We start from the raw sequence: 144179 nt of genomic DNA on the forward strand, positions 1-144179 counted from the left end.
CACACACAATAAAGTTCTTCCTCATATTCAAGTGGAACTTACTGTGTTCCAGTTTCTGCTCCTTGCCTCTTGTCCTATTGCTTAGCACCACCAAGAAGAGCCTGGTTCGTCCTCCTGGCACCCTGGAAATTTTCAAGAACTTTCTGGACACAAGCCTGTGCCGTGTGCTCTCAGATGACTCTGCTTGAACAGGGAGGTTGGACCAGATGACCTACTGTAGTCCCTCACAATGGGACCTATTCTGTGATTCTCTGATAGGAAACAGCACAGATTTTGAGGGTGTCCATGTTAGGCCACAGAAGCACAATAGAGTTTATGTCCCAGAGCATGATGAGAGCAAAAAGAGGGACACAGTGCTGGAGAAGCTACAGTGGCAGAGTCCAAAAGTGTTGAGAAACCTGAGGGCAGCAGGCTGATGAATGGACTGAGGAGGCAAGAGACTTTACAACAATTTGTGTTCAGAGTGGTTGGAGGCAAAGAGACATTTCTTACCATGTCTTACCTCTAGGATGAAGTTGAAAAAGCTTTCACTCATAGAAAGGGCAGAAGCCTCTAATACCAGATGACTTACAAGGCTTTCATTATGCACCTGAAACTACGTCTTTGAACTAACCTAAGTTATGCAAGACAAAGTGAGTTACAAGAAAAGACTCTGTATCCACTGTTTAGTCAGAGTTGTAATCTGCCCATTAAATCATATTCTCATTATTTTTTTAATGCCTATCCTGTAAGTCTGAAGACCACAATGACAAATTTTGTACACTTATTTTATGTCATGGGAGATCAAAGTTAAGATTTAAATGAACTTATAATGCCTCTATTCAGTATTTTCTTCTAGAGAACACAGTGTCAAATAAGTTATCGATGACGTGACATGAATAATACAATGCAAGAAACAAGCTCATGAATGGTCCTTAATTCATTTTTATACATTCAGGCAGATGCAAAACAGATTGTGTCTGTGTTAAAAATAAGAAAAAAAACCCTATAGTTTTTGGAGTCATCATTAATGAATAATTCATGTCTTAAAGAAAACTGAATAGCAAAATTTAATTTGAAATAGATTCTTTACAAGAGAGGCAGGTATTTTATTGTGATATGTCTTCTGTTGCAAGAAACAACTTTTTCATTTACAAGCATGCTTGCTATCACTCCATGTTGAATAGCACTTAGAAGAGTGATGAAACTTCACCAGCTTTATCAGTGGATAAACTCTGAATTTGTTAGTGCAGTGGAAAAGGCGGGCTAGAAACTCTTGCTACAAATTTAAAGTTTCAAATTTGTACCATTCCTGAACTTACTACTAATTACTACTTACTACTAGGACTAGCTTTTGAGTATATATATTTATGAGATGTATGCATTATTTTAAAGCCTCTAGAATATATTTTGGTGACGGAAATTGCATGAAGAATAGAAAAAAAATTTGAAAAAAAAATGCTTACAAATAACTTGCTTAGGTCCTTTTCCACCTGAGAAAATTTACAAAACTGACTATTTTATGTTCAGCAAAATTTTTCTTTAAAAAAAGTAAGAATTAACCATTTGATTTGATGCAATTTTGTAGCAATTTTGCAATTATTATTAGCATGATTGAATATCCATTTTGCGAACCAAAGTCCCAGTAGTAAATGACAGAAATAATTAAAACTGATAGCGTCATCTTGTCATATAATGGAAATAAGTCTTATCATTCAGACTAATGAGTGTGGTGAATATATTCAGTCCCACATGGCCTGTGAAACTGGCACAACTGTACATGAAGGGGGAGTTAACAGTACAAACAAATGTACCCACGCTGTCAGTATAGCTGATACAGAATTAGCATCAGTGGCAGAACTAACAGAGAAGGAAAGGCAAAGACTTTGGGAATAAACCAAGAAAACCCATGTAACATTTTCCTCTCTCCTTGAGCTGTATTTTTCGGCATTAGGAGCCATTTCCAGCAATGTAGGTTTAAGATGGAGCACTGAATCAGCAGCAAGAGAACTTTTCTTCTCCCATCTACTGCATTCTTTCCCATATGCAAGGGAAATAATTAAGGAATAATTTCAGTAGCTTTCACAATTTAATTGCTCTAGCTTGAAATAAGATAAATAGATCGTGTTAGTGAAAAGATATATAAATAAGAAACCTAGACTGTCTCATTTGAAATGAAATTCATTTTAGAATGGAAAAAATATAAACTTTGTATATGAGGAGGAAGTATTCTTGGGTCTGCCTATGTTACATTATACGTTTCTTATTTTGGGGGAATCCAGTAGGTAAAGTAAGTTTCATCTTAGGAACTTATTTTTATTCAGAATTGGCTTTACATTTTTGAGGCATATATTTACAGATGAATGCAATGTCTCATTAGTCAGCATACTAAAACCAGGAAGGTCAAAGAGCAGATATTGAACAAAATTACTATCTGCAAAAATGGATGGAAGTCATGTCAAAAATCAGAATATCACCTGAGGAAACACTCAGAAAGTGTCCTATTATAGGGCTTCACTAAATTAAACCGATACGAAGCTCAAAACTTGTCTGACTTTAGTTCCCACTCACACTGTTAGATCATTATTATTCCTCACATATTTCTGGGAAAGGATGAAAGTCATGTGCTGATATTTTTTTCTTAAGTGCTCTTCTTCATAACAGAGCAATTCTGACACCATTAACTTCTTCCTATGTTGTTATCATCCCTCTTGCCTTTCCAGCATGTGCATCTGCAGAAGAAAAATATAATTTTTTGGCTTAAACTCTTAAACTGTTGAGGAAAACTATATCAGTGTTCATCATTTAGAGCTTTCTTTGACTTTTTATGCACTATGAACAATAATAATTTGACAAATATTGCAACAAAATTGTGTAGCAGCAAATGATATGACTTAGTGGCAGGTCTAAGCTGATTCTTGGTGGGATTTATCAAACATCTGAATGAAGTCACTCTAAACATTGTGAATACTCTCATCCCTTTAAATCTTTCCAGAAACAAAATCTAAAATACAAAGAAATACCAGGAGAACAGTGAACTACAACAAAAGAACATTTCCTTCCCCATAATTGGTAGATCTTTCATATAGTTGTCTCATAGTGTACAATAAGGAACATTACCAGTGTCAATAGGCAGCGTTCAAACAAATCCTTCTGTGTTATCTAAGTGATGCCAAATTAAAAGCAAATACAGCAGTGGCATTAACCATTGATACAACATTATTATATAGAGGAAATATGACTGTCCAATTGAAAACCACATATATATTGAAGCAGGACAAGATGGTATCAGGAAACACAGGACACGCTAGAAATCAAGTACAGGTAGACACTCGAGATTGCCAGATATATATAAAAGCAAAAGGAGAAAGAGGTTTTTATATATAGCTTATAGTAGGGTGGGGCTCTAATTCTCTGATTGATAAATTTCTGGTTTCCATTGAGAAATATTTAACAGAAATGTTACTTGAGTTGTGAATACCATAGAGTTACACATAGAGAAATGCTGAGTAACTCCCATCCAGAGAAGGGATTTGAAAAAGAAATCATACATACTTTCATAAAAACTTGTCTTTTCCATGATTAAGGATAAAATTCTAAGACAAAAAGACCTCAAAAGAGGGCAATGTAATGGCCCTCTTTAAAAAATTAACAAACACAACTTTTTTAATGTGTTTTCAAGCTAATTTCAGAATTATTCATGAAGAAAATTTTGTCAGTATTTATCTCAATAATTACCACCTGGAGTATAAACTGTAATCAAGTACAAATGTACTCTTAAATCCTTTAATTAAACTAAAAAAGAAAAATCTTGGTATCCTTCTCTGGCACATTCTAAACAGAGTCAAATGTTGAAATTGTTGTTAAACAGGAGTGTTCTCTGTCCAGCCATGTTGTCATATTCCAACATACAGCCTTGCCTCTGACTGTCATTGGCAAATATTAAAGCCTGTCAAGTCCAAACACCTTCTACTCCGTGACCAATGATGCCTACAAAGCCCAAAGCCTATTGAACAGTTTCATAGCTGTCATTCCATTTTCAAGGAAGAGGTTGTTAATAAGGTATGCATGCAGGTAGCTAATCCTGACCTATGGCTCCACCAACAAGATAAATACATGAGAAAAGTCAGAGTGCTACAGATAACAAAAGGAGAGTAATGAATGTACTTGTATATATCCTGAACAATGGTATCACTAACAAGACAGAGATATAAAAACAGGACATGGTCAGTGAACAAAAGTGAACAATAACTAATATTTTTTTTCATCTAAGATAGCTAATATTTTTTTTCATCTAAGATAGCTGAACTAGGTTTAGATGATCTTTCTTCACAGGATCTCTTTTTACTATAACAGCAGCTGAGACACTGTGGCTACACCTGCATTAGCAAACCATGCTGAACAGAAAGAATGAACCTGCAGACCTGGAAAACTGGTGCCGAGGACCTGATGCTCACACTATATACAGTAGTTTTTCATTTGTATCACTTCTAAGCTAGTCCCATAAAGCGAACATATTTGCATCTGGAGTATCTCTAGGTGAGTCCCTGGAATTTTCATTTTTGGCTTCCAGATCTTGGAACACAGAGCTGTATCATACCCTGGGTTCAACTCACTTCTCTTGAAATAAGCAATATGACACCCCCCCAGATTTTTTGGAGGACTACCTGGCCTCCAGCTGCCATTGCAAAACATCCCAGGCTTCCTGTATTATCTGTGTGTCCTTCGTCAGAACTCATGAGGTTCTTTCATGTACCCTCAGGTGTCTCACAATGATACTGAAAACTTTCATAGGAATAATTGAATAAAGACATGGGACTCTGTAAGCAGAATGGGGAAATAAGGTGGAGAACAATTGAGCCTAGCTCACTCCTTTAACAATTTGTTGCTTTCTAATATTTTATTGCCCTGGATGTATAGCAGTGAATTATTCCTCTAGGGCAGTTCTACCTCTGACTACAATAATCCACAATTTTTACTAGCTGTGAAGAAAAAACTACATAGACTCCTGAGAAAATACTGTGAAGTGATTCAGAAAATGGAAGCGTTTATTGAGAAATTTTAAAAAGTTAAAGTCTCCATACTCTAAGCGTAGTCTATTTTCCTATTTGGAGGTACATATTCAGATATTAATGAAGGTCTGGCAAAAGCTTTAGCATATGCCTGAATGACAGGGAAAAACTACATATTTCATTACTGGGAAATCTAAGCCTAAATGCAAAACTGCCCCTCCCCTCCTTCACCCTCAAAAAGCTGCCTACATATTTAATAATATGGCCATCATGAATTCAGTACTAAACACATCCCAGCAAATATATATTTAAATTAGTTAATTTTTTGTTTAATTATTACACAGATACAGTTTTCAATTTAATATATTGATGAATATAAACAGCATTAAAAAAATTAGAACCAGTTTTTCATAGTCAAGAATGGAATGCATATTGTATCTAAGGAGTCACGAACCAATTAAACAAAGAAAGAAGAAAACAAATAAGGATCCCATGTAACAAAGGACAGAAATAAAATCTCAATCAGGATAAAATAATGAGCAGAATCACAATTTACTTATGCTCATCTCTACCAAGTAAAAGAAAGTTGCCTACTGAGAATATAAATAAGACAAATCAAATACCTCAGGATGTAGCTGCAGAAATTTTATTCTTATCAGATAATGAACTTGGGTTTTGTGATGAAAATGCTAATGAATTCATTTGTAATGTAGATAGAAAAAACAAAGATAAAGCTACTCTGTTGGAAAGAGGGATCCCGTTCTTTGTTAATCAGAAATTAAAGTGACAGAAAAAAATATAAGGAAAAGTCAGATACATCAGATACCTGACAATAACAGAAATCTACAACTTTGAAAACAAATGTTGATAATATCAATACTGATATGCTAAGAGACAAATATAAGGAGTTAACTATTCGAACTTAAACTTAGTTCTCCAACTTAAAAGTAAAGGAATGCATTTAGAATACGATCCTGAAAAATTTTGCAAGAGTAACTTTCTGCACAAGTACATATTCGACCTCCTGTGTTTTTTTTGTACAAGACAATTTACGTAACTACTGCTTCTGTCCAAAATCTCTCCTTGTTTCTCTGAAACCTATCATGGATTACTAGTCATCAGATAAAACTCAGTCAGACTAAAAAGTAGATCTTAGCCTTGTGTTATGAAACCCTCAGCTGCCTTCTGTATCACTGCTGACAGCATCATCAGATCTACAATCAGAGTCATATTTGACCGATTTTCTAACTTGTCACATTGATTCTCTCCCCATTTAATACATCTAAGATACAGCCTTTTCTAACTGTCTATATAATTATAAATGTTTTAAAGCTCATATCATTTTACTTTTCACTGTAGCAGCATCTTCCATTATGGTCCACATAAGCTGTTGTCATTTTGACAGCTATTCAGAATACTGCAATATAATAATTTTTATAGGTCAAAATAACATTATTTCTCCTGTGGCTGTCTTTCTAATGAGTGGTCTTCTCCATCACATAAACAACTTTGTTGGGCTAGCCTTGTCTAAGGGTCAAAATGTCACCAACTGCTCTTTTACTCACCCTTCTCAACAGGACAGGGGAAGAAAATGTGATGAGAAAGCTGTTGGCTGAGATAAAGACAGATCACTTTCCTGTTGCCTTCATGGGTGAAAAATACTCATCTTGGGGGAAATTAATTAATTAATTAATTAATTGCAAATTAAAATAGATTTAGATGGTAAGGATGGTAAGGAACAGAGACAAACTTTAAAACAATACATTTCCCCATCCCTCCTTACCCTTTACTCTTTCACTCCCAATTCCTCTACATTCCTCCTCCTCCTGTGCAGCACAAAGGGAATGAGGAATGGGGGGGGTTATGGTAGACCATAACAATTCCTCTCCTTCTCATGCTTTTCCTCTGCTGCAGCATGTGACCTTCCCACGGGCTGCAATCCTTCAAGATGCACCTGATCCAGCATTGGCTCTCCCCACAGGCTGCAGGGAAAACTCTTTTCCAGCACCTGTGTGTACAGTGGTTTATGACCTTCCTTAAATATGTTTTTGCAGATGTGCCACTGAGTTGGCTGACGGGCTCAGCCCATGTGACCTGTTGGGAGTCTGTTCATGGACACTTTTGTCCGGCACAGGGCAGCCCACGACTTCTCCTCACAGGCCAACCCTTCCTCACTCCCACTATCAACACCTTCAGACCTTCAGCCAGTGCAAATGTATCACTTCCCCTTCAAAAACCTTCTCAGCCTATTCTCTGCCCACTTGGGCTCTTTCACTCAGGGATAGAAGTTTAATTCTCAGTAACATTTTGTTCATATAATGAACTTCCATTTCTAACTGGGTAAATTTTTCATGCATTTTTAGCCTCTTTTGGATAGATAACTTAGGAGAGACCATAGGGTTTTTTAGCTGTAAAATGGCAGCTGCCTGAGATCAAGGAATAGTATTGCTCTCAGTGTAGGACAGTCCTACAGTGTAGGACAAAAAAGTAATCAAAATATATAAAATTTAGGATAACAACAGCAAAAAAAAAAGCATAAAAAGTCTTGTATCTAGTGCACTGGGATGTAAAAAAATAGTTAAATATATTTTGTTTATCTTTAATATATTCAGTTATATTAACAAATTATACATGTCCTGTTAAACGACAATTAACTGTTCAACCTATGAAAAAAGTTGTAAGAAAATACAGCTGTGCCAACTCACTTGATATTATTTGTAACAAAACCCTTAATATATAATCTTTATTCTTGATATTGGTAGGAGCCTAAATTGTTCTATTTTGTCACAGTAATGTTGCTTAGTATTTTTTGAAGGAACATATTTAGTAATTTCTTTTTTATGGGCAATTTTTTTAGTTTATTGTATTCACAGTCTTTAAAGTCAACTAAGATAAAATGAGTGTCTTCAAAAGTGCTCATTAAGCAAGGACAAGGAATTATTCCTGGTCTAGATCATGAGTGTACTCAGCAAAAAGCACTGTTGTGTAACAACCCAAGGGAAGGGAAAGGGAAAGAGAAAGCAGGGAAAACTCTCCAGGTCACTGGCCAACAAAATAACTGATGCAGATTGCCCCAGCTCATCCTCATCTGTGCATACTCTCCATTGCAGAAGCTGTTCCTCTGATAATTTTTTACACCATAACAGTATGGTTTCATCAGGACTGTTTCATTACAGTGATAGTGCTTATGAGGCTGTAGTTTTATCAGGCACAGATGTTGAACACATCGATTGGCTGTTTAGCTTTCTGCATGTGCATTATCAGCAAATGTTTATTAGCTACCTATAACACTATTTTCTACTGGCATTATCTATCAAGTTTTAGGTGTTTCGTAGCAAAAGATTATCAACCAAAAACTACGAAGCAAGGGCTGGAAAGGGAAAATTCACATTTCAGTGGCAATCACTTCCTAAACACCCCAGCTTTGCAGATGAGATAATATTTCCTGAATTCTCCAGTGTGAGGTTGTGAGGATAGGTGCACTTTGGAATAAAAAAGTAAAAGGTCCTGCCACAGCAGTCTTGAGTTGTGTATGTGTCAGCTTGCATATAAAATAGAAGGCAGAGTGTAGCGTTACAATTGAAAGAAAGTAGACTTAAAAATGTGACCTTTATATAGGCCAAAATGCTGTGTAACATCAAGAATGGTGTGTGCTGGGTACAAAAGTCCCCCTCACTTTCCCTCAAAGCCCACTGCTCTAGTCCTACACATAACAAGACAGAGTCCAGCAGCCAATCCTTTCATCAGATCCCAGAAAAGGGATCTCAAATACTTTTGCAACAAACCACAACCCACAGTCATAGCTTTCCCTGGAGCTAAATCACTTACTCAAATGTGCCAGTTCATTTGCAGCACAAACAGATAACTTCAAATGTCTCATGGATTAATTTACAGATACAGAAGACAAACGGGCTGCGTGTTGCTGGTTGTCTAGACAGGAATTAATTTTCTTCCTTATAGTATTGCTGATGACTTCCTTGATACACCTCTGAATGGGATTCTTTAGGTACATAATTGTTAGGCATAAAAATTCATTCAAGTAAGCACATATCTAAAGTAATTTAGCTCAGAATTAACCCTAGAATTAATATAGCCCTGAAATGAATGTAACCCTAGTATGAATGTATTTGATAACTTTTGTTGTTCCTGAATATGGTTATTATGCAGACAGTGGGAATTTTCACAGAATCACAGGATATGTTGAGTTGGAAGGGACCCGCAAGGATCACCGAGTTCAACCCTTAGCCCCACACAGGACCACCCCCAAGAGTCACACGATGTGCTTGAGGGCATCATCCAAATGCTTCTTGAACTCTGTCAGGCTTGGTGCTGTGACCACTTCCCTGGGGATCCTGTTCCAATGCCCAACCACCCTCTGAAGGAAGAACCTTTTTCTAATATCCAACCCAAACCTCCCCTGACACAACTTTATGCCATTTCCTTGCTTTCTGTCACTGGTCATCACAGAGAAGAGATCCGTGCCTGCCCCTCCTCTTCCTCTCACGAGGAATTGTAACTGCAGTGAGGTCCCCCTTCAGTTTCCTCTTCTCCAGGCTGAACAGACCAAGTGCCCTCAGCTGCTCCTCATATGGCTTCCCCCACGGCCTTTCTCTCCATTACCTTGAAGATTTGATGATTAGTTATTATTATTCCAAAGGCATTTTTTATGTTGCTTCTCTGCTTAGGCACAATTACAGGAATTTTGACCTAGTGCTTCGGAAATATTTGTGTCAGCTGAATTCAGTTCCAATTATTTTCAGAAACTACGCATAGAAGTGGTAGCTAAGGGTAAAGTTCATATTCATGAAAATCTCTGATATGTCCTCATGAAGGAATTCTTGAGTATTGAGTACCCACAATTGAGGGTAATTGAGTACCCACAGTTTTACCAATCATTTTTCTTATATTCTTGGTAAATTTAAAACAGCATTTTAAGTTCACAATCATATGCTTCCTTTTTTAAAAAGAAATATAAAAAAAATTGTTCTTTTTCACCTGTTCACAAATGCTTCTTCAGGCCTTTGAATGTAGTGGCAGATACTTTATTTAAGGAGGATATTTATAGTTATGCAGTCACTTTAAGGAGTGAATAATTATGCATAAAGGGCTTAATTCAAGACAAAGTCTATCATCCTCAAAATAAGTCTGTATTTGCCAAAGTGAAATAAATTGAGTGTTCTTGAGTTATTAATCTCAATATAGTCTGGTCTGTTTAGAGTAGCCACAATGCATCCTGATACCTCAACTGGTGATCTATTCCTATGCTTTACTCTCTTATACAGGATTTTATTTTTTTTGTGTGTGTTATTTATTTAGCTGTTTGTATTCTATATGGCTGAGTCCCTCTCATTTGTTCCTAGTGCATACTGGGAGTGCTGGTGTGTCTTTTGCAGGTACCTAGGGGAAACTGTGAAAAGTCCTGGAGAGATGATCTACATTTAAATAGACACATAGCAAAAAGAGAACTTCCAGAGAAGTTTTTAGAAATCTCAAAGTTGCTGTGATAAACAGTGGATAGTAAGGCACTAAAACACAAGTCAGAAACCAAAATGCCTTTGTAGGTTTTGTTGTTAAAAGCTGATAGATTATATTATTTTTAGTTCTTTCTTATAAACACCACAAAAAAGACAAGAATTTCTGAAGTTGATGAGACTAAAATGAAGTGAAATAACTGAGTTTTACTGTAAATTAATTTTACAATAAAAGATTTTGTTCATATTAGATACTGCTTTACCTAATAATATTTCATCTTACATAATACTAATAAAATTTTAAAAACAATAATATATAGTCTTAAGATGTAATAAGTAGGTATAAAGTAACCTAATAATAATGTAATATAATCTTTACATTTTTATAAGTATGTATAAGGCTTCCATAAATCTAGGTCTGCACCTGCTTTAGGTTTTTCTTTTGATTGCTTATAAATGTGAAATAAAACAAAATAATCAAAAGAATTATGTGATTCTCTGCAGTTCAACAAAGGGGAGTCCACATGATGGGGAACCTTGTCCCCTACTTTCAGTGCAGCAGGGGCTACTTCATGCATTCATGCCTTATTTTCTTACCACTGCAATGAAATCTGCTGCCTTGTAAAGGTCATCCCTACTACTGGCAGAGACAAAACCTGAGAAGAACTGGATACAATTATATAAGTTCTGACTACAGCTGGCAAAGGCACATCAGCTGTGGGGGCAGCTGCTTTCAGCACAAGGACAGAGTTCCTATACTGTTTCTCCCATGAGAGCTGAAAAAAAATATAAAATTATTTAGCTAGAGGAGTGACAGGCTGAAATAAACAATTTTAAACATAATGATGATTATGCATCAAGTGAGCCAGACAGTGTGCTTTGATATCACAACTGTATTCATGCTTTTGACAGAGGAAGACAACAGTTCAGGTCATCTCCTATAAGAATGCCATGCCTTATGTATCCACCCCTTCCTTCTTTGCAGTGACATGCTACTGGAACTTGTTCCTTCCTTAGCACAGCCTGGCCTATGATCAGCAAACCGTGGTAATACACATGTTCATGGGTTGGTACTGATTGAGACTAATTAATGGTTCTTCTTACATAGATGTCTGGAATTATAACAAAAGGCTCAAAACCTACAATTAACAGTAGCAAGTAACCTATAATTTTTTCCAACTGCTCTACTAATTCTGATTATTATCCACCGCACATTTAATTTCTTGCCATATTCTTTGACCTCTTCACAGCAGAGATGAAAATTTTATTGTTGAGGTAAGAGAAATGTGTGGTTTCTTTAGCACTGGGGACATACCACATTAACTTCTCACAGTCAGTTTGTGGGTACTGCCCCACCAAGACATAGGCTATTAATCATACTTCTTCACCAATTGTGTTGCACAAAATGTGTTTAAATTTAGTGGCCCTAATATTCATAGCTGTCAAATGAAAAATGTATTTTAATCTCAAAGCTAGGACTGCAGAATTCAGCTTAAGACTGGTGTATAACTCCACTTTCAATGTCTATATGAACCATTCTGAAAAAAATTAGTAAGCAGAAGATTTTTTATGTTTCATTTGCTGCAATTATTGTCTCTGTGGACAGCATCCTGCTTTTTCCTGCAAGCATACACAGGGATAAAATCTCCTAAAATTTGAACTAGAGATCTCTAAGTTAAATCTGAACCATGACTGGCTTTGGAAGCTTGGGACTGGCAACCAGACTGGTGTACTGGATTCCCTGTCTCATTTCAGGACCGCTTTCTGGTGTTTGAACTCCTGAGACAATTTAAATAGCTTTTTTAAAGCAAAAGACTCCTCTGCTAGATTCCTTAAATATTGCTGTAACAATAACAATAATAGAAGGATGATAAGGGGGAGGAAGCTGAGAGCTGCTGAAGGGAAGGAGCAGAAGTGTTATTTCCATAGCTGACACTTTAAATATGACAGTGCTAATGCACAATATTTCTTGACAAAAAAGTATCACTGAAGGCATTAAAGAAGGCATTTAACGCATAAGTGTGAGGAGCAGTGCTAGAAGGTTCAGCAGATCTTTGCCAATCACTCTGTGAACTATTAGGACTTTATGCTGCCCTTTTTCTGGAATAATGTCCAAGCAATGAGGGAAGTTCTTTCTCACCCCTAACCACCCCCTTCAGTGCATGTGGTAAGACAAGTCAGGATTCTCCTGTTAATATTTGAAATCTGCAAAATATTCAGAGGACATTGAAAAAATAAACTTACATCTAGTTAAAACAGAAGTAAAAGGGATCAAAGGACCCTTTCAATTTTATGTAGTCAGATAATCTGCATGTCACTCTTCAAAATGTATTACACAAAAAAAATAGAAGGTTACACTAGTTCTTCTCACCTGTGAAGGGAGATGAAACAATACATGACAGCGACATTTGTCCACTAAAGCCCATTCAGTCTTTTAAAATCTTTTCAATAAGGATCAGGGAGTAAGAATTCCTTCCTGTCAATCACAAAATAAAAGTATCCTGTTGCACTGTACCAGAAAGTGCTCCCAGGAGGTTAACTCTAGAGCTCAAAGAAGATACTCAAAGTGTCATCTGAAGACTACATCCTTATACATCTCAAAATTCTGTCTGTGGTCCTGAGCTTGCCAGAAATCCATAGAAACACATATATAAACTAAATTATAACAGCATAGTACTTTAGTCCTTAGGTAAAGTCTGTAGTCTGCATCACTAAGTATTGATCCAGGGAATTATCTCATATTTTAGACACACAACACAATGGGTCCCAGAGCAAAGATCCTCAGACTCTTCTAGTGAAAGAGAAATCGCTTAGATCCAACTGCTGTATTCCTTCCTAACCCAAGGAGCAATGTTGACGAATGAAACCCCTTGCTTGGTATGGTAGTTCGGAGTGTGTCCCCTGGGAGTCTCTTCTTCACCTCCCTGTGTGACTTTGAGCCACTCAGCTTGACCTCAGGATGAGCTGGAATCCTGAGCCACAATATAACCCACGCCCTTGGTATGCAGGTTAAATCGTGTACCATATGCAGAATCATTGATGCAGCTCTCAAGAGTGTACTGTGATTTGTCCACAGATTGCCACAAACGTAGGCACTCAGGAGCCAGTAGATTATTTCAGGCTGCCCATATGCATGAAGGAAGTTATCGACAATATGTTACTCAGGCATTACAGACAGGAGACCTTCGTCTTTATATAGTAATGAAATATGAATCATTCTGATTCAGAAATATGGAATCAGAGTCATTCGCCCAAGAAAAATGTCTTTGAATACTTGTGAAAACAGCCATTATAATTAGAACTTTAAAAATTGCAGGTGTAATTTTTTTTAATAAAGATGAATATTTCCTTATCCAAATGATTAACTGCCTATACATGTCCTAAATTAAGCACACAAACACTGTTATATCAGCCATATGGTACCTCTTCACACATAATCCTTCCTATCTCTGAGACAACTTTGTGTACATTTCTTTGGAAGCCCAATAAGAATTCAGTTTTTTCCAGTTTATGTAGGAAGAACAACTAAAACTAGAGTTCATTGATGTTAAATGCATCCTTTATGTTAATTGCAGACAATTTTGAATCTGCTGACATGCCTGTCTTTCCTAGTGATTCTTAAATAAGACATGTTCTCCAGCGTGCCACATGAACGCACAGAATAGATCCATTGATGTCAACGGAGATGTACTGAAAGGTGTATGAACAAATGGATTTGTGATACAGGCATAATACAGGCAGTTCTGTCTAAAACAACCTAATTTTGAAAAAGAAAGCAAAAACACTTGTGTGAATTACTCAGATTATTCCTTCTCATATACATCTTCTACTCCGTTTCAAATTCTTCACAGTCTTCTGTCACTAACTCAAACACTTGTACATGTCATGAAGATTGTCAGCCTTCTGTCAATATTTGCCAGTTTAAAGATAATCTATCTTTGCTTTGTATTTTGTCTCTTCCTTGGTTTTATGGCTGTAGTTTTCTTCTCCATTTCCTAAATTTGTTTAATAAACTCACTGGAGGTATTGATAGGACTTTGTGAATGTTCAAGTAAATTATATTAGCTAATTTCTGATGGTTGTTTTTTACACAGTCATAGTATTTTAACACATTTGACAAGATTTTGCTTAGAAAAAATGTATTTTATATTATCGTTTCAAATTTTCCATTGCTAATGTAAGGTCTGTAAGTTATAGCAACTCCAAAATGACCTTTTTGTAAGTATATATGCCACTCCCAGCTGTTTTTTCAGTATGTATTTTAGCTAGATTGTTTTTCTGTTCTTTGTTAAAATTCATGAATCCTGAGAATTCTTTCCTTTTTCTGCATTTGAATTCATTTCACTTAAGAAACCACTCAGGATTGGAGTTTGAAGTGCCAGTTATTGCACTACATTTCATCTCACATAAATACCTTCCTCCATATACATACAGATCCTGCCAAACTTGCATAAAACCTAAATATTTCAATCCATATCTTAGGACACAAGGGCAATTTAGATATAAAAGGTAAATTCAGTCTGTGAAACACAATACTCTCTCCACTGTATCACCACCTCCAGAAATCAGCTTTCCATTTTCTTGCTGATCCAGAAGATATTTAGACTTTCTATGCAAAGTGAAACAACTTCGACAGGACACTGGAGTCTGGCTGGAGCTGGAGGATTTGGGTGGCCTTTAACTCCTCAGCCAGGACACGGATCTGGTGCTGGCAAATGCTCTGGTGACAAATGGGCCAGTAAGGGTCTGAGTACCAGTAGGCTGAGTACTGGTTAGGCTTTCAGGGAAGATGGTCCAAGCAACTATGGGAGGGGCAGGTGAGGGTGTAGATCCTGATAGGAACAGGGCATAGCACATAGTGCACTATCAGGAATGAGACAGATGTTTCTTGGGTCCTGTTAAGCATGAAGGAATTTTATTGGTGAAAATTGTGACACACATAAGATTTTTGGTCATCTGCAATGTTAGATGGTACCTAAAAAAAGGGAGTTGAATACAATTTTAAGAGACATAAACTTAAATAGGAAACAAGTGGCTTTTAACTTTTTAAAATACAAATGGGAATGTGGCCTCAAATCTCTCTTCTGGTACACAATAGATCAGTAAAACTCTCATATTTCCAACTTCTGACACTCTTAAAGGATTTCTTGGGTGTTTCACCTGGCCTAATTTCAATCTTACATTTTACTTGACTTTGTGGAAGTGGTAATTTTTGATACCATTGTCCTTTAAAAGTTTACACATTTCTGGGAAAATTATTATAAATTATAACTAAAGTTATAAAAAACATGAGTGTAATATAAAAAATTTGAAATGAATACACATAAATTATATTCATGTTTTAAGGAGGTTGGAAGCCAGACTATACCATTTCAAAAGGTGTTATATGTTATGGAAATTTTTAAAACTAACCTATTGTACTTAGCAATACTGTGAATGAATATAATGAACTCTATGATATGCTGTGAAAGATATTTGTATGTTCTTGGATAAAGTCGGATATTCAGTAATATACTACTAACAGTTAACAGTCACTGGTGATAGTACGGTGGATTTACAAAATCTGAGGAGCGAAGATGAGATATCACTAAAGTAGGCTGTAATTTATACACTACATAAAATCATTAAACAAAGCAGAAATAAGCTTGACAAGATGGAGAAAGTAATCTGTTTTCTTTGGGAGTTCCAGAACTTTATTCATTTCTTGGTAACAAGCATGTGCACTAGAAAAATAATAGAATACTTTCTATTTCGAATTGTCTTCAAACACTATCAATCACTTGGTCTTTCAGAGAAAAGACAGTAAAGTAGAGAAGACAAAATGTTTTCTTCTACTGTCAGACTTTACCTTGAATCACAAGCATACACTGCAGAATCTGACATCTTGTCCACAGTATTAGTGTTCTAGCCCATCACAATGTGTATATATGTAGATTATACATGCATGAATTCTAGAGGCAACTTAACTTGCAATTCAAAAGCATTAACTTCAAATCTGTTAAATAACTGCCTAGCATTTTAAAGAAGTCTGAATAAACTGAGTAGGCTAGAGAAGTCATTTTGAATAAATTATTTTGAATAATTTATCTCTATGGTTTGTCAGTAGCTAAACATTAAGAAAGTTTTAAGACCTGCACCATAGTCTATATATCCTGTGAGTAGAGTGTAATTCCTGTAATATAACATGGTACTAACTTGAAGCAACCCCTGTAAGCAATACTATGATAATGATTTTTTATAATAATTTTATTATACATTACTAAAAGGACAAAAATTATTAATTCTGCAACTGACCAAAATTAGAAAACTGATAGATATGATCATTGCTATTAAATGACTTTACAACTTGAAACCTGGGTTTTGCCAACAGAACATATTGGAGACAAAATATGTTGTAACTGATAACAAAAGAATATAGAATAGATACTATGCTATAAGAAGCAACAAGAATTATTAGCTGAACTCAGGCTAGCACTGTAATAGTGAAATCAAACATTAGCTTTAGCCATGGGTAGAATACATAATGTGTAAGTGGAACTATGATATCTCCATGTCTTGCATTGATAAACAGAACCAAGGCTACCAAAACACTTCACAACCATGTTTATTGGCCATAATTCATTAAACATTATTTTATAAAAGTTATGCAATATCGATTAAAGTATTTGAAAGCATTCTACTGCAGTAAAATTCTCTAAAATTTGTCTCTTTATCAAAGATTATTTAATTATGCAAAATATGTAGTATTTTCATCAACAAATTAACTTATATATTAATTTAAAGGAAAATATAAAAATTTTATCATTGAGGAACTGGAAGAATAAACTAGAAAATTTCAAGAAAAATTTATTTCTTTTAGCAAAAATTATATTTAACCATTTCACCTCTGAGACTGAAAATTCTTTGCAAAGTTTAAAACAATTTTTTTCCTCCTTAAAATGACTCATATTATAAAAAACTAGTTAAAATATAAAACCATCAAGAGTATTATCACTAGGAGATTATCTTCATTGTCACAGTGATAGCTCTTGGACTACCTATGGGTAGCCATGTTGTCATCATCTATGGTCATTTCTTTCAGTTTTCTGTGAATATTGCTAAAGAATGCATAGAACTGAGGCTCAACAAAATTCTGTAATGACAATTACATTGTTTTTTCAGGCAATCCGAGCTTATCTTCCAATTCCTTGCTTAAAAAAATTCCTTGCAAAAATAAATGTACTCAAGAAATGCATATCATCATGAAAAACTTATCTTCAACGCCTCTGGAGATTTAGACACTTTCCTATGTTTCTAATGAACATGCTTCTGTTCTATCCTTCTATCACAAACACCAAATCTCTGTCTTTCAGAAAATTTCTAAGCTGAACTTGTCTTAAATTAGGTTGGAAACACAAATGTAGAAACAATCTTCTCACTACGATTACCTGCCTTAACAAATTTTAAATGCTTGATCCAAGAAGCACACTGACATGAACATTAAAAGTTTTTCCCAGACTTTCCACAGTCTACTCTGTGCATTTCTGCATCAAGGGATGACAGTCCTAAACTACTATAAGAATCCTTTAGAATCAAGCAGTTTAGCAATCTGCAGGCTCACGGAGTGCATGTGTTTGTTACACATCTTCAGAAATATACAAATTCTTGTAAGAATTCAGTGCCCTATTCAGGCCTCAGGTTCTAGGTATGTTCTCATAGAGAACATATTTTAGCAATTTATAATTGTATTTATGTGTCCTAGAAACAGAAGCAAATTAGGCAGGCAAATGAGTACCCTAGAATTATATATTTTATGTCTACATTATCAAATAGTGGAGAATACCAGTGGCAGATTTGTAGGGTAAAACAACTGATGACCTGCTCTGTTTCCTCTACAGTCCTTTGAAAACTTGTACTTCATATGACTTCTTCTTTGATATGATTGACTGAGGTCACTTTAGTTGTTGGAACAACTATTTAGGTTTCATTCTACACTAGATGAATCGAGTTTGGGTGCTCTGATACTGATCGGTGATATGAAAAAATTACAATAAATGTAATGGATCAAAGTTGAGGATTTTTTGAAAGTGCATTCCTTTTCCACATCGACATGTCGATGTAGAAGTAATCATAGATTCACATTGGTATAAATAGACATATTTTCACTTCTTCAAACACTGGACAATGAACTTGTTTGCTAAAACGTACATAAATATGACAAAAGAGATCAAAGCAATACTTCAGACGGTTAAGAAAAAAATTATAGACTGCATTTTGAAAGAAATACATCTTCAAGGAGATGTTTACATGCTCTAGTTTTTTTCCACAAAAGCAGATGGAGTTTCAAAAGATAAATTTTTTCTTGAGCTAACGCAAGATATATACATACCTGTTGTTAGCTGAAAGTGGGAGGGAATTGCTTTAGCATTACTCTGCAAATAAGTGATCAGCTAAAAGGATTTTTTTAAGTGTAGGCATAAAAATTAGTCCTTAATAGTCAGTTGTACATGAGAGAAGTGAATGCAAATAGATAGGATAGGATGTTTTCAATCAGAAACATTATGTAAAAACAGGAAGACATGCAAGACAAAGATTTTTTAGCAAATCCTTCTGAAACAATCCAGCCACAATATTATGCTAGTCACTGAAAAAAACAAACAAGTAAAACCCACCAAACACTAGAGGAAAACTACTTGAGTTAGAAAAGACTCTTGTTACCCATGAGACCAAACAAGAGTCTGAAGTTTTCATCTCTGACCCCAAAACACTGTATACAGAGTTTTTAGTGGATCCTCAGCCTCACCTGTTTCACTCAGTCCATTCATTCCTTTTGGTCTATACTGCATCCTAATGCAGATACAACTTTTCTCTTCCTTCCCTCTTCCCCTTCCTTCTGAAATAAAAAAAAATAAAAATAAAAATAAAAATATAATAAAAAAAACAAACAAACAAAAAAAAAAAAAAAAAAAAAAAAAAAAAAAAAAAAAAAACAGGAAAAGAATCTGTCTGAAAAAGAGGTTTCTCCCTGTGGAGGTAACAGCAGCTTTGAGGAAGATAGATATGTATTCAAGTTTGTTTATTTAAGATGCATTTCCTTAGAAAACAATTTTAATTGATTTATTTTAAAGAGCCTGACTGGACAGTGGCAGTTTTATCTTCCTCACCAACTTTAGCAAAGCTTTGTTGTGCAGTGGATGTGTGTTGTGTTACTCTGCAGCTCTTCCTCCATGGGGTGGGTAGAACGAGAGCTGCTGCATTGGTCCTTGTCAGACTTTTCAAAACCTTCCTACTCCTCCTGCTTCTCCCAGTAATTTTGTTCAGGAGCTGGAAATATCTCAGTTCTCAACATAATTGTTGACACACAGATAAAAAGAGAAATCACTCAAACAGAAGAATATAAGCGATACTAAATGTCTCAGAAAGCATGTGGTATCTGACAAAGTCAGTGTGGAATTACTACACTTACCAAAAACACACAGGAGACTGAGGAGTTTTCTGCCTAGTTCAACATAGAGATTGTTGTTTGCATGTTTGGGCAGTTTTGCTCTGTGGTTGTACGTATAAATTTGCCTAGGAAAGAGATTTCTGTATTGTTTTATTTAGCCTGATTGCTACAAGTCATGATAACCTTAAATATCTTGCCATACTCTCTCGCTTGACTGAGCACAAATCACACTTGTACAAATTTATGGAGTGGAACTTGATTTAACTTCTCTGTGTTCATTAGGTTTGAATAATATGAGGATATTTTATGCCCTGCAAATATACAGAGGTAACTTTCATATTAAAGTGTGCCATTTAATCTTTAGATAAATCACATGAAGATAAACTCTACTGTTTTGAGGAAAAGCAACCACCTCTCCAACTTCGCAATAAAATGTAAAATTTGAGGACAAGACTTATTTTCATATGTGTGAACTTCACTGTAATTTTGAATCTTTATTGGAACAAACACATACACCTGAATTTCTTCTGTGGAGACTCTCCCCAGATCTCACTTCTCTCTGCCCTGTTACCATGACCTCTTGCATTCTCCTCCACCTTCTCCACAGAACTTAGGGTCCATTTATACTACAACTTTCAAGATATACCTACCTGCATCTGCGCTACTACTTCATACACTCATTGTATTTAGGACTATTAATGGTGAACAAAAAAAAGACATCATAATACCATGTCTCTTCACACATAATAAAATAACTTTTTATAATTATTAGTACTATATGTCTGTTGACCAGATTTTTTAATTCAAGATAAAATTCACATCAGAAACTGTTCTGTGTTCAGCAAAATGCAGCCTAGTGAGTCTCTAGCCTGTCTGTGTAACTTAGTGCACTTTAATAAACATTTCTCTGCACAGAAACAAATTCAGTTTGGATTGTCCAAGCAGTAGTGGGTGCAATAAAATACATTTACAAGGCAGAATTGTTATTTAAACTATGCATCTGTGATTCAGTGTGTGTTTAGTAAATCATTTCAGTAAAGAGGTGTTATCTTTGGATGGCACTCTAGAGTTCTGTTGCACTGAACATCACATAATAACAATATGCATACTATTCTTTTTCCTTTTTCCCCTACTCTACAACAAATGTTATTCTTCAGCTCACTGTCATCTGCCTCCAGTCCTTGAAAAAATCTGTAGCTTCACACAAGTAAAAAAATGAAAGGTGGGTGAAGTTGGACACATGATTTTACATTGCTATCTCTTTTAAAAAAAATTTCATTAATAAATCAAGACTGGATTATCAAGGTATTATTATGTCATTTTTTGTTATGCTTTGTTTTTGTCATGCATTTCAGAGGAATAATTCCTCGTAAACAAACAAGTGATATTTTCTCGAATGCTATTATTTCCCTTTTCTTCACTAAGCTCATTAAAAAGAGAAGTAGGCCTGTAGAAGTATCTGAAAAGATGCCTTGATGCCCTCATTCAGCAGGTCAGTGCAACAACTTTAAAAGAAATCTTGTTATGTAGCTGCTGTAGTTACAAGACTTTGAGTGGAGATGTTTTTGAAGTTTAGATATTTTAAAAAGAAAGAAAATCATATTCAAGGCTTCCCAAAATGTTGAAGTGTTTCTATGACTTTGCAATGGACTTTGCAAATCCTAAGAAATTAACCTTAAAATAGTCTTTTGCTATTACCCGTAATACTCAATATTTTTTATATATCTACTAAAGATCATTTTGGTTTGAGGTCCAACTCATATAGTGTCTATGTTTGTTTTTATTAAATTTATAATACTATCTCAGAATGGCAATGCACTGCTACATATGTACTTCAAATAAAACGCTTCAAAGAAAAACTTAATCTATTTCTTACCACTGACAAAAATGGAAATCCATCTAGCTGGCTCCAATATAAAATGACTACATTCAGTCAGATGAATAATATTTCAGCTGTTCAGACATGGACTTTTGATGTCACATGGCATGTGTTGTAGGTCAGGATCCTGGGATCTGACACACCAGCTTCTGCTGCCTGACAACCCTCTTTACAAAAAATAGTAGCTGGTATGGATTCACCTTACTCAAACAGAGAAAATAAAAGCATGTAGTAAATCCATGTGTATATTATTAATCTTTTGCAAGTACATGATAAATGCTGTCATGTCATAAAAAAAAAGGAACACATCTATCATCTTTAGCTGTTGGTTCTTCAAATAACTGCTGTTAGCAGACTGCTACTGACTTCAGAGGCTGATGATTATGCAGCAAATCTCAGCTGAGGGAAGGAGGGTAGTTGAGGTGTGAGCAATTAGTAAATGTTTTCACAGTCACCAAAGAGGGTGAGAGAAGTTTCTGAAGTTTATACTGCATTATATTACGTTACATTGATGTTTAAATGAGTGCTACCAGTGTTGTTCTTCCAGTGTTATTGTAATTTTTTTTCTGGGGGTGTTTTTGAGGGTTTTTTTTAGCAGCCAGTAAAATGTTAACTCTGATTGCCTTTTGGCAAAGTCACAGGTAGATGCGATAAAAGCTGCTTTTCAGCTCTCTGCTAACATTTGATAAATAAGTTAAACCAAACATAAATAACTTAAAACAAGCATAGGCAATTCCTGATCTGAAAGGTTATCATAGAATTCAAAATTTGAGAAATGCCAAAGCATAGATTCAGGATGTTGCCAAATAGATTCTTTTTACACAGACAGGATTTAAACACTGGATTTGACAGTGTTCAAAAAACTGGACATAGCACGTTGTAAACATAAGATTATACCAAACAAGTGCTTCAGCTCTTCTCACTTGAGCATCCCTTGACTGGAAACCCAGGGAAAGTGCTCCTGCTATTATTCCCACCATCAGCCTGAAAGCAAATATTTATTCAAGTGTCCAACTAAGTTACTGTTTTCTAACATATTGTCATCATATAGTAACTTATATTACAGTTTTATGATATATATGTTTTATTCTATGCTTCAGGAAATCCCAGGTGTCTTTGCCCTCAGTCCTCTTCCTCTGAAGAGCAACTGCCAAAACTTTGAGTTTTGAGTGCTCAAGCATTTTCTTAATTCAGGTCCATTGAAGTGGAAGCAAACTGTGAACACAGAATGATAAGAGGTGTCAGGAATAAAGCAAAAACTGGAATACAAATAGAGAATTTATTGGTTTTTCAGGAAAAATACTGAAAGAAAAAAATCAGCAAGGAGAAGTGCCCACATTGAAAATAGTTCGCCAGAAACAAACAGTCTGGACACCTTAAAAGCAGGAACTTAGAGAGAGCTTGATGTACTGCCTGGGAGGTCAGGAAACAAAGGATGGAGTGGCACAGAGAGGTTGTGGTCATGTTCTATTTAAATCAGTGCAGGCAATGGGAACAAAGTCAAAGGAATGACCCACCCGGTGACCAAAAGCTGAGCTGTGATTCATTACCTTGAAAATACATTTGACTTTTCATGCTCCTGGGTATGCTAATGAAGCAAAACCTGTACATGCTTTACCTGTATGACTAAGGCACTCAATCTCCACCTAATCATGAAATGACATCCACCAAAACTTTATCTTCTCCCCACTCTCAAAGAAAACATTATGAATGTAACTTGAGAGAGGAGGGAGGTCATAGGAGACTCCACCTCTATATCCTGGGATGGTCAACAGGCTATACCCAACTCCTTTCCCATAGGGACACTTATTGGGTAAACTTTCGTGTGCAGTAATACTATTGCTTATGCTTTGCAATATCAGTATATTTGTCAACAGCAACTTCTGAATCTAATTCTGTTGCAAAAATCAATAAGTTGCACTATTTGGAATCTTAAGGAATGTGCCCAGACTTATAGTGTCGACATCACCCTATTTGTGCATTTGTGATTGTGAGAGTTATGACATGACCAAACTTTGAGTGCCAAATTGATTAAATTATTATCTGTGAAAGTCTCCTGGGTACTTGTCCAGACAGATAATACACCAACTAAGAAGGAGAAGGCCTAGCCTTCCCTGGACCTGCTTCCCTGGACCTGCTATGTCTGCAGTTAACAAGGAAAGCAAGAGGGTCTACCTTTCCTAAATTTGATGAGACAGAGGGGCAGGCTGTGCTAACAGTGTAGTTCAACAACTGAATTTTCTCCACATGAGCAATAACGTATTCAGCAGGTTCCTATCCAGTTAAAATGGTTTTGCTAGAACAACTCCAGACATGCTCTTTTTTCAGAAGCTTTTTGTATGTTAGGAAAATTTCCTATTCTACTAATTCTGTCTGAATGCAGTTCCATTTGCTGTTGAAATATTTTCAATGGAAAAACTTCTGAATTAGAACTCTCCTTTTTCCATCACTGTGGATACCTTCAGACTCCAATTCTCCAAAGGCAGAGCAGAACAGAAGACCTTGTGGCCTCAGCAAGTAGAGAAAAATAAAAGAAAATGTAGAGAAATTGATCACGAGTAAGGAGTTTCAGGATAAATTTGCATTTTAGGGAAAATGAACGTTATTTTCTTAAATAAATGCAGTTCAAATGCAACATCCATAGGAGAAATATGGGAGATAATGAGGGAGTAAAAGAAATCTTGCATCTTTTTTTTTTTGCTGCTGTGTCTTACGATAAAAACTGTTGAACAGGAAATGCAGAGATGCATAATCTGGTTTGGAGACAGTACTTTAAATGAAAGGAGTGTAGGGTTTATTTCCAATGCCATCAGGTTACAAAGCTGATTTCAAGAAACATGATTTTTATAGCCAGTTTTGAAACAATGAAAGTCTCAATGTTTAATGAAAGTGTTTCAATAATGTGGTTCAGTATAAATTTGCTGTACAAAATTAAAGGCAGAACAATCAATTAATACTGAATATCATAGGAGGTGTGATTCTAATGTGAACATGTTCTCCAAAAAAAAGACAAAATGCAAATTCAAGGAATAATTGATTCTTTCTTTCCAGTTAGTCTTGACTTTGTAAACTAATGTTTACTGCATGGCTGTGTAGCAAGACCCTTTTCACTCTCTTTCTTCTGGAAAGGAAACATTAAGTCAGTGTAGATTTGTGCAAAGACATTTCCTTTAAGACTGTCTTTGGCTTCAATCACAGAATCACAGAATGGTTGAGAGGAGAAGGTATCTCTGGAGATCATCTGGTCTAACTACCCTGCTCAGGAAGGGTCACCATGAGCCACTTGCCTCATACCCTCTTGAGCCAGTCTTTGAATATCCCCAAGGATGGGGACAACATCCCTGGGAAACCTGTGTCAGTGTCCTGTAACCCACACAGTGCAAAAGTGTTTCCTGATGTTCAGAAAGAGCCTCGTGTGTTTCATTTTGTTCCTATTGTCTCTTTTATACCTCTTTTAAAGGTTTAAATACAATACTTTGGGATGCGATCAAAGGAAGAAAAATTCCTCAGAATTACAGTAGCTCACAAAGTCTCCGTTTTCAAACAAATATTAATTAATTATTTTTTTATATATCATATTTCTGCCTTTGTTGCCATCTCTTAAAGTTTTTCAGTTCCATGTTATCTATTGAAATGAAATTTTAAATCCTGCCAGACTAGATAATCTTTGCATGAATTTAAATTTTAGAGTTAGCTGGTATCAAAAAGGCATTGACTTCCAAGCATTTTTCAAGCATATTTCCTGGTACTTGATGAGACAAACAGGTTTAAGCGTGTCCCTAATGTGACTCCAGTGATGTCAACAGAGATACAGAAAGGATCAGTTTAATCCACTTAATAACATTACTTAAATTAAAACAGAAATTAACCAAAAAAAGATTTACATTAGCAACTCATAAAAGCTCTATGCAAAGTAGACATTTAAAAGCCTGAAATTAATGCATATCTGATAAATCTGAACTTTTGCTTAAATCTTTCTCTAACATTCATGTCAAGAGTACTAGAGCATTAGATGAAACAAGCACTAGTAAAACCAGATGTAGACGACTTTTTCTGGGATTTGAGATGAATTGGGAATGAATTGTACTCTCTAAGGAGGCTACATTTGTCGCTGTGCTTGCATTTGATCAGTGAAGCAATATTAAAAACTGTTATTTACGTGAGTTCCTCAAGCCCACCATTTTGAGTGTATACATTTTCAAGAGAACATGTCTAATGTAATATTTTTATTCCCAGGATTACTCAAGGGAAAAGCTGATGGGAAGCTCCTGACAATCATGCATCCTCTCAGCTGGCTCCAGAAGTTAGGCAACATTGTTTTCACAGTTTGTAGATGTCAGTAAAGAAATCTGAGCTATCTTTCTAAATTGATTTTTTTCCTAGAGATTTCAGCAAAAAATAGCAAGCACTCACCTGAGCGAGGAGGGAGAGAAGAGAAAGGAATCTGAGAAGAAAAAAAAGTCAGTTAATCTTTTTTAATGCCTCATTGAATTGCACAGCTCCTGTGGTGATACCTCATTTGCAAATATTTATTGATACTACAGTAAATATAAGAGGAATATCTCTATCAGTGTAACAGTAACAAGTTTTCCAAATGATTTACATATATATTGAAATGTATGTGTGAATTTGCATTTATTATTTTACTGCAAATTAACTTTCTTTGTTAAAAAAATGCAGAATATTCTTGGGTTCCAATTCAATGACAAACAGGAAAGATAAAATGTCTGTGAGAGTCCACTTCCCACCTCTTGGAGACAACCACAAAATATAGCACAAAAAAAATTAAAGTGAAAACATTACAAACATTTAAAACAGTGTCTTGCTTGTGGATTTTACATCAAATTAGAAGCTCTCTCTTTCACTGCCCCTAAAACACTTAGTCTTAATGAGTATTCAGAATGTTTATCATAGATAACATGAACATGACAGGCAGTCAAAGTCCTGCCCTCAGATAAATGAGTACACTTTATTTGGCAGAGGCTGAGACTGGAAGCTGCATGAAGTTCCTGTGTTCCCTGCAGTGCTATGAGTGCCACAAGCATTGTAACAGGAAAGAGTGCATGTGTCTCTAGCAATTACACTAGAAGTACCTGATCTCCTTCTAGGTCCCTCAATAAACCTGCTGCATGTACATTTTACCCTTTACCTTTGCTATATTTTACCCTTCCTCCTTTTTTTTCCCCTGAAAAAATGAAAATAAATCCATATTTATTTTCATCCTTTTTTTCCCTTTCCCCCTTGTTAAATAGGATAGAAATATTAATCATATTCTTCAAGTAGGATAACTGAGTTCTCCTGAGGCAGAGCACAGAGCCCACAGCACATCAGAGAGGTTAATCAGTGCCAGTCAGGAACAGAGCTGAGCCTTGCAGCACTTGTGGAGCAGTGCTCTACCATTTCCTTGCACAGTATACTAGACAGCAGTCACTAGCTACCTAGACCAAATCATTCCTGCAATCACACATAATGTTTTAAACACCTACTCCTTCATCAGAATTGTAAATACCTTCCCTCTTTTTAATTCTCTCCTGGCATTTAGCACTACTAGAAAACAGCAAGCAAGAAAGCACTTCTTTTTCGCTGAAAAAGGTAACTTGCTTTTAACAGAACTTTTCCAAACTTTCAGACAACAAGACTTGTTTCTCCTGTGTTTTATATATCACCAACTTCTATGGGATGAAATAATATTTATTTCATTTCTGCTTCTAATCACTTTGTCTCCCTCAGTATTTTCCTGTGCTTTTTTGACTAAGGAGACAGAAAGATTTACACATACTTTGGATAGAAGTCAAAAATAAGAGGAAACATTTATAGCTGAAAACACCCAAGAATTTCATCAAATCCTACACAGAGTATAGAACTTTCCAAGAAGGTTAGAGACAGTTTTTCCAAATCTAGCAAATGCAGTGCCATTTTCAGGATCCATATGAACAAGTATCCCAAGATTCCTCCAAAAGAACCTAATGAAATCTTTTACTACCCTCATTACCCCATTCTGATGAATGTTCTCGTTCAATGTGGTCAGTGGGAGCACGCACTGGAGGGAGCATCCTGAAGAAGGACCAGGGAGGAATGGGAGATACATTCCTTACAGTCTCTTCAAAGTACAGTGCGTGTAGAGGAGTCCTTCCTTAAGGAAGGAATAGGAAACTTGCCTTTCACAATAAACTGCTGTGCCACACTGCAGGATTATGTTAACTATAGGAGGAATGAGGTTGCACATCAGCAAGAGCTGTAAATTTGTTTGTCATCCATAGGGATCAGTCCTATATCTGCTCTGGTATTGTATAAATTGCTGGTAAGCACCAGAGACTGGTTAATCATGTGTCCTTGTAATGGTTGTGTCTCCAGGGCCCTTCTAGAATTAAATGAGTAGGCACTCCGCAGCCGAAATCCTTACACGACCTTTGGTTTCAGAGTTGAACATAAAATTCATGAGTCTGAGTTCACAGCTATAAGAGGCTGCAGTTTCCATGAAGATACATCTTCCCCAGAGAAATCCGCCTTCATGGTCATATAATTGGATATTTTGTTTTTCTGGGAAAACTAAAATCTTTGGTTTATAAGAAGGCTCTGAAGAACTTTCACTTTTCAAGCAAGTATACTGACTGACAGAGAAATTGTATCAGTTCCTTAAGATCACATGAGTAGTGTCTTTATGTGACTTTAAATGTAATACAAATTTCAGGTTCCTTACCGCAATCCTGTCAACATACTTTCATAAGAAAAGAGTTAGACTTTGCTAAGCAAGCATGCTAAAAGAGCTTCTTTGGGTGATGCTGCTTTGTGTACTTTGAGTAAGAAACATATGTCGTCGCGTTTAATAGCTTTGTCTGTTTGATCCACCTGATACATACACGTAAATCTCCTCGGGTTTTCTGTCAAGTAAGACCATTATTTTTAACTCTTATGGCTCAGTTTTTAAATTGAGCCATTTAGAGGAAGTTGGCTGCAAAAGAAGCTGAGGACTGTGTCTGGTCAGGAAATGAAAGGTTTCAGCCTGTGAGAGAACAAAATTATTTCTTTCCTGTAAAATATATAACACATGTCCCACAGCAGTTTGTGATGTCAATAACTTATCTTACCGGCTATCCATTAAAACAAGTTTAGTCCTTTTAAGTTGACTATTTTTAGTTAAAAGTGTGTATGTAATTGAAGAGTATTATAAAGTATTCACACATACAAAAATCTGCTGAATAATTCACTGTGTAGCTTTAATAAAAAGTGGCCTAGACATTTTAAAACAGGGAAATACGGGCTCATGGATTTTACAGGTACTAGAGTGCTCAAGGGAAGCACTGATGTTCAGGTCATCAAGGCATTTCAAAATGAAATGTCTTATGTCAAATGAATAACATAGCACCAATATTGATTCACATAAAGAACCATCTCTGGTGCAGCTTTACACAGTCTCCCCAGGCTCTCAATGATCTAAAAAGTGGTTCACTTTGTGCTCACAGACAGGCTGAAAAGAAGTATTGCGTTGAAGAAGCCCACAATAAAAATGTTGATGGCATGACACAGCAGTTTATTTACATTACTGATATTGCTGCTCTCATCTTTTTGAGAGCTCAGGAAAACTATTCTGGATGAAGCATAGTTCACGATGGTCCATTTGGGGTTCTAATGATTTTTTAATGATAGTTCGAAATTCTGCTGCACAGTCTAAAGTGATACCTACTACCAAAACAAATGAGAACACTGGCCACTCTGCTGCTGGGGTGCCAGCCTGTAGTGGTGACAAATGGTAGAAATGACCTGTGCTGTGCTGTCATGACAAGGCACTGTATCATCCCTGAATTATTTTGTTAACTTTGGAGAGGTAGCCTGCTGTCTTTCAACCATAATTGATCTGTGTGATACTAAAGAATGTTCCTGTTGACAACAAAATGCAATACCACAAAAAAAAGCGCCCCAGGTAAGTAATGAAGATCCAGATTCTGCAACACAAAACTGCTTGAAGTTCTGGAAGAGGGAGGCTGTAGGACAGTAATATTTGGTCATTATACCCATAGAAAGAGGATGAATTTCAACAGTCGCTAGCCAGGATGTTTCCTGCGATATTTTTTATCTTGATTCTATCTGTAACGTTAAAGGGTTAAATCCCACTCTGTTTCTGTGTGTTTGAACAGTCAAAGCAAAAAAAATACAATCTTCTTGTGACTTCCCTAATTCTAACAAAGCAGGCTTTCGAGTCTTGGTAACCTTATCCTCAAACTAGTTTTCTGATGTATTTAGACTTCATAATAGGCTCTCTGCAAAGTCTGTTTCAAATTAAACCTTTCAAATGTTATAAATAGGGAAGATATGCTAAGGTCTTAAGCAAGGAGTGTACTAATTAGAGTACAAAATAGAAACATGTTCTGAGAAACTTTAAGGAAGAGGAGAGAAAAAATTATTTGAGCATTGTTTCACTGTGCAATGTTCCACAGTCCAAGAACAAGCAACTAGAAAATAAGTCTTTTAAAAGGAAAACAAATTATGCTTATTCAGCCTTAAAATAGAAAAGAGCTCTAGATAGATTTAATGATAGAGGAATACACTTCAGAAACAGTTTTCTTTCTTATATATAATATATTCAATTATTTTCCACTTACATGTTTGAGGTCATAAACCTAACTAAATATTCTGACACATAAACTCCGTACCACACCTCTAGGCACAGCAAAATCCTTTTTCAATGGCAAATTCCTTGAATGGCTGTCACTGTAAAGGTGGTTGAGCTTTCAAGAGTATACAGAATAATCTACTACTAAATGCAGATCCTACATTGTACATAAGTTGTCAAGTTATGAAAGGATATATTTCTTGTCAAGGGAGTTGCCAAGTGTCTTTGGCAAGGAGTGTGGTATTAAGCAGGAAGTAGCTGGCATTCTGCACTAAAGGTATCACTGAACTTTCAGAGGTTGAGAAAAGGTGAGTGTTTTTTCTCTGCCTTATGTAGACACACCTGATCATCTAACAGAACGCTCATTAGTGTGGATGAGGCTTATTTTCAGGTCGGTACTCCACTTAGGGAGAATTTAGGTCATTTGAATTTTAGGAGATCACCACCACCGCCATTACTCTACTGGTTATTCTGTCCTTTAAGTTGAGGGATGTTCTCTCTCATTTTGACCAAGATATTCCATTATCATGGTAAAATCCCAGTCAGCAGAGCTGCCATATTCTTGCAAACATACAAAACAGTGGGAAAAAACAAGCACCATTTATAGGTACCCAAAAAAATGCCTTAATGAAAATATCTGATCTCTTCTCATGGGGGCTGCTACCTTCCTTTTCTCTCAGTGTCTTGGTTTTTCTTTGGAGGAGAGTGATTCTATGACTTTGGTTAGAACCCATGTTTTCCACTCCGATTTAAATTAATTACAACAAGAATAAGGCTATTTTCCTGCCCTCAAATCAAATTGTGTTATGGTGAGCATGCAGTAAAGGAGAAGCAGACTGTTCCTTCCACTCTCTGTGTAATACAAAAATTTTCCCAGCTTTCTAAGACGATGAAATAAGTCAACAAGACAGAGGAAAATGTTGTGATGGAAAATAAAAATGAAAATATTATTCATTCAGGACAACATAGCCAGGATTGCTGGTGCTCAGATGGAAAGAATAGCTAACTGCAGCAAAACAGCTGAGGCTAGAAAACAGAAATAACTCACAGAACTGGAGAAGAACAAGGGGCTGGCGAAAGTCATCCAAAGGTGAGAAGTAACCACAGCAGAATGAACCACAGCCTAGCTCTCTAGAGTGGTTAGCACTTCTACCTCAAAAGGTAATAATAATAAAAAATGCTAAATAGATCAATACCATAGTTCCATGAATCAGCTTCCCATCTAACTCTCCTACACCAAACACACTCATCATCACCACAGTGCTTTCTCCCTGCTCACAACACATTACTGAACAGTTGCATAATCACAGGAGTGCTGGCTCAGCCCACGGACCTGGTAAAACCTTGCTGAGGACACCTAAATCATATGTTACATTCCCCAGGCTGTGCTTCTGCATCCCAAAGTCATTGAATGCGTTATCAAAGAGGCTCAGGCTGCAATTCCATTTCATTTTTTGTATTGATGGAGTTCCAGCTCAGATACCTATATTTCATTCAGGTAGGCAGCATAATATTAGAAAATGGAATTTCCTCTTCTATGTCCCCTATTTTAGAAGTAAACACCTCAACCCTTCCAAGAAACAAAAAAACAAAGACAAATCAGACAGAGATCCCTGAATTGGCAACAATTTTATCTGCATAAGGCAGGGTCTTACTGATTTCCACAAGGATATAAATGGGGTGTTTGGGTAGTTTAAGTCAACAGAATCATTTTTGTCAGTGTAGATTCATAAATTCATACTAAACTTCCTAAATGCATGACTGCTGAACATAATCTTAGCAGCTGTTTCAATTGTGTCTGTTTCTATAGGCTGTATTGCTGACAGTATTCATGTTGTGTTTCAGGGATAATTTTGCATTAGACCTCCTTTTCATTAAATAAACCCACTGGTTCTGATGGTTAGGTCAGTATCCATGTTTGGTGTCCCTGGAAAGACCTGGTGTCATAGAGAGAAACAGCATTGCCTTCTCTTTCCACAGATCAATAAAAATTCTAAATGAAAACCAATAGCCACATTTCTTCCATAAGTGCTTGCTGTTATATTTCGATTGGGGGGGAAAGAAAATATTTGAATTTTTTTAATGTGCCAATTATGCATTGCTTTTAGTTTATTCACTTCACTAGATAAATACAGATTATGCAGCTATGTCTATCAAGAAGCTGAGGGCAGTCGAATCTTCATTCTCAATCTCATTTTTCCCATGCAAGGTTTTATTTTGTTTATCTTTTGAATAACGCACACAAAAAAGCATGAATGAATGTACATGTGTATGTGTAGATGCTTTCTGTCCTGTTTGGATATGTTAAAACAAAATCTGGAGTTGCTTATATTTAAGCAACTACTCTGTAGCAAATGCACACTAACTTTCTCCCATAGTTCTCTTGTAGCTGTTGTGTACAGACCTCATAACTTTCATCAGAGCAATCTTAATTTTTTTAAAAAATAATTTCCCCAGAGTTAGCTGTATTTCACTGAGACTTTCCCTCTGAACTTGAAGCATGTACGTTTTAAAATTTAAAAAAATGCATTGAATAAATGTGCAATTTACCCCATACTTTCTGTATGATAAAATATCCAGTAATTTTTTAACTGAATAAAAATAAACCTCTAACTATTAAGTCTGGTTTTCCTCTTAAGGTAAATCAAAATGCCTCATATTTAGGAGAACTGAAATGATTCTATTTTTTCCCTATAAGTCTTCTCTCCAAATCCCAAATCAACATGACATACATTAGGGCTTTACCAGATGCCAAAAGTGAAGAAATGTGTGTGTGTGTGTGTGTGTGCAGCTGGTGAGTAACAATTAATAATGATCATGATGATTACAGTGCTTGGTATTTTGGGGATTCTCACCTCCCTCTCAGATCTAGAATAGATAATAAGTGAAGTACACAGCTGCACACTGCAATTTAGATGTCTTCTGCCTGCAGTTCTGTGATCTGATTATCAAAGGCAGTTGTCTCTAAGTCCTGCCGACTTCTTTGGGAAATTTTCATGTTCAGAAAATATTTTACATGTCAGATTTCTCTTTCTGTGCTTTTCCCACATTGGATATTTACACTACTGTTTGTTTACAAATATGAATAATTATAGATTATGATTTGATTAGACAAATTATGTAGGGCAGGGTTAAATAGACCTGCTAAAATTGTCTGCAGTTTTACAGCTGTTACACACAGGCAAAAGTGCTCTGACTGCTGTGATGGCTGAAAATGTCAGATGAAAAAATGAGCTCAGATTCCTTCAGGTAAATGAGAAAGCTAAACCTATCTCCCATGCCCGTTACCTAGTAGATAAAAAATAGCTGCAACTTCCTTCTCTAGAGCAATTTTGAGCTATTTCCTAAACAGAAAATTCTGTAAAAACCCTATTGAGCTAAATTATTTACCAAGTGTTATGTGAAAATTGTTCCAGGATAACGGAAGAGAGGAGAAATAACTGCTTTTCCCCAAACTTGCCATTACTAAAAATTTATTTAGTAGATCTGAGTTTCAAAGACCTGACATCTCAGTGTCGGCCATACCTTGTATTAGATGAAACAATGGTCATCTGAGGACAGACTGCTCTCCACTAAAGTCACTCCTGCAGAAGTGGGTTGAAGTAACCAACTCATCTTCAGTCTCTCTTCTCTGGTAGTTCCAAGCATTTTAGTCTTCCTCTATATGAACAAAGCACACACACACATACACAGAAGCAAAAGGCAAAGTGAGGGCTTTGAGTCCTTTTTCACATTTCAGTTATAAAGATAATGATTTATTCTCTTTCTTCTGATACATGCTTTCATTTATTTTTTTTCCATCAATTTATTTCAGCTGTAGCAGATATAAGGAAATCTGCAAGCTGACTTTCCAACAGTTAATATTTGGAGATACGTTTTCTGGGTATTTTTTACATAAAATGTATTTTGTATATATTTGCTCTGTGGTCCTGGAGCAGTCTAGAGCTAATCCTGACTTCCAGAAAGCTTTCCCACACTCAGCAAAACCTGGGAGCCCAGGTCTCAGAAACCACTAATCCTCAAAGACTGGCACCCACTATGAGAACAAAGAGAGGGCAGAGTCTGCTATCTGCCTTAGCTCCCATCTAATGGCAGAGGGAAAGCCTACTATTTAGCACTGTAGTGATTAAAACCTAACAAACAGTGAACTTTCTTACCAGTCTGTAACAGCAGCTCTGGAAGATCAGCATCACCATCTCCTTTAAGAGCTCGGTGTGAGAATGAATGAAACCCCTCAGACGAGGTGTTCATTAACCATCTGCACATCATTATCTTGATTCTGCAAAGTCTGTCACTGATTGCTGAAAGGCACGTTGGGTATGCTTGTGGGTAACTGCCGTGAACCTGTTGCTACAATGGATAAAATTGCTGTTTCATGATTAATTTTGATATGGTGAAAGATAAACCTCTTCAAACACTTTAAAATACTTCAGCTTACATTATAATATAATGAAGAAAGGATAAGCTTTTAATATCAAGAACATTATTTTTCTTATTGCATCCATTACGTACCCCTATTTCTTTGGAAAAAAACTAAATTAATTTTAAAGATTAGTAAATCTCAGTGTTACACAGTTTTGGTGATTCCCACAAAAATTAATGTAACATAGAAAATAAATAAAAATATAGATCTTTAATTCTAATTTCATCAAATTTTCTGTAGAACACTATAAAGCTGCTGCACAGTATATCAATTTCCTTCACCTTTTATTTTACGTGTAAGACACCTTTGCAACATAGGTTATAAGCTTTCAAGGGATCATAGATCCTTGGATTTAGTATTGATAGTCTTTTCTTAGACTCCTTTAGTCAACAAGTTATATCTTCAGGTTTAAAAGAAATGTTCTCACTTTGTTAACAGGCTACACTGGCTGGTTGGAACAACAGAAATAAAGTGTCCTGTAATAGCTTACATGAAATATAATTTGCTCATTCATAGAGACAGAGATTCCAGAGAATGAAGAATCATTAATATTCGGAAGATTAAAAATTAATTAAATTGATGTTTTATTGTTATATGTGAATGTGTTCTTTGACTAAAATGAAAAATAATGGGAGAACAATATATAATTTTCAGGAAGGAAGTCATAAGAATAAAAGCCTGGTTTTCTAGCAAGCTATGTTAAACAGAATGATTAAGAGCCTACAGGCTACAGGAATGCAGGAGAAAAAGATAGGCAAAATGCCCACACTCAGAGAGAAAAAACAAGTTTCAGGTTTCCTTGTAGCTCTTATTTCACCTTAAGTAGGAGAAAATATTCTGTTATTCATAGACATAGGAGCTTGCCTTGGAATGACTAAAACTTTGAAATACAATTTGCACCTTTTCTTCTTCCTCATATATGTAAAAGTGATAATACCCTTAAGAATTTATTTCTGCTTTTAGACATTTACATTATTCAAAATCATATCCCTTCCACCTAGTGTATCTCATGGAAATGTTGAATATTACAGCTGCACACTATTGTGAAATAATATGACACATTTACCCACTTACTGTAGGAAAATGACTTTACTCCGAACAGATGAAACTTAGCATTGCAGCATATACATCCACAATAAAAAGAAAAAAAATATTCTAAATTATCTGCAGATCCTTGTAAAGCAATAAATCCTTCAGAGAGGCTCTAGGTACTGTAGGAATTCTAAGGATGAGTGTTCCCTTAGAAAAAGTATTGGAGAAATGGCAAATGCAACTAAAAAAGTAATAAAGGGGGAAATTAAGAAAAAGAAGATTATGATAGAGTTTATATCTAATATTTACAGAGAAAATCCAACAAGTTAAAGCCAGAAGATCTTATTCCCTCCACAGTGTTTTCAATGTGATATTTGTTCTGAGTAACGATCAATTATTAAAGGCATAAGCTATGAATAAATTCCCTGTTATGAACATACGGGCCTTACTTATCAGCATATTGTATCAGTTTTTCTCTAATTCCACTCCTTCTAGTGGAATCACATTGATGTACAAGTGCTGTATCACAGTAGGATATCAGTAAGCTTAGCAATTCTCCTAAATTAGGGCATGATGAATTATTTCTCCTTTCCCAAAACAGACTAAATTTTGAATGTCCGTTTATTATTTTTACTTATTTGATCAACTACTTGCATAGAGAGAAATATGTGGGTGGGGATCAGGTGGATCTGATTATTCTCTTATTTCTATTGATTCCAGTCTACCTTTACAGAATCACAGAACAACTGAGGTTGGAAGGGACCTTTGGTGATCATCGGGTCCAACTCCCCCTGTTCAAGCAGTTTCACCTAGAGCTCTTTTTCCAGGGCTATGGCCAGGTAACATTTGAATATCTCCAAGGATGGAGACTCCACAGCCTCCCTGAGCACTTTGTTCCAGGTCACTCTGAAAGATACGAACAAACATCACATTGAACATGTGGGCAACCTGTATCTTTTATTATCTCTAATGTTTCTGATTGAGTTTTGGTTTGGTTTTTTTGACCTGCTGGCAGACTGAAAAAAAAAAAAATGATCATTCAATCTTTTCAGAAGGAACCTATGTAACTCATTAGGCAAAGCTAATCAAACCACATTAATTTCTATGGTCAGGGCACTAACTAACTGTGAAATGCCTGGTTCTAACTCCACAAATTACTTGACTGCTCTTAACTTGGACGTAAATTCAGATCAAGACTCTCACGTACAGGAGGCCATTACTGGGCTCCTGAAAAATGAATTCTTCCAGTTGCAAACTCAGCTTGCCTATTTATCCATTGGAATAATTGACACTGATCAGTTCTGATGGATAATCACCTCTGGTAGACTACATTATTTGAGACAAAGTGAATATTGATTTGTGAGACTCCTGAATGTTTGGGAAGGGGCAGGGCACCTTCCCTCCTGCACATGGCCTGCTAGGTGTATTTTATAGGTTAGTTGTCAGGTTAATTCCCAGACAGCAAGGATCCTGTTATCAGACAATAGGTATTAAGGATATCTTGTTTAGACCGAATCAAACAGCTGGGAAAAGGCCTTGAAGTGTACAATGGCCTTTTTATGTCTACTCCAGTATTCCTACTTTTTCATTTATGTCTACTTGAATGAATCTTTTATCTTTATATTATTATTTTCTGAATAACGTTACTATTATCTAGAAGAGTGATAAGTATTTTTAGTGCCTGGAATAGAGAAGGAGAGGCTGGGGGCTCTTCACTGCTTTGGAGCTGAATTTAGCAAGAGGTGTGAGCCAGCAGCAGATGCCTTTCTACAGAAGAAGGATCTTTTTGCTGTTGGGAGAGACAGGAGCTCAGTTCACCCTTCTTTCTCAGTTCTGAGCATTATGGAAGCTGAGCATTATAGGTGGCTAATGGGGCATGGGTGTCCCAGCTCTGATACTGCCCAGGAGGTTTCCTTCTCATAGTTTACCAGGATATCAATGGGGTTAGGACATACCTATAACTCTAGCTATCAGTTAGTCTCTGCCTTTCACAAAGGCTAAAACCTTTATATTCTGGGTAAAGGAATCATTTTGCTTATTCTTGGCAGAACAGGTGCCAAAAAGCAGCAGGCAGAGACTATTTGAAGAGGCCAAGAGGGGAGTGGTGGGGCCATGGGACAGGGTGGTGCAAGGGCCTCACCCCAGAGACCCTGAGGTGAACAGAAGAGCCAGACCAGTGCCAAGAGTCTGTCAGGATGAGGTAGGTCCAGGTACAAGCTAAAAAGGTAAAGTTGGTAGGTGTGAGGTGACACATCTGGAGCTGTGAGCTCAGGCATGGCACTGCTATAACACAGCTCAGGCAGGGAACAAGGACAAGAGCTGAAGTTCCACAGCATCTCCTAAGTAAAGAGAGTATCTGCTGAGGATTCTTCAGAATTTTTCTCAAAGGACCCCAATGTCAGGGAAGCCTTATCAAACAGACCACTCTTATCAGAGGGCTGCCCTGAGCACAGGAACATTCCCCTTCCTAGATGGGAAGGGGAAGATGCTCTGGGACCCGAAATCCCAAGTAGAGATCTTAGAGGTGGTATCTTTTATCTCCAACATATTTGAGTAACAGCACCTTACACAGCACCTTACAAATCTTCCTGAACTCAGTAACTCAGGGAGAGCTGACTTGAGCTGCCACTGCAAAACATTTTCACCGAGATCATCAGGAGTTTCTAAGGGGCCTTCTGAGAAGGTCTAATCCCAGGAATGTCCCAAGCAGAAAGTTCTCTCCAAACTGTATCCAGAAGAAAAAAACTATAATCTTTGCCAATTTGAATTCTAAATGAACACCTGTACATATTTTATTTTCTTTTCATTCTCTCTCATACAGGTGTGTAGAGCACTTTTATGAAGATTTGAGCCTTTTTGGATTTGTCCTCCTATAAGAAAAAAGGTTCATGTTCTAAAGGTTACTTTAAAAATTATAAAGCAAAATAATGTTGCTAATTTGTGAAATTCATTGTGAAACTTACAATAAAGTGTTATAAAGTTTTAGATTTAAGGCATTTCTGTCGAAAAGGAAAACCTTGGACACTAAGAAATGCTGTAAAAGATTTTTTCTTCCTTTGTATTGAACTGAAATTTTGAAGTTGTTGTTGAAATTAAACCTTATCACACTGAAATTCTGCACACATTATACTAAAAGAATAATCCTCAGATTTTTTTTTTTTTTTTTTCACAAAAAAAGCTACCACAGCTTGATGTTGGGGATAAGGGTCTTTTTAGAACGACTCTCTTCATTTTAAATTTCTTCTCCCCATGCAGTAACTTTTTAACCATTTTTTTTTGTTCTAGAGTATAAATTAATTACTCCTTCCCATTAGGACTTATTTAACTGTTGTTTAGTTTTGGATTCTTTTAATTGTTATTTTGCTGCAAAACCTTAGCTGGATATTTCAGTGACTCCAAAAAAAATCATGTATTGCAGATAAATATAACAAACCAAACATAATGAAAATTTTCCTCTCTGTTTTTCAGCCCTTTAAACATCTGTAACAATACAGTTTAATAACATAGCCTTTAAAAAAACTACAAACACACATATAAACATAATTTTTTTTCTTCTTTAGGGATTGTATTTGATGTCTGGAAAAACAAAATAAAAAGAAAAGCAGGCTTACAATCCTCTGAAATAAATAGAATGTTACTTAACAAATCTTTAAAATTTTCTAGCAGGGAATTATAAAATGAATCTCTGATGCCACATAGAATCAAATGTAACATAATTAGAATAGCTGACAACAGAAAAATTCATATAAACACTAGAATACCAATCATTTTAAGAATCAGCTAAAGAAGTACATATTCCTCAGATGCACACTCCTAATTAATTTAGAAAAATATGTCTGTCTTCCAAGCCTCTAAAATATCATCACCACTCTCCCTTCTCTCACTAAATAAACATATGAAGAACAATGAGCTCTGTGGAGCTAATAGGTACAACAGGAGAATAAATTGCATTCTTCGTTCCTTACTACCACTTTAGACTACTCTTTGTGTTGTGGCCTACAGACTTTTAAATCTATCCAAGAGTATCATGTATTTCTGACTACATACCAGCCCATTGGAGTAATACATCCATATATTTGTCTCCTATGCACAGTTTTTTCAGTTACTAGACTTTGTGCTTGAACTTATCATGGCTGGGCATGCTGCCTCCCTAGAGATGTCTGTAAATTATAGGTGTGTGAAACTGCCAAGCTAACAGAGTTTTGTTTAATTTACTATAGCTATGCATGGCCTCACCAGTGCTGAATACAGCAGGACAATCACTGCCCTAGTCCTGCTGACCACACTGTTGTTGATACAGGCCAGGATGCCATGGGCACTGCTGACTCATACCCAGCCAGTTGTCAACCAGCACCCACAAGTCCCTTTCTGCTGAGCAGCTCTCAAGCCACTCTTCCCCAAATCTGTAGCAATACGTGGAATTGTTGCGACCCAAGTGCAGGATCTGGCACTTGGCCTTATTGAACCTCATACAGTTGTCCTCAGCCCATCAATCCAGTCTGTCAAGATCTCTCTGCAGAGGCTTCCTAGCTCTAAGCAGGTCAACACTCTCCCCTAACTCAGTGTTGTCTGTGAACTTCGTGAGGGTGCATTCAATCCCCTTGTCCAAATCATCAATAAAGATGTTAAGCTGGACTGGTCCAAAGACTGAGCCCTGGGGAACACCACTTGTGGCCGGCCACAAGCTGGATATAACTCCATTCCCCACCACTCTCTGGGCACAACCTTCCAGCCAGTTTTTCACTGAGTACACCTGCTCAAACTGTGAGCAGCCAGTTTCTCCAAGAGAATGCTGTGGGAGACAGTGTCAAAAGCATTACTGAAGTTTAGATAGAAAACATCCATGGTCTTTTCCTCATCTACTAAGTGGATCACCTAGTCTTAGAAGGAGATCAGGTTGGTTGAACAGGACCTGCCTCTCATAAGCTCATGTTGGCTGGCCTGATCCCCTCCCTGGTTGTCCTGCATTTGCTGTGTGATGGCACTCAGGACGACCTGCTCCATGACCTTCCCTGGTACCAAGATCAGGCTGACAGGCCTGTATTTCCCCACATTGTCCTTCCAACCCTTCTTGCAGATGAATATTACATTTACTAATTTCCAGTCAACTGGGACTTCTGTGGTTAACCAGAACTGGTGGTAAAGGATTAAAAGTGACTTGGCAAGCTCTACTGCCAACTCCCTCATTACTCTGGGGTGCATCCCATCTGGGCCAATAGACTGGTGTGTGTGTGTCTAATTGGCATAGCAGATTACTAACCATTTCCTTCTGGATGATGGGGCTTCACTTAGTTTCCCATCACTAACTTCCAGCTCCCAGAGCTAAGGGATGCAAAGAGATGTATTATTTGGCAGAAGTGTTGGAGTCAAATACCCCCTGGTCAGATTTCTCAGATGTTTCCCATATTGAGGGTTCAATGTTTAATACCAAATTTACATACTTGAAGTTATTTGACATTGCATGGGATTTATACAAGTGATACATCAATCACAATACAAGTATGGCACTTACAATACAAATGCAGCACTCAAAGCATTGCAACTACAATATGCCATTGACTCACAAAACAGATGTGATTCTCATTACTAGCTTTTGTGATATGCTTGCTGTCATGATGCCAGGCATTCCCAGCAGCAGAGAAGGAATACATGTGTTCAAATCAACTCAGGACAGATGCCTGGCATTCTTACTGCAGATTTTTTTTTTTGGGGGGGACAGGGTTTGCTCTCTCTATCATGGCTGAGCCACAATACACTCCCCATATGTACTGTTCTGTTATAACAGATATACTGTAAACAGATGTAGTGTTCTGGATAACCCAGGAAGATATATACTTGTATATTTTTTTAATTATCACAGGGTTGTGTTGGGTGGTATCCAAATCCACTGGTCTTTGGATCCCAGACAACTCTACTCCCTACAGCAATCTCTAGGGACTGAGTTCCACCCAGCCTGGCCCAGCCAACAGTAGCAGCTGACTCCTGGTCTGATGCCAGTTGCTGACACTCAGATCTCTGTATACAAAAACACACACAAAATAGAGCCCCATGCCTGGGAGAACAGTTGGCCATAGAGTTTCACAAGGAGATAAGGCAGACTGCTTTATCAGGTCCAGACAAGTGCAATGATTTACCCCTATTTACTAGCAACTGTCGCATTTTATCCCCTCTTCCTCTATTTTCCTATGCTTATTCCTTCCCAAATCACCTGGACCCCTCCCTTTCCCCACCTTTAGTTCCTCCCCTAAACATGCCATAATAAGTCTGGCACAAACCCAAAGTGTTCATCCCCTTCATCCTATAATGTGTCCAAACTCCTGAGCAGGAACCCTCCTCCCTCTAAAAGGTGCTCAGTGTTGACTTATGGTGATGGATTTCACAGTTGGACACTGGGGCTGAGGGTCTGCTGGGGCAGCCCTGGGAGGGACCCAAAGAAGGTGCCCCTTGTGACTGTAATTTGGATTTTCCTTGCCTACCATTGCTCTCCTCTGAGCCTCAGATGGGCTGATGGTTCCTGGGATGGGCCTGGTAGTAGCTGGACAGAGTATTATTTAGGCACCTCCTCAAAACTTCTCTGAGTAACATTTCAGTCCCTTCACAAGAAAAACACTTTTTTTTTTTCCAAGCATCAAAACAGCGTAATTCTGCTTAAAATTATTCCTACGAAAGATGGAAAGTTTTGCCTGTTGTTACCTTTTGTTTTTTCTCATGTAAATATAAACAAGAAAATTTCAGCAAAACTAATTAAGATTTGGTAAGGAGAGAAGCACATGAAAGTAAATGGGGTCAAGCCGTTAAAATAGTCAACGTTTTTAGCTTTCCTTTCTATTACTTTGGGATGTCAACTCTCAAACTATTAAAAACCATTATGTTCTTAAATAAAAGTTGTCTTGGATAACATGATTATGGACAGCTTTTTTCCACAGCCCAAAAGGTAAGATATGGTAAACATATTTAATTTCCTGTATCACTTACAGTTTCTTTTAGTCAGATGACTAACACCTATTATTACAGTTCATTGCAAGTTTATCTGTGAGCAGCAGGAAGACAAATAGAATTTAGGAGAAGCTGAGGTAACAAAATATATAAAAAGATACAGATTTCTTTCATATTTCATGTGAATACACATGAATATTGAGTCTTACTATAGTATTTGCAAAATATACTCCACTTTAGGAGCTGCTGTTTGCTGTATGATAAATTAGTCTAAATTTTCTAAATGATATCTCTATCACTTTCTAGAAAAGGACTGAAGAGACTGTCATGTGAATGAACTGGGAAAATATTTCATGAACAGGAACGCCAAATGCTATCCAGAGCATCATTTATGATGATGTTACAAGACAGGCCAATATCAGTTCCCTCCCATTTGGAAACTTTTTAAAATATTGACTGTTGGCAGTAAGGTTTCTTATCCATGCATGGAAAGTTATACATGTCTTTCCTATAGAATATTGTTGCCAAACATGGGCATCTTAAAGGCTTATGTCTGGTATGCTTTATATGGCAAAGGGCTGGTACCAGAGATGCACCTCTTGAAGGAGGATTGAAGATGGAATCATTAATTTAATGGTATATAAATCATATTATGTGAAAAAGTCTGAAATGGTGTAGCAAAAACATGAGACTGGTGCAGCAGAAGCATTCCAATCATCACCATTTTCAAATATAGCTCATTTATACATACTTTTTAATTTGGTCATCAAACCTAAGTATTTGAACTAAAAACAAACAAATAAAAAAAAAGACAAAGTCCAAATACCAAACCACCACTGAGGATAACTGAGTATTGGTACAAGATAGTTTGTACAGTCTTTCTTTAGCAGTTTTCAAGACCCTACTGGATACAGCCTTGGGCAATTTGATCAGATCTCTCGGCTCAACTTCTTTGATCAGGAGGCTGAACTAAAGATCTCCCAAGGTCCTTTTCAACCTGAATTACTTGGAAAGTTTATGTGTGGAAAATTTAAGACTATGAGTGAAATAATTTCAGAGGTTCAATGAAAGAAAATCTACTGCTTTGGGTTTTTTATACATATGAAAAAAATGTTTTTGACATGGAGGAATTCTGAAAAATAATGTGTGAAATAAATGTGCTGAAAATGGGCTTTTTTTTTTTTTATATTTTCCACCAAATAAGGTGAAAAAAGTACTATGAAGGTACTATTCTGGTGTTAGAGAATAAGAAAAGAATCTAGACCCGAGATTCTGATTGACAACATTTTCTGATGGAGGCTTCCTATTTATTTAATATTTTTTTGTATATTCATGCTTAAAGATTCGGATCAAAATATAATCAGACTTCAAAGACACTTATTGAGCCTAGGAAAAAGTTAAAAATTATATGTTAGCAAAAAACTCAGAAAAATTACTTTACGGTTTGGAATTTTAGGGCTGAAGCATAATTTATGAAGCATTGCAGTTTATTGCTATTTCAGGAAGGTAAGCAAAATGGTAAATTTTAATTTTAATGAATAGAAGCAGTTGAATATTTTCTGCTTACTGAGTTAAGACCACAAAAGGAAAATATTAACAGTTAATACACTGGAAAGTGTGAGTGAAATAGCCCTTTCTGAACTAGTAGTAACACAGTTTAAATGACTGTAAATACCACAGCATACACAGGAAATGCAGGAGCATGAAATGTTTATTCTTTCTGTTCTGAAGCATAATTATCTAAGATGATGTTATTGAATTACTAAGTAGAGTTTTTGATATCACAAAATTACAACAGCACCTAATTTTTATTCTACTCAGAACCTACCTTATATTTGGCTGGGAGAATAATGAGATTTGAGCTCCTATAATAACATTCAGGAACAACCTCTTCAAGTTCTTTCAGGCAGCACTAGCAAATAGAAGTTGTTCAAGTGTGTCACAAAGCTGTAAGCGTATGAGTCTGGCTCTGAGGATGCTTTCAGAAGTTGCGTGGTATGTGTGCAGGATATTTTGAGACCTGATTCAGCTTTAAATAAAGTAGCTAGAAAACTTCCCTCTGAGTTCAATGAAAGATGACTGCTTTTATAACATTCCACTTGTGGATGAAAATAAACAGTCTCAGGTTTCAGGTTTGATTAAAAAAAACATGTTGAATGTTGTTAGTCTTCAGCAAGATGAATCTTAAGGCAGAGCTCCTTCAGCTGTGTAAATCTACTCTAATAAGCTTACTACCAGTTTCTGTGCAAACAGAATTGACAGGAGTGTTTTGGAAGTGAATTCCTACTTCCTAACTGAAGAGTTTTCAAGACATGGTTACAAATGCAGGAGTGAAATAAATAAAGAAAATGATGATCCAGAGCACATAAGTGACAAAAATCAGATCAAATACTAACTGCTTAATACAATTCTATTTATACGGAAAAAAATTTAAAATATTAGATATTTGTCATTGAAGTATGGATCTGAATTCTAATGACAAAAATATTAAAAACAAAGTATCAAAGCAAACAATTATTTAGTCTGGTGGATCATAAATATGGATAGTCCTGCTGCTGGATGTCATTATGTTTCTGGAATTAACTAAGCTCCTAATTGACATTCCTTGTATACAAAGTAACTTAGGCATGTAATGATTTTAAAATGTGTCCAGAAACTCCATTGACTTCAGTGGTATTTAGGGATATGTGTAATGTTAAACACACACTGAGCTTCTTTCCACAACACGCATGCTTTCTAGTAATGAAGTCTAAGAGATTTTAATAACCTTGGTTTTATGGATTTAATGGAAAATGACTATAAATTTAGCTGTTCAATAATAGCATCTGGGCTATAAAAGAAACCATAAATTTAAGGCACCATGAAGAAGTACTTAAAACAAACAAAAAAAACCCAACCACAAGCCCTTTCAAAACTGACTTGTACCCAGGGAAATCTTCCTACTGTTTGTAATAAGAATTGGCTTGTATTTTCTTGGAGAATTAAAAGTCAAAAGAATTCTATACAATTCACTCGAACAACATCAAAAGACTTTAATTCTGAAAAGGAAGCTGGGAAGTTCTAGGAAGAATGATGAGAAAAATAAAGTGTGTGTTTTTCAATGTTTCCAAAAAAACCCATTTAATTACAGTAAGTGACAAGGTATATATGTTGTTACATTGTCTCTTTCCCTTTGAATCTGTTTGTGTGTGCATTCACTATGTTTTTAATAGTGACCTAGAGAAACTTTATAATTACATTAAAACTATAGCAAAGTTATACCAAGCCAGAAAATTCTGAGAATTTTAGCTTTCTCTTGTTCATTTTTATGCAGACATTAGTGTTGTTTCCTACAGATCAAAACATCTGTTCAGATATGCTAGTGCAGATATGTATTGAGAAGTACTCAATATTCTATATTTATCTGAGAAATGTCTCTACATCCAATTTTAATCATCTAGATGAGATTTAGAAACCATTGACTTGATTTAGGTGACCTGTGCCATATATAAAATGAAAAGATTTCGGAGTGGTTCATTATAGGAAGCAAATTTGTGAAATATTATTAACTAGAAAAAACAATCAATGCATTCATAAAAGCAAATCTTTATGATGGATGATCTTAATAGAAATAAAATATTTATAAATTATTTTTAATCAGGATCACTTCATTGTTTTGATTTACAAGGTAGCTTACCTCAACCCTTATATCAACAAAGTAGGGTAGGTAATAAAATTTAATAATGGAATGGAAATGACATGCCAATGATGATTACTTCTTCAATCAATTTTGTACTGAGGAAAAGATGAATAACACTGTATCATGAAGAAACATTCAAATATTTGTTAACTTGTAATTCTTGAACTAAAATAACTTGTATTTCCCAAGAACAGTTGAGTATCTCACGGTTTTATACATTGTTTTTTTGTGGTAGAAAAAGGAAAGTAGGTATAAAATTATTTTAGCAGTTTTGATTCTTAACCGGTTTGAAATTACCACCTTAATTTGAAGTAAGAAAACAAATGACTGTATCCAGTCTTAATAGGTATCATCAGAAGTTCAAATATATAGTATTTGAAGTATCCTGAAGTATCCCATTTTACGTCTTGTTCTGACTGAAAAGTTTCTTGTTGGTTGTGTTTTCCCATTGTTGCCTACAATTCTAAGTTTCATAAATTATCAAAAACCAAGTTTTGATTAGTTGGCTTGCGCTGAACTGTCAGAGGAAGGAGCAGGGTAAGAGCCCCATAATTTAGATCATTCATGGGGAAGATACTGCTTCATGTCATTTGACTGTAGGGTTTGACTGGTACAAGACTTGTGCATCTTTCTCCACTGGGTATGGCTAAATATGCCAAGTTTAGGTTGTTTCACAGCTCATTGACTCCTCTTCCTGGCATCTGGCAGACACTGGATGGAGCACCTGTTATTTGTCTCAAAGGATTAAAAGCACAAGAGACAACTCAGTCCCAGCAATCTTTGGGTTACTTTGCTTACATTTTCCTCTTTGCAGTGCACACAAAGTGACAGAATATGCTGTTATTCTTGGTAATTATATGATTCTTTAACCTTTACCATGATGCCATTCTTCTTTTAAAAATTACAGGCATGTAACTAATATATTATTACTTTTGTGTAAAAATATTAAATACAGAATTTTGGGGTTCAGAGATGTTGTCAGTTATTTCTAATGATGTGTAATGAAAAGGAGCTGAATAACCAAAGTACATGTAGTGTAATCAGGGATGTGACAACAGCTTAAACTGGGTTTAAGATAAACTGAGAGTTTGTGACTGTTACACAGTTACAAACAATGAAGATATGAAAGTTGTGTTCCAGTTCTTTCCATTTTTAAAGGAAATCATGAAAGATGCTTTCCCAGACACTGAAATGGCATAACTTCTGAGACCTGAGGATACAGTTACAAGTTTTGTTATCCAATTTAATATGGAGAGATCATAATTAACAATTGTATGCCACATTTGCTCCAATTTGCTTTGAAACACTAATTCTTTCATCCTGAATTTGCATTGCTGTTTTAGATCCAAATTTTCTAGAGCTGAAATTATTTTTGGCTCAATTAAAGTCCACTTGAAACTTGGACCAGGAGCCAGTCAGGTGTTCTAGTCAGAAGTATCTGTGAAAAATTTTTTTCCATCTTCAAATGTAATTGAAACTTTTGAATTACTGTGAGAAGAGAGAGTTTGCAACATCATAATCATTATTCTTCATTCTCAGAGATTAAGAAAAGTGTGTTTACTATTTTAGAGGTTATTGCCTTCTCTTTAATTTTATTCTGTCATCCATTACCAATGCTCTTGAATTCATTTATTTGACAAGCTAGTCCAAACCAGAGCAACAGTGCATCTGAATGAAGACATAGAAGCATATCTGAAAAGTTCAGAGTCATTAAAATATAACCACTTTTTCTTCTCAGGACCACACTTAGGTGATGAAGTGAATGAGTTTTAATCCAATCAATGAGAGTGGTAGTTCTGTAAGTAGCTAAGCAATGCATGAGATATGCAAAAGTCTTACTAAAAGAATTTCATGTCCCTGGTGACTTGTGTTTTACTCCACACAGTACTTTTGTCTCATGCAGAGTTTTCCCTTGACAGCTTCCCAAACCTTTTTGCATCCAGACTGAAAAGATGTTCAAAGCACAAATATCTGCCGATTCCAGCAGTATTGTGTTAATCAAGTCATAGTTTTAGCTGTACTTAGCAATGAAACTAATTACAAAGTCTCTTTACATAGCCCTCATTACACACAGGTCTGAACACACAGGAAGTACCACTAAAACCAGTGGGACTATTTATTTAAAGTTGTGGCCCTTTGTAAGAGATAATTATATCTATTCTGAAACATTTTATCCTGGTTTAATAGTAAGCAAGAGTTTTGGATAAATCTTTCTCTAATAGTTGATGCGCCTACTGATGGGAGAGACATAGAAACCAAGTATAACGTAAGCTTTCCCCTTTTTGAAGTAAAATGAAAACATACACTAAAATTCTCAACATGCAACCATGTAGAATATCACAGAGAATCAGAAGGTTTTCTAGTTGGAGAAATCCTCTTAGACTACACAAGAAGCAAAGTTTTTCAGGTAGAAATACTATGAATAGCAACTTAAAGCAGCATTTCGGATTCCACCCAAAAAAAGGTCAGTTAGACTACAGATCATGGATTTATTTAAATGTGATAAAACACCTTTTTGTAAAGAGTACATAAGGGTAGCCTGAATTTAACCAGTTCTGCAATGATGCAAGCAGCAAAAGTTTCACTGTAGCAAGTCAATAAAGCTAACATGACTCCAGTTTAGAGGCAGGAACTGGAATAATTTGTAGGACTCACAACTTCATATATAAAGGGTTTAGGGTTTACATATTTAACAGGGGGTTTACATATTCAACAGGGGGGTTGCATATTCATTCCATTACACTTGAGGACTTTCCATGGATGAGGTAAAGGGGAAATCCTAAATTACAAATTTTTGGGTCTTAGTACTTACATCATAGGGGAAAATCCACTTTATCTGGGGTGATTTTACCTGGGGATTAGGTATTGGATATACATATGAAAAAAGGGGAACACAATGGGTTTCATGCAGAGGTCTGATGAGATTAGTATGTGGATTCTCTGGTGGGCAGGACATGTGATAACATCATGCAAGGAGTGTCTTCCATTCTGTTGGAGAAGGCAGGAAGAATCCACAGTGATGAGGTCATTGAAAAGGGTTTTTCCCCAGCTTTCCTAGTCCATGGCTTTTTGCAGAGAGTGCTCAAATCCCTCCCTGCAGATATATTTTTGAATCCTACATTTCACTAAGAATAAAAGTTCTTAGTTTCTGGCTACGAAAGGTTACCTTTTTAATCACATAATTCATTTAGTCATTACATTAAGAACATTTAGATACACCAAAATGAACAAAACCTGTTACATGTTGCTTTCACTTGAAAACCAGAAAAGATGTTACGATTAAAATCTCAAACCCCTAAATTCACTATTTTGGTAAAAAAAGAAATTCTAACATCCATACTGGGACAATTCAGATATGTTGTACACATGACCAGTAGATTGCCACAAGTTAATTGGTCTGGGAATTGAATGCATTAACACAATGAATAAGGGTTTTATAGGTAATAACATGCATTTAATTATAATGAAAACATATATGTGACTGCCAAAGCTGAAAAAAATACCAAACTCACAAAAACATTGTTCTTGTCACTCATATTAATGTTGAAATCAGCATTTTTTAAGAATATATACATATATTTATTTCTGACTCTATATAATCCATTAAGCTGAATTTTATGATTGCCAGCTTAGTTCATATGCCTTCAGATCAGGAGAAATTAATTAGTAATTTAGATGTAAGTTATAGCTTAGAATACCACCATGACCTATAAGTTATGTAAGTTATTAATGATCCCATTGGCACAAAAGGAAAAAAACTAGATAAGTCATGTTGAAAGCAGCCATGTCTGTCTCACTCACTGATGAATAGAACGGTCTTTAAGAAAAGGACATGGAATATTGCCAGCAAGAATTAGTACCTTTTTGTTTTCATTTATACCTACAATTAGATTCTCCTGGCCTGATAGAAGTCTTTTCATAACAACCTTTTCATCACAGATTTGGAGATGAATGAAGGCAGTTATGAGAAAAAGTGTTAACCAATACAGAAGTTAAGCCTTAGTTCCAACTCCTTCAGAGCTTTATAAGACAATTCATTAGATTCTTTCACACCTTTCTGTGGTTCCTCTTCTTGTGGTGTCAGATCTTGATAACTAAAGATACACAAACTCTACCAATATGCTCAGAGATTTCATTTTTTTTCCTGATTCCATCAAACTGAAATATCTTTTAAAATTTCTAGCAGGACATTCTGGGAAACTCTCATTATCAGACCAATTCTGGAAATATCAAGGCATTGCGGTTTTTTTTTTTTTCTTCAAGGCTTACACACAAGAGAAGACTTTCTTGAAATTACTTTCTACAGAAGAGGAATTAGATTTCTTATTTTGTTCATTTAAACTTAAGGCTCAGAATTTCAGTGTGCTACTGCTCTTCTTAATCCAGTTGAGAGTTCTGAGATCCCTCTGTTTTGTATAAGTACTTTTTTTGAAGAGGAGTAGAAAACTCATTTCTACATATAACCTCTTTCACTTAAGAGTTGCATTTTGTGCACATAGCAGAGGAAATTTTTTCCATGATTAAGAAGAAATTAATCTCTGGTACGTTTGAAAAATTTGTCTCTCTCCTTCTTATTTCAGTAGGATACAAGGCAACCTTTTTCTTCCTCGCTGCCTATTGAAACACCCAATAGGCAAAACACAAGTTTAAAAAAATTTGTGCACGTAGCAAATATGTTCAGAAGCCTTTAAACTTGAAATTAGCAACACAGCTGTTATTCAGAGCAGAAAAAAATGAACAGGAATATAACTGCTGATGACAATAAAGTTACAGTGCATCAGGTGTCTAAGTAGGTTATGGATACTGATAATTGTTGCAAAGCCTTTGTTGAAATTTATGATGTCAAATAATAGCTAGTTCTCCATATGTGTTTCGAGCTGGCATGTTCAACAAAGCTATACTTTGTGGGCGACAGAACAGAAAAAAAAAGTTAATTTGTTTCATCACACTTTTAATTGGGGCCCTGAAAGAGTTTTACATAGCAATGAGACAGCTCCCCACATTAGCTGTGCTGCTGTTCTGCACCAAATAGCACATTCTGACAATGATACATTTTATTCACTTTATGTTCTTAGAATATCTTTCGCATATTGGCAACTATATTTTCAGCTGATCACTTTATTTTTTTCCTCCTTAGGAAGAACCACTCCACTATATTGCATTTAGAGAGCAAATGGAAATATTTAGGAAATAGGAAACCATTCTAATTGCTGCAGATTATTAATGCTGAAGATGTAGGCTTTTTACCAGATCTTCACACTTTAATCCAAACTATTATTAATTTGGGCACATATAATGTGGCATTAAATTTCTACAACTATGTTTACATCCTGGTTTCCTAAAGGGATGTTTCCTTTTTCATGCTATACTCAGAGAATTGAGATCAAATAAAATCCTCTGCCTGATAGTTCAGAGCTTTGTCCTTCTTGATATTCAACACTTTCCTTGGAGGACCCTGAACAAATATTCTTTATTCCACCCAAACTTTCACTAACATTCTTACAGATCAGAAAAAATTTAGTGTGGGGAGGGTTCACCTAAATACACTGTATGTATAAAACAAATTCTATATATCTATATCTCCAGATTCACACACATTTCATCCAGTAATGGTAACTGTTGAAAAAATAGTGAGGTGTTACTTTTCTGCCAAATGTTGCACACAGGTTATTTCTGACACTTTATTTACAAAATACCCATGTAACAGTGAAGTATTTACATAAGAGCAGCATATGATTAGTGAAATTAAGTATGTAAAATCACTGATTTCTTTAAAATAAGAAGGACTGTTCAATATCCATAGTAGGTTACCCTTCACTAACAAACACCCACCTAGACAGTCAATCACTCCCACTTTGTGCATTCTTGAATGCAAAATAATAGATGGGATCAATGAACAGAAACAGATTTAGATAGAACTTTCTTACCTGCTACAAAGAAACTCACCAACCATTTCTAATACATATGTTCATTTTTCTTTGCTACATTTAGCAAATCAAAAGAAGTCAGACAAGTACTTTCTTATGGGTATTTTCGCATCAACGATTTCATTCCAAATTTTAAAGGGCTGAATTATTCCTTTTGTAACATTAAATATGGAACAATTTTACAATTTTTATACTCTCATAAAGGGAAGAGTATCATCACCTCTCATACCATAATCAAGAGTTTCAGATCAGCTGGAAGAGATAACATCTTTTATTTTTTTTATACTTTTGGGAAAAAAATCTTGAAAACATACATAACCTTCTGAAAAAGAAGTTGCAATCTTCATACTAAGGAAAAGGGCATGTGTGCTTGAAGACTTGTTTCCTTTTTCCGACTATATTTGGTCTCATACCTTAGAAAACATCTCTCCTCCCTCAAGTCTTGGGCCATCACAGCTACAATAGTGTTACCAAGAGATTTAGCAAGTTTTAAATGTAATTAAATTATTATGATTTCTTAGTAACTTTAAGAACAGTCAAGAACAGAGTAATGTCTGAGATTTTCTCTTCCCAGAGACACTGTGAAGAAACCAAAGATTCATATGTGTTTATTATTCTAGGCTGAGGGCTAGACAATACATTCTGCCGTCCTATCCCAAGTCCGCACTGCCTCACACAAACATACTGCCTGAAATCCACTGAATAGGGAGGAAAAGAGCCAAGGCTTAAAGGTCAATTCACCAATTCCCTGCAAGAAAATAGGTTGTTAGTTTCACTTATTTTTTCCAAGAGAATAATACCCTGGGGACCTCTGTAATTCCCATATGTAAGACCAAAACACTCAGGAGACCTTTTTTAGTTCTTGTGTATAAGACTAAAATAAATGGATGCACTATTCAGTCACTGTTTTCCATCAGTCAGAAAATTAAGTGCTGTGGTTTTGGAAGTCAGATGCTTAGGCAACCCCAGCTCAGTTTGTGAAGGTCTCATGAACTTCCATGGGCTTTGAGCAATGGTTCAAATCCACCTGTTTTCTGAAAGGGAAATGAAGACCTCAATCCCGTTCACATTCAAGGTAATGGGAAGGCCACCACAGGTGACTTTGGGAAGGTAACCATAGGTGACATTGGACTATATGTTGAGCCTACACTAAAGAAAGAAGAAAGGGGGCAATATAGGACAGAGATAACCTCCACGGGGACCCATTTTAACTCCAATCTGACTTCAATCAGAACGCTGATACACTGGTATCGTTACCCAACCAAAACATCTTTGCTTAGACACAAGGATATATGGCTCAAGTACTTATAGCAATATGAAAAGTCTGACTAGATGTAAAAACTAATAACTAAATCTCTCTCACAAATCTAATGGAAATGGTGTAATTTAACTTTAACTAGTGACTGGTAGAAATGGAAGTATCCTAATTACAGCAAGACTTTTTCAGCCTATATTGATAATTGAGTGCAGCATTATATCACGGACTAATGATGGAGTAAGTGAGCAAACTTTCACAGAAAATGCAACAAAAATTCCTCAGCTGAATATAAAATGAGAAGCACCACCACCAACACTTTCAGAATCCCTCCTGGTGAGAACCTGGGCTGACTCCCTCGGGCAGCTGTAGGGGTCCAGAAGACCTTTAGGCTTGAGGAAGCACCACCAAATCATGTCTGTCTCCCAAGTGAATTCACTATTCCTGTTTGAAGTCAAATTCCCAGTCTCTTACTCCACTAAGAATTACTAGTAGTATTTATCAAACCTACAGCTAAGACTGCAGCTGACAGATTGCTGTCAGTGCACTGTATCCATTATGCACGAAATTCAATGTTTTTTGACTGCTGCCCTATTTTCTGCCCTTAAGCCCATAGTTTTATTCTGTTTAACTCCTCCAAACTCTGCTAGGCTGAACACAAAAGCACAATAGCACACACAGCAGGCAGAACTCACAAACTCTTCCTTCAGTGTTACTATAATGGCTGTTTATGATTGGTCTTTGTTTTGTAAATTTACAAACTTTAAAAAAATTATTTTTATGACAACAAAGAATGAACACTACAAAGCCTCCTTCTGTGGGGGAAAAAAAAAAAAAGAAGTTAATTGCTACCACCAAAAAAACTCCCAAAACAAAAAAAAGCCAAGAAATCCCAGTATTTTCAAGGGGCCCAAGCATCATTGCAAATGGCAAAAAGCAGTCAGTTTATATAAATCTCCCGTGATTAGTCAAAGCTTTATATGTTGAGTTTTAATCTCCATTTAAAACTAAAACCAAAACAAAGCCATAAGGGAGTCAGTGATCAGACATTAATATATTAATTTTCAGTGGTGTTGTTGATCTCAGTGACAAAGCTAACACTGCAGGGTAACCCCGTGAAGAGATGAGTAGATGTGTCTTGTTCAAATATGTCTTCCCACTCAGTGGCACAGAACATGCTGGAGGTATCACAATCATATAGTGGCCCATAATTAGGTCAGGTATTCAGATGAAATTTAATTCAAAAATATGCTTTCAGCATACAAGTTTCTCTCTTAAAAGTGAACATCACACTGTACTCTTTATACAACTCTGGCTGCTCACTTTGGTTATCCTTCTCATATTGTTGACATTTATGATTATATCTTCATGGTCAAATGAGAAATGAAGAGTAGATGTAAAACTTTAAGGAATTCAGGTTATCAGAGTAGCACAGATTATGATGGCCTCTTTATGCTCTTTGGGTTTCTGTCAGCTTTATAATTACTGCATATCAGATGATAAGCAAGAACTAGAACATTAATTTTTCCTGGTAAATTAATAATTATCAGAAAATGTTAATAATTTCATTAATTCTTCAGGAAAGGATCTACACTAAAGTTACTAATGTTTCCATCACCTCTGTAACCTCTTCATCATTTTCTTACCTGGCATCATCAACCTTGCGAGCTACATTGAACTAGCGGGCATGTTCATGGTCAGGTATTGCTGCTGCAATTTGGGAATTAAATCATTAGTGAAGCAGTAAACTGCAATTTTACATTTAGTCTATAATATTGTGTCATGGTTGTAATTAGCAAATTACAACAGGATTCCTGTGGGAATCACATATTACAGCTATGTGATTACTCAATTTGTTCACTCACAATTAATATTATTACACTAAACATAAAAGGAAATGATTAATTATCTACCAATTATTTAATACAGTTGGTAATAATGCAGAATAGAAGGTAAATTCATCTATGTACTTGGAAGCTAGTTTACATAACCAGAGAAAATGCACCAGTGCTGATAAATTTTCTGTTAAAATGAAACAAAAATAATTGTCTTTCAAGGAATAGTAGATAAATAGAGATCTTATGTTACATTATTTCAAATATATTTGTGAAAATACTTGCATATAAGAAAAAAAGTATGAAAGGTTCCTCTTGGACTTTTCAGCCTCCTAAGACACTTCTTACATTAAACTTCTGTCTTGCAGCAGAAACAAACAACAAATTATAATGACACTTAGAAATAGGCCTGTTTATGTATTAAACTACATAACCTAGCTGTTTTTCCAGTACAGATTTGACTTTCAAGTATGCATACAGTAAGAAATAACATGGGTGTATTTTGCACAATTTGTTCTTAGGTAAATTACTATAGTTTTAGGGGGGATAGAGCCTCCTAAATCTTCGTTCGTGTAGCCTAGCCAGGGGCCTTAACAGAAAATGGCAAAAGTCATTACATCAAGTTTACATTGTTTTTCTCGTGAAAAAAAAAAGTTCTCTCATTTTTCTACTGAACGCTCTTTTAAGAATGAATTTAAGACTAGAGGACAATTTCTTGTTCATCCTGGCTAATTTGTCCACTCATGTTAAACTTATTGTAGAAGGAAGTCAGACCTGGTAGACTGTGACTCAGGAAATTCTCCTTCCTGGACATGCAGAGATGACTTGAGTCCCTCTCAGCCCTTGGGTATCTGCCATCAAAGACTCATGGATGCAGAGGCTCCCTGTGGCCAGGTCTAGTCAGCAGTGAGGTAGAGAACACGTTCCTGGTACTACACACACACCTGTGCACACCCACACTAGGATGTCAACTCATTAGTGGTTTCACATGTGTACCCACCCTCTTCAGATTTACAGGCACACCCACCTCCAGACATTTGTTGTATATTATCACAGATCTTTGCCCAGATCCCAGGCACCTCACACACTCACTGGGTCATATCCTGAGACCTTGAGTCTTTCCAGGTTCTAGCATCCTCTTACTACATGCTAGTCCAGCCTGAAGTCTACTACTGTTTCACTTCCACACCCTCACACACGCAGTACGGTTTTCATCAGTAGCCACCTCCTAGACCTATGGACTCCTCACAGCCACAGTTTCTCTCTCCAGTGGCTGGCACTCAGACCTCTCATACTACTTGCTGACTAGTCCCTCTTGAAGGTCACAAGTCGTTCAGACACTCATACCCAGAAAGGAGTGCACTCATGCACAAATTAGAAATAGAATTTAATAAGGACAGGGCTTGACCAGAGGAGTTTACCAGCTAGCAAGTTATTTGCATTCAATTAGCCTTTCCCCACTGGGCTCACTTTTGTTGCACCTGTACTGTATTTGGTGTCTCACAGATTATATTTGCTGAGGGTCTGCTGACCTTGCCTCTCAAAAACCCCCAACTGACCCCCTAATTATGTATGAGATTTGCCTGCCTCTCACTTCCCTGACCTGTAACTATATGTGAAATCTGGCCATTATTCACAGCACGACTCATAACACTTGTCAGCTTCTCCCTCTGTTATCTGTCATATCCAGCAATTTCTCATGCCATGTTCTGCAGTTTTTCATGGTGAGTTTAGTTAGTTAAATCCTAGGCCATGTCCTATACATGCCTGTGTACCTATATTGTATCCATTCTTCATAAGAATTTCACTTTGTGTTTGCCCACTGAAATGAATTAAGAAGCACCTTTTTTACTGCAGGTCAGAAGGCAGCCAGATTGGACTTATTAGTTTTAACACTTACTGTTGAGCACCAGAGATTTTTTTCAACCTCAACCAAAGTCTTGCTTATGCTTGCTTATTGAGTCCTTAAAGAGAAAAAACAGTTTCATCAGTAGAGCACAAATGCTCATTCTGCCAACCACCAGGGCACAGAAAAAGCAAATAAGCCAGAAATAAGCTGAACATGCAAGTGAAGATGAGAAGATCTGAATCTTTTATTTACCTCTGTTTCTTAAATATCAAACACATAATTGTTAGCACATAAGAGATGAATTATTAAAACAGTACATCATCTCAAGAGACCTTCATATTCTCTTTTTATAGGGATATTTTAATTTGGAAATTGTATTCAGAATATGGACGCGATGCTGGTTGTAGGCAGTAGGAAAAACAGATCAAAATTTATGTATGATTAGGGATCTAAGTTCCCAGAATGGATGGACAGTCTTCTCAAATATCAGCATATAAACGGAAATAAAACAATGCAAATATATTAGATAATGCACAAGAGAGAGTGAAGAAATAATAACAACATACTGAATGTATGCCTTACATTTAAAAAGAAGATATATGTCATGCTTATGCTTATACTACAGTACTAGAAACATTGTACCAAGTTACTTTGTTGAAAAAAACCAAACAACAACCAAAACAAAACCAGTGCTAGATAATCAGAAATTTATATGATCAGTTCACATTTTGAGGTCAAGATAAGTTTGGAACACAATTAAAAAAGATAATTTTTTTTTTGCTAACAGTGTCATCTAGCAAGAATTTTCACTGAAAAGGTATTGATGCCTTGGTTGACCTTTCTTATTGCTAATTTGAAATGCCATCTATGATTTAAATGTCTGTGTAAACAAATTTATTGACCTTCTTTAAGCAAGACTTTTTGGTTTTAGTCTAAAAAAGATAAAACCTTCCTTTTACCTAAATCAGAATATTTTGAAGAAATTTACACTTTTCTCAGTGTTATTGATGTCTGTTTCATTAATAGCATCATCCAGATTTGAGATACTGCTAGTGAAAAATAAAATAATCAAAGCTTCTATTGTTATAGAGTTAAAAAACCTGATAATTTAGTGTCACAAAAGCACTAATGTGACATTAAAACCAAAGAAAAATTATTATGGATCTCACTAGGCAATAGCACCAAAAATGTTCATCATTAGATACATATAGAAAATATTTAACTTACGAAAATTTCAGTGAATGCTGCTTACCCTTAATGATCCTAAAATTATGTGTGCGTGTAGAAAAGAGAAAAAACATTTATTTTCCTAACTACTACCATAATTTCAAGCAATAGTAATACTTCCAGAGGAGGATGTTTGATGAAAATATTATTTGCCTGACACTGATGGGCCTTCTGGCAGTGTTTTTCAATGCATATAAAATCTCCAGTTGTGTACTTCATTGAACCTCATGCTTGTAAAACAGGTCCAGGAACAAAATTTATTTCAGCCAAGGTGTACTGGTTAAGTCTATAATTATTTATGTAGAGGATGGTGTTATTTTCTGTGATTTTAACTCTTTTTGCCTAAAACCCTATTGATAGATCAAATTAAAGGGAGGAGCATATGCAGAAAGGGAAAGAGTTTGTAGGAAGGGTTCAGTCCACTAAAGCAATAGAAGGATGAAAAATAAAAAACAAACAAAACAAGATTTGAGGAGATGCAAAAATGTGTAAGGTTTGGAGGGTCTGCTGGCCTGATCTCTCTTGCTGTACTTATCTGGCACATTGCACCACGTCAGCATTTTGGTTAGTGTCTGCAACTGTTAGAAAGGAACATCATATTTCTAAGGCAATCAATACTGTAGAATAGTCTATTAGCTCCAAGGTATAACAAGTCTTCAACAAACTACCTGGATTTTTTTTTCTCTACATTTTATGGTTAGTCTTATATATTTCTCATTATTCCTACACAGCTTAAAGTTACAAGGAAGCCCATGTGCTGTTTTCTCTGAACAAACCATGTCCAGAAAAATGTAAAAAAAAAAAAAAAAAAAAAAAAAAAATCCATATTTTTAGAAATAAATTCTGGTGTGGTTTTTTAATGATGCTGGAAATTCTTCTTAGTTGCTTAGCAATTTTTTCAGCTCTCTCTGAACTCCATACTTGGAGTTGTGATGCTGACCCTGCACCTGTCTGTGGAACTGCAGATGGTTGGTGTAACACAGGCTATTGACTTCAAAACAGGAAGGAGGAGGAGAAACAGATTGCTTGTGAGATGCACACACATTTCCAAAATGCTAATTATTTGTTCCCTAACATATTATGAAGGCTTGTGCATTTACAACTGGGACTCATCTTCACACATCATTGAAGTCCTAATGTATACCTTTGGTGAAGGACGGAAATCTGGTCAGAAATTACACACTTTTAATTGTACACACAGCAACTTACTGTGTTATTCAATAGTAAATTCAGCTTCTTTCAGTGAAAGAATACAAGAAGGAAAAACAGCACATAGAGGAACTTAAATAATGACTCAAGCAGGTATTTATTTTTTGTAGTAATGAAACAGAACCTGAAAGGATACATAAATCAAAAATACTCACCATCTTTTACTTTTAAAAAATACCAAGTAACTTAGCTAAAGATAAAGGCTATGTTACTGTCCTTATGCAGTTAACAATAGTTATCAGAATATTTAATTAAGAATAGAGGACTAGAAATAGAACAAATGCCTAGAAATAGAACGAAATTTGGTATCTTTCCAAATATATAAAATGGCAGAACAATAATAGCATTACCAAGCAAAATAATTACCACTTTTATGATAAAGGACCATATTTTGAATACAAATAGACACACAAATAAAAATTTGAAAAACTGTGTCTTTGAACCTTGTTCATACTCTGTTTTAACACAGAAAATGTTGTTAGTGTCTGTTACATATATATGAACAGAAAAGCTTGAAAATGTACTTGCTACATCCTGAAGAACCTAACATTTCTAAGTGCAGAATTTAAGGTCAGTTGACATAATATTATTAGGAATTTGAAATCATCCTCAGGAATCTGAAGAAAATACTTTTTATTTTTTAGCTTAAAATCCATCTTAAATTATAAGACTTTCATGGAAACTATGGGTTCAGTTTCCTTCACTACCTTTCCAGTAAATTGGAAATGATGGAAAGGAGTTTAGGTCTCGGGGCATTGAATCAACAATTTCATCTTGCTTGAAGCAAAAAATATAGCACCTACATGATCCTCTGAGGCATGTCCTACATTAAAGACAATATCCACATCTTATCCACACTGAGATAAGAAACACGGCCATTGCTCCCTGTTTGAGTAAAGGAAATCCAGGTGTGTAAACTATAAGTGACCTCTAAATGACCTGTTCAACTGCCTAATCCAGAAAACTTGGAGACCATGAGATTCAGGCATTTAACTACTTATATGTGAAAATGCACCACATCATCATTTGATGCAGTCAGATATATAGGCCACATAAAACACTTTAGCTCTGTCTTTCAGTGACAATACAAGGGGAAAAAAAAGACATTCAATTTAAAGCAGCTTGAATTTAATAGTAAATAATACTGGGGAAAATGTAGAACAGAAGTTATTTGTATTAAATTTATATTTTTATTTATCACACTTAAATTTATTTTGGTAAACTTTCTAATTCAGTTTACAAAATATTTTAATATTACAAAAATAATGAGTGTAAAGATAATTAACAACAAACTTTGACAATCCTTAATCCCAGTCTAATCATGATTTTTTTCTTTATCTGGTACCATGGAACAAATACAAGATTTGTATCTTAAAAATAATTTTTAAGTCTACTTTTGCTTGTATTACATACTTTCTCATATATACAGAGCCATAGCTCATGGAATATCATAAAGAACACTCACTGCATAAAAATAACTTATGAAAAATAAATTATGTTCAAAGGATGAGGAGGGCCACCAAGATGATTAGAGAAATGGAACACCTTTCCTATGCATGAAGGCTTAGAGAATTGGGGTTGTTCAGCCTGGAAAAGACAAGGCTTTGGAGTGACCTAATCACGGCCTTCCAGTACCTGAAGGGAGCCTACAAGAAAGATGGAAAGAGACTTTTTACAAGAGCATGTAGTGACAGGACAAGGGGGAATGGTTTCAAACTGAAAGAGTAAGTTTCAATTATCTATTAGGAAAGCATTATTTACTGTGAGGGTGATGAGGCACTGGAATGGGTTGCCAAGAGAAGTTGTGGATGCCCCATACGTGGTAGTGTTCAAGGCCAGGTTGGATGGGGCTCTGAGCAACCTGGTCTAGTGAAAGCTGTCCCTGACCATGGAAAAGGGTTGGAACTAAGTCATCTTCAAGGTCCCTTGCAACCCAAACCATTCTATGATTCTACAGTTTCACTGATGCTGCTCAAAGTCTTGCATTCCATAAAGTATCATGGTCAGAATTTGTGCCAAAGCACTAATTAGAGACATGGAAAATTCTTCTCAATAATAAAAGTTATTGGTTTTGGTACAAGAGTTGTGTGAAATCTAATGGCAGTTGATACAGAAAGATCTTACCAAATAAATTGATGCCTCTTATTCTTAAAATCATGCAATATTTGAGTCGATTTTATTAAAAACTGCTTGGTAATGTTCTGATGATTCTACCAGGGCAAATTCAACATTATTAGGTTTCCAATACAAAGCACTACTTTTGAATCTGGATGTTAAGCAGAATTTTATGTTTACTGTCTCTATATTTACTACCTCTCTTTATCTCCGCTACAAATTCTGAGTTCAATGGTAGGATAAAATAGAACAATGTAATTCTTTGATGTTCATTTTAAAAATAGAAGCATGTCCTAAATACATTGTTTGATGGTCTCTTTATGTCTTTGCAAACATCAAAGAAATCCAATAGACGCTGAAAATAGCTCTTCACCTTTCCATACACTGGCAGCAGTGCACACTATCCCATCACGCACAACCTTACATTTTTCAGTTGTAGGGTCAGCAGGTAGTTGGCATGCAGTGTGTGTCAGGAGACGAGAGGAAGCAGCAAACATCTCCTGTCAAGGCTAATCACTGTTGCCCCCCTGACTGATCTCAGATTTAACTGCAAATCTCAATTTTTTTTTTCCAGCAACTATTAAAAAAGTTATATTTTTTACTAAAATTAGCAATATGAAAAGCTACTTTACTTGATGCATTCGAGGAATCATAGAAGGTTCGATAACAACCATCACATAGATCCTTTAAGACCATTTACAAGATAAACTATGCATGAGATATTTAGATCAACCAATAAATTATACATGGCATATGGAAGTTTGCACTAATAAACGGTTAAATATTGGTATTTGACTTTGGAAAGAAAAATGACAATAATATACCACTGAACAAATATTTCAAATCAAACCAATTATCATGTATTTCAAGATGAATTTTTCTTGGTATAATGATCAAAGTTTCCAATGATTCTCAGTTATGTGTCCTGTTTAGCTAAGTTTTTGCATTGTAAGGCTGTTCCATGCTTTTGCTTTTCACATCAAGCAGCAACAGAAATTGAAATCTTCCTTTTTCAGAACACAGAAACTTAACACCTTAGCATTCAACAGGAAAGCCTAATATCTGTTCAGTAATCATACTGAAAAGTGTTTTGCCATTATATTCCTTCCTGTTATGTCAAAAGACAGCAGATTTCCATGCAGTTAGACCTGCATGCCAGTGCTAGTTGAGGTGCAGTGGATACTGGGAAATCAGCTTAGCAATAAAGAATCTTGTGTTCATACTCTCTATAATATTCATTTCATAGCAATGTCACTACAGGCCCTGGCAAATAGTATTTCTCAATCTTGCTTATAAGCCCCCTTTAAGTACTGAAAGGCCACAATAAGGTCTCCCTGGAGTCTTCTCTTCTCTGGGATAAACATCAGCTCATACGTTGTAGGAGAGGTGCTTCAGACCTCTGATCATCTCCATGGCCCTCCTTTGGACCTGCTTTAACAGGCCTGTGTCTTTCTTGTGCTGGGGACCACAGAGCTGGATGCAGCACTCCAGGTGGGGTCAGCAGAGTTCAGGGGGAGAATCACTTCCCTTGACCTGCTGCCTGTGCTGCTTTGGAGGCAGCCCAGGATACTGTTGGCTTTCTGGGCTGTAAGCACACATTGTGGGGTTATATCCAGCTTTTCATCTACTAATATCCTCAAGTTCTGTGCAGGGCTGCTCTCAGTTCACCCCTAGGTCTGTACTAATACTAGGGGTTGCTGTTGTCCCCAGGCAAGACTTTACACTTGGTCTTATTGGTCTTCATGAAGTTCACATGGCCCCAGCCCTTAAGCCTGTCAAGGTCCTTCTGCATGGTATCCCTTTCCTCAGGTATACCACTCAGTTTGGTGACATCTGCAAGCTTGATGAGGTGCCCTCATTCTCAGTGTCTATGTCATTGATGAAGATATTAAATACTGCTGGTCCCAGTAAGGACCCTTGAGGGACACCTCTCATTACTGGTTTCTGTTTGGACATTGAGCTATTAATTGTAACCCTTCACATGGATATATATGCATGTAAAGCAGTTTCAATTGAAGTTATTGCAAAATATTTCATAACCTCAATTAAATTTAAATGCATATGTTATTATTATATGTATTCATATATGAATAATAAACTTCTAGTGCTTGTCATCTTGTACACATAAATATATTAAAAAATACATACCTTACTTTGAGAGGTACTTTTCTAGATTTTTATCTTTATAAATCTCTGCCAGGTGTATTCTCTCGTTATTTTGAGGAACAGTTTTCAAACCACAATTTAGACAGTTACTCCTGCAAATATCTCCCTACTGTTTGCAGCAGAGTAGAATCTTATTTTTCTTGTGGCTGTCAAACAGAATGTAGGCTAATAAAAGATACAGAAGCAGAGTTCTGACACCTTGTGAGTAAGACACTAAAGTCAGCTTTATTTGTCAAATAGTTGATGTAGCAGCTAAATAAAAACCCCTTAATGAAATCTGAGACATTCAGTTTCTTTATATGCACAAACCAGGCTCTGCTCCTTTGGGTTCATTCCCTCTTTCCTCAGAATGCTTATAGCTCTCAGTAATGTCTACTGACATGTAGTCTTAGGGTCAGCATCAAATCCCATTAAAGTAATCTGAAAGACTCCTTTTGAGTTGAATGGGCTTTAAATCAGACTCTTATTAGACTCACCTAGTGGAGTAATAAATATTCATAGATGGATGAAAGAAGAGCAAATCTCTCCAGATTTGAGTCCAGCAGGAAGATCATTTGATTGCTGAAGAATAATCTACTTGTTGACCAAGAGAGACTCATGGAAATTTACCTTTCGGGGATATGCAGGACATGGACAAGTGAATAAGGTATTGGAAAAACAAAACCATAGTAGCACATGCCACATTTTCCAGTAGAATCTCTGCAAGATACTTATATTTCATATTCTTTTTTAAGCTGGATAATTGGAATTCTTATGAATATTAATTGATTGTTTTTAATGAACCACCTCACTACTAAATAGCATATATAGGAACTGTTTCAGTAATCAAAATAAAGCACAGACAATTCTAATTCTTCTAGTGTTTCCCACTATTCAGAGCAATTCCATTTATTGCAGCTGTCAATGATACAATCTGTTTCATCCTCATGTCATATAATAAAGTCTTACTGACAGGAGTGAAATCAATATTCTCTTTTGTACATAATAAGAATCAAAGACTGGTTGGTTTGAGTGGAGACTTGGCTAGAAAGCCACAGCATGCTTTCTTAATACATGGACTTTTCATTATGCAGAGTGATTAAGATAGGGAAAAGCAGAGAATTTGAGAGAAGTAGAGATTAAAACATCATAAGATGTTAAGAAAACAGGAAATTCTTTTTGGGGAGATTCTTTATTTCTGCCCCAACACAGGCAAAAGTAGTTGCAGGATGCAGAAGTTGTACAATTTTCACAGTAGTTTCATATTAGCATTTAAACCACTTTTAACAAGGTGGTACTGTGTTTCTGAAGTGCTAACTTGGTAGAATGAGAGCACGCCATAATGACATCCTTTGTTTATAGAGAGTCTTCTTTCTTCCACCATTCTGATCACAGAGTCGTTCTGAAGATATGGAAAGAAGGAATCTATTCAACAGGCTTAATACAGACCTGAAAACCCATCTTTGAGAGTTAGCCCAGCGGACAATGGGCTATATAAGACTTGGCATATAAGTTTCTGCTGTGGTTTCACACCAACACATAGCTCTGCCCCACAAGCCATTTGTTCACTCCAACACATGCTGCTCATGGCAACTGGTGGGAAAAGAACATGGAGGGTAAAGAGGGACAACTCATGGGTTGAGATAAAGACAGTTTAGTAGGTAAAGCAAAAGCTGCATGTGCAAGCAAAGGAAACAAGGAATTCGTTCGCTACTTCCCATGGGCAGGCAGCTGCTTAGGGCCATCCCTAGGAAATTCAGGCTCCATCATGCATAACAGTGACTTAGGAACAGAAACTCCTTAACTCTGGACATCCCCCTTTCCCCCTTCTTTATGGCATGAAGTATCTCCTTGGTTAATCCTGATCATCTGCATGGCTGTGTCCTGTCCCCTCCCAACCTATTGCACATCCCTCAACCTACTCTTTGGTTGTACAGTATGAGAAACAGAGAAGACCTTGAAACTGTGTAAGCATTGTTCAACCATAAATAAAACATCCCTGTATTATCAACACCGTTTTGGTCACAAAACCTAAACATAATACCAGATCAGATATTAGGAAGAAAATTAACTCTGTCCCAGCCAAAACCACTAAGATTCTCACAGGGCCAGGCTTTGTTGTCCTCGGCTTCAACTGAGGTTTTCTGACAAAACCTTGTAATAACAAAATACTCAGTGCATAGCAATGTATTTTCCATCATTGGCCCTCTATGTTATTGCATTTGTCACTTAATGCTCTTCCCTCAGTTTAAATGTTGTATGTTTATATAAGAATATCTTCTAAATCTATTAAAAAAAGAGGGAGGAAATTATGTTATGACATGCCTAAGGAGCTATAAAATGTAGTGCACACATTTAACTGTAGGCCTGTCTAGATACAGAAGTAAACGCACATTTCATTTGCTTCTTATCATCACTATTCACCCTTCAGTGGATTCACCTGGCCGAATGTAAGTATACAGTGTGTAAACGAAGCTTCAAAATGTGGTATAAGTGGCTATTTAAATGCACAGTCATAAACACATATACCAATAGAAGGGAGACTTAAATGACACTGATTGTCACCTTATCTGCTAGTCTTAGCAGCAAGAGAAAGCAGCAAATGAGTCTGTCTCAGCTGCTCTATCAGCTATAGACATCCTTCCCTAATAACAGAGGTTAATAGATTGGTCATCATCATGGCTGGGCTTCGCGAAGGAAGGTTTGGGAAGGCTCTAACCACATTTGTTACAGGCACGCTGGTGACTTATGAGGCCAATACGAGATAGACATATCCGATTGCAAAAGGCACAGTAGAAAGACTCTTTAGATGGTATATTCTGTAGAACGCGATTCTTTCTGCGTTGCCTTTTCTCCTCGAGAGTGATCCTGCGTGTGTTCTCGAAGCAGACAGCTGCGTTATAGATGGTGTGTCTCCAGGCCTCCCGATTTGAGGCCAGAGTGGACCAGTTATGGTGATCAATATGGCCAAGGCTGAGATGTTGTTTCAGGGAGTCCTAACCCTAACCCTAACCCTAATCCTAACCCTAACCCTAACCCTAACTCAAATCAGTCCAACAGTTTAATTACCTAGGCAGCCTCATCTCCTCGGATGGTAAGATTGACGGAGAGATAGACAACAGGTTAGCAAAGGCATACAGTGCTTTTGGAAAACTTCACAAAAGAGTATGGCGTAATAAACACTTGAAGAAATGTACCAAGATCAGTGTTTACAGAGCCATAGTGTTGTCTACTCTCTTATATGGCTCTGAATCATGGGTCATCTACCGCCACCACCTGCGTCTCCTAGAACGCTTCCATCAACGCTGTCTCCAAACAATCCTAAACATCCACTGGTCAGACTATGCGACCAATACATCTGTTCTAGAGCAAGCAGCAGTCACAAGTATTGAGGCCATGTTGATGAGAACTCAGCTGCGATGGGCAGGGCACGTCTCAAGGATGAAGGACCACCGCCTCCCTAAGATCCTGCTTTATGGTGAACTTGCCACTGGCTGCCGCAAGAGAGGAGCCCCGAAGAAAAGATACAAGGACTCCCTAATAGATTGGTAGGATGAGAATATTACACTAACTGTAGTTGCACATGCCATGGACTACGAAACAGGTGTTCTCTCATCATGTCTGTCAGTTCAGTGTCTCTTTTTAAGGAGAATATTCATTGAAAAATTGTATCTGCAGGGAAAAGCCCAAATTCCAGCGATCCGAAGGCATATTCTTCACCACTGCTATCAGGGCTAACATTTTTTTGATACTTCATTGAAAAATCTAGAAGAAATGCTCACAAAACATTAATAAACATTCGCCCTAGTTTTTAAACAGATCTAATTAGTATTATCTTTCTTAGTTTAAAAAAGCAACAATACAACATCCTCTTTCAGATAAGGCCCTGGAGTATACACAGACCTACAAACAAACATGTGATAAAGACAATAAATTGAGAGCTTAATTAATAAACTTACTTTGACATCTCATTTAGAATGTTCAGGTTTTTACACTGCTACGTTCTACACTTTACTGTAAGACTATTTTAAGTATTTCTGTGCTGAAGATTAAATATAGTTGCCATGTTGCCTTCTGGTAACAAGTAAGAATTAAACTCATCTTTGCAATAAAAGATAGGCTGTTTAAGAACAGAACATCATGCACTGAAGCGAGTTACTTTTTTGTCCTGCTAGCAGATATTGCTGCTACAGAGACCAAATCCTGTCCCTATGAAGTCAAAGAAGTTGGAAAAGTCACTGAAGCCAGAGAATTCTGGTCTCAGTACTTTACAGGTCTTTGGGCTCCTTGACACAAATACTCACAAGCAGAGGAGAAAAATGAGGAGAAATGGAAGGAACGGAAAAGCATTACTTGTTAGAACACAAGAGGCTTTACTATTGACCTGGACTTTTTTCTACCAATATGCAAAATTAAAATGCCGACCCTTCGCATCCATCAGAGCTCATTCTTCAGACAAGGTAAACCCTCAGTCAGGCCAAACCTCCTGCCCTACTTTCTCAGCTCTGATGAAATGTCAGCTGCATTTAACTTTGTCTCAGAGAGTATCATGTCCTGAAAATCTGCCTGCAGAAAACCCACCATGACAGTGGATTTTTTACCGTAATAGCTTCTCTTTCAGCCACAGAACACCTGAGGCTGCATAGACAAAGGTTGCTTTTTGTTTCACAGTAGAAAAATTAACATAAAATAATTTACATGTTAAGCCTTAAAGGAAGCTGAACTAATGGAATTCTGATTATGAACATTATAAGAGAAAAAAGAAAAAGTATATATAAGTAGAGCTACAGGATCTACCTTTACAAGGAGGAAGCTACTGCAGTTCTGTGGGCTTTATGGACTACTGGGAATATGTAGTGGGATAAGCACATTAGAAATTATGAGGAGTGTTATACCCCTAGAATAAATGGAAACATAAAGACATGAAGAACATGGAGACTGTGTACTTAAGTTCTTCATTTATGTAAGAAATTTTCCTGATATCCAAGTGAGGTTAGGGTTAAGTGCTGTGATCAAGCTTGAAAATTTTTATTGATAAAAATTTTCACCATGGGCATTTCATTAAAAAGTTAATCCTAGCTTATATTTTCTTATCCAGGGTAATTTCATATGATCAACAGTGTCTTTGAATATACCCTTAAAGGAATAAGAAAATACACACAGTTAAACTGTGAAGCTTCATATGGGAAAGAAACATTGGATTTAATAGAAAAAGAGCTGTAAAAATTCTGGAAAGTCCTCCCTTTGACTACCCTTGAAAAAAAAAATAAAGAATTCTTGGTGTGTTGGAGGAAATCTGTAAAGAAGCCAAATATACAAAATAATCTACAATTTGTTTAGATTTCCTGTGTAGTTACTTAACTGTTTATGTTATGGTTCTTTTGAAACTAAATATTAAATATGTTGTGTCCAGTGATTAGTTGTGCATAAAACCTAAGAGTAACATAAACCCCATATAACTATTTTTTCAGAAAATAATCTATAATTCCGAGTGTATAAGGTAACATGGAAAAAGTACTGAGGAAGCACTTTTTCTACCTTGGTCTGAATCTCTAAGCATGACTTTCAATGAGTTTCAAGGTCATCTTTTATTTTCTTTGGCATTTGAACAAAAGCTGAAAAAGAAATTAATTTAAAATTATCTCTCATACAGTTAATTAATAGAATGATAAGGTGACACTGGTAAAGAATTATGTAGTGTGGTTTGATGCTTAATCTGCTGTGACCCCATTGCTGAGACGTAAAGTGATGCTGCAACCAGCTCAGTGACCTCATTTCTGTATCTAACATTTTTTCATCTTATTCTAAAATTGGTTTTATGTTATTTCTGCACCTGAAGATGAGAAATTTGCTACTTCCTTTGAAGAGGTCTCTTCAACAGAGGTCGTAGCTTGACTAGTCACAGGCAGTGGGGATCCACAGGATACAACCTGTCTGAACTTTGTTAGAAAATGAGTTTCATTCAAATTTCCCTTGTTTTCCTCAGTTAGTCTAATTACAGCATCTTTACTCCTCTTGGTTTAAAGGCTGTTCCTCACAAATTCACAGGTCATCCATTTCAAAATATTAATCAATAGAAGAGGCATGGTCCTTGAAGAATTAAAGAGCTAAAAATTATAATCAAAGCCAATATACTAATCATTATGTAGGGGAAGAATGCTTTTAAACATGATTTCATGGTTTGGTTTATTTTTTGATTTTATATAGAAATTATATAGAAGTCAGAGTCTATCAGTAATTACAAATTCTATGAACCCTGTTGAGGAAAACAGAAGGATGAAGCTGCATCTCCGCAAAATTCTGAAGTAATCAGCACACAGAATTGAGCTGTCACAGATGACAACCAAAAGTTTAACCAAGCCTGAAGCAGATGGAACTACCTCATTATTGGATGCAGCCTATCAGTTAATAAATAAATATATTTAGCTTCTATTCACATATTAGAGAAAATATGTATTATTTTAAAAATCTAACAAATAATTTGCATGATGATTAATTACAAATATGACAAACATTGCCCCTGTAATCCAATATACAGCCTGTAGTTAAAATGAAAGGGATACTCCAAAAATAAAAAGCAACTGTAAAGAGATGTACTAATGTGACAAAAATATATTTCAGTTAGAAAACGATTGTTTGTTGAAGGTGTGGAACAAGTCAGCATCTCATGAGTTTACTTTTGGTGATATGATTATTTGTATTTTTAACTGTTTTGCTCAAAATGTTGTCTCTTTTCAAACTCTTCAAAAAGTAGAATAACCTCCTCTATAAAACAGCAACAGAGGCAGTGGGAAATCATCCCCATGGAGAAAGGGAAGTATCATCGCATTAAAATCCTTGGAAACGTCTGCGTTCATTGTGATGCAGATTAACAACTTTTTGAATAGCAGTAAATTTAAAAAATATCTATACCTCTGATTTTGGACCCTGAGGATTTATGATAATCTGAGCTGGTATGTACATTCCTCAGTGAACTCATGAACTTCACTCATTTTTGCTCCATTCTAATTTAAGTTTTATGATATTTTCTTTACTACCACTCAACATGCAAATAAACATTTTTGTTTGGTCACAAGAGATCTGTAAACTGTGGTTCCAAAACACAAGGACTGTAGCCAAGGGCATCTTCATGGTCTGGTGGCTCCCAGTTCCTGCAGAGTTCCCGTGTAACAGGAGCTTTGAGCTCCTCTCACATGGCAAAGTTCTATAAGAAGGATCAACCTCTGCATTATGAATTTAATGGGAGCTGGGAGCCAGGACCAGTTGCTTCTGCAACAAGTCAGAGTAGCATTACATCTAGCCAATCTAAATCAACCTGAAATGCAAGTAAAACACTGTCTAAAGTTACCTTACTCGTCAGAAAGCCCCTGAAAGTGACCCAGTGTAATTCCTCCAAATTAGAGCCAAAGAGTTCTTATTCTTATTAATCTTAAATTGTCAGAAGTTTTGGGCCAACTTTCTTTCTCTTCTCTTCAAAGACTGTTCCCAGTTTAGCACGTTTCTTATTGAGTAGTTTTATTCTCTGGTATTACACTCTGAGTTCTGAAATTAGAATATAGATTTTAAGGACCATAAATGGTAAAAGTTTAATGATCTCATGTCTATTTGTATTCAGAGCTGTGAACCACACAATAATTCTGATGGAGGAATTAATTTTGGTGGCTCACACTTTCTTATTTCATTAAGATAGAAAACTAAGCAGTATGACTGGAGCACATTCCAATTTTGGTATTTTTCTCAGATGATACATGCACAGCTTTCTAGAACAACAAGATTTGAGGGGGTAATCAATGATTCAGGGGCAAGTACTTATTAAACTTTAGGTTTTTCATTAACTGGCTTTAAAAAACAGATATGAAGTGATTATTTTTTAATGCGTTGCAGAAATGAAGGATTAAAACAATGGTGAAACTTAAAAAGTATGGGAATCTTAGGGATGAAATCCATCTTTTGCGTGAAGAACTGCACGTTTCGATGGTCTCTTTTTTAGTGTTAGCACCATTTGTAATGCAATTGCTTAATGGATGAGCACCACCAAGTGGCGCTCTGATGGGTACAAATGCTAAGCAGAAAATACATTAGCCTTACTGATTTTCAAATATAAACCACCACAGTATTGTGAAAACTCTGTAGAACTGTATTTAGAAGAATATTGGCATATCTATTTTTCTAATGAATCTTCAAACAACTAGTTATTTTGGAATGAATTTCAGGTCCAATGTTTTGTTTGTTCATTTGTTTGTTTTTTCTGCTAATTTCACAAGGAAAATTCTTGGAAGCTTTTTTCTTGATAGGTTAAAATGATTTAGGTAGTTCAAAACATCACTATGCAATCAAAACTTGTGATTTTCCATTTCCACTCTTTTAGGGCCCTCATTTTGCCTGCTCACTGCATATACACTATCAGTTATGTAACTAGTAACTTTAAATGCTCAGTCTGGGTGAGAGGTGATCTGCTACAAATTCTTCAGTAGGAAAAGTGATTTATTATCATTCCCTTGATGCAGTAGCTTTTCTTATAGTGACATACAGAAAAATAAATTATGAATAGATGCATTTCCAATATAGTTAAATAGTTGCATCCTTGGGTGCATACTACTTTATTCATAAACTCATGGTTTTTTATGTGTCAGGTGCGACATAGATAGCTTTGTTAGTCCTATTGATATTTGAGCCTTTGTCCCTCAGTTACATTTAGCTGTCTTCAGGACACAGTAGCTCCTCTATTACCAGTAGAGTTTTTTATTGTGGAGATGACTGTAGTCATAGAATGGGGAAAGAATCTGAATGAAGTCAGAATATTAAGAGCACTAGGTAGATATGATCAGAGTGGGCAGAGTCTGTAAAGAAAGAAAATCTAAATTCTTTCAGGCCAAACCAGCTACACCTAGCCTCTCAGCCTCTTGTCTCCCTTTCTCTTCCTGTATATCTCTCTCAGTGATGACAGATTAGGAGCTATTTTTCACATAGCAAATCCAAAGAGGAAATTTTGCTGCCTCATGGAGACAGTTGGGCAGAGCATCAGAAGCCCCATTCAGGACAATCTGAGCAAGAACTACCTAGAGAGAATAATTCATGTTGTCAATAAGAGAATTTAGAACAATGTATGGAGTTCAAGTACATTTCTATGCAACAGAAATAGAAAACATTTACTCTAGAGTGGCATTTGTCACTCACAGGAAAGTAAGAGGGAGATCTGAGACCAGCTGGAAACACACGCCTACAATCTCTGAACATTGGAAATTCCTCCTGTGCTCAGGGTAACAAAGATCTTATGATCATACTTTGTTCATAAACCTGATGTTTTCTTTGAGAGAGAGAAAGCTGACCAAAGTCCCTAATATGATGTTTAAGCAAGGAAAACCAGCAATCTAGATGGCACTCTTCACATTTGTTTCCTTTCTTTGTAAAGACCCTTCTAAATTAGCAGGGCTGGATAACCTGAATGAACACATGAGTCAAAGAGATTTGGTGGGAGTTCTGTTCAGTTTCCTGCAATTTATTGTTAATCCATCAGAGAATAGCAGTGTAATCTCCGAAGATAAGAGAGTTAATAGTGTGCCAATGGAGACAGTAGGATGACCTAGCTAAAGTATAGATTGATGCCCATGTTATCATCCTTGAACAGAAGAACGGAAAGCTGACGTGTTTCATCAATACATAATTAAATTAAGAGGAATATAAATGCAATCAGTAAGATGTGATGGGGGACAGGTCTTATCAAACTGATTTCATTTTTTTATGAGATTACAAGTTTAATTGACAAAGGTAACTACAAGTATAATATACTTAGATGTTACAAAAGCACGATTTAAAGTTTCACAGACTGAAAAAATTAGTCCATAGTTTTCATAGTCCCTTGAAAAAAAGGATTAAGAAATGACTACTGTTAAACAGAAAAAAGTAGTGTCATCAAGAATCAATACACTAGATATATCTAAGGAGCTTCATTAGCTGTTAACATTAATTTTGACATTATTTTTAAATTCTGAACTACTGATGCAATAGTATATAAAAAAATTACTTCAGATATCATTCATAGAGGAGGACACAAACTGAACTGCAAAGTGGACATAACATAGGAAGAATACAGACCTGTCAAGTATAAAGAGTGGAAATTTATTTTTAATTTTAAAAACTAACAAACAAACAAACCAAAGATGGAGCATAAATGAATAATGAAATTCAGTAATGAGAATCGTATTTAGAAAATCATGGAGAATTAGAAGAATAGAACCACAAATTAAAGGGCTAGAATAAACCTCTTATTGTAAATATAGATTTCAGAAACCTTATTCATTTAGCTCTAAGGCCTTGCACATAATGGAGCAAGTCTTCACCTTTTGAAAATTTCTGTGTTCCAAAGGCCTTCTTGATCTGGTTGAGAAAACCATAACAAAATTAATGACTCAAAGGCATATTTAAATTAGGAAAAATCTTTTTCACTGAGAATATGATTAGCCATCAGAACAAACTAGAGTGAAGATAAAAATTCTTTGACTCGCAAGTCAAGAATATTTGTCTTGATGGAAGATGATATTGTAGATCCTCATCTGAGTAAAGATGTCTATATATAGACCACGTGATAACCAGTTCACAAATCAATCCTATGCAGAAGTCAAATAAATACATATTTTATATGAATTCTGAACATGTACAGTTGCAGACTTTACAGTTAGGAGATGTTTAGAGATTAAATCTTGTATATAGTTCTTTCCAGTGAGACACAGAATAAATTGTAAAGGCTATGTTCTTGTACTCACATAACTTTCCATTTTGCTTAGTGTTTCAGCTGCATTTCTTGAAGAGTTTGTCCATTAGTGTGTGATAAAATTTCATATATTTTCTAATTAATAACTTGGAGAAGGTGAAAATTTACTTCTTTAAATTACTACAAAGCCTATGAAACTTTCATTGGACTATTTTTAGCACCTGCATTGCAAAGTTTATCTTTAAATAAGAATAGTCTCGTAGCTGTTATACAGAATTTACTTAGCTATAGCTAGAGGAAAAGATAGTCTTGAAGAAGAATTATAGAAATCTGTACAATTGACACTTTCATTTGTTGACACCATGACCTGTGCCTTTTCTTTATACCTTGTTATTTCCTGTCTCAGTTTAAGATGAGAAGATCAAATAACCATTAACCCAAGATCTATTATTATTAAATTGCATATTTGCCTTATATCCTCCAATGCCAGAAATTGTTTGAATGGTTAGTCCTTCTGAATACTTCATTACATGTACTTGATTGGACCGCTGCATGCATTAATAGCAGCTGAATGTCATATCCAGCTACACTGGCAAGTAAACAGGAAGCATTTAAGTGTAATTTATGCTGCAGTCTATTTTTCAAAGTGGTAAAACATTTATTCACTGTACCAAGGTTAAGTTTATTATTTTTTTTTACTTCCTATTAGTGTTCATGTAACGTAATCTCTCCTTGCCCACATTCTCAATGAAAAAACATAATGGAAATTTGGCCAGGTGATAATAGGTGGAGTGACTTCAATAAGATTTGGTAATGAGGTAGCTGATGAGGTTTCATGCAAGAGATGTTTCATTGAAACTGCATTAACAGATGATTAAAAAGCTTTAATTAAGAGGCAAAGAGAACAAACAATATGAAGCCAAGCAGGTGGTAAAGAGGAAATACTGAAGAAGGAGCTAGAAATATAATAAAGCTTAATGCTGGCATATTTCCTCACTACTCTAGAGATGGATGATACAGATCCTTTCTTAAGTACTTCAGGAGAAGTAAACATGAAAACCAATTAGTAGCAGAAACATCAACACTTAAGGCAACAAAAGTACTCTAGCTAAAGACCTTGGGTCATAGAAATCAAGTGCACAGCAAAGTATAATGAAAGTTAAAATTACACCAGTATGTGATGGTATGAATAACACCATTAAATCACTTTGTCTTCACATGGAGGAGAAAGGGAAGGCCAGGCCAAGCCAAAAGACTAAAAACATTGACTTATATCCCATTTCCTTTCTTCAAAAATCCTTGACAAATTTTGTTTCCTGTGGTTATCTCTAAACCAATTGTTTTTACATAAACTTGGAAAGGAAATATCATCATTAACACAAAAAAATTTTGTGCTTTGTATGAATGTTTGCACATCGATTTTCCTTTACTAAAGCTTTATTCTGCTTCTCAGTTATCTAATTAGGTCATCAGACTACAGTGTGGCCACAAAATTAAAAATATGCCAGTCATAGGGCTTTGATAGTAAATTATGAATTCCCAAAGAAAACTACAAGAAGTGCCCAAAGGAACAACAGATTTAAAAACTTGTTGACATAACTGATGACTCATGATTATGAATAATTAAAATCACTACAAAAATCTACTTGTGAGTAATATAAAGACTGGAACCAAAACTTGAGATCAGCTTTCCTAAATGACAATGAAGTTGATTATAGCAACAATTACTTTGAAAACCTTTTGCAATTCCCAGTTTGTATAATCTTATTATTTCTCCATTGTTTTATTTCTAGTATTGCCCTATTAATATTGTTATTAATTATTAATTTATAAAAACAACTATAACTTAATAATTTTATTTTATTTTTTATTATTGGTGCTATTATTTTCTGCTTCATCACTCTCCAGAATTAAATGATTGCAGGAAAAGTGAGTCATAAGTATCTGTATGATTTAACACTCCAGTTCTCCTTGTTCCTTACCTGAGTCATTTTGCAACTTTGCTTGTTCTTGGTGATCTGAATCTTAATCTGCTGATGTGACTTCCTGGTTTGTCCTCAGTGTGGACTTGCTTGTCAATCACCAAACTCCTGGCTGGCACTGGTTGTCATTCCCAGACTTTGTCTTGCTCAGGTCCTGAAGGATGGCAGTCCTTGTTGGTGGGCCTGCCATACTGTCCCCCTCAGCTCCTGGGTCCCCTGTCCATGCAGAGCTAGGGCAGTAAGGCTTTTAACAGACCTTGTGATTGTCCAGCTGCATCCAGGATCACACTTGTGTGTAAAGCACACAGAGAGGTTTGATGGGTACAGAAGGTGAAGACCTCATATGGAGATTTTTCAAGATTAACTTTTACTTGCTTGGGACTCAAGATGGGCGTGCATGAACTTTTCACTGCATAGGGAGATCCACAAAATGGTGGAGATGGGACATCACCTAATCTTTTAATTTCTTACAGCCAGTTACAATGGTAAACTTAAAAAACATCCCTTTGGTGGTAGCAAGTCTTGTAAAAGAGGTTTTGGAACTGGTTCCAGCCACAGGATTTAGGTTCTGAAATGCCTAAATTGAATATTGTAAAGCATTTTTAAATTGCTGTAGGCACACAGACTCCTTGTTCCAGAACTTGACTTCCTGTCATTGCCAGGGCACACACTCATACTCCATCTGCAGGCTCCCTCTCAGTGGACAAATTAATCATAGTGACATGCCTTCAGCAAGAGATGTGAAACCCAGCCCCACCCAACAGTTATGGATGAGGGCCAAGGCATGCCTGAAAGGAGCTCAGCATGCACACTCCTAGATGAGTGCTGTCACCACTGCCACCAGCAGAAAATAACAACTCAGTCTTGTGAGGTGGCCAACCCTGTCAGTGTTGGAAGAACGTTAGGTGTTGTCATGTCAATGTTAAATCCTCAGAAGATTTAGTTGAAAAAAACACCTATGTTCTGGACCCTCACTGTAATTTTAACTGGATATTTGTGCTCATACAGCCATCTTAGTTCTAAGTAATGTTAGTTGTCAAGTCCCTTTTTTGAATATTCTCTTAGAAAAATCTCCAAAATCTAGGAGCTGGAGTACTGATTTCCTAATTCTAGAAATCACTGAGTGAAACTGGATTGTTGTTGGCAACTGCAATATTTCCACAGGTATTCTATACTGTTTCTCTTCCGTCTATCTACAAGTCCATTTACCATTTTATTGCAGCAGTTCTTTAAGGTTCCTCTTTCCTCACCTTTACCAATCACCCTCCTAAGATTAAAGTTTCTCAGATAAGTGAGTCAATGGATATATCTGTTTATAGATCCTGAGAGCAATTCTTTATAACTGATAAATAGTATTTAAGAAATGCCTCACAATTCATTCTTTTAGCTTTCCGTCTTGACAATATTTAAAAATTATCAATAATTTCAGCAATCTAATAACATATTCAACATCCAGTCCTTTCAGGAAGGCTTTTCAGAATGAAGGTCATTAAGATAATTGCTCCCTTTTTGACCTAAGTTATTTAAGCTTAGACACTTGCTGTAGAATTATAGATCTAAACCTCATCTAAACCTCATCATAATAGCACATAATTTGCTTTTCCAAACCCCAATATAATAAAAACTAGGAAAATAATTTATCAGTTTAAAACACTACTTTAATGAGTAGATTCTCTCTACTTTCATAACAGAAAGCTCACCAAGTTGATTTGTGGACACTGAGTTGAAAGGCAGCAACCTCCAGTGAAAATGTTAAAGTAAATTTGAGAGCTCTTTTCTGTTCTTTTGTAAAGGCATAGTAGAAGCAAGTCAGTAAACAGTTTCAAGGTAGAGGGATTTTGATACTGGTAATCTTCAATGAAGATCACTTGTCTCTCCAACAGATTTCAAATGTCAAATTTCTAGGAAATTCTATGGAATTAATTTATACAGTGTCTCTTCTGTAACTGAAGAGACTGTGAACATGAGAAAAAATGAAACTGCGGTATGTTTTAACACTAGCCAGTCAAACAGAATAACACAGACAAGTCAGATATTAATTATTTCTCAGGGTTTTTCTTTTTAAATACCTGAGGTCAAGGATATACAGATTTTGATGTTGATCAGTAAAGTTACCTGAAAACAGGATATACTATTTAATCTAAGCTTTCAAAATAAGTGTTGCTACTTTAATATGTGAAGTATTTTCAAATATTTCTTTTAAAGGTGTAAATTTCAGACATTCTGAGAAGCCACTGCTTCAGCTGTTCGCCCAGCATAGCTCACTAGAGCCTTTTTTGGTTTCTGCAATATCTAACCAGATTTTTTTTTTAAGCAAAGATGCAGAGGACACACTTATCTGTACAGGAAAAGCCAATAATTGAGACAGCCTAGGGACTGATGGTGCTCCAGTCATGACCTTTGCATTCCCTTATGGTGAGTTCTAATTAGTGCACTAAGTGACTGCTGACTCACCTGAAACTTCAATAGTGTAACAACAGTAATGTCTTTTGTGATTACCAAAACCAGTGCTTTGGGCAAAGCTACTTGTGTTGTTTTAATGCCTTAAGTTCTTCCTCCACCCTCTAACACAATTAAAGAGTCTGATTCAGATCATTTGCACAGTTGTTCTGTGCAGATTCTGAGACCTGGTTTGATTCTGTTCAATTAAATGTATATGATAAGAATTCAGGTAGCCAGACCCAGATCACCTTTCCTTTTTAGGCAACATTTTACTGAATCAATAAACCAAATATAGAAAGATGTAAGTAAAGCAGTTCACTAATATGTGGAATTTAATTAAATATATTGATGATCACCTCTTGGCCAGAGTCAGCTTCTAATCAGCAAATAACCTTGCTTCTTCAGATTAACCTGCATTGCTATGTTTTTTTTTCATCAAGACAATAGATAAAGGATTAACAGTAGAAGATTCTTCAATTATCCTTAAATAAAGTCCTATATCTAATTTCCAGAACACATATGTTGCAGCAGTATTCCAGACCATTGTTAAGTAATACAGAATATCCTATCTGTCTTTTCTGCAAGACCATTACCATCTCCTTGTATTTTTTCATGACTTTTAGTAATATTATCAAATTTTGGATATTTGAAACAAAAATCCACAAATCAGATAAAACAGTGAATTACCATCTAGCATCAACAAGGCACTTCTATGTAATATCATAGTGTGGCTTACACTTCACCATGAAAAAACTTTGTTCTTTCTAGTAAGTTTAACTATGTGCAAGTTTTCTTTCATATACAAAAGGACTGGTCTTATGTTTATTTCTTTGATGAGATCTTACTCCATGTGTGCAGATGAGAAAGAAGAAAATGAAAAGAGAGAGCTGAGCATGTTCAAAACCATTATTCATCAAATTACATGGTAAACTTTCAGCCTGATGATGAATTTAAAAACAGAAATGCTGAAGAAATGTTGTATTATGAGTTCAAGCTGTAAGGAAATTGTCATACATTATTTAGGATTTTAAATTACTGTTTGTAAGTATTATTAATTATGGGAGTATGTATTAAAGTAATGACTGTATTTAATATATTCATGCTGCATTTGAAATTAATTTGTTTGCTTGTAGTCAGCTGCCACAATAAAATAGAAAGAAGGATAGCATTATTAATGGTTAGGATAAAGGAGAATGTAGCTTGGTAAAGCAAAGAAAAAATAGACCAGTTGAAAGTTTCAAAATCATTCCCTGTTCAAACCAAAACTGGACATACAACTCGACAAACTTGAACTATGTCATGACAAGTGGAAAGGTAATTTTAAGGGGTAAACAGTCCCTTTCCTATCTCCAGTTACAAAAGCTTCCACCAGGAAGTTATTTCAAAACACACTATATGTAGCTCTTGCCTGCTGTCCTGATGAGTAGGAGAAGAGAATTTCTTAGATGACCAGAAGATAAAAAGAGTCTGCTTATAGAAGTTGAGATCACCACACTGATATTTCTTTTATCTGAAGAGAAATACAAATCTAGTATAATATATTGAAATAAAATTATAATACTGTGTCATTAAGAAGTAAATTACAGGAGACTAAAACTAATACAGATTAGCTATATCTAATGCTATAGTATTAGATAAAAATAATACTCATTTCATCATCTGCCTTAAAAAATATATATATTATATAATACAAAACATATGTATAATATAGCATAAAGTGAGCTAAGCAGAAAGATATGTCCCAAAAGTCCCACTGAAGTGAGAAAGAGTAAGAATGATGATTAATACAAATGTATTTATGCATAGGTATTTTGGACATTCATATATACACATATACATATTTCTATATCTATAACAAAATATATATTTGCCATACTCATTCTCAACACCTAGAATCATTCATATGCTCTCACAATTTAATATTTCCAGATACAAGCCTTTGCATAGAATTATAATGATGTGTTCTTTAGTGAATTGTTCCCCTTCACTCTCCAATTTCAAATAAAATTGCCAAAAGAGGTGGAGTCCTGCAAACAGCTGTATGGATGGAAAAGTTGCAGCCTATGCTTAAAATTTTCTATTCAACAAGAGATCCATATTACAGTCCATTGTACCCATCTCTATTTTCATTGTTAATAGAACAATTCATTTCCCCTGTAAAGGTATGTACATGGCTATATACAGAGAGTAGGATTTTCCAAACTTCCTAGTAGTGCTATGATTTCTGTACAAAGTCAAACTGTTGATATACTTTGTCTCTTTCTGCTGGTTTGGTTTTGTTTGTTTCAGTTTGGGTTTTTATTGGTTGGGATTTTTTTTGTTATCTCTTTGTCCCTTCTACCACTTACTTTTATTCAACATTGATTTTCATATAGTTTTTGTTCTCCAGGGATGTGTATGTAGTTAGCTACCAGAAGAACATACTGCACAGTAGAAGTCTGTTCTGCCTTGGTACCAGGACAACTTTCTGCAAGGCAGTAAGTGACAAATGCATTCTTTTCTGATGTTGGCTATGAGGCTTCTGGCAGCTCCTCAGCCTGTTGCATGCTGGTTGCTATTGCCTCCTTCAATCAGCTGCCTCCACTACATCTATAAATGTTTTATGAATATATTTCAGTCTAAAGAAGCCAGATTAGCTTCAGACATTTTAATGAGTACTTTTTGCTAAACTGGCTCCTTTCATCTGAAATAACATTTAGGAGTGCTCATATCCCTGCAGACAAACCTGAAAGCAAAGTTACTTCTTTAGAAGGGACAAATGGAAAGGTAAAAGATATATGTCTGTAACCTTGTATTAGAGGAGAGGTGCCTCCTCCACATGCTCCCTCTGTTCTGACACATCTATTGTAATTTCTCCCAGACTCCCTTTCAGAGTTCTGTTAAGTACTGACTCTCCCTGCTTCCAGATTTACTTCTTTAAATTAGACTCTTTCCACTTTTCTTCCATGGTAGTATTTCTTTTTTTCTGGTATGTCTGCTGTGCTGCTAATCTTTAAGCTACTTCCACCGTCTCACAGGTGTCCCATTTCTGACACATCTTGCTACTGTTCTCTTCTGTATCACTAATCATGGTGACACTCAAAGGTTCTGACACTTCCAGCATATCCTGCTCTGTAACAAGGCTGTGCTTTAATGCCAAATTCTGTTTTCATTGTGTCCCAGTGTTTTTGGTTATGAATGGAAACAGTAAACTGTACTGAAACTACACTGTCTCTTAGAAGTGCAAAAATTTCTCACATAAATATTAAAAAGGTAAGATGTGAATTAAAGATTTATTTGTAAATTTCATCTGTGTATGTATGTTTTCCAAGTAACTTAAAATTAATGTAATTTGCTTTTCGGGATAAATTAAGTTTACAGATTAGATAAAAATACTTTTGGCCAAATTCAGAAGTGGTCTATCACATGCAATGATCTATAATCCATTAATGCTAATGTGGATTCTATAGTATCTGCTTGTGACAATTCAGTCAATATGCAATAAACCTCCAGAAATTATAACTTGCATGTGAAGAATTTGGAGCAAGGGGTAATTTCCCAGAAAAAAGTGGAAGAAACTGTTTTCTGGAATATGGTTTCCACACTGAAGCCATGTAAAAACTGTGAATGTTGAACTTCTGTCTCAGTCTTCCAAAGGCATGCACTTGCAAGTCTGTAAAAATGCAATGTTGAAAACAGTGTTAATTTACATATATATGTGCAGAGATAGATAAACAGATAGATATATGTATATACATAAAGGCTTACATATATCTATATAAATAGTACAAAAGCAACAATGAACACTTTTATATCACACACTGTAACCTTTAGCCCTGTAATATGCAAACCTCTGTTGAACTGCTTGCAACTTTGTCTCCTAAGTGGTTATGGCTAATTTGTTGTACATCTACTTATGATACCATGGTAGTAAGCATGTAATTACCAAGCAGTAATTCAAAGAAATAAAGACCAAGTACAATTTCAGAGGCACAAGAAGTGAAGGCATGGGATGTGGCATAAAGGGGTACAGGTACAAGGGTGTAGGAGAAGGTCCACAGTTTTGGCACTGGTGACCCCACAGCTGCAAACTCATCAACAGTGAGTTAATGAAAAGAAGACCTGAAGCAGGACAAAAACAATTTTCAGGATAATAAGAGAGTAAAAATTAAATATCCAACATATGTAAAATGTAAAATATCATGAAAGTGATTGTAATCAGGAGACATAGGCAAATGAAGAAAGAGGAAGATGTAAAAATACTTTAGCAAACACATAAATATGACCACACATGGATCTCTAATGTGAGGATGAAGAAACCATCAAGATGAAAATGAAATTTCTACTATCAAAGGACTCCAGCTGCCAGTAACTCCACGTAATACCCTGACACCACGACCAGAGTAAAATCACCAACATTAGGGTCCAGAGGAGCAGTGTAAGGGCAAGCATTACACCAGGAAAAGGATAGAAGATAACTGATCTAGAACTAGAGAACTAGACTGTAAAGGTATCAATTATATCTAATCAATTATATATTATATATATAATATCTATATATAAAACAATAAATTATTGTCTTTACATATAAAGCATTTTTCCTCTTTTCCAAAAACCAAAGTCTTGAGCACAACACAACAATATATACAGACAGACATATATTCAGTAAATGTTCTGGGCTCTTAATTAATCTGTAGGCAATCTCAAAGGTATAACTGTGCTTAACTTACTCCTTCCACTGTACGATCTGCTGATCTTCTCTGTCCCTTGCTGTATTCTCATTCTACACACTTTCCCTCTGCCCTTCCCTGCAATACTGTAAAGCTCTCCATGAAAAGAAACCTTTAAATTTGCAATACACATGCTTGGAACATGTAGACTATGAACCTGAAACTGTCATGTCTCCCTGCAGTCACATTCACAGAGGTCACAGGTGTCTGCCTTATTGTCATTAAATACGCAAATGAATGATGATTAAATAGACAAATGAACAAATGGCAGTAGGTGTTCAAATCTGTTTGTGATTTGAAATTCCTCCTTGTGGCTGAGATGTACGAGTGGGTTCTCTGTCCCTGCAGCATGGTCATTTACTGTTTTCACTGTCAGCAGCCTGAACTTACAGTCACAGTGGTAAAAATTGTTGGAATAGTAAAGTATGCAAAGAATACGACTCAGGATGAGGTAAGCAGATGTACACCTTCAAGTCTGGCACTGTATCACTGTACCTACTCTGATTATTTGTACAGGCACTGAGTCTAAAAGCACTTACACTGAGTCTAAAAATGGCAGGAAATGAGGAATAGTGTCAGTAACAGCCTGAGGAGCTTAAACTGGAATAGGCTATTCTGTCATCTACCATTATCCCTGCTAACTGAGGACTGTGCCTGACATATGTATTTTTTTACATTTAGTCTTTTACATTTCCCTTTTTTAATAGGACTTCCACTGATTTTCTTCTATTTGTCAGTAGGAAGCAGATATCTCTGTTTGGTAGAGATAAGCACATGCTTTTGAGAAATGCTCACCTGTTTTCTTTATTTCATTACAGCAGGCTTTCCAAAAGAATTATTGTGCTATTGCATTATGTCTTTTCTGATTATCCAGATTAGTTAAAGCACCTTTTCAATTTATATTTTTAAAATACATTTGTAGATCTTGCATATGCCTCCTGCATCATAAGGTCTGTGCAAAACATTTGAAACCTCTAGCTGGTGAGAAATGTGCCTGTGCAACAGGTGGTGATGGTACTTACAGAGAAATATCTTATGAGATCTCTGAAGATTGCTTTAGCAATATGGTCACTGGAGGCTACAATGCAAAATGGTGAGAGAATGATAATACCAGATGGACATGATTCCTTTGCAACTTGTTTACTGTAAATGACTGCAGTTCTGTGACTCATCTGACTATAAGGAACTACACTGCAGGTCAGGCAGTAGACAGTCAGTCAGCTACATACCTGTAAGGGGAGTTTCATCTCTGCTATGAATAAGAGAAAAAACTGTGCAGCAGTAATGCAGTGTGCACCTCTGCAGGAGAGCTAATGACAATCACCATTTTAGTTCTCCAGGAAAATCCACAGCAGATTAAAAATATCTTTTAATGATGAAGCAGACTACCTTGCCGTGAATTCCATCCTCCATGTAAGGTGATTATAATGGAAGGGACACTTTCAGTCAATGCCTCTTCAAGGGACTTCTACTGCTTGTTCATGCTGGGTCAGGCAAGAGCATGGGCAATGCACCTCCTGCCTTTCTGCCCTGGAGCTCTTCCGGGAGACAGTCATGCAAGAGGGATTGGGTATTCATCTGGTTAATAACTTCTAATCCCCCTGGGGTAACAAAGTATAGAAGGAAAGGGATCAGCTAATTATAGTTAATTGTATTAGCTGGGAGAGAGTGATCAACATAATTAAGATAACCTTGTGACTAGTAGCTCTATGGCAGGAAAGTGTTCTTGGACATGGGAAGTGAAATACTAATTAAAAGAAGTATGAGCTAGACAGCCCAGCTAAAGTCCTAAAAGGATTATTTTTTGACACATGTATGCCATAAAAAGAGCACAAGATTGTTGCAAGCATGCAGGGACTGTGAGACAGGTTTTACAGAAAGATGGAAGATTGTGGGTTAACGTGCTGGAAAGTTTGCAGAGTAGGAATAATTTGAAAGAGGTAAGCATGCGTGAGTTGCCTGGAAACAGAGCCTGTGGGCTATGAAAAAGGAATTGGTGTAAGGTGAATATACACACAGACATGACAAGTGGTTTTGTTTGGTATTGCTATTGTTAGGAAGGGGACCTCAGCCTTCCCCCCCCTCCCCCTCCTCTTCCCCCAGGCATGAATGTAAGCATATGTTATGAAAGCCAAATATGTTTCATGGTATGATTTATCTCTTCAGCCACATGTGCAGCTTCTTGTTCTCCATGTGTTTCCTGGGGTCTTCAATAATATAATACAGCATAATTTTAAACTTGGGAGGCTGAAAAGGTGCATGCATAGAGATGAAGAATCACAGCTTTTCAGTATTTTTCAGGCAGTAATAGAGCAGTACTCGGCTCCTAATTTCATGACACCTGAAAACTTATGAGCTGTGTAAGGGGATTTGTAAAATTTAGTCAAGAACTTTTTTCCATGTCTGCATTTTCCCCAAAGCAATGGAGGTCCTATAGATTTAGAAATAATAAAAGGCCAAACTGTTTTAGAAAGGATTGTATCCACTTCTCTCATAGCTGCTAAGAGTTTTCTGGTTAAGCTTTCAAGGCTATGACTATGTTTGATGTTACAGAAAATTATGTAAGGAGAAGGGCAGACCAGTTACAGAGTTGAGAAGATGCTGACTTCAAGAGAGTTTTGAAGACTTTGAAAGCAAGATGACAATTTTTGAGGCTGGAGAGAAAGGTTATGAAATGAAAAACGAGAGTCTAGTCCTTTCTCTTTTCCCTAAAAATAAAATCTAAAAAAAACAAACCACAAAATCAGCCCCCTTAATGGCAGTTTCAAATCCCTTTCAAGTTTCAAGTAACAAATCCTTTAGATGCTTTGTCATCATAAGTATGTATCTATATTTTGGTGAAAACCTTTTTTATTTCCATAATCCTAACCCCTAACTGCAGCTATTAAAACTGCTAGATGCATAATTTTGTCTGCCACTAACATAAACAAAGAAATTTGAAACAGTTTAGTCCTATCATTCTTTACAAAATTCTTTCATTAATCTAACTGGGAACCGAGACAGCAAATTATATCTCTGTGCTGCAGTTTCATTTGTTGATGCATTAATTTTCAGATATTAGGAATAATATAAAATTCATTTATTCATCATGTGCATTTGTCAACATTTAGATGCAGAAATCTCAAATTCTCTGCTTCAGTTTCGTGTCTTCACTTTGTTGTGTCTTTAAAATTGATTTATCTGAGACTGAAGCATTTCTTGAAAGAGACACTTCTTGCATGTGTGTATATATATATGTGTGTGTCCACAAAAATGTGTATGTTTATACATGGAAAAAATATCCTGTTTGAAAAATATTACAGTCACTAGACTGTTGATTTTAGAAATTGTTAACTTTGAAGAGTTGTATTTTGATGTGTCTTGTGTTGCCAGACAGAATCGTGCAGATTTATGTGCTGTTTTGCTCTTTGCTGTGAACTATCAGTTAGGCTTGTGTAATTGTGCCTGACTGATGTATGTGGGAGAAGAAGGAGGGCTAGTTGGAAAGACAGAGAGCACAAGACAGGATAACTACAGAGAACAAAAATGTTTGTCCCCCACATTTTAGCAAAAATCGATGTTGGGTTGTTAGAACAGACCTACTCCCATGACTTTTGAGTGGTTAGTGAAGCTTTTTTATGCTCTTTGCCACTACAATATAGCAGTTTAGTCAGTAATTTAGGCTGGTTCTCTTTCCAGTTCTAAGGATAATCTTACCCATCATTGCACAGGATGTGATTAGCATGTTCTCTATCAGTGAGCTCTGGATTTCCATGGAACACTGCATTTGGGTCAGCTGGGCATCACTGCAGAACTGTGGTCTTTCACAGCAAATGCCATACAACCAGAGGTTTGCACCCATAGCAGGGATGAGGCAAACAGTCCCCATCTCCTGCAAAGCCCCACGATTGCTCAGAAACAGGTGATTGTCATATAGACCAGATGAATGTTTGCTTTGACAAATCGAGATATTTCAGTGCAAAAGAATGAACTTTAAACAGAGCTATAAATGGAGACATCCTTGTCCATTTTTTTGTGGTGAAGGCAAACACATAAATGCAAAGAATGCTCTCTATCATTTGCCTGAAAATTAATTTAGGTGGAAATTCATTTTCTATTTGAAAGGATAGAGAATGAAAATTTCTTAATTGCTATGCCCTGACTTTCCTAAAACACTACTTTTGGGAGGCCTTTTCTTTTTTTGATGATGAAGGTCTGCTCTGCATTAATTGCACTACAGTTATTTACAAAAGAGGAGAGGAAATTTTGAGCTTTGGATTGGCACTTAGCCCCTAGACTTTCTATGATAGCACACAGTTCCTTTCCTTTGCCAAAAAGGAACATATACACTTTTCCATGGTAAAAGAAAGCCGTACAAAGTAAGCTACATTAATAACCAGTGATCAAGGGGCAAAATCAGAAGAAACTCCCGTGAGGATATGTAGTACAAGCCAAGTTCTTCTAAGTCTTAGGTAACACTGGTAATTACAGAGAGTCTTTATCTGTTGTGCTACACATCTAAACTGGGTGTAGAACTTGTTGCCCTTTTCATCTTTTTCTACCTAACCTGACACCAGTTGGGAAAGCTTGTCTGGTGAGCAAATGAAGTAGGGTTGCTTGTCTTCAGACCAAACAATCATAAATAAAAAAATGAGAAAGAAAGGGGAAGAAGCAGAAAAGCTAGAAAAGCTGATAAATGGTGTTTTGTGTGAAGCACACCTTGGTCCTCAGGCTGGCACATCCTTGCAGTGAAGCACTGCTCTAGGGTTCTCCCTGCTGTCTCTGCCCCCTCAACTTTCCCTGATAAGAAAGGTCGGGCTGACAGGAAGAGGGAAGGAAGAGGGAAGGAAGACAGGGAAGGAAGAGAGCTAAGAAATGCCAGGAAAGAGAGCAGCCCTATGTCCTTCTTCAGCTGCAGCAACCACGGTCAGGGAGCAGGATGCTTTATAAGGAAAACCCTGACCCCATAGCATAGGTATAATCTCCAAACACTGTTGGAGCTGGTCAAGGAGTCAGCCAAAAAGTTGATGGTCACTGTGCAAGGGGATATTGCTAACTGCTGTAGCTGCAGAGACCAGGGAAACTGCATGCTAGAGAAGTAGGGAAGAGGCAAAACCACAGATGTGTCAAAATCATCAATCACTGGATATCAGCTTCTGTAAATAGATTGGCAGAAAAAGGAGAGCTAAGGAGAGTCTCCATCCTTTGCTGGATGCAGAGTGCAGCATCATATCAGGGGATGAGGAAAAGGTTGAAGTACTTCATACTTTCTTTGCCTCAGCCTTTAATAACAAAACCAGTTTTACTCAGTATATCCATCTCCCAGAACTCAAAGTTAGTGATGGGGAGTTGAGTGAAGCCCCCATAATCTAGAAGGAAGTGGTTAGTGACCAGCTGTGCCAATTAGGCCCACAAGTCTATGGGCTGGCAGAAGTGCTCACCAAGCCAGTTTCAAATATTTACCAGCAGTTCTGGTTTACCAAAGTCCCAGACAACTGGAAATTAGCAAATATAATGCCCATCTACAGGAAGGGTTGGAAGGATGATTCAAGGAACTACAAACCTGTCAGCCTGACCTTGGTACCAGGAACGGTCATGGAGTAGATCATCCTGAGTGCCATTACATGGTGTGTGCTGGTCAACCAGGAGGGGATCAGGCCCAACCAACATGGGTTTACAAAAGATAGATCCTGCTTGACCAACCTGATCTACTTCTACGACAAGGTGACCCACTTATTAGATGAGGGAAAGACTTTGAGTGTTGCCTATCTAGACTTCAGCAAAGCATTTAACACCATTTCCCATGGCATTCTCTTGGAGAAACTGGCTGTTTGTGACTTGGACTGGTGCACTTTTCACTGGCTGAAAAACTGACTGGACAACTGGGCTGAGAGAGTGGTGGGGAATGGAGTTACATCCAACTGGCAACCAGTGGTGTTCACCAGGACTCAGTACTGGGGCCAGTCCTGTTTAACATCTTTGTCAAGTGGTCAGTCTCTTCTGCCATGTCTCAAGTGAAAGGATGGGAGGAAATGGTCTTACATTGCAGCAAGGGAGGCTCAGATTAGATATTGAAAAACTTTTTTCACTAAAAGAGTGATTAGGTATTGTAATAAGTTGCCCAGGGAAGTGATAGAGTCACTTTCTCTGGAAGTGTTCAAGAGGTGTCTGGGTATGGGACTTGGGAATATGGTTTGGGGGTGATTATGGTGGAACTAGGTTGATGACTGGACTAGATGGTCTTGAAGATCTCTTCCCACCTTGATGATTCCGTGAATTTGTGATTCAAGCAACACTCAAATATCCCTGGGTCATGAGAACATGTGCAATCCTATACTGTTATTTTATCAAGTTCTGCATGTTTCTTCCTGTCAACATAAACAAACTGAGGTCTGTCACAGATTTCTACATAAGTGCCTCAGCAATTGAAGGAATAGCAGCAAAAGCCGAGAAGCCAAACGCCACTGCAACTGCTCTTTAGAAAAGACAAAAAAAAAAAAAAAAAAAAGAAAAGAAGCAATAGGAACACAGAAAAAAAGGCAGAAAAGAAGCAATAGGAACACAGTAAGAAAGGTAGAATGCTACCTTACACTGGGAGATTAAAAGTGTACTGTCCAGCATGACTACCAGGCTTAAGCACAGACAATGTATCTCAATAAACTGTTCATTGCCCATTTGAATTATAGAATTAAATTTAATGATGTGCACTATCCAGGAATTTCTATTACCAACTTGTCCTAAGCATATAAAGTCCTTGGCTGTGTTTGGTCCCCGAGCACTTTTGCATCAGCTTCATAAAAGCTCTTGTACTTCCTCAGCGTGGATTGCATGAACATGTTACAGGCTTACTGGTCCTGTCACACTGAAGCAATTCATCAGCATCACAAAGAATCCCATTGGCATTGGAAATGTATCTAATAATAAAATAAAATACCTGTAAAATCTTCCAAATCTCACTGAAGACTCTGGTCAACCTGCCATAAATCTCCTCTGGCATCCAGGGCTCCAGGGCATTTTACTTCTTGATCTGAAATTACAACTAAGAGTCTCCTGGCAAAAAGTTAAACCAAAAAGAAAGTGGCAGCAAACTTTGAAATTCCCACATTGCCAATGAAAAAGCTGATTATAAAATACATTTTATACAGATATAAACATATACTTTGCTCTGGTTCAAAATACTCTGTACAGCTATTATTCAATGCAGCAGTGATTTAATTGATGCCACTATAATTACTGTAATAGATTCCTTACCGTACATTTCCTTCAGAATTTTTAGAACTAGATTCCTCAGTCAGTTATTAATAGCCCTGAAAGAGCTTTTACTTTTGTATTTGGTCATGTGAATAAATTATAGTCCTCCTACTTGAGATGCACTTAACTGTGCATCTCTCCCAATTGGTATCTTCCCTAACTTTTAATTTAACATATCTGAACTAATTAAAATATACCTTATCTAACTACATTATTATAGCTGGGAAGTAATTTTATATCATCAGTAAATGAGTCGCATCTAATTAAAAATTAACTTTCATATTGTAATTCATTTTTTAGAATGAACATAAAAATGCTGATAATCTTCAGTTCTTCTGAAATACGGTATTCTCATACCTATGCTTTAGCCATACATTTTCTCGAAAGAAACTCTAATAGGTAAATTTAATCTGATAGGGAAAATAAAGTTTGGAATTTTTAAATATGTACATATTTTTCCTAGATGTATCTTATCTAACCTAGACCACTGCCCCCAAACCATTTTTCCTCCTAGATAAAGGAGAAACAAATTGGGAAATATTTATTCTAGATGCATGAAGAATGTTACTTTCAAAAGCACAACAGGCACAACTTTCTCTAGGTGGGTAGTTTGCCATTATGTAGCTATTCATTTCATGTCAGATATTCTATAGTAGGTAAGGATATTGTGTTTTGAATTTAGTATCCTCCATCACAAAAGAGGAGAAAGAAGCTACAAAATATAATCGGTAATATTATATATAAAAAAATTAAATAGTTCCATTTGCTTGCAAAGTAATAACAGTGGGTGACAACAGTAATTCTCCCTGACTACATGTATAAAATTACAAAATTTTTTTTTTAAAATTGTCATTTGCAACCACCAAAAATTGTTAAAAGTTTTGGCAATATTATTGCAGAGAAAAGGCAGAGGGAAGAACTACATAGAACAACTTCCAGGGTATTAAAAAAAGACTCAGATACTTCAGAGGACTTTCAAAATTTTAAGGAATGTTACTTCTAATAAGTTTTTCGGTTCCACTAAGGTAGTGAGTATTTTTTCTGTCATGAATGATAAGACTAATTTGAAAGGTAAGAACATGGGTAAAAACAAGAGCTTCAACAGCGTTACAGAAGTTAAACCAAGTAAAATCTATGGTGGAGATGTGTAATATTCTTGACGTATCAATATTCCTGAATTACTTAAATAGTTTAAATATTTTTCTATTTCATAAATAAGTTTATTTCCTAATATTAGAAAAGCCCATCTGTTTTTGTTATGTTTCCTACTTTGTGCTATGTAAATAAAATCTTCCTTTGTATATGATCTTGCTATTGGAGCAAGGTTTTGTTCTGGTCTGGGCCAGAACAGAATATTGAAATGTTTCTGAGTCAAAGAAGGATGCTAAACATTGACACCCTTACCAGTAATTAAGAAATTTAGGTCAGCTTTGGATAGTGGAAGGGAAATAGGAGGGGTAAGGTTATTTTTCCAAAGGAGCAGAAAAAATAATTTGAATGTGTACTTTTGAGATTTACAGCAAAATGTTTCAAAAATATTGAGCTTTTAGGGGGGTTGTGTTTTGTTTTCAAACAGCAAATATTTTGACTGTAAGTCAGTATTTTTACTTAAAAGACAAAGTAATGTAAGAATGGCAAATCCATAGAGTATAAATTAATTTTCTTGGTCAAAAGCTTAACAACTAACATCCTTATTCAATTCTAGATGATTTATTTAAAAGAACACAGACCAGATTTCTCCACATTATTGTTGGAGTGCATTTTAAAATGTTGAATATTCTGAAATCTTACGCATTTTATTCAAAAAAAGACAATAACAGGTAATAATAAATGGGACTGTTGACAGGTATTATGTTCTGTCTGCTTCAGAAAGTAGCAGTCACATTTTCCATCCACCTTCCTGGCCCAATATGGGGGCAGTTGCTGTTCAGCTCTAGTCTAACAAATAAAAGGGGGTTTTGGAACCAATAACTTAGACTATATTAAATTTGTGGTATATTTTTCATCTCTCAGTGTTCAAATTATTTTCCTTCATTTTAATCCAGAAAACTAAAATTCTTATGAGAAGAATTGTTTGAGCAATAGAGACAATAAGATACTGCCACAATTCATATGTAAATGATAATTATATGCCATAAAACTATTTTAATAAGCATAGAATGATGTGATTTGAAAAATAACTTCATCTGCAATGATGCTCTTATTTGTTAATGGCATTAAATGACAGCCTTGTGAAAACATGATATTCATATTATCGTTACCAGGAAAAATACGTTTAAATAAAAATATTAGCAGAATTAAAATAATTTCTTCTCTCCTAGTATCTGTATATTTATTGAAATCTAAATATTTCCCATAACATTCACATGACCACACCATCTGCTCCCAGTTTTATTACTATTTTGTACCCTTTCCCCAGTTTGATCCATTTGGAAGCTTTCCAACATTAACTTTCTCCCTTTAGCAAAACTGGAAAGCAAATGCAACACAACATTTGGAGTAAGGATTAAGGCTTGATGAAAGGAACCTATGATGAGCTACTTGTGCTAAAAAGATTTGCAGAATCATAGCTGAGATCAACGAATGAGTAGGAAAGGCAGATTTGAAGCTAAAGTAGTTGTAAGATTTTCTGATTATTAAGCAAGTACACAAAAATGTGAAGAAATTTAGGAGTTTTTCAGGGAAACTTAGAGGAATGTGAATAAAGGATGAAAGGCTTTCGATACTGTTCAGTGAAGGGTAAATGTGGAAATGGATGATGGAAATACATTGACAGGGGATGGGACATTGACATGCACAAGGAAGCACGAAATACGGAGAGGGGCTGTGTAAGAGTGATGGAAGGCACAGAAATAGCAGCTGTAAATCTTTCAGGCATAAAAGTAAAACATCTAAAAAGGCTTTGCTTCTGTCCCTCCATTCTCATATTATGAATCATAGACAAATAGTGTACAAAACCTGATAACTCAACTGGCCTTAATTATGTAAACGTCTGGAAAGTGGTGGACTATGAATTACTGTAGAAAGTGACTTGATAGTCAAGAGGAAAAGTCAGAACTGTGAAGGAAATGAGAAGCAGAGATGATGTGAAAAGTATAGAAAAAATGCAACTAAACTGGCAAATAGGAAAAGGCATGATATTTAAGAAATTGTGAAGCTTGGAAGGTGATAGTTGGAGCAAAGGAAATTAGAAGAGGATTGTGACATTGAAAGGAACAATATTTAAGAGGGTTGTGATAGGTGAGAGTGAACAGAAAAGGTAGAAAGCGCTCTTACTTTTGCTGGTGCTATACACCCTTTCTTTATACCCTTAGTGAAATTCAACTCCAAGTGGGTTTTGGCTTTCATAGAATCATAGAATCAGCTGGGTTGGATGGGACCTCTGAGATCATCAAGTCCTATCCTTGATCCAACACCACTGTGGTTACTAGACCATGGCACTAAATGCCACATCCAGTCTCATCTTAAAAACTTCCAGGGATGAAGAATCCACCCTGGGCAGCCCTTCCAATACCTGATTACCCTCTCTGTAAATAATTTCTTCCTAATATCCAACCTAAACCTCCCCTGGCACAGCTTAAGACCATGCCCTCTTGTCTTGCTGATAGCTGCCTGGGAGAAGAGACCAATGCCCACCTGGCTACAACCTCCTTTCAGGGAGTTGTAGGGCGATGAGGTCTCCCCTGAGCCTCCTCTTCTCCAGGCTGAACAACCCCAGTTCCCTCAGCCTCTACTCATAGGACTTGTGTTCAAGTCCCTTCCCCACCCTTGTTGCTCTTCTCTGGATCTGCTCCAGCACCTTGACATCCATCCTTTCATAACACTATCCCTGAATACTTGGTCTTTATGTTCCTCCTGGGTTGCCCAATGCCACCTACATCTTTTATATATTTCCTTTTTACCTTTGAGCCCAGTCAGGAGATCCTGGTTCATCCCAGAGGGCATCCTGCTTTGTTTTCTTGATTTCTTGTGTGGACCATTGGACCACTGTAGGTGACTCTTTAAAGTCAATCAATTTTCCTGGAGTCCCTTTTTCTTATTTGGTTGGTTGGTTGGTTGGTTTGGGGTTTTTTTGGTTTTTTCCCAGGCACTATTACATTAGAATCTTCTAAGCAGGGCCCTGAAATGACAAAACTCTACTCTCATGAAGACCAGGGATGTGATTGTGGGGTTTACCTTCTTTCCTCCTCTGAGGGTCCTGTTCACTATCTCATGTTCACTGGAGTCAAGGCTGCTGCCAACCCCCACATCCCTATTCAGTTCTTGTATAAATCACACCTATCAGAGTGCCCTCTGCTTGTTGACTCTATGATCACCTGTGTTAGGAAGTTGTCACTACACTCCCCAAACCTTGTGTGTTGGCCCTCCAGCAGATATTAGGGCGGTTTAAGTTTCCTGTGAGGACCAGAGCTTGAAAAAGTAAGGTTTCTCCCAGTTACATGAAGAAAGCTTCATCTACTATTACAGCCTGATCAGGTAGTGTGTAGCAGACACCCAACTCCAAAATCATCAACACTGGTCAGCCTACTCTTGACCCAGCTCATGACTGGCTCATTGTCCATGTCTAGGCAGAGCTTTATGCATTCCTGTTACTCACATAAAACACAACTTATCCTCCATACCTTCCCAACCATGCTTCCTAGAGTCTCTGTCCATTCCAGCACTGCAGCTGTATGAGCTGTCCCACCTTGCCTATGTGATCTAAATGATCTGAAGTCTGTAGCTTCACACAGACCGCTGGTTCATCCTGTTTTTCCCCACAGTTCCTTCAGAGAAACACCCTAATTTCCGAGAAAAGCTATGAGAACTTTGTCAGTGATAACGTCCTGTAGGATGTCCCTTATTTATGTGCATACACCAGAGGTGGGCTGCTTCAATTCTGTATTGCTGATCACAAGGAGTCCTCAGTTCACACCTCAACAAACTTTTGCTTCCCATCCCAGTCTCCTTTTCCCACTCTTTGCCAAATGGTGGAAAGACAATAGGAGGGAATAGTCCGAGGGCTAGAAAAATTTCATTAATTCCACAATTAGGAATTTGCTCTGGAAAGAAAATGAAAGGCAACTGAAGCTGAAAGGCTATAGGATGTATTACAGGTGAAAAAGCCAGTGCTAACTGTAAGAGAAACATCATGGAAGCAACCTGCAAGTAGAAGTGCATGGATCAGTCTGAGTAAACTCATAGAATATGGTTTTCCATCTCAGGGATCCTCAGAATGGAGCTTCTGAGGAAAACAGTGGGGCTGGCAGCAGCCTGGAGAAACTCCTGCTTACAGCTGCCTTCCAGCAGCCAGAGTGCCACTGGGGACAGAGTTAAGAGATGTGATTCATCTTCTGCTTGTAATTGGAGCTGACAGGAGTTGCATGTTTTTCTGACAGCATTGGCAGAGCACTTGCTCCTTTTCTACTGTACTCCCTGGGCATCTGTGGGAACCTGCAGTGCAGACCCTGGCAGGCTGCCTGGGCCAGACTGATCCTGTACCACACACAGGTAGGGACACTGCACTCATACCTGTAGTCCTTTGCAGACACAGATAAGCCACCACATCAAAAAAATCGGTGTTGTAGGGCAATGCTGCCACGTACACGCTATAAATTCACCCCCAAATTTGTTTGCTAAGAAGAGGAGCAGTTTTTTAAATGGTTCCAGAACCCCTTTATAGGAGGCATGCATCTAATAACACATTTTTATCACATCCACATTGAAAATAATGTTATAATATTTTTCAGTAATTTCGTAAATTTTGTTTATAAGGTGGAAATGCAGTCAAAAAGGAGTTTATATTTTATTGTTTAAGAAGGGGGTTTAAGTTAATTATCTTGCCCTGCTAGTTAGACTAAATAACAGTGCCATCTGCTGAAAGGTAATGGTGACTTGCAGGAAGAGTTTACAGTCATTATACTTTACTAAGTAGAAGTATAAAGAGAGAGATCAACAAAGGAGATGGTGATAAAAGGAAAGAGAAAATAAAAGCAACCTGAGGAGGCAAAGATGTAGAGGTACAGGAAGGACCCTCATTAAAAGGAGGATTAAAACAAAGACAAACAAATATTTAAAAATAAAATAATAAAAAAAAAAAGAAGTAGGCTGAAAGAGAGAAACACATCTGGTTTTTACAGTATTGATTTAAGGTTTAAAAAAACCATGTTACCTTATATTCATCGTAGTGACCTCTTTTTTCAAATTGCTACATAATTCATCACCCCCAGTAGCACTGCTCTGCTCATGTAATAATCTGAAGCATCAGTCTTGAAAAAAAACTTACATGTTAAACTCATTTAATCAAATTAGAACAATAGTATATGATTTGGATATGGTTCTGGCCTGTATTAAAAAAAATAATTCTACTTATACATTCCAAGCAGTTTCTTGGCTTCTGACACAAGAATTTTTTATTATTATTAGCTTTTGGAAAGGATAGCTAATGAAATAAATAACTTGGCATGGGAGAGACAGTACTGGGAGAAAGAACTAGCAAGAAGACAGTGCATAAGCTGCTAAAACCTCTGCCTCTTACATTAGCCTTGTTTTCTGAAACATTTATAGGAAACCAATAATTTATAGTGGGAGATGGATAGATATGAACGGAACCTTGTCATACATTTCCTCAGCTATCAGTCACATGATCCAGATGTGCATTGCAGGTTTCCCCTTGAATTTTATCTCACCTCATGGTCGTTGTAAGCAGTAGTCACCCTTTTGAATCCCAAAAAGAGACATGAAACTTTTTATTTCTTTAAAAGAAATAATGCTTTGACTAAGACATCAAAATGAAAAGTGTTGTGATTGTATCTTCAGCTTGGTGATCACATTTCCTGGAGATCTAAAAATATAAATGCTATTTTAGCAAGAGTGCATAAATTTATCATGTAGAAGTTGAAGTGGCTTTTTACATTTGCTATTGTGCTTTCAATGTATCATAAACATGCCAACTAACAGATTTTCATAATCCTTCATAGTGTCTTGTGTTGGTTTAGTTTTTGCACAAGAGAGTGATACTCCTTTTTTTTTCTGTTTTTAAAGAATCTGAACAATGGCACCAAGCCTTACACCCAATAGCAAAACTGTCCTGACAATATAGTATACATCACATTCATAATAATGCAAAATCGTTTAGTTTATCTCAATATTTTAAATATTGGACTTTTTTTTAAAGTTGCAGCTGCTTGACTCCTGTGACTGTGAAAGTCCTAGTGTGCTACTGTTTGATTTTGGATTTAATACCCTATTCATTCTGTGGGAAAAACTACAAAATTTGAGAATTTTTAGGATTAAAAAGGTGAAGGCACATAGGATGATTCCCAGCATCATTATTGGTTTAAATCTTGTTTTCATTGTGTTAGGACAGCATAATTCCATAGCATTATTTTAACTTGGATCAGTTGAAAATATTCTATTTGTAAATATGCAAGATGGAACATTAACACAGATGTTGGGGTAGACTGCTTATGCTTATCAATAAAATCCTCTAGGTAGGCAAAACTTAGCTTAGGAAGGAATCTGAACCAGCCAAAAAAATGCAGAGACAAATCAATGTCATTTAGAAGATAGAGTCTACAAAGTGCTAGGAAGTAGCCTTTGAAGTAAAACTCTTTTCTCTTGACAGGACAGAAAAATAGAAAAAAGCTGATGTTGAGAGAAGAAACAGTGGTGAAAAACCACCATTTAATACAGTGAGGAACCCCAATGTTTCAGAATTTGAAAAAAATTATTTTATGGGAATTGTTTGGTTTGGGCTTTTGTTTTTGGAATTTAAGATTTTTTTTCTATATCTAAACCTAAGGCACACAATTCAATTAAATCCATGAGATGGATAAATATAGATATATTGCTAAGCAGATAGGTATTTGTTTTCTTGGGTTTTGGGGATTGTTTTTTAATTTTGTTTTCAGTTTCTCTCTGCCTCCTAGATCTCTTCTTGATGACTTTTCCCACTTTTTCAGCATTCCAAACAATTGTCCCATCTTTCTCCCAAAGGAGAGAAATTAACTGAAGAAGAAGAAATAGTATGTAGACAAGCTTAGTCACATTGAAAGGCCAGCATTAGTTTTCCTTTTGTATTTTGATCTATCTTGAAAAGAACTTCCTAAAATGACAGGCTAGGAGTAGTGCTTACATTACCAATTAATTAAAAATTAACTGCATCACAAAATCACAGCAGCATTCCCAGGGGGTAGTTTTTGTTGGGGTTTTGTTATTGTTGTTTTATTTACATTTAATGATTAAAATCCTGCAGTGATTTAAGATGGGAAACTATGAGATATTGAAAAACCCTGTCAAAGACCATTAGTGCTGGAGAAAGCTTTCAAATATTCACAGAATGAAAGAACCATGGATTACTCTGATTCTACATACTGAACATAAAATTTCAGAACAAAACGGACTTAAAGGAAGTTTGAATATTGCACATATTTTAACAGATAATTCCATGGATATTTTTCCGATCTTTCAGAAGAATTGAGATTAGGGAATCAGGATTTACTGAGCAGTAGGCATAATAAAGGTTCAAAGAGTTAAGTGTAGCCAGAGCAATTAATTAGATCTGTGAGAGATTCCAAAACTGAAAAAATACCCCACCTTGGGGATTATTTTCATAGTGATAACATTATTTGTATCCCCAACTATCTAAAGATAAATGCAAGGTAGTGTTTGGCAGGAACTAATATTATTTTTTCATTTTTGTTATCCTTGTTGTATTAGGGCAACTGGTGTGTACTGCAGACTGTTCCCAGAAGTTTGTCTGATAAAGCTGGTAAAGGGTGAACTCTATTTAATAAAATACATCACCTCTTCCTGACAAACTTGGCCACCTCTGATTATGGAAACTCAAGCCATCATATGAACTAGCAACAGCCTTTTCAAAATTTGATCCAGAGCTGCTTAAAACATGATACTGAAGGAAACATTTAGTCTCCCTCTCTTTTTTCCCCCTACCACTCCCAAAAATGTGTTTTCCCTAAAGTGTACGTAGTTTGTACTTGTTCACCTCCAGTTTTAGTTACACAGTTAACTCTGAGATTTTCTTGGATTTTCAGCTAGTCATGCACTTCCCTGCCTCCTGCAGTTCAGAAATCCATCTTTCACTATTGAAGATGACCTGCAGTCTCTGTAGGAGAAATCATGTATCTGCATAGAAGTGACAAGCCCTTCCACAAGCCCTTCCACAAAAAAAAAACAAAACAAAACAAAACAAAAAAAAACCTGCTTGCAAAATTTTGGAGCATTCCTACTTTTAAGTTTCACAATTACTTTAGCTCTTTTGTCCCCAACAGTCTTAACCAACAGTAGAATCTGTAAGTGCAAGTACTTCAGAAGTGAATATTTCTCTCGGGTTGCATATCAATAGGGAAGGTAATATTTTCTGAGAGCTGGTTCCAGGTTGAATGCAGAAATGTTGTAGAGGTTAATGGCTAATATTAAACTCCTGTTGTTATCAGCAGTTTGACTCCACAGTTCATTACTACTGTCTTAGTCTGTTAGTGCTGCTTTTCTTCTTTCCTGTGTATTTACAATTTAGTGACAGAGCATTGCAAAGCACTGTAAGGATTTCAGGTACTCTGTGTAAAAGGATTTGGGCAGTACTACATGTGGGGAAGTAAATAGAACTTTCTTTATCCAAACAGCAATTTTTCCTGTGTGTTGATTTTCATCCTTGTTCCTGTTCTGAATAAATAGATAAATAAGTCTTTTGTTTTCTCAGCCTGTTAGGAGAAAAAGCCCCTTTTAAGAGAATTAGACTGGGGCACACTGATCAATTATGCTCCTCTCCCTCCCCCTCTCCTACTTCATTGCCTGATGAAACCCAATTAGAAAGAAAGGATTGAATAAACCTGAAATGTTTGGGGTTTTTCCTTCCCAAAATGGAACTTAGATGAAATTGCTTTCCTCTGAGCCAAAATAAAATATTCCATTTCAGAGTAGACATGAAAAGAGAAAAAGATGAAGGGCTGATTTCACAAAAATGCTGCAAGCAGTAGTGTTTATGGTTGAGTGACAGAGAGGTTGGGAATGCTATCAGAATGGGAGGAGCATCATTCAAATTTTTGTTCCCCCTGAGTTAATTTGAACCCACGATTTCTTGATTTCTAGGGACTCACTGAGTTATAATTACTAAATCATAATCTAATTCAGTGTACTCTCCTGATGCTTTTCCACTTCCACAAAAAAATAAATGTATTCCAGAACAGATGTTATACTCAGGTGCCACATTTCCCAGAAAACCATTGTTAACACTTAAATAATTGTATAGAAAATAGAACAGTTCATGGAGAATATACAGAAGGACATAATTTCAAATTTATAATTGCTAAATTAATATTCCCTGCTTTCCACCCCTCACTCTTCACCCCCCCCCCCCCCAAAAAGAACGCAAATACTCAAAGCATAAAAATGCTAATCTGTGCTAATTGTAAGTTACTAACTTAGGAGATGACAGAGTTTCACTCCCTTTACTACTGAATATTCATTCAGAAGAGAAAATAGCATTAATAGAGACTAAGAGAAGCCCATGTGGACTACTATAATTACAACAGTTTGAGCCCTATTCAGAAACTTCAAATACGGACTGAAAATGCATCCAGCAGAGAAGGGGAATTTGTAGAATCATAGAATGTTAAGAGGTAGGAATGAACCTTAAAGATCATCTAGTCCCAACCCACACTACTATGGGCAGGGACAAATTGAAATTGGGTCTCCCAAACCATGAATGTTTTCAGTTAGTAAAATGGAGGAACTTCTGCAGGTGTTACTTTTTGCATGTCATTTTGTGACGACAGCATGTCATGTGTATATACTTTTCCAGCTTAAATTCTGCCACCTCTGGAAAGAGATAATTTCCAAATGCAAAAAAAAATGAGAGGCTTGCAAACTTCAGTAAGTAAAATAATTTGATAGCTTTAAGGTGGTATTTTATGATCAAAATCATAGAATCAGAGAATTGTTCAGGTTGGAAAAGACCTCTAAGATCATGAAGTCCAACTGTTAACTCAGCACCTCCAAGTCCACTTCTAAACTATGTCCCTAAATGCCACATCTTGACACCTTTTAAATACCTCTAGGGATGGTGACTCCACCTCTTCCTGGGGGAGTCTGTTCCAGTGTCTGACAACCCTTTCCATGAAGAATTTTTTCCCTAATATCCAATCTAAACCTCCATTGGTGCAATTTGAAGCTTTCTTCTTCTCCTAGCTGAACAACACTTATTCACGCTACTTTGCGTCTTGGAAATCATAATTTCATTGCTCCAGAATTATTTTCATCCAGAGATTTCTAGAGTGCTTTTAATGTAGTTCCATAACTGAGGTTCACAACACATATGTGAGCTGGCAAGGGTTCATATCACAGGGGTCGCATTGTTTGCCATGTGTGCAGGAGCCTGGCAGCAATTCCAGGCAACCTACAACAGCATTGCACAGCTGCTTACTGTTGCCAAGTAAAAGACAGTTCTAAAGCAGCAGAAAGGTTGTGTGGGGAGGCAGAGTTATATTTAATACATTTTAATATCATTGCTGAAGGGAAAGAGACTGAAAAACTGGGATTAAGTTATTTCACTGGAAGGATGTATTATGGGGACTTCAACTACAGGATCATAAACAACAGTGATCTTTACAGTATCTCTCAAAGCTCATGCTGCAACATAGTTTCAACATTGGCTCCAAGGGAAAAGTTTCATGTGTGGTCTTACAAACTGCATTTGTTCACCACTTTCTTTCACCCTGGTATTGCTGCAGCTGGATACGAACCAGGCTTCTCCTCTCTTATTTCTGAGTCATGCCAGCTCTGTTAACCTATGCTTGGGTTACTTCTCTCCACCTTCACAGGCCAAGAGCAATTCAGCATTTGTCCACCTGGCAATGCACCAAAATATCTGTTCCTGGCAGGCAGACAAGTCGTGCTGGTTCAGCACTTCCACTTGCTCATTTGGCACTGCTTTTTCATCAGGAGAACAAGATTGCTCTTCTGTCCTGTCCTGCAAGCTGTGACCTCTGTGTGCCTGTTTATCACAGGAGAATGTTTCTCCAAAGAACCAGTTTTTATAGAAATTCCTCAACTATATACCAATGAACATGCAGATTTACTAGAGATGTAGAATAAGTTCTCCTACCCCTATACACTATTAAAAAAATATTTCCTATCTAAATCTGTCTCTCCTATAATACAGTCCTGATGAAGACTGAGCATAACTTATCTAATAAGATGACAGTCTGGAACAGCACAGAGGAGCTGAGAGATATTTCCATATATGAAAGAGATAGATTGAAAAAATGCATAACAAATTCCAATTATTTTTGTGAAATTTTTTAAAGACTATAAGTATTTGTATTTTGAAGGAATTTAGAGTCAGAAAAATGGAACATATAGGCTTTGTTTCCTTTACAAATAGAGATTGATGCAGGCATATTTGAGGAGATCAAGTTCCAGAGCTTTATAAGGTAAAGTCAATAATTTCTCATAAGACAAGTTGCCACCATAAGTTAATCATTATTAGCCTGTATCTAAGGTACATTCAGCACCTTCACACTCCAGCGTTCAAATTAGTTATATATATAGTAGTCTAATACTTCTATACAACAGTCTGTTTCTTGCTCAACTCTGTGCTTGGTCTCTGGTCTTGATTACCTAAAACTGGTGAGTAGCTTGCACAGCTTCATGCTCTAGTGTTGGTAGGGGTTTTCCTTTCTTCTGTTGGGAACAGGAGGAGGAGGTTGTGGACTGATATAGATTTTGATGGAGTGTTTAATAATACACAAGGGAACAGAGTCAAGTTTCATCTGCTACCTTCTACAACGTGAATTACAATGATGTATTAACATCCACTGCCTTCAATTTGTGTGTTTAATCAACTAAGCCTAGTTAAAAGGAATCAGACCCATACATACACATACATATGCACAAACACACAGATATGAATGTGATAACAGTTTCGCTTCAAAATGCTGTTTTTAAGTGTAAAGAAGTACCATTTCTATTGGAAACATAAATTCCCTAAACCTTATTTTATTAATCTTTTTCATAACTTTTCTCTAAAACCTTCTGGCAAAGGAATAGGAAAAAGAACTATTCCAAATTATATTTAAACAATGAATAATATTATTCAATGGACTGTACAGTTTCATTCTGGGAAACAAACAAACAAACAAACAAACAAACAAACAAAAGACCAAACCACAAAAGAACTCCAAAGACATAAAAAGCAAAGAAACAAAAAAGCTAAGTGTATTTCTTTCCCAGTTCCAGAGCAGAAAGGAAAGAAAATTCCTTTGCAGAACCAAGAAAAGTAAACTGGGACCACAACTGCATAATCCAAGGAGAAGTGCAAATTTCACACATTTTTAAGTCCACCTAAAACAAACAATAGCCTCTACTGTACTGAATAAGGCAATAAAAAGGTGACTGCAAAATGAGATGTGCACAGGTGCATAATTATATACAATTTTTCAGCACTGACCTCCAGCGTGTAGGTTTGCAAACAGAGCTGAAATACACTGCCTACTGGCATTTTATTAACTAGGTCATCTGGGTACTGCCAAATTGGGTAACTGAGATCTGAATAGTCTGTCAAAGGAAAGATCTAGGAAACACTTTAATTTTTCACTTGTTTAGGTAAAATTCATTTACCTTGCATTAAATATACTTCATTAACAGATGTACTGACAACTCTAAAAGCCATGAAAAGGCAAGAAGAAATAAAGATGCAATCTCACAGATTTATTAATTATCCTTGGTAACAATTTTCTGCTTATCTTCTCACAAAGGACTCTGAAGATGTTAAATTGCAGACCATAGCTGCATTACAGTTTTTGTAGCTGTAATACTATAGCATTACAAGCCGCTGGTTTTAATTAAACAATAACAGAAATCTGATCTTGCAGTCCAAAAATAAAACTTTTTCACCTGAGAAGACTTCTGTACTGTTTGTTTAAGCATGTACTAATGGCACAAGAAAACCTGATTTGTAATACTTGAAGTATATAGGAAATTTTAGTGCCAAAAATCCAAAGATAAATGTGATTCCCTCCCTCTCCCAGCATTTTTTGAGCCTCTAAATTACATCTCTATGGTAGTATTATTTGCTTTAAGAGTTTTCTAATTGGGTAGAGATCAGGTGTTTCATGATGTCTGCAACAGCAGTCCTTGGTAGTCTGGTTTTTTGTTGTTTTTTGGGGTTTTTTTCTGTGAGCCAGCATTGGTTATTTTGAAAGTGCATAGCTGATGTACTTTTCCCATCTGCAAAACAAAGTACCACTTCCTTTCTTAGCCTAGTCTCAGTTTGATGAGACTTTTCCTTGCCCTACCAGCTCCTCTTCCATTACTTCCCTCTCTTCCTTTGATGCTCTCATTCCCACATAATTTATCTAGCTAAGCCATTGAAACAAAAATAGTCTGTTTGTGGAAACGTAACTGGAACAAAGGTTATCCACTTCACAACCAAGATAAATTCTTATTCATTTTGCTGCTTCAACTTAATTTATCAAAATATACACCCCCAGTTGATTCTCTTGAAGAGAATAATACTTGGGTTTTATCAAATATCAACTGGAAAGAAAATCTACTAGTGGGCTGTTTGAATCAGTTGGAAAAACTGCTGCATTGTGGAATCTGGTGGTGTTTGCCATTGGAATGACAGGTAAAATACACAATGTAAAAAGCAATTCAGAATGTTCGTTCTCTTGTCCCCAAGGACAAGAAAGAATTCTGCTTTCAGATAACAGGCAGAGATACACACCTACCAGGTAGTCTATGAGTCCCTAAGGATAGCAACTTGTCAGTGAATCTAGAAGTCCTACTCTATTTTATAAAAATTGAGAAAAACTACCTTTTCATGCTTGCAGCTCCTTCTCCTTCCCTTCCCTTCCCTTCCCTTCCCTTCCCTTCCCTTCCCTTCCCTTCCCTTCCCTTCCCTTCCCTTCCCTTCCCTTCCCTTCCCAAACCTTCCCTTCCCAAACCTTCCCTTCCCTTCCCTCCCAAACCTTCCCTTCCCTTCCCTTCCCAAACCTTCCCTTCCCTTCCCTTCCCTTCCTTCCTTCCCTTCCCTTCCCTTCCCTTCCCTTCCCTTCCCTTCCCTTCCCTTCCCTTCCCTTCCCTTCCCTTCCCTTCCCTTCCCTTCCCTTCCCTTCCCTTCCCTTCCCTTCCCTTCCCTTCCCTTCCCTTCCCTTCCCTTCCCTTCCCTTCCCTTCCCTTCCCTTCCCTTCCCTTCCCTTCCCTTCCCTTCCCTTCCCTTCCCTTCCCTTCCTCTTCCCTTCCCTTCCCTTCCCTTCCCAAACCTTCCCTTCCCTTCCCAAACCTTCCCTTCCCTTCCCTTCCCTTCCCTTCCCTTCCCTTCCCTTCCCTTCCCTTCCCTTCCCTTCCCTTCCCTTCCCAAACCTTCCCTTCCCTTCCCTTCCCTTCCCTTCCCAAACCTTCCCTTCCCAAACCTTCCCTTCCCAAACCTTCCCTTCCCAAACCTTCCCTTCCCTTCCCTTCCCTTCCCAAACCTTCCCTTCCCAAACCTTCCCAAACCTTCCCTTCCCTTCCCTTCCCTTCCCAAACCTTCCCTTCCCTTCCCTTCCCTTCCCTTCCCTTCCCTTCCCTTCCCTTCCCTTCCCTTCCCTTCCCTTCCCTTCCCTTCCCTTCCCTTCCCTTCCCTTCCCTTCCCTTCCCTTCCCTTCCCTTCCCTTCCCTTCCCTTCCCTTCCCTTCCCTTCCCTTCCCTTCCCTTCCCAAACCTTCCCAAACCTTCCCAAACCTTCCCTTCCCTTCCCTTCCCTTCCCTTCCCTTCCCAAACCTTCCCTTCCCTTCCCTTCCCTTCCCTTCCCTTCCCTTCCCAAACCTTCCCAAACCTTCCCAAACCTTCCCAAACCTTCCCAAACCTTCCCTTCCCTTCCCTTCCCTTCCCTTCCCTTCCCTTCCCTTCCCTTCCCTTCCCTTCCCTTCCCTTCCCTTCCCTTCCCTTCCCTTCCCTTCCCAAACCTTCCCAAACCTTCCCAAACCTTCCCTTCCCTTCCCTTCCCTTCCCTTCCCTTCCCTCCCAAACCTTCCCTTCCCTTCCCAAACCTTCCCTTCCCTTCCCTTCCCAAACCTTCCCAAACCTTCCCTTCCCAAACCTTCCCTTCCCTTCCCTTCCCTTCCCTTCCCTTCCCTTCCCTTCCCAAACCTTCCCTTCCCTTCCCAAACCTTCCCTTCCCAAACCTTCCCTTCCCTTCCCTTCCCTTCCCTTCCCTTCCCTTCCCTTCCCAAACCTTCCCTTCCCAAACCTTCCCTTCCCAAACCTTCCCTTCCCTTCCCTTCCCTTCCCAAACCTTCCCTTCCCAAACCTTCCCAAACCTTCCCTTCCCAAACCTTCCCAAACCTTCCCTTCCCTTCCCTTCCCTTCCCTTCCCTTCCCTTCCCCTTCCCTTCCCTTCCCTTCCCTTCCCTTCCCTTCCCTTCCCTTCCCTTCCCTTCCCTTCCCTTCCCTTCCCTTCCCTTCCCTTCCCTTCCCTTCCCTTCCCTTCCCTTCCCTTCCCTTCCCTTCCCTTCCAAACCTTCCCTTCCCTTCCCAAACCTTCCCTTCCCAAACCTTCCCTCCCTTCCCAAACCTTCCCAAACCTTCCCAAACCTTCCCAAACCTTCCCTTCCCTTCCCTTCCCTTCCCTTCCCTTCCTTCCCTTCCCTTCCCTTCCCTTCCCTTCCCTTCCCTTCCCTTCCCTTCCCTTCCCTTCCCTTCCCTTCCCTTCCCTTCCCTTCCCTTCCCTTCCCTTCCCTTCCCTTCCCTTCCCTTCCCTTCCCTTCCCTTCCCTTCCCTTCCCTTCCCTTCCCTTCCCTTCCCTTCCCTTCCCAAACCTTCCCTTCCCTTCCCTTCCCTTCCCTTCCCAAACCTTCCCTTCCCAAACCTTCCCTTCCCTTCCCAAACCTTCCCTTCCCTTCCCTTCCCTTCCCTTCCCTTCCCTTCCCTTCCCTTCCCTTCCCTTCCCTTCCCTTCCCTTCCCTTCCCAAACCTTCCCTTCCCTTCCCAAACCTTCCCAAACCTTCCCTTCCCTTCCCTTCCCAAACCTTCCCTTCCCAAACCTTCCCTTCCCTTCCCTTCCCAAACCTTCCCTTCCCTTCCCAAACCTTCCCAAACCTTCCCAAACCTTCCCAAACTTTCCCAAACCTTCCCAAACCTTCCCTTCCCTTCCCAAACCTTCCCTTCCCTTCCCTTCCCTTCCCTTCCCTTCCCTTCCCAAACCTTCCCAAACCTTCCCAAACCTTCCCTTCCCAAACCTTCCCAAACCTTCCCTTCCCTTCCCTTCCCTTCCCTTCCCTTCCCTTCCCTTCCCTTCCCTTCCCTTCCCTTCCCTTCCCTTCCCTTCCCTTCCCTTCCCTTCCCTTCCCTTCCCTTCCCTCCCTTCCCTTCCCTTCCCTTCCCTTCCCTTCCCTTCCCTTCCCTTCCCAAACCTTCCCTTCCCAAACCTTCCCTTCCCAAACCTTCCCTTCCCAAACCTTCCCTTCCCAAACCTTCCCAAACCTTCCCTTCCCTTCCCTTCCCTTCCCAAACCTTCCCAAACCTTCCCTTCCCTTCCCTTCCCTTCCCTTCCCTTCCCTTCCCTTCCCTTCCCTTCCCTTCCCTTCCCTTCCCAAACCTTCCCTTCCCTTCCCTTCCCTTCCCTTCCCTTCCCTTCCCTTCCCTTCCCTTCCCTTCCCTTCCCTTCCTTCCTTCCCTTCCCTTCCCTTCCCTTCCCTTCCCTTCCCTTCCCTTCCCTTCCCTTCCCAAACCTTCCCAAACCTTCCCAAACCTTCCCAAACCTTCCCAAACCTTCCCAAACCTTCCCTTCCCAAACCTTCCCTTCCCAAACCTTCCCTTCCCAAACCTTCCCTTCCCTTCCCTTCCCAAACCTTCCCTTCCCAAACCTTCCCTTCCCTTCCCTTCCCAAACCTTCCCTTCCCAAACCTTCCCTTCCCTTCCCAAACCTTCCCTTCCCTTCCCTTCCCTTCCCTTCCCTTCCCTTCCCTTCCCTTCCCTTCCCTTCCCTTCCCTTCCCTTCCCTTCCCTTCCCTTCCCTTCCCTTCCCTTCCCTTCCCTTCCCTTCCCTTCCCTTCCCTTCCCTTCCCTTCCCTTCCCAAACCTTCCCTTCCCAAACCTTCCCTTCCCTTCCCTTCCCTTCCCAAACCTTCCCTTCCCAAACCTTCCCTTCCCAAACCTTCCCTTCCCTTCCCTTCCCAAACCTTCCCTTCCCTTCCCTTCCCTTCCCTTCCCTTCCCTTCCCTTCCCTTCCCTTCCCTTCCCTTCCCTTCCCTTCCCTTCCCTTCCCAAACCTTCCCTTCCCTTCCCTTCCCTTCCCTTCCCTTCCCTTCCCTTCCCTTCCCTTCCCTTCCCTTCCCTTCCCTTCCCTTCCCTTCCCTTCCCTTCCCTTCCCTTCCCTTCCCAAACCTTCCCTTCCCAAACCTTCCCAAACCTTCCCTTCCCTTCCCAAACCTTCCCTTCCCAAACCTTCCCTTCCCTTCCCAAACCTTCCCTTCCCTTCCCTTCCCTTCCCAAACCTTCCCTTCCCAAACCTTCCCAAACCTTCCCTTCCCTTCCCTTCCCAAACCTTCCCTTCCCTTCCCTTCCCTTCCCTTCCCTTCCCTTCCCTTCCCTTCCCTTCCCTTCCCAAACCTTCCCTTCCCTTCCCAAACCTTCCCAAACCTTCCCTTCCCTTCCCTTCCCTTCCCTTCCCTTCCCTTCCCTTCCCTTCCCTTCCCTTCCCTTCCCTTCCCTTCCCTTCCCTTCCCTTCCCTTCCCTTCCCTTCCCTTCCCTTCCCTTCCCTTCCCTTCCCCTTCCCTTCCCTTCCCTTCCCTTCCCTTCCCTTCCCTTCCCTTCCCTTCCCTTCCCTTCCCAAACCTTCCCAAACCTTCCCTTCCCTTCCCTTCCCTTCCCTTCCCAAACCTTCCCAAACCTTCCCTTCCCTTCCCTTCCCTTCCCTTCCCTTCCCAAACCTTCCCTTCCCTTCCCTTCCCAAACCTTCCCAAACCTTCCCTTCCCTTCCCTTCCCAAACCTTCCCTTCCCTTCCCTTCCCTTCCCTTCCCTTCCCTTCCCTTCCCTTCCCTTCCCTTCCCTTCCCTTCCCTTCCCTTCCCTTCCCTTCCCTTCCCTTCCCTTCCCTTCCCTTCCCTTCCCTTCCCTTCCCTTCCCTTCCCTTCCCTTCCCTTCCCTTCCCTTCCCTTCCCTTCCCTTCCCTTCCCTTCCCTTCCCTTCCCTTCCCTTCCCTTCCCTTCCCTTCCCTTCCCTTCCCTTCCCTTCCCTTCCCTTCCCTTCCCAAACCTTCCCTTCCCTTCCCTTCCCTTCCCTTCCCTTCCCTTCCCTTCCCTTCCCTTCCCTTCCCTTCCCTTCCCTTCCCTTCCCTTCCCTTCCCAAACCTTCCCAAACCTTCCCTTCCCTTCCCTTCCCAAACCTTCCCTTCCCAAACCTTCCCTTCCCTTCCCTTCCCAAACCTTCCCTTCCCTTCCCTTCCCTTCCCTTCCCTTCCCTTCCCTTCCCTTCCCTTCCCTTCCCTTCCCAAACCTTCCCAAACCTTCCCAAACCTTCCCTTCCCAAACCTTCCCTTCCCAAACCTTCCCTTCCCTTCCCTTCCCTTCCCTTCCCTTCCCTTCCCTTCCCTTCCCTTCCCAAACCTTCCCTTCCCAAACCTTCCCTTCCCTTCCCTTCCCTTCCCTTCCCTTCCCTTCCCTTCCCTTCCCTTCCCTTCCCTTCCCTTCCCTTCCCTTCCCTTCCCTTCCCTTCCCTTCCCTTCCCTTCCCTTCCCTTCCCTTCCCTTCCCTTCCCTTCCCTTCCCTTCCCTTCCCTTCCCTTCCCTTCCCTTCCCTTCCCTTCCCTTCCCTTCCCTTCCCTTCCCTTCCCTTCCCTTCCCTTCCCTTCCCTTCCCAAACCTTCCCTTCCCAAACCTTCCCTTCCCTTCCCTTCCCAAACCTTCCCTTCCCTTCCCTTCACTTCCCTTCCCTTCCCAAACCTTCCCTTCCCAAACCTTCCCTTCCAAACCTTCCCTTCCCAAACCTTCCCAAACCTTCCCTTCCCAAACCTTCCCTTCCCAAACCTTCCCTTCCCTTCCCAAACCTTCCCAAACCTTCCCAAACCTTCCCAAACCTTCCCAAACCTTCCCAAACCTTCCCTTCCCTTCCCTTCCCTTCCCTTCCCTTCCCTTCCCTTCCCAAACCTTCCCTTCCCTCCTTCCCAAACCTTCCCTTCCCAAACCTTCCCTTCCCCTTCCCTTCCCTTCCCTTCCCTTCCCTTCCCTTCCCTTCCCTTCCCTTCGCCTTCCCCTTCCCTTCTCCCTTCCCTTCCCTTCCCTTCCCTTCCCTTCCCAAACCTTCCCTTCCCTTCCCTTCCCTTCCCAAACCTTCCCTTCCCAAACCTTCCCTTCCCTTCCCTTCCCTTCCCTTCCCTTCCCTTCCCTTCCCTTCCCTTCCCTTCCCTTCCCTTCCTTTCCCTTTCCTTCCCAAACCTTCCCAAACCTTTCCTTCCCAAAACTTCCCAAACCTTCCCAAACCTTCCCTTCCCAAACCTTCCCTTCCCTTCCCAAACCTTCCCTTCCCAAACCTTCCCTTCCCAAACCTTCCCTTCCTAAACCTTCCCTTCCCTTCCCAAACCTTCTCTTCCTAAACCTTCCCTTCCCTTCCCAAACCTTCCCTTCCCAAACCTTCCCAAACCTTCCCTTCCCAAACCTTCCCTTCCCAAACCTTCCAACTTGAACATGCATGATCTAGCATGGCTTAGATAATAACCATTTAGATGACATAGCAGAGAGAAGGAGTCACAATTCACAACTGTTGCATTTTCCCTTGATTCCTTGATTTATTATGAGAAAATAGTATAATTCTTCCACTTTTGTCATTGCCTCAATGTTACTTGACACAGACTTACTATCATGTAGTAAGATGAGAGACATTTCAATGTTGTAGTTCCATCTCTGGAACCTTTTAAAGAAGAATTGAGGGTTGTTTTATATTTAGGTGCTCCAGACAAACATCATATCCACATGGTATATACAGGAAATAGGTCAAGGTTTTGTGAATTAGGCCTATGGTCACACACTGCTTACCATGGCTGGGAAATTTCATCTGAGTAAGAGGTACAGTTTGAATGTCACAGTCCTTACTCAGCTAAGCTGAGGGTGACCTTGGTAGGTGAAGTGAGAATATTACTCTGGTCCAAGCTAAGCTGAGGGTTATCTGGACAACATATACATTTACCTGGTTTTTTAAACTTTTTTCCTAAATATTTTACAAAGAACAAGGATAAATAAGAGAGAAAAATACCTGACCTCATTAATTTGTTCGGATTCGTTCACCTCGACTTCTTGTCAATCTCTAATTTGTTATGTGGTATGGTTTCTTCATGCAGCGATGATTATACAATGGTTGCCTTGCTCTTGCACTATGACATCTCCTGGAGTCATAATGTCCTGACCATCCCAGTGCTTACTGGAATATCCTGTCCATACTCTTAGGCTGGGCACAACATCAGGACACAGTGGCAGGTTTAGTAACCTGTTTATACCAAAACAGTGAAGTATAGGATCTTTGCTATCCAGGAGTCCTTTAGGGATAGAACATCTGTAATAAGGCAGAATTGTTCCAGCACTTGGGTGGTTGTCCCCTTCTACACACACCTGTTGACACAGTTCTGCAGTGTGAGGCAATAAGAGGCATAAGAGCTCACTCAGGCTGTTACTGTAACCTATCACATGCTGGAGCTGGTTCCAAGACCTGTGAGGGAATATGGTGATGTGATCATTTCATCCAAATAGCCTGGGCAAATTAAGCAAAACTCTGAAATGGGTTTGAGTGAGCATCTGCCAAAAAAAAAAAGCAGTCAATTGGCAGTCAGCTGTTAAGGCTCATCTTTCCAGCATATGTACATTTCTAAAAATAAATAATTTATGCAGGTTAGGAATTGACATGAGTTGTCTTTTGGACTGTCCTTTCTACATGCAAAAATTATAGTAATGATCTTCTGAGACTAGAAAAACCCAAGAGCAACATATCCCTTGTTTTAAAACAATTTCAAACAAGTTGGATTTTCAAAATATTTTGTGTTCTGTTCCATTAAGCATTCCCTTCAGAGACTCAGAATGGACCAAGGAAGTGATACTGTAAATGAAATCACTGTTAAAACAAAGACACTGTCTCCTGTGTGTCAAAAACTACTTTTGATACTTTAGAAAAGGAACTACTAGTAGGTTTAAGAATCCTCAAGGTGGATCTCAAGACAAACTTTAAATATACAAGTTATTCCAATAGGCATAGGTATAAAACTTTTTATAAATAATTTACTAAACCCATTCAGACTAGTAGGATTGTTTTTTTCTGGAAGTAGGCACTTGTTCAGTATTCTGCTTGATGGGCAATCACAGGTACATACAGTTGACAGAAAGTAAGCTATCATTTCACAGCCGAAATTATTTAAGAGTAATTTTTGCTATTTATGTTAGTATTTTAAACAATGCAATGAAGAAAAAACAATTTGATTTAGAATGTCCTTAACTTTGATCTAACCTGTCAAAGTATGATGCCTTGGCTAATGAAATGAAAACTCAATAAAATAAAATAAATTAAAAAAAAAGTCCAAATCCAAAGCAAAACAGCAACTCTAGGGAATGATTAGAAATTAATGAGGTGCAAAATTCTTTTTATTTTAATTATTTCAGCTTGGAAAGAAAACAAAACCACTAATACAGATTGGTATGTGTTTAACTATTTTTTTCTTTGTTCACAGGAGGTATGATGCAAACTCACAATCATGAGCACTCCACTGGATGCCTGGTTTGTAATGCACAGAGTATAATGGTAGCTCCCTGAAACAGATCTGAGCTGACAGACTGTACTTTTTCACAAAGACTCAAAGATTGTTTTCACATTCCTTTCAAGTTCTTTCATGATGAAATAATCTTCTTTTCCTTTTCTACCAGCAATCTACATGTACAAAATTATTAATACCTGTGAGGAAATTGCTTTGTCTGTGACCTAACAGTGGCAGCCTTCCTAAGGTACTTGAACTGCTGGTTCCTTAAACCATGGTTCTCCCAGCATTATTCCAGGGACTCAACTCCTGACGTGTTAGGGGGTGACTCCAGCCTTTTGAACGGCAAATGAATTCTGGATGAGTTCAGAAGTAAGTAAATGTGGGAAAAAAAGGAGTACTGTGGCTCTTGGTAAATTTCGTGGCTCTGTTTAAATAAGTGAATCTCTTTAAAGGATAAAAATAACAGTAACACTCTCAAATTCAAAAGACATTTTAAAACACTTCTTGAACATTTCCTGTTAGATATGTGGTGGGACAAATATGTCATCCTTTCATTTTTATAAGACCAATGGTTACACCATCCTATTTGAATATAGCTGCATTTGCACTGATTCGAATTTCTGTGAGGTCTGATAGACATTTCCATAAATAAAATAAACTTTCTGGTTTTACTATCTTAAAAAACGCAATAATGCAATGCGCATCAAATACACTTTCTGTTCAGATTTCATCTGAGCTTAACTATCACTCTATGCTGGAGATTTTAATTGTACAGCTTTCACTGCTCAGTATGCAGCAGAGAGGAAAACTATTTGACTGAATGTTTACAGTCAGCCTGCAGGGACTAATTTTTTTTTAATAAGTGAAATTTAGAAATAGGCTATAATTAACTGCTTTTCACTGTCTCTTCACATGTCATTTGCTTAACCAAACAATATGGAAAACATATTTCTTAGAATATGTCAAAGGGACTATATTGAAAATGAAGGTTATGGATACAATATAGCATATGTAGATTTAATAAGGTTTCTGTCTAAGCCCAGAAGACTTTCAGACCTGCTGGAACCCATTCCATTATTTTTAGAGGAAATCAATTGCATATCAATAGGTTGCATTTTGCCAAGGACAGAATTGAGGATAGCGGAGGGAGAAGTTACACATAGTATTATTAAAGAGAAGGCACTTACTGTTCTGCAAATAGGGAGATTTTCTTTATTTGAACTATATGTTATTTCCATTTCAAATGTGGTTATAGCTTCGAAATTGCTTCCAAAGCATCCTTAACACAGTGACATTTTGCGCCAAGATACTTACAAACTAAAAACAGCAAAAGAAAAACAATCTTCTGAATTTTCCATTATGTCTTTCAGCCTTGCAATGGCATTTATTCCAAAACAAACATCAACGATTTAATCTAACATGGTTGTTAAACCAAGGGAATGTATTTTGTTGTCCATCAGGTTATAATGAGGTTGTATAATGTCCTGTTAACACTTTCTGTTTTCATAAGACTTGACTTCAACCAACAATATTTAAGTTATTGTAGCAACTCCACTATTAAGAAATATTTTTTATTGCTTAAACCAAAACCCTGAAAAGGAAAACTTGTCTATCTGTTATAACTTTGGTGTTCTTATTTATGTCATTGCCTCTGCCTATGTTCACCTTAGCAAAACAGAATGAACAAAGATTTTAAAAGGTATAATAGGGAGAATAGCTATGAAGAATCGTTGCTCAGGTAGTTCTCTTATAATTCAAGATATTTATTTATTCATTTACTTATAATCTGCAATACTTTCAGTCCTTTTTCTTCTTTCCTTTAGTAAGAAAGAGAATCACTTTTAAATAACAAACCAACATTCTTAGTGTAAAAAAAAATCTTAGCCTCAGAAATCTCAAAAATTAGGCTATCTTCCTTGATCTATAAACACATCCTAACACATCAAATTAACATATCACATTCTTTAGTGCTACCTTACAGTTTAAGAAAAAGCACTTTCCTGCTCTGTCCAAGGCAAAATTCCAATAATCTGTTTAGATCAATTCATGTTTTTTAAAAACAAATATGTTCAATATCTGTCCTTTGTTTTCAAACTGACACTTCTGTGGCTGAAACCTTTGCTGTTTTGTTTGACCTTATGCTTTCATAAGTGCTTCCTGCTCAGAGAGATTGTGTGTTTTCTTCTCTGAACTCAGACCCATGTTTGACCTCAGTGGCACCCACTTACACCATTGTCCACTGACACCTCTTGGCCACAATGATTCCACTTCCCAGGAGTGAAACAAGTATGGGTTACCTTGAAAAGAAGCACTTGTAATCCATTTGCCCCCACAGTATCTTTGGTCAAGGCCTACTCTACTCATAGAAATTTTAAGAACTACCAGGTAGAGCTGCATCTTGATTTTCAAGGAATGGTCATAAAAAACTAACCAGAAGTGTATTCTCTATTTAAATAAACAAACAACCCAGTTTTCCAATCCATCCAATATCGACATAATATTTCCCATATTTGTAGAATTTCTGAGTTATAAACAAGTGGCTTTCCATCAATATTTTAAAAAGCCTTCTGGTCCCATATTTGGTAATACTAGATTTTAAACTAAGGTGAGTGGAATATTAAGAATAATGCCCAAACATCTAATAAGTTTTATAAGGGCAGATGGGAATTATGTGAGAGAAAGAGTTCATTTAAGGTAGAATTTCTGTGATTCAAGTCAGTTTTATAAAGAATCTGGGAAAAACTTCAGTAGCTTTCTTCAAGTAAAGATTTAATTGAGTTTTCCAATTGTATTAGATATAACAAGACATCACCGGTTTGGATGAATATTTAACTTAAGTCACCCACTGGGATACCTGTTAATTTGATTATTAGTCCTAACTGCACAATCCCCTAGTTATAAAGCTAAAATAGATAAGAGAGGAGAAAGGACACATTTTGGGGTGGGGCAGGGAGAGAGAGTTGCATTATAAAAGTGAAATCAGAGTATTAATAAATGTCTTTGGAGAGTGAAAGTGAAAAATGTTTTCTAAGTCCTGAGCGATGTTCAAAACACTGTGAATGAAAGCAAATAAAGGCCATTCCAAATGACTGATTATGTTTTCAGCTTCTAAGGAATTGATTTCAGCTCTAATTGTGTATTATCAATGGTCCAGTGAAAGACACTAACATTTCCTCTTAGTATTTGAAGGCAATGAGTCTAGTTCTAATTCCTCACCAGTTCTGCAGCAGAACAATTTCTCTCTTTGTCTCTGATCTAAATAAAAGTGGTGCAAGTACAGAATGACATTTCACAGTATTTGGAAGTAAGTAGTGTTCAAAAAAGTGAGCTTTGGAAAAAATTAGTTGTAAGTAAAATGAGTTGTACTGTAAAGTCACATCTGTACCAAATTTGTGATATATTTAAAAATGCATAGTAATACTTCCAGGTTTATCTTTTTCATTTGTATAGTACATTGTCCATGGAGAAGACATAAAATATATCTTCAAGCACCAGAGAAAAAATTTACATTATCTTTATCTCAACCCCTGATATTTTTCACTGTTGCCCTTCCACTTCTGTCCCCCATTCCACCAGGGGGAAGTGAGCAAATGGATGTGTGGGGCTGAAACACCTACTGGGGTTAAACCATGACAAATTGTAATTTACTTCAATGAAACTTGGCATTGAAAGAATTTTTCTTTAAAAATGAGATTTTCTTTATTCTTCCAAATGTATAATTTTGGATCAGACATTATTAAAATATTTAGGTTTAAAAATAAAAGTAAAAATGTCAATCCCAACTTGCAGCACATTGACAAATAGGCTAAGGTAGAAATCAACCGCAGAAGCTCAAAGAGTCTGTCGCAGCCTCAGAGCTTGGTTGAATGGTGGGTAATCAGTGCCCTAAGAAAACCATTAAATAGATGCTCTCTGACCTTTTCAAGGTGAACACTGGCTTTTTTTGAGTGAAGATATTTTGATGTCCAGTCCAAGATTTTTCTTTACTCCCATGTATGAAAATTCAGTGTTTAAAGTGCAGAATCATCTGCACTGTGTCTCAGTCTGACAAAGGCTGAATCTTTCTACATCACTTTTAAACCCTTTTAACCAGAAAAAAAGGAACAAGCCCAAGGAAGATGTTGATTTCAGTGTAATCTGCCAAGGAGCTTCACCTGGTTTGTGCCATCACAAGCCTTAGCTCATGAGTTAGAATCCATATGCGCAAGGCATGCTTGAAAGTCAACACACAAGTCAGTGGGTGAATGTCACTATTCTGTAAAATTATTTGGGTTTACTTACATTAATTTATTTTTTTTATTTTGGTTATAAGTGTAACATCTGATTATTCGAGGTTAACTACCCCATCTTTGGTATGAATTGCTGAAAAGACATTCTGGAACCAACCTGTAATTAAGAATGACCATTTATATGAAACAGGAAATGAGAAAATTTTACAGTAATGGAGAAAGAAGAATCCCATATCATCTTGGGTATAACAGTTTTCCCAGTGAATAAAGAGATAGGCATTTTTTTCATAATTTCAGCATAACTCCCATTCAGTTTATCATCCACTCAATATCAAAACCACTAAGAAGTGAGAGTTTCTGGCAACAGAATGGAAAATTGTACTAAACTCAGAGACTCAATTTTGCAACTCTGAAGACAAGGAAATTCAGACAGTTCCAGCCCTTCGTCTACAGGGACCCAAATTCATACAGGTAGAGTATAATCACCATGAACTAGATATCAGTCCTTGACTCTTAATCTATGACTGCTCAGCATCATCCACTTTAAGGCAAAGATGGGAAATTAAGACCCTTTCCCTGTGGATCATGATCCTCTTTACTTCAGTTAGTCCTAGTATATCCAACATTTTGTAGTTAAACTTATATTGAAATTCACGTTCTGTGGCACCTATTGACTCTTCAGCTGGCAAAATAACAATAATTTTAAAAAATTGGGACCTGCTTCATCAAGTGGTTTTTAGTTTAGAAAAGTTTAGTTTTTTCACTAGCATATATGAAAGCCTAAACTTCCACAATTGCTAAGAGCAAGATAATTTCAAAGTACAACAAGTAGGTTAATTAAAATACACTCATTTATGCCTGCATTGCTATTGTTTCATTCAGTGAAAGCTAATCTACCCAACAGATGGGCAAATGTCTGCAGGTCATAAACCTAATGGCACTCCAGTAATATTCAACATAAGGTTCTTATTTCTTGAAGCATAAAACAACTCAAAGCAAACAAGAATACACAGCAAAAATCCCCTAGTTATTTCACAGTTTCATATTCCATAGCTAAAAGTACAACCCAAGACCTTAGGATTTACTTTCTTAGGGGATCAAATCAGTATTTTATGAAATACATGTGTCTGAGTGTTTGCTTACAGTCTTCCTTTCTTTCTCTCATTTGATTTCTTAAACACTAATTCAATAAAACAGAAGCTAAGTCAGACTTTGAAGGAAAGGTTGGCTTTCTGGTTGAAAAAAAAAGGAGTTGACACTTTACCAAAGGCAAGCTGGATCTTTTACATATATAAGAAATCTTTTAGGGTTTCAGAAATGAAGTCTCAGGAACAAACATATGTGTAACTAAAAGCAACCTCCATTCACTTCTTGTTTGATTTTGTCATGCTTCAAATCTCATGCAGTGAATTTTATAAGTCCACACAGAGAAAGAAGGAACATCTTCCTTCTTCTGTGGGCAATCATCCTTTCAGGGAACAGTCTGTTTTGTCATGGCAAACCTTCATAGAATCTATTTCTGCCTGTGTTTTCCAAATGATAAGTTTGATATGAGAGTCTGGAAAAATATTGAAACATTCACATATGTAGCCCCATACACATTTTGTTTATTTTCTTATTCTTCTTTTTTTCCCCCAGCTTAGTGGGAAGGATTCTTTTTTAATTCTGTATGGTTTGAAAAAAATATTATAAAAATGGTATTCTTGGAGGTCATTACCATGTAAAAGAACAGTTAGGAAATATCTAAGTAAAAAAAATATAAAAATACTATTTATGGATATAAGTGTTGTACTAAAAAAGCTAAAGAAAACATTTATTTTAATTACTCACTCAAACTTCTCTTTTAGAGTGTAAAAATATATTTTGTACTTCTGTATTTCTACTCTTAGCTTGATTGTTTTCTTCTCCCCTCAGAAACCTGTGAATTTGTCAAGTGCAGCTTTTCTGGAGTTGTATCAAAGATCATAGGATTTAGAAATGAAAGAAAGATTTCTTCATTTCCCCTTGAAAAAACAAATAGTCTCTCAGGGACAGTAACAGGAAACATGAGCAAAGTGGAAAAAATAACAAGCACTAGCCTGAATGTGGCTGGGGAACAGAGAAAAGGGGATCTTTTTTATGGAAGAAAACTGGCTGAGAGGAGCCAAGTTACAGAAGCCAAAAAAATGCTTCCAGTGTGAGCCAGAGACCTCATTCTGGTGTGTCACAGATTGACAGCTTTTGTGAGACGTTTGCTACTGTGCAGTCACATACTGGCAGACTGTGAACAGGGTTGTGGATCCTGAATGCTGTCCTGTGTATTGTATAGCTCCATATGTGGATGGCTGAGATCTGAAAACTTCCCAGTCTACCTCTGCATTAGTTTTCTGCACAGCAATAAAATCCTTCTTTAGTGACACCAGAAATTAATATATTGGTTAGTATTACATGGATTTTGAGATGCTTTCTTTCTTACAAAGCAAAACTTGAGTTCATATATTTCTGACACATATGGGGATCTACTGTTTTCCTGAAACAGACACAGATAATTTCCAGTGCTTATACTTGTACCAGGGTGCAAGAGGAATGCTGACCATAACAGTGTGGTCTTCCTATATGGACTGTGTTGATCAAAGCTATGCTTTAAAGTGGGATATAATAAGGCTGATTTTATCAAACCTATGTCAAAGAAATAGGATCATCATCAAGAGCAAAATCTGGCCTCAGAAGTGCACTATTTATTCATAAATTCACAGGTTGGAAGGGACCACCAGTGGGGTCATCTGGTCCAATCTTCCTGCTTAAGCAGGGTTTTCCTAGAGCACACGGCACAGGATTGCAGCCAGATGGTTCTTGAATATCTCCAGTGATGGAGACTCCAAAACCTCTCCAGGAAATCAGTGCTAGCGCTCAGTCACCTGCACAGTTAAGAAGTTCTTCCTCATGTTCAGGTGGGACTTCCTCTGTTCCAGTTTCTGCTCATTTCCTCTTGTCCTATTGCTCTGCACCACCAAGAAAAGCCTGGTCCCAATCTCTTGACATCCTCCCTTCAGATACTTATAGACATTGATGAGGCCCCCTCTCAGTCATCTCTTCTCGAGTCTGAACAGGCCCAGCTCCCTCAGCCAGCTCCCCAGTTACCTGACAGAACCTTAGAGAGTTTGTAAAAAACAGGTCTTTCCCATTAATTCTTAACATGTTCAAAAGTCCCAGTTACTGGAAACTCCGGAGCTGGCATGAGGCCTCACACCCATTCTCATGAGGGGCGCTGTAAACACATGCTAGGTGTGAAGGCTGTCTTTGTTGGATACCTTACTCTAACAGATTACTATAGAGTCTTACAATTCCAATTAGAATTTCCAAAAAAGGACCAAAATATGTGAATTCTGCATGTTCCCAATTTTTTTACTTCAAAACAACAGATGGTCTCCATGCATTAAGTATTTTATTAAAATTAAAATTAGAAGTTAAAATTACACCTCCAGGAAACTTGTTATCTAAGCAAATGATGCCAGTGTAATAATGAGAATGTAATTACAATTTCATTTATAACAAGTGGTGTTCAATTATTGCTTCTATAAAGAACGAATTGTTAACAGCAGTCAGTGTTGAGATCCTGAATATAGATTATTTTTTCATTTGTTGAAAAATAAACAAGAGGTGGTCTCTGCACTTAACAGGCTCATCTGATTCAGACAGGAAGATGTATCTTCCATAGATCCAGTTATTTCCTTTTTTTCCCCCAACTGCTGTTAGTTAACAATTGCACTTAATTAATCAAATTTTGTTTACTTGACTTGCTCCAGATTTTCACACACACAGAGACTATAGAATTGCAGGGAGAAGAATAGAGATTGGTACCAGAGAAACTGAAAAATAGACCAACAGATTGAGTAACACAGGAAAAAGCCTAAATAATTGTTAAACAGCATTTAAAAACACCCTGGGATGATGATTACTGAAGCAAAACTGAATGCAAAAAATTTTACTTTCTTAGAGCCAAAGCTGAAGAAATGCCATACAGAGTAACTTAATGGTTTCAAAAAACGAAGTCACAGCATAGCGGGACAAATCAATTAATGTGACATGAGCAAATGGGGAACACTGGTTATGCATTTCTAAGACCATAGTCTTTTCTTTTTCAAAGTCCTTTGGTTTCATTTGAGATAGACCAACTGGTGTTTGACTTAAGAAGTCAGAGGCTATTTATTAGTATGTAGGTTGTCTAGTTCCTTCAGGCCAGCTGAAAAGATTTGAGGTAGAAAGGCAAGTCAGGAAGGAAGAGATATAAACAGGTCTGAGCTTGAAATATTATAGTTGGGTTTTCTTTTTTTATCCTTTTTTTCTCTTTTTTTACAGTGAAATATTTCTGAAGTTGAAAGCACTGAGTCTGCACAATCCACTCACATAGCTAGAAGAAGTCCTGTGAAATATTTAACACAGATGTAAGACTCACATGTGACTGGAGAAATGGGAATATCATAGAAACTGGCTGCGTTAGGATTTTTTTTTCCAAGATAGGTGTGAAGGAAGTTATCAAAGACTTCTCTTGCGCATTTGTGTATCAGCAAGTTTTCAGGTATAAGAAAGAAAGTTAGTTTATAGAAAACCAAAAAATCTCATATACGAATGCATCCTTTGGAAAAGTAAATCAAAAAAAATCATCAGTTAAACTAAAATATCAGACAACAGAAGAAGATTTTCATAGGCAATATGGGACTTCTGTCTAACAAGAGGTATTGAAAATTGATACACCTCTCAAAAAATTTCATAAGATAGATGAATTGAACTGAAGAAGAGTAAGAATGATACTGAATCAAAATTACTTTCAAGCTCTGATGAGATATATTTTAAGTGGAGAGGAACACATATTACTCCAGCAAATAAACTGAGGCAGGGAGAAAAGGAGGGTGGTGTGAGAAGGAAAGACGTATTGCGGCAAGAAGGAAAGACATATTGTCTGCTGGAACCATATTAATCAATGGGAGACTCTCTCAGCTGAGGGAGACCATTACAGATTCTGGACTGCCTGTAATGTGGAATAGACCCTCCACTTTAGGCAGAGCACTGTGGAAACAACGTGGTGTGATTTTGGGGGTTGTCCTGTTCAGGGTCAGGACTTGGACTCCATGACCCTTGTGGGTTCCTTCCAACTCAGGATATTCTATGATTCTATAGCTAAAATGTTTACAGAAGTGTAGAACCAGTCATTAAAAGGTAAAATCAAAGGTAATCAAGTAGAATATAAATTCTGGGTTATATAAATCACTGTGCAGTACTTAAGGTCTAAAGTAATGGGCTTGTGAAAAGACATAAATAGAAAGATACTGCCTGAGATATTATGAGTAATAAGCATCTATCAAATGCCAACCAGAAAAATGGCCCTAGAGGTAACAATTTCTTGAATCAGCCCATGTGCACCATCTTTAATGTACTAGTCTAGTTCTTGCTGCAAATATTCATCAAGCAAATCTACAAAACAGTTTTAAGACCATTTCCATATAAAGGAGTTTTTACCATTTTGCAAAGGTCTAGATTCCTAACAAAGAATTTTGCCATGAAGGAACATCAAATACCTTTTATTCTTCAGAACTGATCCTCTACTGAAACTAATGGAAAGGTTTCCTTTGAAGCTGATGTGAGTTTTACAGTTGATTTCAGAGGCCAAATTTTAGCTAGGTAGTAATTGAGGGAAAGGTGTTTTCACCTTATAAACATCTTAAAGCTAGCTAAGTAATTTCTAGCTACACCATTACTTATTTGGCTATATATTTGCAACTAGTACAAGAAGGTAAGGTTTATATCCGATATTTTTTTATCTTTCTTAAATAAAATATGATAAATCAGTACTGTGCTATTGTTGATAATTCTAGACAATTTCTACTACTATTCAGTATATTGCCAATATATAGCTCTCCATTCAAAAGGTTTTCTGCATTTGCATTTGTCAACAAACTTGAATTTCCTTCAGCCAAAAAGGACATAATAAGGTAATGATAGAAAATCAAAGGCACATCCCCTTCTTCCTACAAATTGGCAACCCCGGGATGTTTCAAGAAAATGAAACCCATCCATTAACATACCTCATTGATTCTTACTCATTTCTTCTTTTAGTTACTTTTGACTTCCCTATTGAGGGTAACGGGACCTTTCACGCACATATGAGAGTGACAGTCTGGAAAACTAAACACGATTCCAGTATGGGGTATAACTGGAATAGTTTATTGAACGTGAGAACACATTTTAAGGGCCTAGGGGGGTGGGCTGGACATATTAATGAGGAGGAGGAACCATGTTAATTAGGGAATTACACAAATTTTACTAAGGTTGCCCAATTGATTAATATTTTCCTTAACCAGGATTAAAGGGATTAAGGGGTTTTACACATAGTCTGATAGAATCATCTCAAAGTCCTTTTTGATTTTGCTGTGGGAGCCAGTCTAAATCCATATGGTTGTTCATCAACATTGTCTCACCCTTGTGAGAAGGGTCCAGCTCTCTCAGATCACAAGGTTTCTCTCAACTCTTGTTGTCCAAGTTTATAGTTCAAATTGACCAAGCTCTTTTTTGCTGACAGCTGGGTCTGGACTGCTACATATGAGGGGAAATGTCTCAAAGTACCAAACCTATACAAGCCTAGCCTGGCTTGCTCAGACACCCACAGTATTATCTGGTATCGTAAAATGTTGAGGTTGATGAGGTAAACAAGGTTCAGTCTGACTTTTGAGCAAGATTTGATTAGTTTCTTTTCCAGCAGGGTAAGTGCCCTTTCTACTAACCTTTCCACCAAGTTTTACTCCTGCTGCCCTTGCTGTCCATTTAAGGTTGAGTGCATTGACTCCTGGTGGACATCTGAAAAGGTTCAAGGTTCTGCTCTGTCTGTCAGCTGCTTTGCTCCACCTTGCCTGTCTAATTCCTTTGCAGCCATGACCACCTAACCTCACTCTGCACAGAATTACATGCAAGTCCTTAACCTGCAGGTCTTAGCTGTCTTTGGTAGAGAGGGACTGACTGTTCAAGAGACAGGGACTATTGAGTTCCTTGCATTCTAAGCAGAGAGCCTGTAGGTTTCCCAAGACAGAGGGAAGGCTGCCACTGCAGCAACTATCCATCAAGTGTTAGCTGTTTGAGGGATTCCCCTGAGTACATACACTCAAGGATGTGATCTACTCTTTTGCACTGATCAATAGGCAGATTTGATTATCAGTATCTTTCATTGTTTTCTGAGGACTGAATCTAGAGGAAATGCAGATATGCCTGTTTTGCCTGTTTTATGCCTCAAAAGAGGGACACCAATCAGCCCTAAGTCCTTATTTCCCATTTCTGTACACCCCTAGATCCTAAGAACTTTAGAAGAACTGTCTTCCCACTTGTTAAAAAATAAGGGTCTCCTGAGATGCTTTAAACAATGATTTAGAGAAATTAGACAGAAGAAGGAATTGAGAGCAAATTTTCAGACAAATCGCTGTCATTAAGCAAATCAGTCGTTGTCATCTCTCTACTGACTACTGCCTATGTAGCAAATTATACTTTTGAAATCTGTTGTAGCTAATAATCTGAAGCACATTTGGAAAGTCCTAAAACAATATGCAGGAGTAGACAGGTGGAAAAACATGTTAGCATTTTCAAAACAAAGATTTTTATTCCTATAGACATGGTGTGTGTTCCTGACGTGCAACTGGATTAATTTCAAGCACTGAATTATCCTCTTCATTGATTCTCCGTTTTAGAAGATATTATCTCATTTTAAAACATTGCTTACATCTGTGCATTGGAGTGTTTTGTAGGCTTAATTAACTAGATGTTTATATATAGGGACAGATATAATTTATAAATATTTATATTATTTTGTGTAGAGATTTATTTTTTTTGGACGTTCAAAACATTAACTCCAACAATAGAACTATCTGAAGTCACTGAAGTTAAATCATGCAGCATTTTATTTAAGCTGATTTTACTTAATAAAATTGTCAGAAATGAGTTAAGAGATCTGTGCCAATACACAGAGTGAGGGTCAGGTTTCTATGAGCAGCTGAGTACCCACTGCCAAAAGCTGCATGCCCTTGAGTTGGAGAGAATCCAGAGTAATTCCATTGATTCAATCATTTTACTCCAAATTCACAGCTTGGCGGATCTTGTGACTGTGGACACAGCACAGAGAGACAACATAAGACATTCTGGGGTAAAGATCTTTATGTCTTCTCATACGCTGCCAAAGTTTCCTTTACACTTGATCACTGCAGAGATACTTGCTTTTGTAAATGAGCCTTTATAACAAAGACAAGCATTGTGGCTAAACTTGGTAAAACTACATTGCTAAAACATTTGGTTATGTGGCCTAAAGGCAATATTTGATTTGGTTGATAGCACTGGTATAATGAACTGATATTATTACCAGTAACTTACTGATGAGGATTTTTTAAATATTCCATGTAAATTAATGCTACTTGAAATAAAACAATATTTTTGCTGTTTTGCCTTAATTATTAGGGCATCATATTACTAGAGGTACTGAGTTTGTTAAGAGAGGAAGGAAGTATCTTAAAATGCTGAGAAAACATTCACCTATGAGTAGCAGATAGGTACGGTTGCACTGTCATACCTTAATGATCTATACTTTCTGATTCCCATTTCTCTGTTTCTGGTTAAAAATCTCCCCACAACACAGAAAGTGATGTTGAGTAATGAAAAGATTAACATACGAAAAGCTGGTTGATCTGTCAAAAAACTTTAGCATAGTAATTTGTTTGTTACTACATCAATAAACTTTTCTACCATCCCATCTCCCTTTTATCTCCCTGGACAATTAAATTTCTCAAAAGAAGTATTATAACCCCACCATTTTTCTTATATTCCCTCCATGATTTCTCAAATTTACAGATAAAATCTCTGATGACTACATAAAAGTTCAGGTAAATGTTATGCTTCCAAGTTCTACAAAAAGTGCCTCAAAGTTGAGGACGTCATTAATAAGAACAAGGCAAACATATCTGGAAGCAAGTAACATAATACTATTTTGCCTTAGCTTTTCTATCATTTGTTACTCATAACACAAAACATGTTTCATTGATAATCCCATAATCAAAGAACTAATACCCAGAGTACTAACGTGGACATAAATGAGTTACCTCATCAAGTCCATCTTACTCTTGTTTCTTCAACAACAAGAATCCGGGTCTGCATTCTTTATGTTGTTCTTGCACAGATCTCAACTCTCTTTTTGAGTTGATCTCAAGACCTAAAGACTAGGTTTTCAAATTTATTTAGGCATTGAATAGCAAGCAGAGGTTTGCAGAAGGAATTCTTCAGCAGCACCAGAGTTGATTCAGAGTCTATTTCACACCCATTTCAATGAGTTTCAGAGCTATTCTGGTCAGTGCCCTACAAAATTTTCAAAAATACCACCTGTATCTCTCTCTGATTGTACAACTCTGAGAGAGAGTTATCCAAGAGATTTTGGTCCAAGGTGTTTGTCTTTGGGGTGTTTGGCAAAATATGAAAACTTTTCTAAAGCTCTAGGTTGAAGACCATGACCTGACAGGGTAAATGTGTAGGCACAATGAAACTCCCTACAATGACATTAAAGTTCTCCTGCAAGATAGCAAACACTATTTCTTTACGTCCATTATAAGATGAGGTCATGAATAGTCCAGAAAACAAGGCCTTTGCAGTTATTTACCGTAGGGTTTGGGTTTTTTAAGTGTCTATGTATATATTTGTTTAAACAGAATATATACTATTCAGTATGTTCTTATCTCAAAAAAAATATAACTCTTACTTAAAACTAACAACAGGAAATTATATTGTAAAAAATGAAAAGGGAAAGGAATTATTTAAATACTCTACCGAAACTAGTTCTTTGTGTTATAAGTAAAGAATGAAATTTAAATTCCAACCAAGAGGAATATGAACCTGCTTCTTGATAACTTAATTTGCAAATTAAATCATTCCAGGATTTCCAGAGACAAATGTTTCTAGTGTGTGAAGAAGAGACAGAGAATTTTGACTTGACTTTCAATGCCAGATTACAGATATCAATACACCAGAAGCATTTTAGGTTGTCTCCCCAAAGTGTCACATGAACTGAACCAAATTCTCTGCAGACACAGGAACAATAAAAGTCTCTGGTTCTTTAGTCTGAAGCCTGTCCATACTTAAAACCCCACACAGAGTCCTGCAATTGACAGTAACCCTACCTTACTACTGCTGACATATCTCTCCCCTGGACAGGTTATACTTATCTAGGGACCATGTGAATGGCCCTAATACCCAAGAGGCACCAGTTGAAGAAAAGAAACTGAAGGGAGAGGAAGAAGAGACTCAGTAAGAAGAAACAGAACACAGCAGAAAAAAAGAAAGATCTTCCATCATTATATGATGGATAAGCTTTGCTAAAACCAAAACTTAATTTCATTCTGAGTAAAACTTGGAAGTCTGGAGGGAGTTCAAATCCTTAATTCTTTGGGGGGTAAGTAAAACTCAGAGAATTTCTTTCACCTTATTTAAAATATTTCTCCAATTATTTAGAAAACAAATGAACAAAAAAAAAACCAATTAGAATTATTTTCAATGGTTTCTTCCCTGCCACTTTTATAGCTTACTTTTTATCTGGTCGCAGTAAAAATTCTCATCACACTGGTTATTTTTTTAAAATTCAATTTTACAAATGAAGATGAAGTGTCCTAGTAAACTGTATTAATTACTTCTACAATTAAGCAATTCTGAAAGTTTTTAAAAGTTGCAAATAGACCTAGATTAATATGCATGCATTTTAAAAGCCTCCTTAAATGGAGAAAATTCTATACATCAAACCCCCATTTTCTCAACTTAATTTCTACTGTTTTGATATTATTCCTATTATATTTCTCTATACAAGAAAGGAAAAGTATGATTAACTTAACAAGTGATAAATTGATTTCTTTAAGCACAAAATCAAACTCCTGTTTCACAGGTTGCCTGGATGTATTCGCAGAACTGCTGATCATTCTGTGAGATATGTCACTTACTGAACTGGGATAGAAAGTAGCTGTGGTTAGCCTCAAAGCTTTCTCAGACTTTATTCTGCTCACCAGCAGTCAGGGAGCCAAGGCTGTCATATATAGTGTGGCGACCCTGATTTGAGCTCTTCTGATCCTATAGTTAGGCTGTTACCTATATGTGAGTAAGCAAACTGACAGCTAGCTGGAGTGCATTTATGCTATGCTGCAGTCAGCACCTCCAAATCAATATACTGCTTATCCTGCAGCTGTAAGTGTGGCTGATCATTCTACCACCCTTTCAGGTTGCATCATGCTTGATGTTGTAAGATTCTGGTTCAGTCAGTTGAAGTTTGTCAGCATTTTCACAGCAAACTACTAAAGAAAAAGTAAATAATGATTTATTGAAAAAGTGAAAAGACTTTTATGAAAAGGGATTAGGTTTTGGGCTGGCTGAAAAAAGTTCAAAATTGGTTAAAAGGTATAGTTTCAAGTCTTCTCGAAACAAAATAAACCTCCTGCACAGAGTTTCTTCTTTGGAAAAGAAGACCAGGCTAAGGAGGAAAAGGATAAAACTACCCAGAAATGGTCAATTCCCACTCTGTGGTAAAGATCAACATTGTTTGCAATGGAGCTGAGGTAATAAATTACGAAAAACCAAGACTGAGTGAAGAGAAGGAAAGCCTGCCATTGACTAATAGGAGTGGGAAACGGAGAAAATTAGTTCAAAAAGATTATCTGTCCCAACCCCAGTCCCATCTACAACTCCATGTGACATCCCTGATAAATCACTGCTTTGCAGACCCAAGAATTTATGAGCTTTTTTTAGTCAGTAAATTTTGTGAAAACAAGCTTACTAAACATATGGCTTTTCCAATGCAGGTTGTTAGTCTTTTCTCAGCTTTTCAGAGGTCAAACACTTGGCACCAATCCTGACAACATGATGATGCCAAACAGTTCTCCCTGCTGCTGTAATAGATGGATACCCAGAGGTAGGCTAGCTCCCTGAAAACTAGCTTATGTACATTCACACTATGTTGCAGTCACCTCAGATCAAAAGTCAGTCACTCGAAGTCGTCGGTACTGTACCACGTTTGTGGTCTGAAGACCCAATTTGAAACTGTGACTCTATTTCCTAGAAGTCATGCACTAACAGTGCAACCAAGCTTAAACACACAGAGCAGGTACAGTATTCAGGCTTTGAAATCACCTTAGCCTAAGCCTCCAGAGTGTATCCATCCACTAACAGCTCCGAGCTGGCCCCATATAGCCCATGCTTTTTGTACCGATGGGATTTGCCCAATATAGCAAACATTCGGCACAGATAAAGGAATTGTTTGTAAGGTACCCAAGCTATTCCATTGTGTGCGATTCTGAAAAAAGAAAATATTTTTATAAAATTTCATACGTAACAGAAATACAGTCATGCAAACCAAAAATTAAAAAGTGGATGAAGGTGTTCCATTATTGCCCCAAAGACAAGTTCCATGCAGCCCACCCAGTGAATGACAGAGGTGCCCTACGGAGAAAATGTAGTAGATATATGATTGTGGAACTGAAAACTGAATAGTCAACCATCATGACTTTGAAATTACTGACTTCTGAGTGTTGACAAATTAATATATTAAAACAATTGGGTAGTTTAATCGAGCAGGCTTTGAAACATATTTGATAAAAGTGAATTAGAAATGTAGGCAAAGAGATATCAGGTTTTAAGGTTCAGAAAAGCAGCAAGAAAAAATACAATTAAAAAAAGACATCATGACCAAGGGTACCCTATAAGGTCTCAAAGACTAGAAACAAAATTTTGAAAGCTTATAAAATAAACCACGTGAAGCTCCAGTAAAGGCATTGGACATGGTGGAAGATGTGCTAGCTTTGAGTAGCAGAATTTTGATTGATTTACCAAGGTGAAATAGTTCTTAAAGTGAGACTGGAGGAAAGTACAAAAATTAACCTATGGGAAACTTGTTATTACACTTTTGTTTCAGGAAGGATTATTATTGGTAGATGAGAGAAAAATGAGCACTGACACTGATCTTGATTCACACCTTTCTTTTGTTAACAAAAGGAGCTGCAAGATATCCTGGAAACTTACTGATGATGCTATTCAAATGTGGAAACAGAGAAGTACTTCAGAAAGAGTGTGTGTTTTACAAAAACTGTCCTGGAAAACAACAATATAAGAACTTCAAATGCTTCAAGTTTGCAGAATGCTCTGGTTTTTGAAAATATCCATTAGATTTAAAAGTCTGCTGGAATCCCCGGTATAACATTGCATTTTATCTAGATTACTCATGTATTAAGTATGAAATTTAATTCTAAGTCTTACTGAGAAGGAAATAGAAGCATTGCATAGATGCTTCAAAACTTGAGCATTAAGTCAAAAAGACACAGCATTGCACCTGGCACACGGAGTGTTACATAGCCTGCATTTTAATGTTAGTAATGCTTCTATTAATTATGCTGTTGTGACGTTTCTGTTCCAATCCTTGGCCAAGAAAGACCAGAAGAGCTATCTAGCTTTAAATGCATTTCCAGCTGGATCTATAATTGAGACAAGATTACCTTATGGTGGATGTGAGATGATTGAGACTGTAGCTGTAATTCAGTGCTGGATCTTGTAATTATTTTCCTCTTATGCACTAGAGCAAATTAATTATTTTGTGTACTTCAATATATTCAAATGATGAACCCACACTGCATTATTTTACAGAGTGTTGCCATGGGATAGGAGGTCTATAGGTTCTCAGCAAACAAGTCTATTTTTTATTATACTCCATTCTTTAAGCCCTCATGATTTAAATACAAGTAAAAATCCATCTTGGGAAGTGAAGGAAACAGAAGGAAACAGTATAGGAGGAAAAAATATCCAAAAGGTATCTACAACTACAGAATTTTTACAGAACAACGAAAGCAATTTTAGAGAAATATGTAGAAAGAGGTGCATTGTATAACTTATAGTGTAGCCTCTATTAAAAGTATTAGAAGTAGCAAATGCCTAACAATTGCTTAGCTCAGTTATAGGTTTTGCAACACAATGCATTTTGTAATGCAGATGAACTATGATACTGATGTCATCAGCAAATGTATCTTTTCTATATCAATGTCACTTCTGCAATTTTAATATCTCAAATTTGCCTGTATAATAAAAATGCAATGGATACTTAATTTATTAAAATATTTTTAACAGCGTTGGCTTTGTAACTTACCCAAAGAACTATTTAGCTCTAAAAATATTGATGTCACTATTTTTTTCTAGATTTGATTTGGGTTTATTTTTTTATCTACCATGGCAAAAGAAACCACTTGACCAGTAAAAGTAACATGAAGAGATATGTTGCTTCTGAAATTTGGAAGACATAATGGTTGCACAGGACCTTTGGTGGCTTCTTGTCTCAATGTCAAACATATAAAGGCAAATGAGGATGATCACAAAACAGATATAGAGAATTGACAGAATAAATGTGGTTGGCCAGACTATATTTAGTAAATTAGGTATTACCAGATCCTTTAGATTTTTGTCAGATCAATTGTTACATGTGTGTAACATGTATATTTACACTGAAGAGGGGGTTCAAGAAAGATCCAGAATATATATTTTATTTACGTTTTAAAATTTAATAACAAAAAGACATTTTTACAGCGAATGCATAAAGAAATTTACTAAATTTCTTTGTAAAGTATAGGGTATCTCAACTCTCTGTGATGTATGCAATTCACCAAATATGCCTGCTATTTTCCTTTTATATTTTTCCCTTTTTTTTATTTCTGCATTCTAAGAGTAATAAAGGTTCAAGCTACTAGTCTTAATCAAAACAAATCCTATGTATGAAATACAAGATAAAGAACAGATCTGAGTATCTGTGTTACTAAGGCTTCAACTGCAATAAGTTAAGACAAAACTAGCATTTTTTTTTTTACCTGTTTAAACCCAGCAGTAAACCATTATTGTGTTTTTCTATATTGTTGCCCTAGAACTAAACTCAACTGATTTAGCCTCTCTGGAAAAATTCCACAAATCCACAGGAAGGTGTTTTGTCATTGGTAATCACTGTAATCCACTGGAAATGCAATGGCACAGCTTTGCTGAAGAGCTCCTGCTGCCAGAATGCAATTACACCATCCCAGTGAGTTTTGCCACAGCAAATTCCCAGCCTTGTAACATCTGTTTGCATGCAGGTTAGCCCTTCTGTACCTCATAGCATGTAAGATCAGAATCAGAGTTCAACTAAGATTACTTTAGTTTAAAGGTGCTGAAAAAAAAATAAGACAGAAATAGGCAAGATAGTTGAGAAAAATTCAGCCACAATAGAGAAACCGCAGTGTATAACTTAGTCAATATTCAGTCTAGGAACTCAGCTCCTACTAATTCATAATTTAGATATAGAAAAATTATTTATAAAGTGTTTATTAAATAGTTCTCCAGAGGTAGCTCAAATGCACTGTCCATATTGTCTTGTAAAGTATGATATTGAAAGGATATAGCAAACCCTCTGTATGTTCTGGCAGTTATTTCCTTACAGGAATACATCAGCCTGGATCTGCTGGCACTGACTATTCTTCAGAAACTTGCTGCAAATGAAAAATGGTTGGAGTTTTGAATATTTAGCTAAAAATTGTCCTTCATTCACATTAAGAGAATGGCATGAGAAGTTATTTGAGCTCTTTATTTCTCAATTCTGCATTGAAAATTGATATTTGCTTAGGATGGAGAAAAGAGAGGGAAGGATACATTTCTACCTCACAGAGATACAGTTTCAGAGGATTAATTCATAATATTTAATGCAATAATCCATTAGAAAGATTGATAAAATACATAAAAAGTTATTGCTTGTCATGGACCTTTGTTTGCTTTTATAACTAGTTGATAAATATTTATTAGCTAACAGCTGAGGGGGCATTGTAAGATAAACGTTTAGATGTATCTATTTTATATACAGTGGTTATGGTAAGCAAATTGTAATACATACTACTGAGCACTGTAGTCCTATGCATTGATAATGTACTTTGTTTAATTTAAGGAGTTCTATTTATTTGCATAGGTAGGTATACATGTCCTTAAGAGACAGACTGCATTTTTGATAAGATGAATCCTTTGATCCTTTCCACAGAAAAAAGGGGTAAAAAAAGTCACCTCATCCTCAAATTGTCTGGCACTATCTCTAGGGCAGGATCTGTGATAATTATGTTTTTATCTTTAACCCAGGTAGTAAATATATTTCTGGAAGTGCCTTGAGTCTGTGTCTAAGGTTTGGTACAGTTCTGTTTGAAGGAAAAAGGCTTTGAGGCAGAGACAAGATTTTAGAAACAATAAATGCTGTATGCTTTAGCCTTTTGCAAGGAGAAATTTCACAACCAGCACTGCCAAAATGCTTACTTTCCAGTCACTGTTTCATAACAGCTCAGTGTAATGCCTGGTTACTCTCAAGTATTGCTCACTTCTGTTTCTGCCTGCTTAAAAATTTTTTCATGGCTGTTTTGAAGTCCAGGTGCCAGCAGGCTTCATCACACCTGCTCTATGTCTGGCAGTGCTCTGGAACTGCTGCTTTCTTTAACCTTTACCATTTTATTTTCCTTCCCTTTGGGGCATGAGACAAGACAGCAGCTCAGCTCCTGAGGAAAGCCCTAAACCACCTCCTGACCCATGCCTGACTCTGCAGAGCCATGCCTCGGGACTGTTTGTTCTACAGTGCTTGCCCAGCCCTGGATCCCCTCCCTCCTTCCCTCTTCAGGCTCTGCTGCTGCTGGTTTGTCCCCTCTTCTGCTGCAGGAGGTTTCAAATTCCCACCACCATACCTGGTACATGGGGCAATTCTGTCTTGTCGTGCTTCTTTCCCCTCTGCCTTTCCTACCTTCGTACTTGTCTACCTACAGGGACACCCACAGCACCCTCTGGTAGATCAGAGGGCTTCAAAGGGTCAGCATCTTTTTTTCTAGCAGAATTTCTAAAATGTTCCTCCAGATGATGAGTAAATCTGGAGATTATTTCTGCCATTGGGAAGCAGAAAAGACACAGACTGTGAAGGATGAGTAGCTGCAGCAATCACACTAAGAAATTTGTGTGAGAAAATAATGAACGATGCCAGTAGTCAGGCCATCAACACCCACATACAATAGATAGCAAGAGAAGCAGCATGGAGATTCTCCACAGAGAAGGGTTCACATTTCCCATCCTTCCTGTGTCATAGTGGTTATCCTCAGCCCACATAAGAATCATTTATAGAGTCTTATGAAGTAAACAGAAATGGACTGGAAAAAGTGACAGAAATAAGCATGCAATCACTTTAAGAAAAATATCTCTAAGATACATCTTTATAACCATAGTTGTTAACTCAGCCCTTAAAGTCATTTTTACTTCAGCAGTCTTAAATAACCCTTAAGGTTTAAATAACACTCTTTACACTTAATGTTTTCTTACCTGCAGGCTATAACCATGAATCCTCCTCTAAGTACCTCTCTTCATTAGCAGCAGAATATTCTCAGCTATTCTACATAACACTATGGACCATGATGCAGAATATGGTGCAGAGTTTGCTTAGACTGGGTATTCTCATACACCCAGCGAAGAGCTGAAATTGGATTCCGGCACAGTTATTGGATTAATCAAAAGAAATGCATCTTGCATTATCAGCAAAGCTCTTTATCTTGAGTGCCACGTCAGATAACAGCACTCCTTTCACAGTCTAACAGAGACAGTACTATGTAGTACTTCTGACCCAGCTTTCAAGTTGCTTTCTTCAGGTGTTTTGCTGGGAAAGAGCAAAGCCTCAGGAGGCAGCTTCAACTTGGCTCTATACATGTACACTCCAATCTGACAGCCAAAGTTAAATAGCTGAGATTATCAGAATGTGAGTTTTCATATTTTCCATTTCTGTCGACACATGACCACTCTTACAACTTCAGAAACTGATTGTCAAACAGATTTGACTGAAATATGGAGGTCTAGAGTTGCAGAAGCATTATGTCAAGCAGCTATGCTTATAGGTAGAGAGACATTCACAGAAAGAAAAGCTGCAGGATGGTCCTTCTGTTTCCTTCACAGAGACTGTCTATAGGAGAAGAGGAGGAGACCATTTCCAAACAAGTAGAAAATGTCAATCAATTTTAAGAAACAAATCAAGTTGAGAAGTCAAATGACACTTGTTATCTCATTTTAAACAGATGTGCAATCTCTCCTTTATTTTGCACAATACACAGTAGTGTTCCTGTATGTATATATTGGATGAAATAATTTTATCTAGGGGAGAAGACAGAGAGTTTATATTCTGTAAGAAAATCTGGTGAAGGATGTTCCATCATAGTTTTAGAAAAAATTGGGAGTTGAGATAAAATATTATGAAAATAGCAAACTGAGAATAAAACAGGAACAATAGTGTTCCACTATTCTAACAGGGTTTGTAAATAAAATTTCATTCTCAAATATCTATACCCAAATTTTGAAACTAAAAGTAAAGGTATCTTGCTTTGCAGATGCCCTTCTGAGGGCCCTTCCAACCTGAATTATTCAATAATTTTATGATTCTCTTAATCCGATTAACAGAAGATTCTTGAAAAATATTGTCATGTTTGAATAATGACTTTGAAAATGTGTATGGAAGTTTAATTTGATCAATGGTTGGTGCTGCTAGTATAAGTCTACACCTGTTGTCTGTCCTACTACATTGAAAAAAACCATATTTATAGAAAGTTCCATTTTAAAAAAGCATGAATATGTAACAATTAATACATGAAATATACATTATTATTGTTATTGCTTTACTGTTGAAACCAGAAGATAAAAATATGCACAGTAGATCCTGCATTTTAAGCTTTGTAGTTTATTCATTAATAACTATATCAATTAAAGGTATCCACATACTAAAATGATCCCATTCTCCTGTTCAATTGACTTATAAATTTGGACACAAAGATGCATTAGTTGCCTTTCTCATGAAGCACCTTCAGGGTCTACCTATCTTGTGGCCTCTTCAGAGAATGTGTGTATAAATATGGAGTGTACCTAATGATCTAAACATTCAACAAGATCAGGTAATATCTCTGAGTGTCAGTAAGGAATTTTTTTCCATTCCACATTGTTAAGATCTGCAGTTGGTTTACCTAGGTGGTTAAGTTCCTTAGCAACACCAGGATTTTCTTTCATGTTTGCATGCCCTCTAATTCTCAAAATAACAGTGACAAAAAAGATGTTCACTCTAGGAGGAGCAGAATTGAGTTCTTAGACAATTTCCTTTGAATGTCTGCAGCTACAAAATTGATAGCTGATGCAGCATGGTCTTCCTGTAAAATGCCTCATTTGTTTGAAGAAATGTATACTTACAGTAACAATCAGTGGGCAGCTGAATGGCAGACTGGTCCATAAAATATCAAACACCATTCACTATAGTGAGATAGCAAATGAGTCTCATGTCTGCTTCATGAAACTAGTGCTTAGAAACTAATATAAGGGGGAAGAGGGCATGAAGGTAGAGTGTATTCCCCTCTTCTATGCAATCCTAAGCAGAGATTTATCTTTTTTATGCGAAGAAGTTTTTTTCTTTCTCACTGAGGCATGTGGAAAAACTCAGAATACACAATGGCCATTGGATTCCTAAGGCAGTGCTGGGGACAGACAGGTAAAAAATAATGATGTGGGTGAAACTTAGTTGCATATATATTTAAATGCAGCTTTCAGATAATACCTGGGATGGCTATATTATTTATTTTTCATTGCAGTCAGTCCCCAGAGTCTTGTCACACTCCGAAACAGGCATACTTTCCTAGGTTAGAGGTAAAAATACCCCATCAGTAACCAGTAGTTACATAAATCCTGTATAAAGGTAAAGGGTTCTCATGTAGCTCTACAATAAAAGACAGACCTATCAATGAACTAAAATGTGAAGATTTTACTGTTAAAACTAAAAAATTTAAAAAAAAAAAATTAACCAACAATGTTAGTAGAAAATATATTTCCTCTATAAGTTTCTAAGAGGACAATTAGGTGGCTTAAAATCTGACAGTGGATGAAACTGTGAATAAAAGGATGAGCACCAGGAGTTTGGGAAGTAAGCTGGTGGGAATACTCATTTAGCAGATGATGCAGCTCTATGTTTAAACACAGTGAAAGCCCTCCACCTGTTCCAGCTAGGGAATGAAGTATGGACATGGTGCCACAGCTGTGGAAAACTGCTTCAGGAACTTGGACAGCAGAAGACAGTGATGACCAGGATAGTGAATAACTATTGCAAGACAGGACTTTAGAGATAATGTACAGATAGTAAAGTGTATGTGCTATTCAGAGAGAAAATACAAGAAGAAAATGGAAAAATCAAGACAAACAAAATACTACAAAGCTAAAATTCAATATTTAAGTTAAAGTTGCCTAGAGAAAACACAGTAATGGAAGAACTACTGGGCTAGTTCCATGATTTATTACATCCTCTTTCCTATTCCCAGCTAGAATATGATTAGAATATAATGCTATTTAGAAAAAGAAATATTTCCTGGATATCACCTTGAGGAACAACTGAGTTAGTCCATATCAGTAGGAGTTCATTGAATCATGTAATAAAAAATTATTATATGTATTAAGGGTCTAAAAAGTAATGTTTATACAATGCAGAAGTTGATGAGAGGGAATGTGTGGACTGTGCAACTATATGTGGAATAACCTTGTCTAATTGTGTAACTGTGTAGACTAGCTGTGTATTTATTGTTCATAAAAAAATTAGAGACAAGAAAGATAATAAAAAAAATCAAAGATGCCTTTAGCCAAAATGCAAAAAACCAGTAAAAATATTCCCTCAACAGTGTAAGGTTTAAAGTAGAGCTAGAGAATTACTAAAAAATGAGAACGTCTCAGATTAAATAATGTCTCCATTGTTATTGAAGAAAATCACAGGAAAGAAAAATGATTGTTGAATCTAGGACTAGAAAGAAAGAATAAGATTATGGAAACAGAAATTATCACAAAAGAGGTAGAAGGAAACTCAAAGACTATAGTGCTCTTGAGTGAAGGAAGGGACCAGGTAATCTTCATTTCAGAAATCTGAAACAATTGGTGCATGAAATTGCAGTCTCAGGAACATTTATACTTTAAAAAGACACTGAAGTGATCTTGGTTCTTTCAGGTTCATTATTCTGACATCTGTAATATACATCTCTCTGCAGGGGCAAACGCAACCCTGACCTGAATGAAGGGCTGAGCATCTGTGCTACCACGAGGCATGTGATATCCAGAAGCTTTTTCCATGCCAGCCAGTGCTAATGGAGTGAAGAAATGAAAGAAATAAAAGGAAATATAAAGAAATGTTAAGCATATAGATTTAATATCTTTATCTGGGTAACCGTTGTTTGGGTTTGGTTTTTTTAAAACATGGTGAATCTTATTATTTGAACAACAGTAGAACTTTATAAAATCTCACATTAGGAAACTTGTTAATTAAGATGGAAAAGATGAGGATCATTGAAAGAATTATGACACAGGAAAGGGTCTGACTAAAAGGTCAAAACTCAAGAGTACTGGAAGAAAAAATACTAAGGCTGAAATGAAGTTATTAGTAATGTTTGTCAAGCACTGCTCTTCAATTCAGCAAATATTGGCTGATATTTTTAAACTGTTGTGCTGGTTTAAAGGTAAACCAACAGGGGAAATGAACTCAACTCAAAAGAGAGATTATAAGTCAGAATAACAATTTAATAAAATAATACAGTAAGTACAGTTATACAGACAAACAATTGGTTTTAACCCACAAAACCCAAATATATAACCCAGCACTTTGGGGCATGAACAGAGTGGTGTTCTTTGGGCCCCCTGAGTCCAAATGAAAAAAGTGAGGGGAAAACCTGTTGGTGAGAGTGCTGTTGCAGTCTGGTCAAGTGTGGTGATTGCAGTCCAGTTGAGAGCGGTGAGCTGCAGTCTTCCTCTGGATCCCACGAGTGGTAAAAAGGTTCCAAACTCCAAGTTTATATATTCTCCAGTTCAGGCAGGAATGCTCAGTCCTTCCCTCAGAGCAGGGAATTCCATAAAAGGGTATGGGGACAGGAACATCTTCCTATCTCGCAGGCCTCTACTGCTAACTATTTGTGGGAAATGGTATGGAAGGCTATAGAATACACAGTTTTGGGTTACACCCACACCATGAACTGGTCTCAGCTGTCCTAACTAGGACAACTATCTTGGCACAGGAATCAGCGAAGTCTTAGAGAAAGTTGATGCCATTGTTCAGTGCAGTGCATTTATTAGTCTTATTTAGATATACCCATGCTTTCAGATACCTGTAAGCAAACATTATTAGCTGAACTTGACCCATATTATTAGTAGAGAAAATATCAGCAAACAATTATCTGCTCTGTTGACAGACACATATGTCAGCAAACTTGGGAATATGGTGGTACAGAGAATTTCATCTAGAGTTCAGGTCATATTTGCAAACATTGGCATCTCAGATGACCTTGCAGTACCTCAAAATAAGCTCTCAGACATTGCTAAATGTGCAGGACCTGAAACTTCTAGTCCATCTGTCATGTATATTTTGTTTTACTTTTTAAGCAGGGACAGAGAAAGTTGGTCATTTTCAGGATCATGACTGTTGGAGTTGACGTCTGAAGAAGGATTTGGTTTTAAAAGATCTGTAGAAAACGAACAGTAATTCATGCCTTCTGTAATATCTTATCAATAAACATCATAATATTCCAGTTTTTCTCAACTAAGTATTTAACACTGGCCTCTGAGAACATTCCTGGACTACCTCACAGACAGTGATCACGGATTTCCAGTTTGGATTCTTTTAAAAATCTGATTGCATCGAAGGCTTATTGTAAACAGTAGAACTTATTTTCTGCTTGGAGGAAATAAACTTCTTCATAATATTTTGCTTTAGGAGATATTCATCTTTAACATGTTATTCCAGCAAAATATGCCGATTATTAAGATTTCAAGTTCCAAAGCATATTTCCAAAGGTATTTACTGATATATGGAAACCATGTAATTTAGCCCCTACAAATCTCTAAAGAAAACTTGGAAAACATGGAATTTGTCTTAACATTGTACTGAGATGTTTGTGCCTCAGGTTTCTTCAAAAATGTTCAAAAGGGTCAACACTATGTATTCGAATTAGTTTTTACTGAGAAAACAATTTGCATTGATTTGAAAATGCAAGTTCAAAAGAAACTATTTAGGTAGCCAACAGAGAATGGCAGCCTGTACATCATGAACTCCAAGATCATGGAGCAAATGATGCAGCTGGTGGACACATGAACCCAGGTGTGTTACAGGTCAGAGCCTGGGGAGTTGCACGGCCTTGCCACAGCAAGTACAGCACCAGTACAATAAAACAGATCAAATCATGTGTTAAGAATGAGATATCTGACCCAGTTTAGTGAGAGATGGCCTTAGGAAACAGGGTTCTACTAGGAACAGGGAGGCAGGTACATGCAACTCTCTGAGACAGGGAATAGCAAGTGTTGTTCTTTCAGAAAATCAAAGGAAAATGGAAGCCCGGGAGTAAAAAAGTCATTGCTGCTGCATCCATTGCAAGACTCAGCTTTAAGTTTTCAGCTCCCATCTAGTTATGTGAAGAAGAGAAACTGAGGTGCTGCCATGCTGTCAAAGAGGATGAGACCTTCATTTCAAATCCTAGTGGTTGCATTCTTTCCTCCCTCAGTATGTATTATCACCTTTCCATGCTTAAGCTTGTTAGTCTTAACATCTCTGTTGCAGAAAATAGTTATTTGCTTACAGTCAAATCATACAATTCAGAAATTTTTAGTTATTTTTCCTATTCTTATTTAGATGCCAGCCACATCAGTGGAATATAATTGGATATACCAACAAACATATTCCATCTCACTGCCTACTCTCTCAGTATTTATCAAAGCTATTCATATTCATTATTTTTTACATTAATCTCTCATGAGCCCTTTATCTATATTTTGTTTTTCTTAGATGCCTCAAGTTTTTGTTGACAATGTCCTGAATCTGAAGGCTTTGTATAATACATATTCCATCCAAGACAGGAATTTCAAACACGCCAGGGGGCATAAGGCGTGTAGTAGTCATGGAATTCCAGGAGCATTTGGATACCAACACCTGTGAAAATCCTAATTTAGGACTTTGGGGGAATTCCATTTAGGGAATCTGTTTGACATATGGATGTCTCAGTGGGGGCAGCTTAGATTGATTGCACTGCATTTCTTTTCCTCTAAATGGCACTAGAAACGTAATTTCCACTTTGACTGGTTGGTTAGTTTGTTCATTTCCTCCTGAAAGAATGAGGTCACAGTTATCCAAGTTGAAAATCACATTATTACTTCTGGTACATATCTTTGACCCTTTGCTTTTTTCATATATTCTTTTACAGTCCAAATAACCCCTTCATAGAATAGCTTCCATGAATCTGTTATTACAGTATTCACTAATTTCTCACTTTTACTTCAAAGACTAAACACTGCAGACACATGTGTCAAGACCAATAATTGCCTCTATGTTCAATCCAAGATTATTTCCGGCCATGGAGATCATGATATAGATTCAAACCTACAGCTAATGGACACAATATGTTGATATTAATCCCATAAGCAGTTTAGTGCCTGGTAGCATATAATTTAAAATTGTTTGGTTGGTGAACCAAATCCTGAAATCCCTCCTGAGCTGCTATTCTATTTTCTCTGGCAAAATGTTACAATCTTCTGCTTTTCTTTTGTAGCCAAAACTGATACCTTATGTAAGCAGGATTTTCACGCAATGCACAGCCACTCCTTCCTGGCTGTACCTATGCAAGCTACTGTTGGAGAGACTGTCAGTGTAAAATAATTATTTGTTTCAGTACAGCTTGAAATCTTTTTAAGCCCAAATATGTCATTTAACACAAATATTAGGTTACTTTGGCTGTTGTGCTACTTCAAATCGCTCATCTTTTATGTTTGTCATCTTGATCACTTTTATTCCTTGGAATGGCTTCACAGAGGGTCCTAAAATGTCTCACAGGTCAGTAACATGGAGTGTCTGGGTGCTCAGGCAGGTCTCACCAGTTGTGCTTAAAGCCTCCTCTGCAAAGGAGGAGATTAGGGACAACCACGTTCTTCCGTGCACAGCCAGCACAGCTGCTCGCAAACTCACCAGCCCATTTTCAAATCCCTCTGGTAAATAAAGGCATTCCCTAAGCAATTTAGGTCACAGTTAGCATTTACAATATTGTTAGATGAGTGTAAAGGTTATGAAAAGGATTAAGTGGTAAATACACTTTTTTTATTTTTTTATGTGGTACTTAGGCATGCAGCTTGTGAACCAATCTTTCCAGATGTTATCTAAAAGAGACAAGTTACAAACCCTTGAAAACTGAGGTTTGTAATACAAATGTTGAGAGTTTCTTAACTAGAGCAGAACACCAGTTCATTTGGTGTATATACGCTGTCCTTTTCAATACTGCTGTGCCATCTGTTCACTGTGTGAATTGTAAACGATTCTTCGTCTATTGGTTTTAAAATCTGTTGCATGAATTGAGTGGTAAAAGGTGAAGTCATAAATTGATGACACTCTCTCTTTCTTTTCCCCTTAATTACACTACCTTTCCTACCAGAGTCCAAATGTTTAGAATGGAAAGGTTGTTGAAAATTGTCATGTTATCTCGCAGCAAATCATTATTTTAGCTTTCACTTAGAAGGAAATACTATCATTAGGTTTGTAAAATATTTTTAATAATCCCACCCAGTTTTCTGACAGTGATAACTTCCTGATAGTTTTCCTTCTGGACTGAAAATTTCCATATTGCTTCCTGGCCAAAGATGATTTCTGCAAAGGAATTTAATTTAAGTGCCTTCTGTAATTGTGGAGTTTTCCAAGTGGGAGGAAATTGTATGTCTCTGTGAATATATTTTTTTAAAAACTATAAATTAAGCAGTAAAATCAGAGTTAGTAAAAAATGCAGAGCTTTGAATCCTATAATGTGGAATGTAAACTTTTCTTCTAAGAATTGTTTAATGTTAACTAAATAAATGTTGGACAAAGTTTGGTATTAAGCTGTTGTATCTGATAATTGAGGGATTCTTGTGATGGGAGAGAAGCCTGGCCTTGTAAGGCAGCAATATCTATCATTCTTATGCACACTTTGATGTCCGGAGTGTGGCTAGGAAAACTGAGCAAACTAGAATTTGAGAAAGTAGAACATGAGCACACATGAGTTTAGCATGGTCATTCAGAGGGATGAACTTGTGCCTTG

Source organism: Manacus candei, unplaced genomic scaffold (assembly GCF_025592945.1).
Source record: "Manacus candei isolate 608988 ecotype Guabito, Panama unplaced genomic scaffold, ASM2559294v1 h1tg000041l, whole genome shotgun sequence".
NCBI classification, from domain to species: Eukaryota; Metazoa; Chordata; class Aves; order Passeriformes; family Pipridae; genus Manacus; species Manacus candei.